Source organism: Pogoniulus pusillus, chromosome 31, assembly GCF_015220805.1.
Source record: "Pogoniulus pusillus isolate bPogPus1 chromosome 31, bPogPus1.pri, whole genome shotgun sequence".
NCBI classification, from domain to species: Eukaryota; Metazoa; Chordata; class Aves; order Piciformes; family Lybiidae; genus Pogoniulus; species Pogoniulus pusillus.
The window spans coordinates 11,071,654-11,215,832 of NC_087294.1; the positions used below are offsets into that span (position 1 = coordinate 11,071,654).

At 39.3% G+C, this 144,179-nt stretch overlaps 1 protein-coding gene and 1 long non-coding RNA gene across 2 annotated transcripts; both read right to left on the bottom strand.

The window, feature by feature from the left end:
* Positions 1-35,937: 35,937 nt before the first annotated feature.
* LOC135189135 (proline-rich protein HaeIII subfamily 1-like) lies at positions 35,938-85,098 on the bottom strand. Its single transcript, XM_064169160.1, has 2 exons — positions 85,021-85,098; positions 35,938-36,609 (listed from the first exon to the last, which is right to left on the bottom strand). Exons 1-2 carry the CDS (start codon positions 85,096-85,098, stop codon positions 35,938-35,940), a joined length of 750 nt encoding a protein of 249 aa, XP_064025230.1.
* A 2,339-nt stretch (positions 85,099-87,437) lies between these two features.
* LOC135189178 (uncharacterized) lies at positions 87,438-89,869 on the bottom strand. Its single transcript, XR_010307945.1, has 2 exons — positions 89,613-89,869; positions 87,438-87,711 (listed from the first exon to the last, which is right to left on the bottom strand). It is a non-coding gene; the product is annotated as an uncharacterized LOC135189178 (long non-coding RNA).
* Between the last annotated feature and the right edge of the window lie 54,310 nt (positions 89,870-144,179).

Here is a 144,179-nt window from a genome sequence, read left to right on the forward strand (position 1 = left end):
ACATACTCATTACCTCATTAGAGCTAGGAATCCAAGGTGGCTGGCTGTGACACAGCCTAAATAATCCTATTTTCTGCCTTAGAAGCAGAACCTTTGTTACCCAGCCTGACAAAATGCCTGGAGTGCTCTGATCTTAAATCCAGGATGCTTCAGCAGTACACTGGCAGTGTCAGGCAATTCATGCCTTATGTTTAATGTAGACTATAATGCAAACATAGAGTCTTTAACAATATAGCATATTTCTCATGTAATAACCACATAAAGCCATCACCATTTACTAGTCTGCTAAAATTACATACCTGGAATGAAAACATAGGTAAGGATTGATGTCTGCCTGGTGTGTTTGTCTTTTTAAATATAATATCTGATATTATTTTATACAAATATTGAAGTACCATGCAGGAAAAAGCAAAACCTAACATACCAAGACCTGTAGCCAGGTGAGGGTTGGTCTCTTCTGTCAGGCAACCAGCAACAGAACAAGGGGACACAGTCTCAAGATGTGCCAGGGGAGGTCTAGGCTGGATGTTAGGAGGAAGTTGTTGCCAGAGAGAGTGATTGGCATTGGAATGGGCTGCCCAGGGAGGTGGTGGAGTCATTGTCCCTGGACGCGTTCAAGAAAAGATTGGCTGAGGCACTTAGTGCCATGGTCTAGTTGACTGGATAGGACTGGGTGCTAGGTTGGACTGGATGATCTTGGAGATCTCTTCCAACCTGACTGATTCTATGATTCTATGATCCTAAACACCTTCTTTTAGAAAAACTCCATTAGGAGCTATTGGAGAGCATTTCCAAGTGTGCCACTCACAGGTTTTATTGCAAAATTTGTTGAACATGGTGTTCTGGTTAATATACATAATGAGGAAAATAAACAGGTGAATCAGTGTCTGATAGAAATAATTCTGCTATATCTTCTAGGAGGAAAATGTGCAATGACAGGACCAGAGGCAAAGGGTGGAAGCTGAGGCATAGGAAGTTCCATGGAAACAAGAGGAATTTTTTTCACTCTGAGGGTAACAGAACCCTGGAACAGGCTTCCCAGAGGAGTTGAGAACTCTTTGTCTCTGGAGATATTCAAAACCTGCCTGCACTCATTCCTATGTGATCTGGTGATCCTGCTCTGACAGGGGGAGTTGAACTGGATGAGCTTTAGAAGTCCCTTCCAGTCCCTGACATTGTGTGAAAATATTTTTGACTTTTGTTTCTAATTCATAGTGAGAAGTAAAAAACAAAACAAAACAAAACAAAACCATCCAGAAGCATCAGGATGGATCTAAAACCTTCCATATTATTTCCCTTATCACAAAAAAAAATTAAAAAAAAAAAAATCAGGGGATGTCATTTTCCAAGATCAATGCATGGGAGAAAGGAAAATTTTCATGTATTCAAAACAATATAAAAGCTGTTTCTGGGCTGAAAACAAAGCAGTTCATCCTTTCCTAAACCCAGTGCATTTTTTCCCTATCTCTAGCAGAAATATATTAAAAATTACAGTTTGTGGTTGTTCTTCCATTACACAAAACTGAAAGGGGAATAAACCACTGTTGATCTAATTATCTTCAGGGTGTCAATAAAACTGAAATAGGAATATTTGAGTAAAGAAAAATCATACTACAATCAAATGGGCTGAACTTTGACAACATCTCATTGTTTGCAACCAGTATCCCTAAGACTAATTTTGGAGGATGTTCCTTATGACTACAGAATTAATGGGAAAAGAAAATGAGTATTTGCTTGAAGTTAATTGCTTGCCTCATATATTGCATAATGCAGCAATGTACACTACAGACAAATTCTCATTTGGCTTTAAAAGTTATCGAACAAAAGTTTTCCAGTCTTTTATCCTGGTTCATCAAAACAATTTTGGAACTATGAATCACAGAATTGCAAAATCAACCAGGTTAGGAAAGACCTCCAGAATCATCCAGTCCAACCTAGCACCCAGCCCTAGCCAGTCAACTAGAGCATGGCACTAAGTGTCTCATCCAGGCTCTTCTTGAACAGCCCCAGGGACAATGACTCCACCACCTCCCTGGGCAGCCCATTCCAATGCCAATCACTCTCTCTGCCAACAACTTCCTTCTAACATCCAGCCTATACCTCAACCAGCATAACTTGAGACTGTGTCCCCTTGTTCTGTTGTTGGTTGCCTGGCAGAAGAGACCAACCCCACCTGGCTACAACCACCTCTTCAGGTAGTTGTAGACAGCAACGATGTCACTCTTGAGCCTCCTCTTCTCCAGGCTCCACACTCCCAGGTCCCCAGTGTGCAAATGCTGAGGCATGTCTCATAAAGCAATAATTATCCTACAGATTAAACATATGCTATGCTTTTTCGCAATATCAATTTGGGTTCACACAAAAGGAAACTGACATTCTGAAGATGTTGAAGTATGGTGAAAATCTCTGCCCTGGCAAGTTTACCACATTTCAAAACCACACAAACCTTCAGGTAGTTAGATTTTGATGTATTATCAGTACCTTCCTATTAACGGATCAGTTCAGACTGAGTTTCAAATTGACTTCTTGTGCACATGGCCTGATTTAAAAAAAATAATAAATAAATCTTGGAATACACAAAAAAAAGAAGGAAAAATACCTTCTAAACCAACAAATAAAAGTATGAGATGACATAATAATGAAAGTAAGGATGGCAAGGTGTGATGGTTGGGTGTTACCAGCCCCCCCTCCCCATTTAAGAAAATCACCCAGACTAGACTCAGCCCATCTGGAAATTGAATGAAGGTTCATATTTACAGTTTGGCACAACATACCAGCAGATATTTACAATATAGTTTCAGCTACATTGTAATTTCTGCTATATACAGACATATGTAAGTTAAAAAATTAATACAGAAACACAACACCCCTCCTAGAAACCAGAGTCCCCAGGAGGGGCTCCAAACCACCTTTCCGCTTCCTTTCCACCCCTCTACCTTATCCCAGACTTTGCCTTACATTCAAGGTGAATTTGGAGAACTGGCCAGGGAGGTTAGGAAACAGATTAGTCAGGCATCAAGTTAGAGAGAAAAATTCATGCAGCCACAGAGCCCAAGAGCAATTCTCTTATCTATGTTTATGTTCTTGTTCTTATACATCTCAGCAAGCCTATGAGTGAAGTAGACGCCACCATTGTTTACTTTTCACAGTCTATAATCAAATTCTTCTCATCAAAACATTCTATCTAGCTTCAAATTAGCACACAAGGATAAGAAGCAAAACATGTCACCTCCCTGGAGGTCTTGAAGAAAAGACTGGATGAAGCATCTAGTGCCATGGTCTAGATGACTGGCTAGGGCTGGGTGCTAGGTTGGAGTGGACGATCTTGGAGGTCTCTTCCAACCTGGTATGTTCTATGATTCTATGTGGAATCTATTAACATGTTTTTATTCTAGACCCTGTTGAAAGAGACTTTTCTCATCTAGTTTCTGTGGCATGCAATGAAAGACTGTGAATTTGAGACCTCTGTATTTCAAAATGGCTGCACAGTTTTCTAATCTTTGTTTCACAGTTATACTTTGTAAATAATATTTTTTTTGCACTTAACTATATTGAAATTAAAATTCACAGTCACTATTGAAGACAGTCAATATTAACAACGAAAATAATTTGGCTTAAAATAAAATCTATGAAGTTATAAAACAAAAAGATAAAAAGAGGTTCTTCATCATGAACCAAGAACACAAAATGGTTATCTGGACTGAAATTCTTAATGAAAAATAAGTTGAAGCACAAAGGTAAGACATGAACTCCAGTAGGCAGAACAAGTGTATTGTATCAGATATCAAAACCAAACACAAAGACACCTCTTATAGTTTCAATCTAATTCAGTATGGTAGCTGAAGAAGTATTATCAGAGCTCTGCACTGAAAACTCACAGTAAATTTCCATAGAAAAGTACATTTTTTTAGTCATTCCACTCATCATAGATAGATGCTACTGGCTCTGAATAAAAGGAATAATTATAATAATAATAACAATGTTTCATTTTTTTCCCAGGAATTCACTTATATCTTAAATACTTTCTTACAACTCAAGTTTATTCTGAGCTTTAGACAACCCCAAGTAAAATGTTAAAATGAATGACAACCACAACAACTGTGCTAAATTGCAGATTTACTAGGGAGATTAAAAGGGATTTTTGACATCCCATTAACAATATCCACCACAGCAGGCACTCCCAAAGCAGGTAATACATCCAGGATCACAGAATTTCCCTCAACCTCTCCATTTACTTTGAGTTTAGTTCTATATTCAACATGATTCCAAATGACATAAATGTTAACCAGCATCAAGTAAATTTAGTTTGAATGTACATAGAGAAAGCTTGCCCCCCTGTCCCCTCCCCTTCTTTCTCCTTCAGGGAATTGGGGAAGGGGGGGAGGTTTTCTCTAAAGTGTTAGACCAAAAATAACATTAAATATTAGCAGGTGTGCTAACAACATATTGAGTGAGGCTCAGATATCATTAAAATGGTTCTGCAGGGAACAAGCGCAAGGAATGCTGCAGCAGAGTAGGTATCTCTTTAGTTTAACTGAGCTCCGTATTAGGCAAAGATCAGCTCCTCTGGTTGCAGAGGTGTTTAAAGGAAAGCATCTGCATTGCAGAAGGAATCTCACATATTGGTGAGGAGAAAGAAATTTTATTAAAAGCAGCAAAAGTTATATTATTCAGTTCCAAAATAGACCAGCAGTTTGCACCTGACATGCTTGAAGAAGAAAATGGGCAAAGGTGGACTGTTTGCAACGCACAAAATGATGCTTACTACAGCAAGGTCCTTGTGCTGTGACAGCTTGACAGCAAAAAGTTTTTTTTTTATTTTCCCAATGGTGCTTTTAATCACAAAATGAAATTATTTTCTATTCTGATGTAAATTGGATGACTCACAGATAATGAGTAAGCCCCTGCACTGTATCTGTAAGATGTTTGAAAATTCAAAGCCTTGGACTTCTCCTGGACATGCAAGAGAGATGTATACAATTCTAATGGAACTGTAAGAGGATAAAATATGACAATCATATATTTTTCATATATATGCTCTCTCTATATATGTATAAAAATAATTTGGGAAGACATATTCTGTCTCACAAGCACATACAGATCTACCTGCATTCTTGCTCAACTTCCCCTTATCTTTTCTTAGCTGGTTAAACTTTTATTTACTCCCCCCACCCCCCCACCTCTCCCCCGTATGGCCATCTTAGCATTTTCAAATGTAAGATCAGTGATTCTGTTTTGGTTTGGGCTTTTTTAGTGCACTGTGTCTTGCAATGGCTTATGAATGTTAAACTGCTTCTTTAACTGTTACACATCTTTCCTTTAATATTATCCTAATGACTTCCAAACGTTTATCAGCTCTTTAAGAACTTCTGCTACCTATTTTTCATGCTTTTGGGGTTTGTTTGTTTATTTGCTTGCTTGTTTTTTGTTTGTTTGGTTGGTTGGTTTGCTTTTTGATTTGTTTTTCCTTCCATTGGAGAAAGCAGCACAATGAGAAAGTGACACTGAGGAATTTAGATCAAACCCTACTGGATGCATGAGGTATCCTGTGTATATGTCGTGCATCAGAGATGTGAGGAGGTGAAGTCTTCTTAAAGTATTTTAAAAGGTAATTGAATTGTTAAAGAAAAATGGAGCAAAGTTCTATTAAAAAAATAGAAATCATGTGTGAGGCTCCTTGCTCATGATGTGTTTTGTCTATATCCTGATGCAACCTACAGCTCCTTGCTCATGATGTGTTTTATCTATATCCTAGTGCAACCTACAGCTCCTTGTTCATGATGTGTTTTATCTATATCCTAGTGCAACCTACAGCTCCTTGCTCATGATGTGTTTTATCTATATCCTAGTGCAACCTACAGCTCCTTGCTCATGATGTGTTTTATCTATATCCTAGTGCAACCTACAGCTCCTTGCTCATGATGTGTTTTATCTATATCCTAGCGCAACCTACAGCTCCTTGCCCATGATGTGTTTTATCTATATCCTAGTGCAGCCTACAGCTCCTTGTTCACGATGTGTTTTACCTATATCCTAGTGCAACCTACAGCTCCTTGTTCATGATGTGTTTTACCTATGCCCTAATGCAGTCTACAGGTTTACTATGTTTATTAACATATCCAGAAACTAAACATAATCTTCTAATCCATTTATTTTTCAGGTGGTACAAATGGTATTAACCAGGAAAGAGGATGACCTATGACTGGTTAATCCTAATGAAAGCTGAGCAAAAGATTTCTTTGTCAGCTATTCTGATGAAATCAATGCTAGGCTGAACTGTACCTCTTCTGAGATACGTTGTTCCCAACTGCATTGATAAAGACTGGTATGGAGGCACCCAGGCTTTGAAACAGTTTGAAAAGTTTCAGTGGAAACTTGTGAGACTGAGCTGAATTGGGAACAGCAAGGCAGGACAAATAATGTTTCCATGGGGGACATGGTTAGCAGAATTTATATCATCAACCTCTATTTGGCAAAATATTAACATTCCTGTCCTATCTTTTGCCCTCTGCTAATCATAAAGGTATGTTATACCAGCCCCTCAGATGCTTTAAACCTCCTGAATGGCAAAGGTAAATCAAAATTAACTCAGAAGTAGGGAAAAGATAGGTTGAATTTGCAATTCTAGCCTGCATTAGTCCTGAGACAGCCAGAAGCCCAAAGGGAGGTTTAGATGTAAAGTGTCTTTTATGGCTTCTTTACTGATTTAGATCAGGACAGAGCAGATGAAAGGAATAGCACAGCTTAACCCAATGACAGTGACATGCCTACTCCATTTATCTTCATCCTGTCCATAGGAGGGGGTAGGTATCAGTTGGTGGAGCCACATAATGGCAGATTTATCTGTCATGTTGCTGCATCCTGCTAACAGTTCTGCAGATGCCATCAGCCTGCTGTGATAAATTCCTACCGCATTGTGCTGTTCAGGTGGGGCGCACAGACCACTAATACAATATTAAAGCAAATCTGTGCTGAAACTGCTCTCAGCCCAGCCACTATAATCCACCGACAAGCCTGCTCAGTTACTGACCAACAAAACAAACATCAAACAAAAACCATGAATAAATTAAGAGAAGCTCAAACAAAAAGCAAGACTCTGAGCTCACTTTCAGTTTCCTTTAAAAGAGAAGTTTCGGTGGGGTTTTGAACTACCAAGCCTTTAGACTGATGCTCACAGTCTGCTAAAATGAGATGTTTAAATATTTTCCTCTGCTGGCCAATAAGTGTCACAATTAGAAGTATGTGAACTCTGTTCAGCACCAGTTCATTTTCCTGAGAAATAGTTCATTATCCTCGCTAGGAATACTGTTCAATTATCCAAACAGCATAAGAATTTAATCTGGTGGTCATAAATTTCTTCCTCCCCTCAAAAAAAAACCCTAGGCTGATCTGAAAAGTATTGGTCTTTTTGCCTTGGTAAATATTAGGTAGTTATAATCTCAGACAATAGAAATATGTCTCAAAGCAGATTTTAAATTGTTGCCTGAGGACTTTTTATTTTTGGAGGGGGGTGTGTGTGTAAATAAATATTCAACAAACGAAATTAGAGTTGTGCATTTAATGTGAAACTTTGTTGTGTTCAGATTTCAAAACTAAAATAAAGTATTCCTCTTGGAATGCTTAGTGACATTCCAAACTGCTTTTGTAGGAGAAAGGTTTACAGGTGATAAGGATTCCTGTTAATTCTGGTGTTTTGCTGGACAGAAATGAATTTATTTAGACACTTTGATATGCCAATAAGAGTAATAAGATACTTAATATGGCAAAAAGACCACAAGACACTTCAAATTTGGAAAATATACCCAGATACTTAACTCCTGCTGAAACTGATAGAAATTAGATCAGTGCACATCCTTCAGCACTTGCCATTTCAATCAATAAACCAGAGCATGCTGTAGTCTTTACAGTGATCTGATCGGCAACTTAGTTGCTCATATTGGAGGGCTGCAGGTGGCTATCAAGTGAGAAGTTGCTCTTTCTGACTTCTTTACCTTGATTTTTATGCAGGCTCTTTTCTCCATTTCAGTTTAATCTGTAACAGTTACAGCAATAATTACTCATACACAGCTTTACCAGGGGAGCAAGAGAAAGAGCACTGAGTCCTTTGAAGTGGGTTGGAGAGCATTAAGCAGCCCTTTCTCGATAGGCATAGTAACTAGTTAAAGTCTTTTGAACCTTTGAGCTGAACTGAAATCAGTTATTTATATGCTTTGTTCCAGTTTCTTTACCCTTCTAACTTTAAAGAGAAAAGATTAATATATTTATACAATGGCAGAGTATTAGGTCCAAACCTTTTGCAGCTTGTGCTCATGCTGAACTTCAAGAGGTATTTTTACTTTGGCTTTGTAAGCACTAAAAAGAAAACAACAACTGCAGCAGCTACCAGTTAAGAAGTAGAATCTGAGCCAAACAAAAATCAATTATTTATAACTCCTGGAACATTGCTTCATCCTGCAAACACAAACCCAAACAAATTATATGGCTATGTCAGTCAGAAATACATATGGACTGAAGAGGGGGTGTGCAACAGAGAAAGGTAAAGAGAGGGAGTCTTGCAGCATTTATTTTCTCCTGCAAATGTTTAACTTGCAACAAATAGGGGGTAAATCCCCTAACCTACAGTTATCTTCTGTTTACCTTTCTGTTAATTCCCTTCTTTGTTCAAGCAGAAATGAAAACCATAATCCTTTGCTAAGTTTACCATGGAAAACCACACAGCATTAGTAAAAAAAAATCCCCACTAAAATAATTTAAGTCAAAGATAAAGCTTTCAGAACGTGGTCTGTGCTTCTCTTAACTAGAGACACGTGAGAACGAAAAGCACAACTGTCAAAACGCCTCCTGGATTGCGTTACAACAAACTTAATCCATTTACCCACTTGTGTGATGTCCTGCTAGCAGGAGGAAAGCACATACTAATTAAATGCTCCAGCTCTTTATTTAGATGCTTACATTGCATCCCCAAAGAGAAGGGTGTCCAGTGCAAATTGTTCTGGAGGAAATTACCTGTGTTTTTAAGCTTTGCTCAGAAGCGTAGCAGTTGTTAGCAAGTCGGTGGTTACGACTGCAATAAATGGAAAACAGAGAAGCAATTATGAGTACAAATCACTTCAAAGGTACGAGAGAAACAAGAGAAGCTACTGCGTTATTAATGACAACTGGACAAAAGTAGAGCTGCAAACCAATAAAGCAAGACTAAAAAGTGAATGACTGGTCACCAAAGAAAATTATATAGGCAGACATAATGTTTTCAGGTGCCACTTGAAGTCCAAGCTGTGTGAACATCAGTTGTGTTTATACTCCCTGAAACCTGCTCGTTGCCATTTGTGTTTCACATACTTCGAATCCTTAAGTTTCAATTGCATTACATAATTGTGACAAGGGAGATTACTTTTGTTTCATACTGGCGTGCCTGAGTGAGGTCAGGAAGCTCTAAACAAAGTGTAAATGAAGAGGGAATGTGGTGATTTGGTTTGGTTGTGTTTGTTTGTTTTTTTTTAATGAAATCAACAAATGATTTTTTTTTCCACCTCCAATTATTGGCTTTTAAAAAGTAATTGATTTATAGAATTTACTGTTCTCATGTTAGTTTGTTGCCAGTCTCAAGTTGTACCGGGGGAAGTATAGGCTGGATGTTAGGAGGAAGTTCTTCACAGACAGAATGATTTGCCATTGGAATGGGCTGCCCAGGGAGGTGGTGGAGTCACCATCCCTAGAGGTGTTCAAGAAAAGCCTGGATGAGGCACTCAGTGCCATGGTCTAGTTGATTGGACAGGGCTGGGTGTAAGGTTGGACTGGATGATCTTGGAGGTGTCTTCCAACCTTGTGGATTCTATGATCCTATGATTCTATGGTTTGCTCACAGTTTCAAAACAGCTACTTGGTTTACTTTCCCTTTTTGTTTTGTACCAACAGATGCAGGAAGCTTGGGACAGGTTCCTTCAGCCAAAGAAAATGACAGACTCCTCTAATGAGGCATGCCTGACAATGGAGATAGAGAAGAATGTACCAATCGTGCAGCAGAAAGTGCGTCAGCTGAAAATATTTACTGTTCTTATTCTAAAATGAATTAACAAAAACAGGTGGCCCTTTAATTGAAGCCTTTATCACTCTTTGCTCCGTTTCATTTAAATGCAAATTTGAAATCCTTTCTCCAAGCCAATAGAAAGTTGAAACTGAGCATGAACGTTGGTTTACTAATGATGTAATTATCTGGCAAAGCATTAGGGTTAGTATGAGATATCACACACACCAGAAATATTAAGACACTCATTGAGGGTCCTCTTTAAGTTTATATTTGTAGCTATTAAACTTGCCATCAACACGGCACACTTTGCCTGAGTTTGGTAAGATAAATGTGCTTTTAATTCAGTCTTAAACACAGTGCTCTGTCTTTCTTTTGCACTGTATATGCCTCTTGTCCCACGGGAGTAGAAAAATTACACCCAGAAGAGCCAAATCTTGTCATAGCTATAAAAAAGAGTCTCAGGTCTGAGTCAGACTCAGGTGTGACATTCCAGACTACTGAATTTCGATGTAGGAGATAGTAAGTCAAGAGCCTAGAATGAAGCTTTATTAGTTGCTCACTAAGTGATGGAGATTTGTGTGCAGGGTGCCTCCTTTTCTGAGTGATCTTTACTGAGTGATCTGCTGGAAGAAATTTCTGGGTCTTGGAATCTTCTCTCATTTTTCATGTTCCTTTCCTTTATATTTTTATTTTTGTCTTTTTTTTTTTCTTGTTCTTTTCCTTTTTCTTCTTCTTTCCCCTTTTCTTTAGCTTTTTCTTCTTCCTTTCCTTTTTTTCCTTTTCCTTTTTCTTCTTCCTTTCCTTTTTCCTTTTTTTCCCCTTTTTATTCTTAGTTTCCTTTTCTCTCTCTTTTTTTTTTTTTCTCTTCCTTTTTCTTCTTCCTTTTTTCTTTTTCTTTTCCGTTTTCATTCTCTTTTTCTTTTTCTTTTCATAGAATCATAGAATCAACCAGGTTGGAAGAGACCTCCAAGATCATCCAGTCCAACCCATCACCCAGCCCCATCCAGTCAACTAGACCATGGCACTAAGTTCCTCATCCAGTCTTTTCTTGAAGACCTTCAGGGACGGTGCCTCCACCACCTCCCTGGGCAGCCCATTCCAATGCCAATCACTCTCTCTGGGAAGAACTTCCTCCTAACATCCAGCCTAGACCTACCCCGGCACAACCTGAGACTGTGTCCCTTTGTTCTATTGCTGATTGCCTGGGAGAAGAGGCCACCCCCCACCTGGCTACAACCTCCCTTCAGGTAGTTGTAGACAGTAATAAGATCACCCCTGAGCCTCCTTTTCTTACCCTTTCCTTCTTTTTCTTTTTTCTCTTTGTTTTCCCTTTTTCTTTTTCCTTTCCCTTCTCCTCTACAATTTAAATAACAAAAGCCCCTAAAAAAAGCAACAAATCAAAACCAAAACCAAACAAACAAGCACAAAATCTCACTCTGATGTCATGTAAATCTCTAGTAACATGAACTAGATTCTAAGGAAAAAGAATTATCCACTTAACACTCATAGCACTACTCAAAGTCTACTCAGTGCTTGTTTTCTCTTCTTTTTCCTTTTTTCCTTTTCTCTCTCTCCCTCTCTTTTTTGCTTGTAATTATCTGTTATATTAAAATATAGATAAATTAAAACCAAAACAAAACCAGAACAAGCAAAAATAAAACCATCAAACCCCTCACCACCGAATAAACAACAACAAAATATAACAAAGTGGAGACACCAATACAAATGAGACAAAACAGAAACCACAACTAGAGAAATAAATTTGGGTCTTGGAGTCAGACTATGAAAGAGAGAAACTTTATTTTTTCTCTTCTCAGTTAAGATTTATTTCTCCTAGGATATTAGAGAATATTTCTGTCGAGTTTGCCACTTCCATAATGCACCTTGGTACTAAAAGAAATAAGAACAAACATTTTAGGAAGGGGTTATATATACCTACAGTGATTCAGTTATCACAGCTTTAGTGTGACTTTTCGGGGCTATGACCGGGGATATATTTCATTTGTCAGGAAAAAAAACAGTGCTAGGCCCTATCAAAACTCTCAGGACCGTATAAAAAGCAAATTTCACAGCTTCCAGGTTCAAAAGTTCATGTCAGAGGTGTGGTTGCATGCAATTTATTTTGCATATGAAAGAAAGAGTCTCACGACTTTCCATACTAATGGTCCTCTTTCATTATAATATTAAGTACACTGGGAAGGATGATACATCGCACAGGATAATAGAAGTTGACATCTACAAAGGAAGGATAAGAAAGCTTAGCTCCTGATGCTGTTATTTTGCTTCTGGGTATCTCTGAAATGCTGAATATATTTTTCATTTGATCTTAGCTTAATGCAGGCATCAGCTGTTTGCAGAGGGGAAAAGCAGACTTAAAAACCATCCAGCCATCATTCAGCCAAACATTTGACTCTGAGAGTTTTCCAGTAATTGGTGAAGTATTGAGATTCCTCTGACACCTGCACAAACTATTGTGAGAAAATGAGTAACTTGCTGCATACAGTTAATGACTGTCTCCACAGAAGCCCCTTTAATTTACTTTTCCATAACCAAGTCAAGGGCATGGTATTTGGGTTTTCACTCTCTGCTTTCCTTGGTTGCAGGGAGTCCTTTCCAGCCTGCAGAGGCAGACCAGGCAGCAGGGAATCTGCGACAGCTGATTCAGCTTCTTCTCCCTGAGCAAGGAACTAATCCAATTGATACATGGTGAAGCAAACAGAAAGTGACATATTTGTAGACAAACTGTCAAACTCTTGATTATTTCCAAAACCAAATTATTTCTCAATTCCAAGCATTGAATTTAAAAAGTCTGCCAGCCTTAGCAGCTGGGACAATTCTATGAGACCAAACCATTAGTGGGAAAAGTTATTTTTGTTTTCATTTCAGAATGCTGCAGTACATTTCCTTACATCTCCGAGCAATTTCTTCCTGCAGACTGCATTGAAGAAAGATGCAAATGTTCTCTTTTAGCACTATCGATATGGTACTTTGGCTTGTGTCTTATAAATTATAGTTTTAGTGTTTCCTTTTTTGTTGTTGTTGTTGTTGCATAATTGCATAAATTTTGAAGAGCAAGTTGACATTTCCTGTCTTAAAATGTATTTTCCTCTTCCCCTCCCCCTCCTTTTTCTTAATTTAGATATTTTGACGGCAAATAGAACACATTTGAAAACCTTTTTCTTGGTTTGACATGTACTTAATGGGTTAGATTTCAACTGTTTTGATGTTGTTCTCGCTGAACACTGAACTCATGCTGGGTACTGAAATCAGCTTTCCCCTGCCTTGCAAGGAGCCTCACAACTACAGTGTCATTATTGCAGGGGTTGGATGTCCACCTCTTTGAGTCTTCTACAGCAAAGGAAAAACACACTATTTAAAGGGAGCAATGTACTGATCTGTCAAACTCTATCCCATGTTCTCCATGTGAACTCTTCCTTTCTAAATGGAGGCAAAGAAGTCTATTATCCTGCCATACCATTACACATTTCTAAGAGATAAAGATTGAAGTTGTTTTCTGATACATTAACTGAAGATTCCCCTGGATTGAAAATACTTTTAACTACAGTGCTATCAAAAAAAACCCAAACAACCAAAACCAAAAGTCCATGCAAGTAGTCAAAGTCTCCAAGTTCACTCAAATTTGGAGGATGAATTTTACTCCACATAAATAAAGGATTTAGAGGCACTCACATCGCGTGAAACCTTGGGGTGTCCTCCCCTATTTTCTTGGATTTAGATGAGAGTCACTGTGGAGGATTTGGGGGTTTTTGAGTTCTGGATCTAAAAGTCAGATCATCAAACACGTTTAGTGACTGCAATAATTCATGTCTTATCTTCAGTTAACTGTGGATTAGTCACCAGATTTAGATGTCTGAGGGAAAGAAATTTTTAGAAGCTAAGCAAAGAACTGTTTGATTTAATTATGATTGATGGGCAAGGGGGGAGGGCTGGGAATTACCTGGTAAAAGTGCCCAGAGATGAGTAAGCACCTCTGAAATGATACTTGACTTCCTTCTCTTCAGTTCTTGAAATATGAATATTAATTTGGAATTAAGCTCTTGTTCTGAGTTCCCTGTTAATGCAAGGCATGCCTGTAAACTCCCTTTGAGAGAAGACACAAGCACAAAATAAAAGTAAAATCTGAAGAGAGAGGGGCCAGTTAGCAACTTGCTATGTTCCCCACCAATTCTGTAGGTATCTTGAATCTCCTGTGTGGTGTTGAATGCAAAGAACAGATATAAACTAATTTGCTCCATCCTTCAAGATCATCTCTATTACCAGGCTGTCCTGAGTAAGCCAAAGGAATCATGTTTTGTCCATGGGTACTTTATATTTGACTGTCTTCACTGTTGGCTAGTAGGGTACAAATCTTTCCCTATAAATCTCCCTTTGAAGCGACTCCATCATACATAAGTTTTACTTGTTAGAAGAGAGAGAAGTGTTCTGCATTGTCTGCAATGTATAAGCACAGGTCTGTCCTACTATGCAATCTGTCAGGGTTTCTGGTTCTGGGCATGCTCTGAATCTAAAGATTTATGCTTTTATTATAAGAAAGATTCTTCTCCTAGCAGAGTTTGAAAATCTTAGGAATTTTAGCTTGAACAAGAGCTTTAAGCAACTAATTAACTCAAACTGGCAGGATCCAGCTTCAGCACCTTTGTGTGTGCAGAGACTTAGAGAGTCAGGCAGCAGAGAATGGGTTTTAAGGGTGTCACTGGTGACTAAATGAGAACTGAAGAGGGGGGATAAAGATGGAGCCCTTTCAGAATAGCTTTTAAGATGCAGGGTGAAATACTTCTTTTGGGGGAAAAAAAATTAAGAAATCAATTACACAGACTTTACAGATGAATATATTTGCTGTTGAACTTGTGAGCATTCACTATTAGAAGTTATAAGCTCAAGATCAGTTCGATGAAGCCATTTTTTTAATCAGCAGTGGAACCTGTGTAGCAAATGCTATTTTTTTGTGGTTGATGGTGTGTTGGTTTTTTTTCACACCAATTAACATGCTTTCATGAATGAGAATTCTTAATGATTTTTGAAGAGGGAAGCAGAGATTGAAGCAAGTAGCACCTGCAATATTAGCAAAAGTAGAACCTGCAATATTACTGAGAACATTCTTTTGCTTCAGAAATATTTCTTCTTTCAAAGAATGCCTGCTACTATTTACTGTTCCATTGAAGAGAGGTTTTGCTTAGCTAAGCAATGTACTGTGGCACTACATCTCTGATAGAGGTGTTTTTTTTTTCCCAGCTTGTCATCTTTTGTTTCATCCCCTATTAATTAGCTCAGTCATCAAGAATACTGCAAATTATTTTGTGATTAATTTTCAGTACTGTATGTGTTTGTTTTACTCTTTCCTTGATTCTGTGCAGCATTGTAGGAGACAGTGCTTCAAAGTACAGTGTAAAAATTCTTGGAGCAGCAGCAAGTGAATTAGACACTTAAAGGCTAACACTTTTCATTGTTGTCCTTTATAAAATGTTATGTTTCTTTAGGGCAATTTAACGTTTTCCTAAATGGACTAATCATTCACATCCACATCTCTTTAATTTTTGCTTTACATTAGCTTGGATAAAACCTACAAAGAACAATAGTGAAGACTCCTGCAGCCAGCGTGGAACAAAGTATTCTTTCTGGTACCAGCCGGAACACAAAATAGGAGCAGTATTTTGCAGCCAACAGGCTTGTAGTAATACAAAAGCTCAAAAAACTGCACTGAAAGCTAACTCACAACGCTTACATGAAGCACATTATTCGCATAGCTACATGAGACATGGCTGGCTCCATGAAGCACTTCCTAATATCTAGTCTGGCTTGACTTTGCCTTCTCTCACATAAGGTTGTTTTCCCTTATGTAAAAGAAATATTCCCACAATTTTTCCTTACTCTGCTTTCATTTTACACAGGACATGACTGCATAAGCTGGAAAGGATCAAGGAACCAAACTGTTCTCACAGACACACACACAGAGGGGAACTGCCAAGATCCCATCCGGATGCCACACTCCTGCAAAAGGAATATGATGACAGCTCAATATCACGCTGCCCCCACGCAGGGGTCATAGACAGGAAATAAAGTCTATATCCAGCTGCAAGTGTACTTTGGAAAGCAATAAACAGAGACAGAACATAGGTAGGACTCTGCTGTTAACACCTCTTGCTAAAAGAGGCAAGCACAGAAACGTTAAGTACAAGAGATGAGCTTAATTTTTCACCATAGTGCTGTTATTACCAGAAATATGTTCCCACTGTTATAATCACTAGCAGCCTGGGAATCCTTCTTAGGGTGAAGTGCTGTAGCTGCAGATTTCTTCTCTAAATATCATTGTCTCTGTTTCACCGATAGGGAGCATGAAGGACTTGCTGAAGGTCACAGAGAAGCTGGGGCAAAGGAGAAGCAGAATGAACTACTGAGCCAGTTCAGCCCAGTCCCAGATACAGACACTTTTCAGACATATGTGCATTGTGAGGCAGTGCATGGTAATATTCATACCTAGAGAAAGAAAATTCTTCTTGCCTTTGACCTTATTTATTTTCCCTTGTGGTAATTGAATGCAAATATTTCTGATATTTCAGCTTTTCTTTCTGCTTCTAGCACCAGCAGGAATTAAGTTTTAAAACTGTTGGGTTTTTTTGTCCAGTACCTTTCTATCCTTCTATCAAAACAAAGGAACACTTTTTGAACCATGTAACATGACCTGAAAATTTGTCAGCTGAATATTTCTTTCAGGTTTTTTTTGTCTCCTTATTTGTTTATTTACTTTATTTTTCTTAATGTTGGGGATAATGCATTAAAGAGAGGGGATGTAGGAGAATGTTAAGATGGTAGTTCTTCACAGAGTGATTTGCCATTGGAATGGGCTGCCCAGGGAGGTGGTGGAGTCGCCATCCCTGGAGGTGTTCAAGAAAAGCCTGGATGAGGCACTTGATGGTCTAGTTGACTGTCTAGGGCTGGGTGCTAGGTTGGACTGGATGATGTTGGAGGTCTCTTCCAACCTGGTTAATTCTACGATTCCAAAGAAATCTCTACTTGACTAGGTATAGGCATGTGTTGATTCTATGATTCTGTTATTCTGTGAGACAGGAATGGTAGTTGCAACCACCTTGGTGTGTCCTGAAAACCAACCAAAGCTTAAATTGCTTAAATTACTCAAATTACTGAAATTCCAAGAAGGACAAAAGGAAGTGCAAGTGCCATTTATCTTCAATATAAAATTGAAGTTTTTCTTCCCACCTCCACCCCTAAATTGCTGCTGTCATTTTTTTCTATGCTGTTTTAATTGCAACAATTAATACCTATTTCTGCTTTCATTTCTGCAATATATTTACTGTTTGTGAATTTTATTGTCTTAGAAGTCCTGGAAAGAAGAAAAAAATGATTTCCAAAGCTGCCTAAGAAACTTCAGAGTGCAGTTGAAAGTCAATATTTTTCAATATTTTTACTCAAGAAGCTTTGATCATTAGGAAGTAAAATAAGTAGAAAAGCAAATAAGAACCCCATAGCTTTTTGAGAACACTGATTTGTAATATTGACTCATCAAGAACTTCTACAAAGTTTTAGGAGATTATTTATGAAAGATTGCATTAGTTAGAGAGTAATAACTTTTAATTAGTCCTTTATAGTTATATCCTAATGCAAAATCTACTCACAGATAAAATGTGAAACTTGACTGTGGAATCTGAGAATAAGGACAGTAAGAAAAATAGTCTGATGGAAAAGATAGGAAGGAAACAAAGGGAAAATAATGGAGAGGAGGGCAGAAGAAAGAGAAAGGTGTTGGAAGGTTGGAGCTCTCCAAGGGGTGATTCATCCACCTCATTTAGACACCTATCTGGAGATGAAATAGTTTATTAGCTAGATGAATCACTTTCTGCAGGACCCCCTCTGTCTCCACTAACTACAGAGCATATCTATTTGAAAACCTGTGATGAGAGGCTCTTGATGTTTGAGGACTACAGTTAGACAATATGATCCCTAGACCTCACAGAACTGACTGCATGTAAAAGCTGAAGAGGAGCCGAATGTTTGCTCAGTGACTGTAAGGAATTACTCTTTAGGTTTGTGCTAGGAATCAACACAACATTTTCACCCTACAGGGGAGTCCTGCACACCAAACATGAAAAAAAAATAAAAAAAAAAAATTAGAGTCATGTCTTTCTCATTGGGCTAAATCTACAGTTGCAGTTCCTCTATGATGGAGTCTTTTGCTGAAATGCCACAAGTTCAGGTGGTCTTGGAGCTCTTGGTGCCCATCTGTTTTATCACAAGCTTGCCTTTCAGTGCTAGATTTTCAAAAGCACAACATACTCCCTGTAGATCCTAAATCTCCTAGTAGCATAAACCGCTCCAGCATAAGCACTTTAACTTCTGCCTCAAACACTGGCAAAAGCTTGACATTCTTGGCATTACAGCAGCAGCTGATGTCTTACTCAAACCTTAATATCAGTAGAGCTGGAAAAAAATAATGAATTTTCTACCACTCCCACCTCTAACGTCTAGGCTATTGAGTAAAATAAGGAGTAAAAGCAGCCTTTACAGCTAAGTTCAGTGCTTAGAACATTAGCTTTGTTTTACTGCATTTGATTTGTGGGCACCCACAGACTTAAGCAGGCTGGGCTCTTACATACTGTGAAGCAAGCCTTTGTCACAGTCTCCTGCTTGTGTTATACTTCCTGATATGCATATTCATTAGAGCATGTACTGGGCTGACACTCCAGCTTCCTAAGACTTAGTCAATTGGTAAGACAATTTTTCCTTCCTATTTTTTTTTTCAAGGTGAATATTGCAATTTTTATTTTGTTTTGTTTTGTTTTAACTTAGCTTTAACCAAGACTTACTCTATTAGGATACTGCACCATTAAATTTAGAGACTCAGAGAGGGATTCATCTGTCTTAACTCAGACAACTAAAGGCTCCATTTATAATACTGAAGTCACCTTAGGCTGACTTTATAATCCATAGAGAAATAGACACATCCAGAGATACCTCCTAGAATAGCTGTCTGGGATAATCAGCAGAAGCCCCCATCCTCTTACCACTAGCTACAAAGGGAAGCTAGATAGATTAGCTCAGATTTGAATGTCTCACTTTCAGATATCTAATTAGGCGAGAAGACACTCACACTGGGACTCAACTCCAGCCTGTCAGCAGTGGGATTTAGACTTCAGCCCTTTGTAGAATAGAAGAAAGATCTTGAACCAGAAAGCTTTGTTTGAGAAAAAAAAACCTGCTCCTTCTCCAGTTTGAACTGGATTGCCTGTACAACCCAGCCCCCAGGGAGGGCTAAGAACTCTTTACTCCAGATGGAGAGAGGTGCCCTCCATTACCTCTGAGCCAAACACTTAGTCCTTGTTGAACTCTAACCACATCACATTTTTTAATGTATTTGACAGATGAAATGAATTAATTCCTTATCAGTTGGGTTCTCAACGTGAAGAATCCTTCCAGGAGCCTAATCTTTGTCAGTGTCTAAGGGACAGGCTAAAAATCTTACTTTGGTGGTGACCAGTCTTACATTTCTCTAATAGGGAAAAATAAATAGGACCTAATTCAGTTTATATTAAACCAGGGACTTGGCAGTCAAATACAGTGTAAACTGTGCCCTTCATGATACAAGCTCATGCTTTACCCTGAATCAGTGAACCTAAGATGTTGTTTGAAAGGAAATCTTTCATATGGAGTTCTTTGCTAAGCATTAATCTCTTCTTTTTTAAACACACTAAGAATCTATCAACACTGAACTTCACTGCTCTGTATTACAGTGGAGTAAGGATGACGATGGCTGAAGAGAATATTGTAATAGATTTGCTTCAATCTCAGAACAAAAAATTAAGGTAAGGAATGTCTGGGCTGCACTCAGTGTCAGCATTGCTTGTGCTGCTGTCTGGAGTGTGTATAATATTTGGATGCATTGCTTCACACATATACATGTGCATGTGCACTTGCACCTGGAGTGAAGACTGCTATACTGTTATCCTTATGAAAAACACTGTGGCAAATAACCTGATTAGGGAAGAGAAATCTTCTCACTTCCATGCATGGAAAGATGTCCTTCCTGTTGACTGTAGTGGAAAGAGAAGCAAAAGTAATATATCCTTCTATAGGGGAATGCCTTTCCATAGGTAAAGCTCTGCATTTCCATGCACCTTACTTAGTGGCTACGTGTCATCCAGACTATTCCTCTTCTATTTTATCTAAGATCTTACTAAACAATCATTCACAAATGTCCTTATTACTTTTTTCCCCTCTCCTTTCCCTACTAGTGACAACATAAACTCCTACAAACTCTCCTAACTTTTCTCTGATGTCCCACAGAAAAGAGAGGTACTAGCTACCTGCATAGTTTATTGTAAAAACAATAAATTGATTTTCAGAGACATAGAATCACAGAATCAATCAGGTTGGAAGAGACCTCCAAGATCATTCAGTCCATCCTTTCACCCAGCCCTATCCAGTCAACTTGAACATGGCACTAAGTGCCTCAGCCAGGATTTGCTTGAACACCTCCAGGGACAGTGACTCCACCACCTCCCTGGGCAGCCCATTCCAATGCCAATCACTCTCTCTGCCAACAACTTCCTCCTAACATCCAGCTTATACCTTCCCCAGCACAAATTGAGACTGTGTCCCCTTGTTCTGTTGCTGGTTGTCTGGGAGAAGAAACCAACCCCCACTTGGCCACAGCCTCCCTTCCGGTAAATGTAGACATCAATGAGGTCACCTCTGAGCCTCCTCTTCTCTGGCCACTTTAAGTCATCAGGATGAAGCACTCCAAATGAGTGGTTGGATTTCAGCAGAAACTCTGGGATGAACTCAATTTAATTCTAAAAGGGGATGCTGTTTACTTATTTTTTTAAGAGGGAACGAGTCAGAGTGTGTATGTGTGTTAATGTTGAGGGACGCCAGGCAAAGAAAAGAGAGAGAACAGGACAACAACAAAGTTTCACAAAGTATCTCCTCAAATGCTGCAAATAGCTCACAATTTTTTTTGTTTCCTTTTTGTTTTGCATTAATCTTTTGTGTTGTGTTTTTTTTGTTTGGTTGGTTGATTTGGGCTTTTTTTTTTTCATTAATATTTTGATATTCTTCTTTTGTTATTTTTGTGCTTTGCATTAATTTTTGAGTTTGATTTTTGGGTGTGGTTTTCATTAATATTTTGTTATTCTTTTTTTTTTTTGCATTAATATTTTAGATTTTTTTGTTTGTTTTGTTTCATTTCTCATTAATATTTTGTTACTTTTTGTTTTGCATTAATCTGAGTTTTTTTGTTTAGTTTAGTTTTCATTAATATTTTACTATTCTTATTTTGTTATTTTTGTTTTGCATTTATCTTTTGGGGTTTTGTTTGCTTGTTTGTTGCATTTTTCATTAATATTTTGTTATTCTTATTTTGTTACTGTTTTTTCATTTCTCTTTTGGATTTTTTTAAATTTGTTTCATTTTTCATTAATATTTTGTTATTCTTATTTTGTTATTTTTTGTTTTGCATTAATCTTTTAGGGGGGTTTTGTTTGTTTCATTTTTCATTAATATTTTGTTATTCTTATTTTGTTATTTTTTGCTTTGCATTGATCTTTTGGGGTTTTTGGTTGGTTGGTTTGGTTTGATTTTCATTAATATTTTATTATTCTTGTTATTTTTGTGGTTTTCATTAATCTTTTCATTTTTTTTGTTTGGTTTGGTTTTCATTAATATTTTATTATGCTTATTTCGTTATTTTTTGCTTTCCATTAATCTTTTGGGTTTTTTTGGTTCATTTTCTTTCATTTTTCATGACTATTTTGTTATTCTTATTTTGATATTTTTTGCTTTTCATTAATCTTTTTGGGGGTTTTATGTTGTTTGTTTTCCATTAATATTTCATTTTTATTATTTTATTATTTTTTGTTTTCCATTAATCTTTTTTGGATTTTTTTTGTTTGATTTCTTTTGGTTTTCATTAATATTTTATTATTCTTATTTTGTTATTTTTTGCTTTGCATTAATCTTTTGAGTTTTTTTGTTTGTTTGTTTTGTTTCATTTTTCATGAATATTTTGTTATTCTTTGATGTTTCTTGCTTTGCATTAATCTTTTGGGGGTTTTTGTTTGTTTGTTTTGTTTCATTTTTCATTAATAATTTGTTATTCTTATTTTGTTATTTTTTGTTTTGCATTAATCTTTTAGGGAGTTTTTTGTTTGTTTTGTTTTTCATTAATATTTTGTTATTCTTACTTTGTTATCTTCTGCTTTGCATTAATTTTACAAATTGAATAGTGAAATAAATTTGACCTTCTCTTAAACATCTCTCTCACATAACAAAACACAATTCTCCTTCCTCAATGAAATGCACACAGGTCAGACAAATTCAAACCTACTGTCACTTTTTCCATTTAAAATAAATCTGCACAGATTAGGATTCAGGGAGAAGCTCCCAAAAAAAGACTCTCAGAAAGTCAGGTTCCCATTAAACAGAAATCTTCCTATTGCCAAACTGTTGATATTTTCATTTATTTCCTGACATTTAAACTCCTGCCATCCAAGTACTGGGAGTATGGTGATAACTCATTGCAGATATCACACAACAGTAAAAAACCCAAGCCCAACATGCCTGTTACCGCAGCTGAGCAGACTGATTCTCACAACATTGAGCCAGTGGTGTATTAGGGTTTCAAACAAGGACAAGTTGTCAAGCTTCTTTGCCTGAGAGGCAGGCATACATTAACTCGAGTCTGCTAACAGAATAGTGACAAAAGAGGCACAATGCTCTTTCTGATTCTCTGCTTCCTCCTCCTGAGACTCAGGCTCATTTGGAGCATTGATGCTTACCAGACTCCATGAAAAAAAAGAAACCACAGCAGCTGTTGTCAAGAAAAAAAATTTCCATTAGCAACAAAACCAACAACAACAACAAAAATCAATTAAACAAGTGTTTTAAAAGAGGATTGAAAAGTCCTCCACACTTCTCAGTCTATGATATATATTCTTTTCTTGTTTTAAATGGACTTAAAGAAAAAAAAAATACAAACCCAACACTTTCTAAAGCTACTGGATCTCAGGGGGATGTAATTCAAAACTTGAAAGTGGATTACCTACTTTTTTGTTGGCTTTGATAGAAATCTTTTGTCCGTCTGCACAATAATACAGGGATAGGAGTAATTTCTAGCACCTTTGGGTTTTAAGTCTCAAACAAAAACTGATTTTTTTTTCATAGGTTTATATCTCTGGAAAGCTAAAGGTTGGTGCTTGATGTCTGATATACCTTCAGCTATTTAAAAGCCAGTGAAAAGTAATAAGAGACAAAAGATCCACCTAGACGTTTAAAAGGGATAAAACATGAAGCTTATTCTTCATTTTGTTCCAATCTCTGTGTTACCAATTCTAGAAGAAAAAAAAAACCACCAAACAAATAGTTAGGTCCAAAAATCATAAAAGTACTTGGGAAGGTTCAACAATCAAAAAAGTAATTGTGAAGATTTTTCTATGAGTGTTTCAGTTTGGTTTTTTTGAGAGCCACACTTCTATGGAGATAGGTGTTTTGTTTTCTCTTTTTTCTTGCCTTTTATTTTTGACATGGTGCCTTAACTATTAGCCAAGTAAATATTTAACATAGATATTTGTCAATATTTACCATAGAGAATTAGAAATACTTAACACATATATTTGTAAACATATTAACAGGCAAATTTGCAGAGGTTTAACATAAATGTTGGTAAATATTTAAGATGAATATTGGTAAATGTTTAACAGAAATATTTGTACAGTATTTTTGCTTCCAAAGAATACCAGGATAGAGACTGATGAAACAAAGTTTAAGCCCCTCAGAAAAGATACAGACTTTATTTGCACACCCATAGACTGTACATTTACTTATTGCACCTCAAAAGTGCTGAAAGTTCTCTCCTATGAAAAAATCATTGAGTTTTATTCAAATTACAGCAGTGTATGGAAATAGGATTCCATCCTATCATGAACACAGAATCATAAATTCATAGAATCAAGCAGGTTGGCAGAGACCTCCAAGATCATTCAGGCCAACCTAGCACCCACTCATCCAATCAACTAGACCATGGCACTAAGTGCCTCAGCCAGGCTTTTCTTGAACACCTCCAGGACGGCAACTCCACCACTTTTCTGGGCAGCCCATTCTAATGCCAAAACACACATTGGGTTTTTTTCATTTCTAGTCCTGGAGATAGGAGTGGAATACAGAATCATAGAATGGTTTAGGTTGGAAGGCAACTCAAAGATCATCCAGTTCAAATCCTCCGCCATAGGCAGGGACATCTCCCACTAGATCAGGTTGCTTAAGGCCTCATCCAACCTGGCCTTGAACACCTCCAGGGAGGGAGCAGCCACAACCTCCTTGGACAACCTGTGCCGGTGTTTCACTACCCTCACTGTAAAGAACTTCTTCCTAACATCTAGTTTCAATTTTGCCTCTTCCAGTTTAAACCCATTACATCTCATCCTGTCATTACAAGACCTTGTAAATAGTCCCTTTTCAGCCTTCCTGTAGGCCCCCTTCAGATATTGGGAGGCCACGACAAGGTCTACTTGAAGCCTTCTCTTCTCCAGACTGAAGAGCCCCAACTCTTGTATCCTGTCCTCATAGGAGAGGTGCTCCAGCCCTCTGAGCATCTTTGTGGCCTCCTCTGAACTTGCTCCAACAGTTCCATGTCCTTCTTGTGCTGAGGGCTCCAGAACTGTACAAAGTACTCCAGGTGGGATCTTATATGAACAGAGTAAAGGGGCAGAATCCCCTCCCTTGCCCTGCTGGCCATGCTGCTCTTGCTGCAGCCCAGGACGAGGTTGCTGTCTGGGCTGTGCACACACACTGCCAGCTCATGATACAATGTAGGAAAATTCATATTTAGAATCCTGAATGCATAGGATGCACCACCTTTCAATATTCACCTTGTTTGCCTGATCTGTTCCTGCAGTCAAGACAGAAAGTGCTTTGAAATCATTGCCAACATCTGTATCTGCAAGCAAGCTCTTATCTGAAATGCCCAATGTGCTCAGCTACATTGTGCTGCATCATGATAGGATGACTAATCACGTCATAAAAGTTGAATGAAATCATCTAGCCAGGAAGAAGGATGCATTTTCAGAGTTCAATATTTCAAATGAATTATCTGCTCTTTCATAGTGACTAATGTTTGAGTGAAAGGCATATTTCTTTTCTGGGAACCTAGGAGCTTGATTCTGCTCCACTAAATCCAATGGAAATGCTGGCGTATTCCTTTCTGAGCACAGTATAGGAAGATTTTGTTAGGAAGGCAGTGACATATGTGTCACTATGGTTTAGAAAAAAAAACCTCTCTGTCTAATTTTCTTTTCCCTCTGACATACTGTTGCTTCAACAGTCTTCAGTAATAGAAGCATATACTCCTCGTATACTTTGAGGGGGCTGGAGCACAGCCTTATGAGGAGTGGCTGGCTGAGGGAGCTGGCTTTCAGCCTGGAGAAGAGGAAGCTCAGGGGAGACCTTATTGCTCTCTGCAATTACCTGAAAGAAGGTTTGCAGCCAGATGGAGGTTGGTCTCTTCCAGTGACAGAACAAGAGGACATATCCTCAAGCTGCACCAGGGCAGGTTTAGGCTGGACATTAGGAAGAAGTTCTTCCCAATGAAGAAAGAGTGGGTTGGCATTGGAATGGGCTGCCCGGGGAGGTGGTGGGGTAGCTATCCCTGGAGATGCTTAAAAGGTGATTGGATGAGATGTAATGGGTTTAAACTGGAACCATGGTTTATGTTAATTAGAAGGTGTTAGGTGGTAGGTTGGACTCCATGATCTTGAAAGTCTTTTCCAACCTGGTTAATTCTGTGATTCAAGGCAGCTGAGAGAACAAAAATAAATTACATGATACATGTGAGCTGCTCCATAGATAAAGTAGCATGTTGACTTACTTCTACACAGTAACTATGTGTGCATTGATACAAATATTAAGCTTTGCTGTAAATAAAATTCTGATGCTATAACAAATTTAGAAATGTGAGAATCTTAAGAATAAAATTAATTGTGGTCAAAGGCCATATCTGAGGTATTATATATATATATATATCTAATCATAGAATCAACAAGGTTGGAAGAAACCTCCAAGATCATCCACTCCAACCCATCCCCCAGCCCTATCCAGCCAACCAGACCACGGCACTAAGTGCCTCATCCAGGCTTTTCTTCAACACCTCCAGAGATGGTGACTCCACCACCTCCCTGGGCAGCCCATTCCAATGCCAATCACGCTCTCTGCCAAAAACTTCCTCCTAACATCCAGCCTAGACCTCCCCCAGTACAACTTGAGACTGTGTCCCCTTGTTCTGTTGCTGGTTGCCTGACAGAAGAGACCAACCCCCACCTGGCTGCAGCCTCCCTTCAGGTAGTTGTAGACAGCAATGAGATCCCCCCTGAACCTCCTCTTCTCCAGGCTAAACACCCCCAGCTCCCTCAGCCTTTCCTCATAGAGTTTGTGTTCCATATAAATATATATATAAGATATATATGAGATACATAGATATATATAAAAGATACATAAAAGATATATATAAGATATATGGATATATATAATATATATAAATATAATATATATCAAGCATATATTATATGTATTTTTGAAATATGTATTTTTATTTATATATTTTTTTATATATATATGTGTAAAAATCTCCTGCTAAACATTTTCATCAGGAGCTAATTAAAGGAATGTGCAAGCAATCTTTCTGTCCTGTGGAAAAATGCCATGTGTCATCAGGCAAGCTGTCTCTGCAGGATGGACAGTGTCCAAAACACCAGTCTGTAATAACAAATAAAAACCCCCAGGCCCAAGATGCTCCACTTCTTATCTTAGGAGAATTATTGACTCAGAGGCACCATGTGTGATGGCTGTCTACAACAAGCGTGGTCAAGATTATCATTAAGCATGTCACACACCCAACACTAATTCCAGTGTCAGGAATTCAGTTCTAAAACAGCTCTGCTGCAGTCAGTTTTTGGCATGACTTCAAAGCTAATATTCAAAGTCAGAGAGCTTAAAACCGTGCAAGCTTATTCAGATTCTTTAAATGGCCTGGCTTAGTAGATTTGTGGGCATTTGAAGCTTTGTAAATCACTGTAGATGGAAAAAGTGAAAGAAAAAACCCTATAAAGTTAGTCTTTGCAGTTGGAGTTTTCAATGACATGACATTGGATTCATTTCAAAGTCTTTTCTTCCTGCCTCTCATCCACTGACCCTAAAGCTGAAGAGTACTCTGTGTATGGTATCTTTTTATTATTATTTTGGAATTGTTTCCTTGGTTTGGTGTGCTATGAAATCATACAAGAGCCTTGGAAATCAAAGTCATGAAAAACAAAGCCATCCTCTTCACTTGGAATTCTATCCACATTAAGAAGTGACTGTTTTCTTATCTGCTATGGGAAGCTGTTGGACATGAGTCACCACTTTTTAAAGGCATTATCTTGTGACTTGATGGCTGTCATAAAAGAATGTGTTGGTACTTGTGTTACTTGAATCTTAAGGAGCTATTGCATTAAGAACAGATGAAAACTCTATTTACATGAATACCAGCTCTACCTTTATTATGTGTATGACTTCATGTACTTGCCTGTAACATCCAAAATATAACAGCGGCATGGAGAAAACACAAATAGAATGTCACCAGCTGTCATCACATCTTGATGTAGTATTACAACTTCCTCACTGCTTTAAAAACAGTTTGCAAACACTCTACCACAGGAAATGTTTTGCCCCTCACAATAGAGTAATTTTCCTTTGTTGTTACCTCAGTTGAAGAATGAAAGAGTACAATTTGGTCCATGGGCACTCACTTCTGCCATACTGGAAAAAAGGTGTTGGCTTGAAAATCAGTTATTAGACATTCTTGTGGGTCAGCACTAAGACCTATCTATCACTCTCTGTGAAATTTTGGGGTTTGGACATCTACTATCAAGGCAGAAAACATTTTGATATGAACTATTAGATTTGTGAAGCTAGGGATAAAAATGCTGTTCTTACTGGCTCTGGTTTTTTGCATGTCAAGTATTTTCTTTTATGCCCTAATGCCTTTTGAGCCTTGGAGTTTGTGTTAAATTCTGAGCTAGATGAAGTATTAAATTCAAACTATTTACCTTTTCTTTAACAGAAGTCACCAAAATACATTGACATTCTTTGTTCTCAAAAAGTTAGGATTTCCACAACTGAAACCAGGGAAAGTTCAGATCCCCTGGCTGAGATTGCTTACAAAGTAAAATAACAACTCAAAGTAAAACTGCATCATGGCTACCACATGCTTCCAGTAGCAAATGGGGGCCTTTTCTATGATTCTTCTTGGAAGTCCAGTAGCTTTAGAAACCTGCATTGTTTGAACATAGTGTTTTCCTCTTTGAGAATTTTCACCACAGTTATGCAATAGAAGAAACGGATTTGGAAAAAAAATATTTTCAATAACCAAAATAAAAATATTCAGTAACCAAAATGATGTTTATTTCCCCAAGGAAAAGTGAGTGATAGCATCAGGATGTATGTTAACTTTTTAACATCAGATAAAGGACTTCTTTCTAAGCAAAATAAACCCAAGAAAGGAACAACAGTTGGCTACCTTTCAAAGACCAGGAGATGAAGGAAATAGGAAGAATGGATTGCATTTTTCTGCTAGGAATGGGCAATAATACTTAGCCACTCTGATCTGAAGGTGATGGAAGAAAGGGGAGGGAGGACCTAGAAGCCTCAGAGCCAGCTGTGCTTCTGTCAGCAGCAGCCTCTCAATAACCATCCCTGCTGGCCCGTCTATTGCAGCTTCCTCATGGATGCTGAGTGAGACTTAGCTGGAGATAAAGGATGCACAAGACCGACCGTACCTCTACAAAAGCTCCCAGTCCTTTAGAAGGTGTGAAAAAAAGTGGCAGAGACACAGGTATCACCAGGTCCAGTGTACCTGGTGAAAGAAGCATTAGGTATTACAGCAATCTAGACACCATGGTGCTGCCAGTGAAATGGTAGCAGGAACTTTGCTGGCATCGCTGGTTAAAGAAGGGGGTCTAGAGCAGGTCTAAGCAGATGGTTTCTCTGCACCACCAGCTTTGGCTAAAGCCTACTAATGAACTGGAGCCTGGATTCATTTCAGTCAACTTCAACATCTTTTTAAAACTGCCTAAATTGGGAGTTTAATTTCTCTACTTCCTTTTTCTGTAAGTGAGAAGGATATCTCTGAAGAAAAGGTCAATCCACTGAAGAAGTAACATTTTTTTCTCCTTTTGAGGAGCTGAAAACCAGAGTCAGTTGTATGGTGGATTGAAGAAATATTGACCCCTCTTCATCCAGGGAAACCAGAAGATGGATAGGAAAAATTACGTGTTTATTACAGTCCTAAGGAGCTAAGAATTTAACCTAATTGTGATTCATATTTCTGGATTATATAATAGTAGCAATTAAGTCAGTACAGATTAAATGATGAAATTAGAATTCTAGGTATGAGACTAAATATGCTGACTAATTAACACTTTTTAAACTGAACACAATTAAACCTAACACAGATATCTTCCTGTGAGAAAGAAAGAAAGAAAGAAAGAAAGAAAGAAAGAAAGAAAGAAAGAAAGAAAGAAAGAAAGAAAGAAAGAAAGAAAGAAAGAGAGAGAAGGAAAGGAGGAAAGAAGGGAGGGAGGGAGAGAGGAAGGAAGGAAGGAAGGAAGGAAGGAAGGAAGGAAGGAAGGAAGGAAGGAAGGAAGGAAGGAAGGAAGGAAGGAAGGAAGGAAGGAAGGAAGGAAGGAAGGAAAAGATAAAGAGAAAGAAAGAGAGAAAGAGAAAGAGAGAAAGAGAAAGAGAGAGAGAGAGAGAGAAAGAAAGAAAGAAAGAAAGAAAGAAAGAAAGAAAGAAAGAAAGAAAGAAAGAAAGAAAGAAAGAGAAAGAAAGAAAGAAAGAAAGATCTATGAAATTACTTTTAAAATCATTTTGTGCAGTCATTTTATGTTAAATATGTAAACCTGACTCATTTGTCAAAAAAGGGAGAAGTTTTAGCTGGACACAACATGCAACAGTATCTTCTATGCACAAATGAGAAGGAAAAAGATGAAGAAATAAAAAGTGTGAGTAAGAAAAGAATATTTTACCAGTTCATGTAAAATATGCATCACACACAGAGGTAAAGCACGGCTAAGTGTTTGTATTGATTGTGTGGCCCTCTGTCTCTCTAATACACCTCAGAAAAGTATCTATCATTCTGCTAAATCAATTTAGTGTAGAAGGGTTTCTTTTCCCCTATGAAAGGCTCCCAAAATCATTCCCAGACCTTCTCATATGATAGCATTTTTGTTACCTTTTTCCCTATACACAAGCATCTGAGTATACGCAGTCAGATGGGTGATATAGTCCTCACTACAGACTTCATTCACACTTGTCCTGCACATGAATAACCTAAGTTCAAGTAATGAAAATTAAACACTGCAAAAAAACCCAAACCAAAACACCCTCATGCCCAGCTCCTGAAGACAAAACACGGGGTTTGCATAAGTTGCTAACTAAAAACCTCTATTCAGTCAGCAGTGCCAGTATCTTCGTGTTTCTACTGTTTGACACAATGATGGATTATTTATTTACTGAACAGCACTGGTGGCCAGAAAATCTGATTTTCATGCATGAAATCCATGAAACCTCAGCCACTGAACAGCTTCTTTTACATGTGGCAAAGGTCACCTATCAAGGGATTTTCTCACGTTTTGTGTGATTGGTCATGCCTCATTTCCTTCAAGAAAATATGATTTCCCCAAAGTGTGTGCACTTTTAAGAGACTCACAAAGACTGAGAAAGTTATTTCCTCTTTGTTTGTGATAAGCACAAAATATAGAGGCTAACCTACAGGGAACGACAAGCAACTGTTTGTAGCTGGAAACCATATTTAATCCTATCATTAAGGAAAACCTCAGAGCATGCTAAGAACAAAAAGAGTGCAAAATGAGACACTTAACCTTGTCACTTAACCTTTCAGACTTGCAAGTATTTAAAGCAAATATTCAGTATATTTGGTAAGTGATTGCCCTGCACTGGGAAAATATTACCTGTTCAGACTAAGAGCTTCTATTCTTTTAAGCAATGGGAAATCAAACACTAAATGATTTTATTTCCATCTTCTAATCTCTTGGAAGAAATGAGTGAAAATTACAGCTCGTGTTACCCATTGTGCAGCAGTTTTAGAAGGTGGCATTGCAACACATCTTTGTTGGGAGTTATTTTCAGAACTAGGACTGCTCCTTATTGTTGTAACCCTGTATAAAATGCCTATCACAATGGAGCTCTGCTAACAGTTGGGGTCCTAAGACACCACAGTGACAGATAACTACATGAAAATAGAAGTGTAGAAGAATCCTCTGAAGTGATTCTTATATTTTTGTACTCTTACAAGCCATAGGTCTGTTCTTTTGAGAGGCTGGGCTTTGGGATACTGAGGGATGTTGACTAATAAATGGAAAAGCTTCTGCAAGATCTTTCTGTAGTTTCTGGCAAAGTCTGCACATCTGCAAGTGACATTCTATGCCTTTCATCTAAAGGAGTGATTCTCCATTTTGTGGTTTCTTTCTTCCTTTTGGTTTGAAACCATTGAAATTCATAACCTCCTGCTTTGCCAGTCCATTTTATTGTATCTTATAGTAAGTCATCATGAAAAAGATTTCTTACTGCTCTTTCTACGGGGCAGATATCTAACTGCAGTCTAGTAATGACAACAATATCTAATACGAAGAATACACAGAAACAGGACATAATGTCAAAAGGAAAGAATTCTCAACTGAAAAAAAAGATGTAATCCATTCAAAGAGAAATCCTGTGGCCTTTGCCTTGTGTTGCCTGAACATCAGAGAAGAGGGGAAAAAAGAAGTTTGTAGGTAATGAAGGTTCAGGACTCTTTTAATAATGTGAGAATGTTTAAATACTGGCACAGTGCTATATTTTAGTACGCTAATGGTAATAAGCATCGTTCATTTGGCCACATCATTTTATAAGCTTCCCCACACATTCAGCTTACAACATTGATGATTCTTGTGGCATTTTTTTTGTCAGTAAGGCAGTGATTAATTATTGTGATGTTAAAAAAAAAAAAAAGGAGGGAGAGAGAGAGAGAGAGAGAGAGAGAGAGAGAGAGAGAGAGAAAGAAAAGAGAAAAAAAAGACAAAAATAAAATGATCAGGGAATAGAGAAGATTAAAATACAGTGCTAGGAAAAGAAGTACTGTACCTCAGCAATAGGAAAAGTACTGTAGAGACGATTAAAATACAGTGCTAGAAAAAAGAAGTACTGTACCTCAGCAATAGGAAGAGAAGTACTGTAGAGAAGATTAAAATAGAGTACTAGAAAAAGAAGTACTGTACCTCAGTGATAGGAAAAGAAGTACTGTACCTCAGCAATAGGAAAAGTACTGTAGAGAAGATTAAAATACAGTGCTAGAAAAAGAAGTAATGTATCTCATCAACAGGATCTACTTCAGCAACAGGAAAAGAAGTACTGTAGAGAAGATTAAAATACAGTGCTAGAAAAAAGAAGAACTGTACCTCAGCAATAGGAAGAGAAGTACCTCAGCAATAATGAGGAGGAAGGTGGTAGTGTGAGAATGTTTAAAGTAGATGGGATCAAGAATGTACTAAAAAAGTACAAGTTGACTCAGACATCTAAATGAGATAGATCATCACAGAATTTTTTCTGCACTAGCTGAAAAACAGTGGAAAAGCTGCTATTAACATAAGCCTGTAATCAGTATAAAAGAGGAAGGGTGAGTGATTGCTGTTGGAAATGTTTTAAAAAAGAAAGATTTAAGCTGTGTGTCTGAAGAGAAAGTGGAAATGAAGGAAAATAATGCTTGGTATTGGCACATGAAATATTTTTTGCATGGCAAGTCTTGAAAATTACAAAGCTTGAGATATTTAAAACAAGGCTGGGCAACAAATGATTTAAACATTCTGAGGAGTGATTTCACAGGGGAGTCGAGATGGAAAAAAAAACCTCATATCTGTTACAGAATCATAGAATGTCAGGGGCTGGAAGGGACCTCAAAAGATCATCCAGTTCAACTCTCCTGCCAGAGCAGGATCACCTACACCAGATAACACAGGAACACATCCAGGCAGATTTTGAATATCCAGAGAGGGAAACTCTACAACCCCCCTGGGCAACCTGTTCCAGTGTTCTATCACCCTCACAGTGAAGAAATACCTCCTCATGCCTCCATGGAACTTCCTATGCCTCAACCTTCACCCATTGCCCCTTGTCCTATCATTAGGCATCACTGAACAGAGCCTGTCTCTGTCCTCTTGGCTCTCATTCTTTACATATTAATGTAAAGTGACCATTAATGAGGTCACTCCTTAGTCTCCTCCTCCCTAAGCTAAAGAGCCCCAGCTCCTTTAGTCTCTCTTCAGAAGGAAGATGTTCCATTCCCTGAAATCATCTTTGTGGCTCTGTGCTGGACTCTCTGGCTGAGGCATATAGTGCCATGGTCTAGATGACTGAACAGGGCTGGGTGCTAGGTTGGACTGGATGATCCTGGAGGTCTCTTCCAATCTGGTTGATTCTATGAGTCTATTCTACGATTCTTCTGCTTCTATCCCTCTCCAAATACATGACAGTCTGTAGTACTTCATTCAGTAGATCATAACAAGAAGAATGCAATACTTCCTGAGGAATTTTGTGCCTGCCTCTTCTTTTTCTGCTGGAGCACAATTGCATATCAATATTAATGGCATCATCTCCTGGGTTGTCTACAGCCATGTCACTTTCCTGACAAATGTGATCCGATGCAGCACACAGTGAGGCCAACACTGATGCTCTTGAAGGGATGCATGCCTCTCTGTCATGCTAATTTTGCTAGCTCCAGCTTGGCTGCTGCTCCAGCTGCTGCCACTATTTATGGAGAGCAAGTTTGTGTTAATAAACCTCTCGCACAGTTACAAATTGCCTCGAATAAGTACGTCTGCTACCTCTCTGATTTTGCTTGGAGAGCTGGAAGGAATTTTGCATGTAGATTGTCAGAATAAATCAAAACAGTGTAAACATTGATTTATTTGTTTGTCACTCTCCAGTCAATATTCTTCCTTTAAGCACATGGTATAATGGGATAAGGGCTGTGTGAAATAACCAAGAAGATTTATCAAGGAGTCTTTAGATTTTGTACAGAAATCTTTCTTCTTCTGTTTGCTTGTTTCTGGGTTTGTTTTTCTTGCTAATGACCTACTGGAAACTGAAATTAATCCCCAAACCAGGATGCTCTATCTTCATTTTACAGTAACCTTCTGTTAATTTGCATCCTATTCTATGTTTAACTTCATTTCTAGATTGCATGAAATTACATTATTTACAGATTTGTCCTACTTTCCTTTCTTCATTCTTAAATGTATTAAATAAGAGGGGGGAAAAGTCATTCCTGAATGAATGTTTTACTTTATATTAGAGTTTCCCAGCATCTCAGGGCTCCCATAGAAAATTTTAATGAGGAGACCTTTACATTTTCCTTACTGTTCTGTTTTCTGGTAGAATTAACAATATTAGATGGAAACAGATGAAAAAACACACAGTCTGCTTTTAGATGAATGTTTTAGGAACAAGTTCTTTTTCATTTCATGAAAACATAATAGTTAATATTTAATGCAACATCTAGCTCAGTCACAGACAAGGGTTGAAATACTCTTTATCTATCAAAATAAACATAGAATCACAGAATCAATTGCTGTTGGAAGGAACTACAAGGACCATTCAGTTCCAACCTCATGGGCAGGGATCAGGCTGGTTAGTGCCTCATCCAGCCTGGCCTTAAACACCTCCAGGGATGGGGCCTCAACTACCTCCCTGGGCAACCCATTCCAGGCTCTCACCACTCTTATGGTGAAGAACTTCCTCAGTTGATCAGAAGAGAAATAAAGAAAAGCAAGAGTATACTCTTTGTAAGTAGAATCTTATATATATTCAGGTGTTTTGAATTTGAGACTGAAATCCAAGTCAGCAAAACTCTTCAAGTTCTGAGTCAAAATTCCAAACTGTTTATCAACGATCCAAATTCTTTGTATATTACTTATAAACCTGGGTATTGTCTTAGCATGTTTTGCAGAAAAGTGAGGGGAAAATACAACAAAGATGGAACAAACTTAAAAATGCAGTATTTGCTTAGGAGATAATTTAAACTCCTGTCCTGTTTGTGAACTAACCAAAGCATTAAGCAGCTGGTGAATGCAATTTATCCATGCAGTTCTTACATTCAACCATAGAATCAGTCAGAGTTGGACGGGACCACAAGGATCATCTACTTCCAACCCCCTGACATGAGCAGGGACACCCTACCCTAGAGCAGGTTGGCCACAGCCTCATCCAGCCTGGCCTTAAATGCCTCCAGGGATGGGGCCTCAACCTCCTCCCTGGGCAACCCATTCCAGGTTCTCACCACTCTCATGGTGAACTATTTCCTCATCACCTCCACTCTAAACCTACCCACCTCCAGCTTGACTCCATTCGCCCTAGTCCTGTCACTCCCTGATAGCCTAAAAAGTCCCTCCCCAGCTTTTTTGTAGGCCCCCTTCAGATACTGGAAGGCCACAAGAAGGTGTTACGAAGGGAACTAGTTGAAATCTGAGTTTTGGGGTAAAACGCAATGAGGCTGATTCAAAAGTTATTAAATAATTCATTAATATACACAAAATAATCCCCCCAAACTTATTTACAACTCTCCACACAAGTTCTTGGATGCAGTTAGCATTCCATTGTCTCTATACAATGGAATTTTGAAAGGGTTTAGAAATGTCTTTGAGAGAGAGTCTGGCAGCTCCATTCACCGCTTGTGAGGTTAGTTAAAGTCCTTTAGCAACTTGAATAAAGAGTTAAGAATACTCACTAGTCCTCAGAAATAATGTCTGTGGCCCAAAACACAGGCAGGAAAATATTCAACAGAAGTCCTGTGGCGAATTTCACATGGTCTGCAAAGTGGAATTGGCTGCTGGCTGACGCGGCTGAGGTGGCTGAGGTGGCTGAGGCGGCTGAGGCAGCTGAGGCGACTGAGGTGGCTGAGGTGGCTGAGGCGGCTGAGGCAGCTGAGGCGACTGAGGCGGCTGAGGCAACTGAGGCGGCTGAGGCGGCTGAGGCGGCTGAGGCAACTGAGGCAACTGAGGCGGCTGAGGTGGCTGAGGTGGCTGAGGCGGCTGAGGCAGCTGAGGCGGCTGAGGCAACTGAGGCAACTGAGGCGGCTGAGGCGGCTGAGGCGGCTGAGGCAACTGAGGCAACTGAGGCGGCTGAGGCAACTGAGGCAACTGAGGCGACTGAGGCGGCTGAGGCGGCTGAGGCAGCTGAGGCGACTGAGGCGACTGAGGCGGCTGAGGCAACTGAGGCAACTGAGGCGGCTGAGGCAGCTGAGGCGGCTGAGGCGACTGAGGCGACTGAGGCGGCTGAGGCAACTGAGGCGACTGAGGCAGCTGAGGAAACTGAGGCAACTGAGGTGGCTGAGGTGGCTGAGGCAACTGAGGGGACTGAGGCCACTGAGGCGGCTGAGGTGACTGAGATGAGTGAGGCAGCTGAGGTGGCTGAGGTGGCAGGCGAGTGGCAGGTGAGCGAGCAACGAATGAGCAGGCAAGCCCCTTATTCACCTGTTCACCCCCATTTATAGGACAATGGCCGAGGCTAATGGTCTCATTGGCCACACAATCCCCCAATCACCTCTGGCAATCCCCCAAGTAGACCCAAAAATGGCAGAACCCACAGGATGTTGTCTTCCAAAAATGGGGGGCACATAGGCCTTGCGCACAACAGGGGCGTGGGCCTTATGAAACCCCTCTCAAGCGACCGGTTTAAACCAGACCAGGTTGCCCGGGCTTTTTTGTCCTGTTTTCTGCAATGCAGACAGACAGGTAAATAAGACAGGACATGCTCAAGCCCACTTTATGCTCTTTAGGACTCTCCACCAGAACAGGTCCCCTTATTCCTTCAGTTTTGCTGACAAAGGCAATTTCACTACAGCTGCAAAGCAGTTCCATTTAAGGCCTAGGGAATATTTGTTTCTCAGTTTTGTCTTCTGTTGGGGTTTGGGCAGCGCTGAGTAATTTGAAATAAGAGAGCAAGAAGGGTAACATTAGCACACAGAGGAGGCCATGAGATGAGTGCAGCTTCAAGGAAAACAGCCTTGAAAAGCTGGCAGAGAAGCTGCAAAGTTAGCTGTGCGAGGAGACTAAGGGGGGGGCTGGTCAGTCAGATTTGTTCCTAGGGCGTGTGGACAGCCCACACTGTGTTGTGCAACCTATCAGAATTATACACCCTGTATTAGCTCTCTATATAAGCACTGCTTTTAGCCGCAATAAAGGTTAAACTTATGCGTCACGTTGGTGTCTGTGCTAGCTTGAAGCAGGCTAGAATGTTTTGATGAGAAGAATTAAATGACAGGCTGTGCAAAGAAAAGAATGGCAATGTTTGCTTTGCTCATAGGCTTGCTGAGATGTACGAAAGCATAAGTTAAAATATAGATAAGACACTCGGCACTGCTCTCACTGGGGCTGCTGGCTGAGCTGCATCTCTCTAACCTCACCCTCCATTTTGGGCTAATCCACTTTGCTTCTTAACCCCCTGGCTGAACCTCCATTCTTCCTTGGGACTGGGGTAAGGTTGAGAGGGGTAGGGGGAAGGTGAAGGGGTGGTTGAGAGCCCTTCCTGGGGACTCAGGTTTCTGGGAGGGGAGTTGTGTTTCCATATTACCTTTTGCCTTGTATATTTCTGTATATAACAGTATGTACTGTAAATATCTGCTTTTTATTTGTGCTAGCTGTAAATATAAGCTTCATTCATATTTCCAGAGCCGTTGAGTCTAGTCTGGGTGATTTCTAAAGTGTGGGGGGGGCAGAGAACACCCAAACCATCACAGTGCCTCAGTGTCTTTCCAGTCCCCGCACGATGCAGAAGACCCCAGCAGTCACCACTGCAAGAAAGACTGGCAACTATTTCAGTGACAAAACTGATTCAGTACCAGAGAAAGACAGCAGGGGAAAAAAACCCAAACAAACCAAAAAACAACCCCTCAAAAAAAGAAAGACAGAGTCCCCATAGAATCAATTCTATTATGAATTTGGAAAATAACAAGTAATCATTGCTTGTTATAGTTTTTGACAGCTTAAGTATAAAAAAATCAATTACCATGAAACTACTATCCAGATTAATGTTGAAAATAAACCTGCTTCTTAGGTACCTGATAACATAGCATTGATTTTTATTGTGTGAGGGAGGCTGGCTATATTTAATTTCTTTTATTGATTTTATTTTTCTTTTCCTTAAGACCTATATTCAATGCATGTGAGATACAATGCAATTTCTTCTAGCAAAGTAATGCCAGGCACCAAGCCTGTGGATTAATTTTACATGAGTGAAAGCAGTGCTTAGTAATTTGCTGAGTGTTTGAGAGCAAAACCTGTAATTTTCCTCTTTATTATTTATAAATATCAAGAGGTCCAGAAGTGGGCATGGTGATGTGGGCTCAAATGAGAAGACCTTGAAGTAATTTCTAATTTCATGACACTAGAACACCTCATGTCCTGTGCCTTATGGACTCTGAATGTCAGTGGTGACCGAAGGTTTTCTGGAAACTGGGCGGGGGGGGGCCGGGGGGAAATGTAATCAGCATTTATTTCTCTTTTGAGACCGTGAGTTTCAAAGCAGTCTGTAATTTTAAAAGGAAGTTAATTTATGATTTTAAAATCACACAAACCATGGAAATTTGGAAAGGAAAGGACAGGAAAGGAAAGGAAAGGAAAGGAAAGGAAAGGAAAGGAAAGGAAAGGAAAGGAAAGGAAAGGAAAGGAAAGGAAAGGAAAGGAAAGGAAAGGAAAGGAAAGGAAAGGAAAAAAAAAAGAGAAAAAGGGAAAAAAGAGAAGAGATGAGAGAAGAGAAGAGAAGAGAAGAGAAGAGAAGAGAAGAGAAGAGAAGAGAAGAGAAGAGAAAAGAAGAGAAGAGAAGAGAAGAGAAAAAGAGAATAGAAAAGGAAAAGAAAAAAAAGGGAAGAAAAGAAAAGGGAAGAAAAGAAGAGAGAAGAAAAGGGAAGAAAAGAAAAAAGGAAAGGAAAGGAAAGGAAAGGAAAGGAAAGGAAAGGAAAGGAAAGGAAAGGAAAGGAAAGGAAAGGAAAGGAAAGGAAAGGAAAGGAAAGGAAAGGAAAGGAAAGGAAAGGAAAGGAAAGGAAAGGAAAGGAAAGGAAAGGAAAGGAAAGGAAAGGAAAGGAAAAAGAAAAGAAAAGAAAAGAAAAGAAAAGAAAAGAAAAGAAAAGAAAAGAAAAGAAAAGAAAAGAAAAGAAAAGAAAAGAAAAGAAAAGAAAAGAAAAGAAAAGAAAAGAAAAGAAAAGAAAAGAAAAGAAAAGAAAAGAAAAGAAAAGAAAAGAAAAGAAAAGAAAAGAAAAGAAAAGAAAAGAAAAGAAAAGAGAAAGAAGAGAGGAGAGGAGAGGTTTGGTCTGTTTTCCAACTAACAAATGACTAAAACCAAAGAGCATTCATGAGCCTATATGAGCAGAATTGTAACGAGTCCTGCATCACTGAGTGAAAGTAATGCAAAAAAAAAAAAAATCTTGCAAATAAATGCAAAATATGCAAATGCAGTGATTCAGAAAGGTAGAGTAAAAAAGGTTGGAGAGGCACTTCACTGAGATATTGCTCCTCATGTCATGCATTATAACTGCCTACAGCAGGAGCTTTCCTTGTTCAAATGTGCTAGATAAGGTGCGCGCTTGTCACAGAGATTGCCTGGGTTTTGGAGGTAGTTCAGAGGATGAGTTTCTCTGCAGCAAAGCACTACTGTGCTTCGTTGTCGAGGAAGATGTTGACATCTGAAAGCGAGTAAGCAAAACTTGACACATAAAGGTACAGTAATGTTCAGAGACAATTTACTGCAGCAGGTGAAAATCACACTCCATCTGATCCGAAACAAAGTAAAGCCTGCCCAGTTTTCACTGAGGAGCGTTCAAAGCTTAATTATGCCTGGAAAGACCTGATTACTCCTGAACAGCTATCTGCCCTCCTGATTTTACCTGTGTGAAGTAAGGCAGTGGGTGGCAGTGTTACGCTGCTGCTTCCGAAGCAGAGAAGCTGTTCTAATCAGGGGAAGAAGAACGGATGTATCCAAATTAAGTTTGAGAAGCCCCTTCTTTACCAATCATTTGATCAGAGATACCATAATAAAACCATTCACTTGATTTTTCCTGGCCTCTCTGCTTTCATTAATGTCATTCGAGTGGCATAATGTGGTCAGCTCCAAGAGTTTAATTGAGAATATTGATTTGAAAGGAGTGGTTGAAGGTTTGTTTATTTGGTGGACATATTAAATAGCAATGCATAATAATCCTTGCTTCCTATTCAGCATATTTATCACCAATTAGATGAAAATATTCCTGCAAAGAGCATATGAAATGTGGTTGTCACTTATAAGACTTCCTTCCTTCCTTCCTTCCTTCCTTCCTTCCTTCCTTCCTTCCTTCCTTCCTTCCTTCCTTCCTTCCTTCCTTCCTTCCTTCCTTCCTTCCTTCCTTCCCACACAGGTTTATTAAGAAGGAAATAAACTCTCCCATTTTTATTTTTCTATTTTGCTGTCTTTGCATACTCTTGGACCAGGACAGAACTTGATTGGAAAGCTTCAGACACCATGAGCCTAATGACATAATTTCTCAGTGTAAAGTAATTTCTTCAGGCTTTCCACAGAATCACAGAATTTCTTAGATTGGAAAAGATCTTCAAAATCATCGAGTCCAGTCATTAGTTTCACACTGACAAGCGCTTGACTAAACCAGATCCCTCAGCACAACATCTCATCACTAGGAATCGCTATGGTTGGAAAGAACCATCAGGATCAGCCAGTCCAACCTTCATCCCAGCATCCTTCATCGCAAGACCATAGCCTCAAGCACCACATCCACTCTCCTTTTAAACACTTCAGGGATGGTGACTCCACCACCTCCCTGGGCAGCCAGTGCCTGACCACCCACTCAGGAAAGAATTTCCTCCCAACATCCAACCTAAACCTCCCCTGGTGCAACTTCAGGCCACTTCTTCTTGTCCTATCAATAGTAATTCTTCCTTTCTTCTTGTCCTATCATTAGTAATTCGGAAGAAGAGACCAATTTCAGCCTCTCTACAACCTCCTTTTAAGTAGTTGTAAAGGGCAATAAGGTCCCCTCTCAGCCTCCTCTTCTCCAGGATAACTAACCCTCATCTGCTCCCCATAGGTCATGTTTTCCAGACCTCTCACCAGCCTTGTTGCCTTATTATGTACATAGATCAAATGTAGAGGGAGAAGTTTTGTGCATTTTAGTGGAGTTCTTAAAATTAATTAGAAATGAATTTTATGGCAAACACAAGCTCCTAATTCTTTCTTGAATAATAATCTCTCCTCCCATTTATGTTTTTGATCTGATTTTTCACTTCATCAAGGGAACTGGGCTTTTTAGCCTTTAAAACTCAACTGAAAAACCTAGCAGGGATAGCTCTGAAGACAAGTGACTGAAACCTAATATCCTGTCACAGGAAGCATTAGGCCAGGTTCTAACTTGAAATAAATTAGCATGGTCACATAGAATTGAAAGAATAGGTCCATAACAACATTTTCAATTGAGAGTATCATTAAAAGACAGAGCTGAAGGATTCATTGCTACAAGGCTAATACTTGAAAGAAGGGAACAGACAGAATCACAAGCATTAATCAGAAAGGCTTTATTCAGTTCTGCATTAAACAGAACTCTGGTTTTAAACAGCTGAAGTTCTCACTCAGTCAAATGGTGTTATCCCAAATTCAGTGAGTGCTACCTACCCAATGTATTTCTACCTATTGATTATTTTGCTGGTTTATTGATTTATGTGATGGGTTGGGCATTACCCACCCCTCCACACCCAGTCAATCTGGAAATTGAATGAAGCTTTATATTTACAGCTTAGCACAATATGCAAGCAGATAGTTGCAATATATACAGATATATACAAATTTAAAAGGTAATACAGAAACCAGAGTCCCCAGGAGGGGCTCCCAACCACCATTCCACCTTCCTCCCACCCCTCTACCTTACCTCAGACTTTGCCTTACATTCAAGTTAAGTTTGGAGGGTCAGCCAGGGGGGTTAGGAAGCAGATGAATTAGTCACACAGACAGCAGGTTAGGTTAGAGAAAGAGAAGTTCATGCAGCCCCAGAGCCCAGAGAGTAACTCTGTTATCTTAGAATCATAGAATCAGTCAGGGTTGGAAGGGACCACAAGGATCATGTAGTTCCAACTCCCCTGCCATGGGTAGGGACACTCTACCCTAGATCAGACTGGCCTTAAACGCCTCAATGTGCAGGCCCTCAACCACCTCCCTGTGCAACTCATTCCAGGGTCTCACCACTCAGTGTTTATGTTCTTGTTCTCATACATCTCAGCAAGCCTATGAGTGCAGTAGACATCACCATTGTTTCCTTTTCACAGCCTATAATCTAATTCTTCTCACCAAAATATTCTAGCTAGCTTCAAACTAGCACGATTTAGCTGTTGAAAAACATTTGGACACCTCCTTGGGAAGACTGAATAATTCAGTGGTTACCACTTTAATCAGAATGGAAGGTCAGTGAAATTCTCTGCTATGGATTGCTTTTGTGCTTTCATGTAAATCACTCCATTCATGCCACAGTGCAGGCAAAGGTAATTTTGTACCACGCAAAAAGTGATTTTTTTTAGTAGAATGAGAGAATGAAAGCTCATAAACATCAGAATAGAAACATGAGTTTGCCTGTGAAAAGAAACGGAGCCCAGCCTACCAAGAAAGCCAATGCCATCCTGGAGTGCATCAGGAAAAATGTGCCCAGCAGATCTAGGGATGTTCTCCTGCCCCTCTACTCTGCCCTGCTGAGACCACACCTGCAATACTGTGTTCAGTTTTGGGCTCCCTGGTTCGAGAGAAACAGGAGCCTGCTGGAAAGAGTCCAGCCATGAGGATGACTGGGAGACTTGACCATCTTCCCTATGAAGAGTGATTGAGAAACCTGAGGCTGTTTAGTCTGCAGAAGAGAAGATTGAGAGGAGATATGATCAATGTGTATAAATACCTGAGGAGTGGGTGTCAAGCGGATGGGGCAAATTTCTTTTGGGGACTCTGCAGGAATAAGACAAGGAGCAACTATAACACAGAAGGTTTGAGCTCAACATGAGGAGAAATCTCTCTGCAGTGAAGGTGAGACAGCACTGGAACAGGCTGCTCAGAGAGGTTGTGGAGTCTCCTCTGGAAACTTTCAAGGCCCAAATGAATGCATTCCTGTGTGAACTGCCTTAGGGAATCCTGCCTTGGCAAGAGGGATTAGACTTAGTGATCTCTGGAGGTCCTTTCCAGCCACTAATGTTCTGTGATTCTGTGAAGGTTTGTGGTTTACGAAATATGGCAAGGACTTTGCAGAGTTAATGCACTTCTGACCACCATCCTCCTACCACCCCATCCTAAAGCAGCTCATGTTATTACTCTAGGATTTAATTTCATATGTTTGTGCAGCTCAAAGGCTTTTATAAAATAAAGTGGACTATTAGACATCATTTTCACCCTGATTATTGGAAGGGGCAGAGGAGAAGGTGGGTCTGTGGAGTGAAATAGAATAGAAAATTAAAAGGTTAAGTGGAAATACTCTCTTTTCCCCCATCCTAATAGCAGTGGGTAACTTTCACATGCAGTAGAAGTCTGATGTGGGGGTTTCCAAATCTCTTTATGCTACAGTGCAAAAGAGGAAAATCCTCACTGTGATCTATTTTGGAATAGCTTCAGATTAAATAAAAGTTTTACTTGAATTAAAGTCTCTTTCATCTTGGATCTCATCTTTCACAAAAGTAAAAACAAACCCAAACCAAAACCAACCAACAACCAACCACCCCCTAGTACCACTCACAGTTTTAACAGGTGTACCATTGATTGTTCTGTTAGGAAGAAGAAAAAATCATGCTAAAGTCATCAGAAAAAAGTGTTTGTTGTTTATTTTTTTCCCACTCTTGAGAATAATTACATTTTTTTTTTTTTTTAATCAATAATTGCCAGCAAATCATAGAATCATAGAATCAACCAGGTTGGAAGAGACCTCCAACATCATCCAGGCCAACCTAGCACCCAGCCCTAGCCAGTCACTAGACCATGGCACTGAATGCCTCATCCAGTCCTCCCTTGAACACCTCCAGGGATGGTGCCTCCACCACCTCCCTGGGCAGCCCATTCCAGTGCCAATCACTCTCTCTGCCAACAACTTCCTCCTAACATCCAGCCTAGACCTTTCCTGGCACAACTTGAGACTGTGTCCCCTTGTTCTGTTGCTGGTTGTCCAGGAGAAGAGACCAGCCCCACCTGGCTACAGCCTCCATTTAGGTATTTGTAGGCAGCAATGAGGTCACCGCTGAGCGTCCTCTTCTGCAGGCTGCACACCCCCAGCTCCCTCAGCCTCTCCTCACAGGGCTGTGTTCCAGGCCCCTCACCAGCTTTGTTGCCCTTCTCTGGACACCTTCCAGCACCTCAACATCTCTCTTGAATTGAGGAGTCCAAAAATTGGATGTCACTGGACAAGAGTGTCAGTTATTATTATGACAAATAAAAAGGAAAGTATCCTCTAGACCTCTTTTCCCCCAACTCTTCACCTCCTCACATCTGTGTAGGCAAAAGCTTTCACAGGAGGCACAGTAAGACCTCTCCTCCTTTCTCCTGAAGGCTTTGATCAGCATAGAAATAGCTCTTTGACACTGAAAATTGGATTGCATTAGTATTAATATTCAGCAGTGTGATAAATGAAAAAAAATGCATTCATTTCATGCTTCACACCAAATGAGACATTGCTGATAAAAATAAATACATTCACTTCACAGTCTGAAGCTTATCTTTGCAACTAGAAAGGTTAGAGTTGTGCTTGTTTAATGGAAGATCAGGTACCACAGCATGAGATGACAGACATACTGGGAAAATCCTGTGACTTGGAATTGAGATGAAACCAAGCAGACGTAGCCTGTCATGAAAAAAATACATTAAAAAGGGGGGAAAAACTGAGGGCGGAAGAAGGGAAAACAAATTATTTTTTCCTTACTTCTTGGAAAATATTTAGAGCTTGACATCATTTCTTAAGTGAGACTATAATTAGACCTTCCCAAACCAAATTCATTGACCAATAACTCATAGTAAGGGCACTGACTGCATGGTAATTTTAGATAATGAGATTTACAGATCTGCAACTCATGGGCCATTGTAGACATGAAATCAGGTCTTATCATAGAATCATAGAATCAACACCAGGTTGGAAGAGACCTCCAAGATCATCCAGGCCAACCTAGAACCCAGCGCTAGCCAGTCAACCAGACCATGGCACCAAGTGCCTCATCCAGGCTTTTCTTGAACACCTCCAGGGATAGTGCCTCCACCACCTCCCTGGGCAGCCCATTCCAATGCCAATCACTCTCTCTGCCAACAACTTCCTCCTAACATCCAGCCTACACCTCCCCTGGCACAACTTAAGACTGTGTCCCCTTGTTCTGTTGCTGGTTGTCTGGGAGAAGAGATTAACCCCACCTGGCTACAACCTCCCTTCAGATAGTTGTAGACATCAATGAGGTTTGCCCTGAGCCTCCTCTTCTCCAGGCTAAACAACCCCAGCTCCCTCAGCCTCTTTTCATAGGGTTTGTGCTCCAGGCCTTTCACCAGTTCTGTTGCCCTTCTCTGGACACTTTCCAGCACCTCATCTCCTAACCATACCGCAACTAATTATTGGTTCCTTCCTTTATTTCTCATTTTTAACCAACACCCTTAATGAGATGGTAAGACAACTTCTCAAGGGAAAATAATCATTACAACATGAATACTTCCATGCAACATTTATTTCATGGAATCATAGAAAAGCCCAGGCTGGAAGTGACTTTAGAGATCATCTAATCCAACCTCCCTGCCATGAGCAGAGACACCTCTCAACTAGATTAGGTTATTCACGGCCCCACTTAACCTGGCCTTAGACGTCACCAGGGAGGAGACATCTGCAACTTCTCTGGACAATCCATTCCAAAGTTGTGCCACCTTTGTAGTGAAGAATTTCTTCCTGAGATTCAATCTAAACCAGCCAGTTCTCTGGGTGAAAAGCTGTCTGGATGGCCAGGCCCTACGAGTGGCAGTGAATGGAGTTACATGCAGTTGGCAGCCAGTCACAAGCGGTGCTCCCCAGGGCTCAGTTTTGAGGCCAATTCGCTTTTATGTCTCTAATGATCTGGATGAGGGGATTGAGTGCACTTAGAATCTTAGAATCAGTGTGGAAGGGACCACAAGATTTATCTAGTTCCAGCTCCATTGCCATGGGTAGGGACACCCTACACTAGATCAGGCTGGCCAGAGCCTCATCCAGCCTGGCCTTAAACACCTCCAGGGATGGCACCTCAGCCACCTCCCTGGGCAACCCATTCCAGGGTCTCACCACTCTCATGCTGAACAACTTCCTCCTCACTTGGCAGTGAGTCTGCAGATGACAGAAAATCAGGTAGAAGGGTCTGAAGGCTCTGCAGAGGGCTCTGGATAGTCTGGATCAATGGGCTGAGATCAATTGCATGAGTTTGAACAAGGCCAAGTGCCAGGTGCTGAACTAGGGTCCCAACAACCCCATGCAATGCTACAGGCTTGCGACAGAGCGGCTAGACAGAAAAGCCCCTGAGGGTGCTGGTGCACTGTAGTTTATGTGAAAGACAAGAGAAAAATACCTGTTTAAGACAGGGCAAAGAAGGAGCTGTGTTTTTAGAACTGTAAATATCTCTTTATGAAGACATCACATTTTCAATCTCCTAATCAACACAACATCAGGAGGCTTGAAATCATTTTATCCTACTAAGCCTGGCGCTCTACTCAATTATCATCATAAAAAAGGAATGGCTTTTGTTCCGCAGTTCACTGCCATTGGTTTCCAATAATTGCCTTTATGCCTTTTTAGCTGTATAGTTTACATGAAAGACCAAAGTGTATGTAAAGTTTACATTAAGAAAAGTTCAATAACTTGTTATCTGAAGATAACAATTTAGCCTTATGTTCACTGCATATATTATGGCTTTTGTGGCTTCTTTTCACTTTGAATGACACGGTCAGCGGTTCATCACATTTGCACCTCAGAAGCAATTGTTACTCACTCATGTGTGAAAACAGCAAAGTCTATTTAGGTTAAATTGCTCAAGATCATCACGGATTGGTAAGGGACAAATCACATTTTGCTGAAAGAAGGTTGTTGTTGTTGCCTTTCACCTCGCACATTCTGGGCAAAAATTTAAGTACTACACAAATGCATTCTTAAGAACATGGAATTCAAAATTCATTCCATTCCTTCTGCTCGGCAAAGATAAGTGTACTTGAGAAAAAAAGGAGAGAAGAATGAAAACAAAATATGTTAAGCAGTTACTTCTGTCATCATTTAAGACATCCTACATGATAGGAAAAGTACAAGAATGCAGGAAGGTCTTCTGGGGAAAAATCAGGACAAAATGTGCAGTTTTTTTGTTACAAAGAGAATATGCAAAATAAGGATACAAACACACAGTAAATCTTTTTAAAGCACTAGATCATTTGAAAACTACATGTACCAAGCGAGGGGTCAAACTTAATGCTTAAGTTTTGTTCAAAATGTTGAACGAATAAAGGAATCAAATTGAACAATTTGGGCTATTTCCTATACGATTTGATTTTCATTTCCAGATCACAGTACAGAATACCCTTTTTTGTTTGTTCTGTTTTCATTTATTCCGTGCTTTCATCCACTTGCAATTAAGGGAGATGATGGTGAGAGTGAAGGTGGTTTGCACTAAATATAAATGCAAGTATAAATAGAAAAGTAAGGGTAACTATAGCTATAAATAGTATTGCAAATACAAATATTGCAAATAAAAACATACATCCAAATGGAACTACTTAATGCAAACTCATTGGACATTAAACAAGCAAACAAACCAACAAACCAACAAAACCAGAAGCAGGTATTGAACGATTTGGGCTGTTTCCTGTATGATTTGGTTTTAATTTCCAGATCACAGTACAGAATATCCTTTTTTTTTTTCCTTTTTTTTTTTTTCATTTATTCAGTGCTTCACCTTGCAATTAACAGAGATGATGGTGAAGATGATTTGCACTGACTATACATACAAATATAAATACTAGAAATGTAAGGGTAACTATAGCTATAAATAATATGAAAAAATACAAACATTACAAACAAAAACATATATTCAAACTGACCTATTTAATGTAAACTCATTGGACATTAAACAAACAACCAAACAAAACCAGATGCAGGTATTGAACAATTTGGGCTATTTCCTGTATGATTTGATTTTAATTTCCAGATCACAATACAGAATATCCCTTTTTTCCCTTTGTTTTCATTTATTCAGTGCTCTAATCACCTTGCAATTAACAGAGACGATGGTGAAGATGATTTGCACTGACTATAAATACAAATATAAATACTAGAAATGTAAGGGTAACTATAGCTATAAATAGTATGAAAAAATACAAACATTACAAACAAAAAACATATATCCAAATTGACCTATTTAATGTAAACTCATTGGACATTAGCCAAACAAATAAACAAAACAAAACCAGAAGCAGGTATTGAACAATTTGGGCTATTTCCTACATGATTTAATTTTAATTTCCAGATCACAATACAGAATATTCTTTTTTGTTGTTTGTTTTCATTTATTCAGTGTTTTAATCATCTTGCAATTAACAGAGATGATGGTGAGAGTGAAGGTGATTTGCACTAAATGTAAATACAAGCATAAATAGTAGAAATGTAAGGGTAACTATAGCTATAAATAGTATGACAAATACAGATATCACAAATAAGACCATATATCCAAATGGACCTATTTAAATGTAAACCCATTGGACATTAACCAAACAAACAAACCAACAAACCAAACAAAACCAGAAGCAGGTATTGAACAATTTGGGCTGTTTCCTATATTATTTAATTTTAATTTCCAGATCACAATACAGAATATCCTTTTTTGTTTGTTTGTTTGTTTCATTTATTCAGTGCTTTAATCAGCATGCAATTAATAAAGACGATGGTGAGAGTGAAGGTGATTTGCACTACATATAAATACAAAAACAAACTAAAGAAACAGTGTCCTGGGTTAAGGTGGATCCCTCCCCCAGTAGAATAAACTCACCACAACATAGATTCTATTTTGGAAACTCAGAGAAAGATGAAATTGTATTTCTGATAGCTTAAATATAACAGTACAAGGAGAAATAAACTACTAGAGAAATATAATAACCTTAACAAAGGTGGAGAAGGAGTCAAAGGGTGGCAAAGCAGCAAAAGCAGCAGCAGCCAAAACAGCAGCAGGGGAAAATAGCAGCAGGTGCAGCCGAAGTGGCAGAAGCAGCAAGGGGAAGGTCCAGGCTGTGCTTCTAGACATAAAGCTCTTGATGCTCCAATGAAATTACATTAACTTATCCATTGTTGTCATTCTATGGCTTATCCCTAGAATGTTCACCTCTCCCTTATGTCTGAGCTAGAAATCTAGCTCAAACAGCCACAATCTTTGAATACAGCCTTTATTTCCTTACCTTTGCTATTTGGAATTACACTAAACATTAATGTAAGATTAAAAATGAGGTGCTAATATAGATATGTGTGACAAATTTTGTATTAATAATATTCCCCCCCTAAAGTGAAATTATAGATTTAGAGCAACATAAATGAGGAGAGAGATAAGCAAATCCTGTGAAATAACATGAAAAGAAGAAGCTTTCAATTCCAAGTTTATTGAAGAATGCATGCAAGGTAAGTTACAAGAGGAAATGATTAAAAATACTTTGACATAAAATAGTGTTAGCATTTATGTTCAACATACAGTGAAAAAAAATGTCAGTAAATGGATCATAAGAAAAGAGTAATGTGTTCAGTTTAACTGTCCTTCAAAACTAAAAGCAAAATCCTAGAGCAGTGAAATCAGTGACCTTTTTCTCCCTCTTGAAATATGATCTGAACTTCTTTTTAAGTGCACAGTAGTCAGAGCATCAGTACTGCCACTTCACCTTGATCTCAAGTTTTGGTTGGGTAATTGTTTCAAAATACCATGCTTAGTTCATTACTATCTCCTGTTATAGGAAGGTTGGATAGAAACAGCTTCACTGCAGTGATAATTCAGTGTTTGTCATGTCTTGTTACCATACGTGTGCACAGGTGCAGGCACAAAACTGACAATCACAAAACCCTGCTGCAGGTCTGCATATGCAGACACACATGCAAAAAGCAGAAATGCAGCTCACATCAGTCCAGGACAGATGCTTTAGCAGAGCTAGAAGAGGGCTGAAAACATAGTATTCAAGGTTGTACCAGCTCAGTGGCAAGCTGGCTCTGACTTTCCTGCAGGATTTCTGGGGCACACCAGCTCGGCACACTTAATAAAGCTTCAAAGGATGCTGCATGCTATACGCTGGGTAATGGTGATGACTTTTTACAATACACACAGACAAGCTTTCTCAGTTACAGCTTCACAGTTGTGAGCTGGTTCCTGGGGACCCTGCACCCTGCTTAGGGGCATGCCCTTTTCCATGCCTGCCTTGCTGCCAGTAGCAGACGTCGTCCTCTGCCTTTGACCTCCGGGAGCATAGTAATCCAGTCCTATTTTCTTCAGGGAAGAATTTCAGGGCACAAGGGGATACCCTGCAGTTCTGTCTCTTTAAAGCATTCCCACAGAAAGCAGACACGATTTGGCTGTTCGTTTCCATGACATGAAAAAGAAGAAAAATACTGTGCAAATATGTAGAGGTTTCTTTAACTCGTGAAGTGTAACTTTATGAGGAACACGAAAAGCTTTCAGAAAAGAAATGAAATGAAGAAAATGATTGAGCAGCCCGTAGACAGCCAGACACTCTTTGCTGAGCAGAATAATCCATTTACCATTTTTGGGGTGCTCCTCAATTTAAGAGAGATGTTGAGATACTGGAACGTGTCCAGAGAAGGGCGACAAAGCTGGTGAGAAGCCTGGAGCACAAACTCTATGAGGGGAGGCTGAGGGAGCTGGGGTTGTTTAGCCTGGAGAAGAAGAGGCTCAGGGGAGACCTCATTGCTGTCTACAACTACCTGAAGGGAGGCTGTAGCCAGGTGGGGTTGGTCTCATCTGCCAGGCAACCAGTGACAGAACAAGGGGACACAGTCTCAGGTTGTGCTGGAAGAGGTATAGGCTGGGTGTTAGTGAGTTCTTCCCAGAGAGAGTGATTGGCATTGGAATGGGCTGCCCAGGGAGGTGGTGAAGTCGCTGTCCCTGGAGGTGTTGAAGAAAAGCCTGGATGAGGCACTTAGTGCCATGGTCTGGTTGATTGGACAGGGCTGAGTGATAGGTTGGACTGGATGATCTTGGAGGTCTCTTCCAACCTGGTTGATTCTATGATTCCAAAGAAATCTATACTTGACTAGGTATAGATATGTATTTCATTTAAAGATAACAGCTAGAGTTGCTTTTTATCAATGGAATGAATTTTGCCTTTCATGTGTAAGTAGAAAAAAAATTACTTGACAAAAATAAGAACTGTTTACAAATGTGTTGCTGGTTATGTTCATCTTAAGAACCTTGACAACCAAATGTACAAAAAAGCATATTGGCTTCTCTCATGTTAGGATTTCACATTGGCAAGTTTACAAATGCTAACAATCAAGGAAGTAAAAGCAACCAGCAAATCCCTCTGTCTACAACTACCTGAAGGGAAGTTGTGACCAGGTGGGGGTTGGCCTCTTCTCCCAGGCAACCAGCAACAGAACAAGGGGACACAGTCTCCGGTGGTGCCAGTGCAGGTTTAGGCTGGATGTCAGGAAGAAATTCTTCATGGAAAGAGTGATTTGCCATTGGAATGGGCTGCCCAGGGAGGTAGTGGAGCTGCCATCCCTGGAGGTGTTCAAGAAAAGCCTGAATGAGGCACATAGTGGTATGGTGTAGTTGATTGGGCAGGGCTGGGTGGCAGGTTGGACTGAATGATCTTGGAGGTCTCTTACAAACAGATTCTATGATTCTATGATAAGAGCATCAGCCTCTCCACAAAATCTTTTCATCTCTACGCAGCCATGAGGCTGCTGCTCAGCATCCTTTTTTTCAAGCTAAACAGCCCCAGCTCCTTCAGTCGCTCTTCATAAGATTAGTCTGATAAAGGTGAATAGAACTACAATATTAATGATACATTATGTATATTTTTATATTATATATTATTATATCCTGACTGTTTCCTAGGTGGAGGCCACTGTGACTTGATTCAGGCTGTCTCACAATTGGAGGAGAGGCTGGATGGGCGCCACAGCCTCCTGGCATTGTAATTATTTTAGTATGTTTTACAATTCTAGCTGTTTTTTGGGGATTTGGTCTTGTTTTGTTTTTAAATGGTACTGTTTGTCAGCTTATTTCTACCTACCTCTGTGCTACAAAGGCACAGTGGCAAAAATTAGTTACAGAACTTTGGGCTGAACTAAATCAATCTTAATGTTGTCTGCCAGTGAGTGAGTCTGAATATACCTTCTCCTGTGTCTGCTAGGAAACTATGGAAATGTCTTCAACGTAGCAAGGAACTGCAATGGTCAGCAGAGCACTGCCAAAAAAGTGTTTATAGTTAAACTTATATGGTACTGGTTTATGCTGTCTCTGAGATACAATCCTGAAAGAAAACCAAGTGCTGATATTGCATGTGGACATCATTGTCACACTTGGTGACTCTTTCTTCAAGATGATGGAAGAACTTTTTCTGGAAGTTAAATGAACACAAAATTCAATCAGCTTTTGATAAAGCTCTTCTCTTTAACCAAAGATGGGGATGAGGAAATAAACCCTCCATCCATCATTGCATGTACACTCTGGAAGGCAAGTATCAATCTATTTATTTTAATACTTGGGCAGAACAAATAATCTTAGGTTTTCTCCTATGTTGCTAGAATATAGATAGAGAAAGCTACAACCTGTTGCTTGAATCTGACTTAGGATTCAGAAAGACTTTCCAGGGACAGAGTAATGGAGAAATTTTGCATGGAAACTGTAATTTTAAGTCTATCCTGAAAAGACATTAAGCATCGGTGGAAGAGATGTTATATAGTGCTACAAACAGGGAATTGTGCAGTTGGTAACTTCATGGTATCTCTTAATCTGTGGCATTAAGATGACTCTTTCACATGATGTGCAAGTAATACTTCAAGAAAGCATTACTGGAAAAGTGCAACTGATGTGATCTCTCTCATGAGTCTGATAAGAAAGATTGTTTCCTGAGAGAGCTCTAGGACAGATGGCATTTGAAAATGAAATGGCAGTGATGACAGAATTTTCCCAAGCAGATGTAAGCTACTTCCAGGGAAACAAGAAGTTGTTGAATGAAGCAGGATCAACATCAACACCTATTAGAATGGTCCATCTGAAGAGATGCTCAGATAAGCATGGTGTCACACACTGACAGATTGAAGATCACAGTGTCATTGGGTTTTGGGTTGGAAATGCCTTTTTTTTTTTTTTCCTGAAGAGAGCAGTCAGTGAAGAAGGAATGGAAGAAATGTATGCATCAGGATGCACCTAATAGATGCAAAATGTCAGATGTTGCCTGTAATAGAGGGAATGCAGCTCCTCTGGACTTCAGGGTTTTGATTACTGTTTCTTCACTATAATGTTTTAAATTTGTAGAATGGATCTGCCAAGGATCATGTCCTTTAAATCATGGGACAAATAGATTTGTTTCTGAGAGTCTTCAGGCACTTTTGTTATGGGAGATACTGTGGAATATGGTGTGGAATCTGATACTAGTGACAGCTATAATGTGCCTATGAATGATATGAATAACCAGTTCCAGACTGTGCTTTAGACACCCTAAATCCAGATTATATAACTGAGTCACTATTAAAGGATTTCCATAAGGAGAAAGTACTGAAATGGGTATTTTACACAAAATAACAATCTAGGCTGCAGTTTAACAGATCTCTAAATTGAATTAAGCAGTTTCATAACTTTAAATCTAAAAACATTGTAGGGTCTAATTATATTTCCCAAAGAAAGGTAGAGAGGCAAGGGATCTACAATCATGGATTTCATCTGCTTGCTTAGTTCCAGACATCAGGGTGAGACAGGAGTCCAGCAATATGCAGAAGCAGGGTATGATAGCATGATTTATTAACTTTTAGAAATCATGCTGAAAGTTTTCATTATAAAGAAATGAATGGCAGTAATTCACATCTTGCTTGACAGTGAGTCAGCCTTATGGAAAGACTGAAAAACTTAGAGCTATCAGAGTAAAGACAATGTTATGGGATAACCCTGCATGTCAAAATAATTTGTGTCTGAAGCATTAGAAAAGAATAACAATATTATCTTGTTCTCCAGTGTATTATTCATTTAGGTAGTTTGGTCTAGTCTGATGTATTCACAGAGTAAGACAAAGCATACTAGATGCAACTGCTGTCAGTAAAACCTTTAAGTAACCACAAGCATCAGACTGGGGTTTATTTATTTATTAAGATGAAACAGCAATGGAGGCAAAGATGGTGAAGATTTTTTCTCATCTTGGTTGACCTAAGAGCAAAGCAGATGGTGTTTTTCAGACTGAAACATTATAGGAACAGTAAGGAAGGATGTATTAACTACCATTCTAAGAACAGGCAGCAGATTCCTGGTGTAACAATTATTAATATTTACAGGTTATTACAGAATGAAACCACAGAGTCATACAAGGTTAGGGGCTGAAGGAACCTTGAAAGATCGTCCAGTTCAAACCCCCCATCAGAGCAGGATGACCTAGAGCAGATCACACAGAAATGCACGCAGGCAGCTCTTGAATATCTCCAGAGAGGGAAACCCCACAACCCTCCTGGGCAGCCTATTCATCACCCTCACAGTGGAAAAGCTTTTTCCATGGAATTTTCTATGTCTCAACTTCCACCCACTGCCCCTCGTGCATCTCCCAGCAGAGTCTGGCTCCGTCCTCTTGGCACTCACCCTTTACATCTTTATAAACATGAATGAGGTCACCTCTCAGTCTCTTCTTCTCCAAGCTAGAGAGTCTCAGCTCCCCCAGGCTCTCCTCATAAATGATCTTAGTTATTGAGTCCCAGACAATTTTACAGAGAAAAATGGACTATTTACAAAGGATCTTTGTGCCTTGTGGAATTTGACTGTCACACATTACGCTTGCATGATCAAGACTGAAAGAGAAACTGAATTGGTTTCACTTCTATTAACATGTGTGTATGAGAGCAGATGTCAGCAAGTAATATGTAGCTGAGTTGATGTATAAGAGAAACAGCTGAGTCTGAATGGAGAACATCAGCAGATTTATTCTGCAAGGTATTTGAACATATATTTCTGATACTGTGTTATGTTTCCCCTCCCTGTATTTTCTGGTGGTTGTAATGGTCAAGCACCCCCAATATCTTGAATGACTGCTGCTCCACTGTAGTTTGAGCAAGCTCAACTGCCTAAGATGGCACAGGCAAGATGTAGACACCCAAGAGGTGCCTGAACTGTAGTGTGCTGTTGCAGGGGTAGACTGTCATGGGTGCTTGAATATAAAGAAAGGGTAGCAGAGAGGCAGTCTGTTTGAGACAGACTTCTGTGATAATAGATAAACAGTTTGTGCAGAACAGAACTCTGTGGAGATGTAGCTTCCAGAAATAATAATGGGCACATATGTGTATTTTCACATGCATTTCCTTTTGAGAACTGTGTCAGAGAAGGCACTGCCCCCCCCCCCCCCCCCCCCCCCCCCTTAAATACATCCTCTGTCCAGTGTATGTGCACAGGTCTGTCTGTTTCGTACACAACAGAGCAAGAATGTTTCTCTGCTCTACAGAAGGGCTGGAATACTGAATGCCACAATCAGGATTGACTGTCAGCTGAGCACTAACAATCTGAAGTGCCACCCCATGTGTGACATTGTATTTAATACTCAAAGACCTCAGTGTTTGGAATCATAGAATGGTTTAGGTTGGAAAGGACCTCAAAGATCATCCAGTTCCTACCCCCAGCCATAGGCAGGGACATCTCCCACTAGAACAGGTCACTCAAGGCCTCCTCCAACCTGGCCTTGAGCACTTCCAGGGAGGGAGCAGCCACAACCTCCCCAGGCAACCTGTGTCAGTGTCTCACCACCCTCACTGTAAAGAACTTCTTCCTAACATCTAGTTTAAATCTCCCTTCTGCCAGTTTAAACCCATTCCTCCTCGTCCTGTCATTACAAGACCTTGTAAATAGTCCCTCCCCAGCCCTCCTGTAGGCCCTCTTTGGATACTGGAAGGCCACTATAAGGTCTCCTTACAGCCTTCTCTTCTCCAGGCTGAACAGTCCCAACTCTCCTAGCCTGTCCTCATAGCAGAGCTGCTCCAGCTCTCTAAGCATCTTCATGGCCCTCCTCTGGACTTGCTCCAACAGTTTGATTTCCTTCTTATGCTGAGGCCTCTAGTTGTTTAAAGTGGCTTCAGAAGCAGAGAATCATAGAATCAGTCAGAGTTGGAAGGGACCACAAGGATGACCTGGTTCCAGCCCTCTGCCATGGGCGAGGACACTCTACCATAGAGCAGGTTGGCCACATACTTATCCAGCCTGGCCTTAAACTCCTCCAGGAACATGGTCTGAAATTCCTCCCTGAGCAACCCATTCCAGGCTCTCACCACTCTCATGATGAACAACTTCCTCCTCACATCCACTCTGAATCTCCCCACCTCCAGCTTTGCTCCATTCCCCCTAGTCCTGTCACTGCCTGATAGCCTAAAGTGTCCCTCCCCAGCTTTTTTGTAGGCCCCCTTCAGACACTGAAGTAACATATTAAGGTCTTCTGGGAGCCTCCTCTTCTGCAGACTGAACAGCCCCAACTCTTTCAGTCTATCCTCATAGCAGAGCTGCTGCAGCCCTCTGAGCATCCTCCTGGCCCTTCTCTGGACACACTCCAGCATGTCCACATCCCTCTTGTAATGGGGACTCCAGAACTGGATGCAGTACTCCAGGTGGGGTCTCACCAGAGAGGATTAGAGAGGGAGAATCACCTCCCTCCACCTGCTGGCTGCAATTCTGATGCAGCCCAGGATGTGGTTGGCCCTCTGGGCTGCAATCATTTTTCATACATACCTGTTTTGTATTTGTTTGGTTTTTTATTTTTTTTTAATTATTATTTTTGTAAGAGCAGAACAAATACTTAATAGATTGCTTCAATGTACCAAAACATTGTTTGAATTCATCCACATACAGGGGCAATGTGGTGTGGGGCTGCTAAGGTTAAAAGATGTGGTGTTAGACAGCATCGAATAGCAAACATATTAAAAGTAATTTCACATCCACAGTGAGAATATTTTGGATATTTAACCTGAAGGTTAATTAAAAAGAAAAATTTACCCTCCAGTGATGTTACAAGTTTTGCACAGTCCCTGTTTAACCATAAGTCAATTCATTTTGCTTCTGCCTAGTATCAGCACCATAGAATCATAGAATCATAGAATCAACCAGGTTGGAAGAGACCTCCAAGATCATCCAGTCCAACCTAGCACCCAGCCCTAGCCAGTCAACTAGACCATGGCACTAAGTGCCTCATCCAGTCTTTTCTTGAAGACCCCCAGGGATGGTGCCTCCACCACCTCCCTGGGCAGCCCATTCCAATGGGAAATCACTCTCTCTGTGAAGAACTTCTTCCTGTTCCCATTATCCCTGACACAAGCACATACCACACCACTGGCTGATACCAAAACAACCCATGGCATATGTATATTCTGTTAAACTAATCAGGGCCAATGCACAGGCTTGCACACTGCTATGTGTTTGTTCATAGAGTTAAATTCTTAGCATGGCCCCTGAAATAGTTTTGGATGCATCAGGGATTATGCCAGGCACAGTTTGGTGCTTGGAACAGGCCAGGGACTCCTCCTTACAAGCAATCTGGATGTAGTTACTGCGTTTTGAGACAAAAGAGTATTTATCTGTACAGGAATAAGCTCTGCCAAGGCAGTTGGCAGCAAGGGCAAAGAATAGTTTGTGATGCATTTTCTTTATTAGCAGAGGCAAAGCCATGGATTCTAGACAATGGATAACATGGACTCTCAGTGTAACTGCATCTATATGGATCCTGCATTCTTGCTTTTAGCTTTGGAGTGTGGTGAGCTGTGCTTAACGACTCAGAAGCCAGCATGATTTACACACTGCTGCAGAAGGCTTCATATATTTATTTTCAACTACAGAAAGTGAATTATTAAAATCAATTTTATTCTTTATTAAGGCAATGTTTTGTGATATTTCCTTCATAAAAGTGTTCTGTGGGAGTCATAAATGATTCTGTACAAATTGTGTCAAACTCTGCCTAATTCCCAGAAGCATATTTAAGATGAATTGATGCAGGAGACATGCTCCAGCCTGAATGTTGCGTGTCATTTGTTTTGTGACATTCAAGGCTGAAACGAAATCCCTGAATGTCAGAGAGACATTCAGGATTCTGTACAGTACCGTCTGCAGAGAGTGTTTGACCTTCACTGTGGTACTTGCTGGGGGCATTCTAGTCTTCTGAATGCTCATAGGAGGCCACAGATACCTTTGGCCTGTTTTGGCAGAGAGTAAAATCTAACACTGAACAGTTTTCAGACAGAGCTTGCAATAGAGTTAAGCCAGGCTTTTTCAACACAGCATACCAGGCAATTCAGCTTCCAGATCTGCTTCCAGTTTCTGCAGTGTCAAAAGCTGAGAATTTACCTTGGCTGACTTAGAGGATTTTGGATTAGGTTCAGTATAAGTCTAAAGATGGAGTAAACTTCCTGAAAGCCCTGTTCCTTGTCTACTAAACTCATAACAGAATCATAGAATCAGTCAGGGTTGGAAGGGACCACAAAGATCATCTAGTTCCAACCCCCCTGCCATGGGCACAGACACCCTACCCTAGATCAGGCTGTACAGAAACTATACCTGTATATATATATATATATATATATATATGTATATATATATATATATATATATATACACACACCTATATAACTATACCTATGTCCTTGTAATAAACCTCTGCTCACTACATCTCCCATTGCTACTTTACCCAACCAGAAAAAAAAATCTTTGTGCTTTTCAGCTACAACTTGATTATTTGATGGGACTAATGATATATTCTGCTCTGCTTGCTTTGTTCATTTAGTTTATTTCTGTATTTTTCATGTTTTCTGAGACAGCATAAACTTCAAAGCTAAAAACTTTCTTGTAAGAAAAATGACACCACCTCAGGCTTTGATGGTTCATAAAACTACAAGAAATTGTACTGGCTCAAATCCTTTCTATCTGAAGGTGAAAGTCTTCATAGGATCCTTTGTATGCTACCATCCAGAGGTACTTGACCTCTCTCTTTTTTTTTTTTTAATCAATACATCCATAATATTTTCCTGTAGGCAACTAATGTTTAATATGTTTGGGGCAAAGATATATACTGAGTAATGGCAGTTTCATCCAACCCCCACATTTTCCTTCTTAAAAATGGGGGAAAATAATAATTAAGAGCACAAATAATTATTCTAACAAAAAAAAATATTCTAACCAAAAAGAAGGGAAAAAAATGATTAAGTACTTTTTCTAGTCCTTTGACTTAAATCTAGAGAGACTTGAACAATCTATTTTTAATTAATTTTAACTTTTTGTGTCACTCTCTTGAAGAATCACAGAATCAACCAGGTTGGAAAAGACCTTTGAGATCATCAAGTCCAACCTATCACCTAAAACCCTCTAATTAACTGGCACAGAATTTCTTAGACCTTCAAGGTCATCGAGTCCAAGCATTAGTTTCACACTGACAAGTCCTTGACTAAACCAAATCCCTCAGCACAACATCTAATCACTATGAATCGCTTGGACCACCAAGATCATCCAGTCCAACCTTCATTCCAGCATCCTTAATCACTGGACCATAGCCTCAAGTGCCATATCTACCCTTTTTTTAAACACTTTCAGGGATGGTGACTCCACCATCTCCCTGGGCAGCCAGGCACTAAGTGCCTCATCCAGTCTCCTTTTAAACACCTCCAGGGATGGTGACTCCACCACGTCCATGAATCAGTATTTATTGCTCAACACAAATGGGAACTGAACTCAGAGTGATGCCATTTATGAACCTGCTTTGTGTTCTGAAGGCCAAGCCACTCTAGAAAATGATCACTAATCTCTATCTGGTCACTCTATGAATAGAATAATGAAAGAAATGAGCCTGACCATATTCTTAATGTATTTTATGCCAATTTTTAGCTTGGAATATGCTCCTATATGAAACAAAACAACACACAACAAAATAAAACAAAAACTCCTTTGAGTGCCTTGCTGAAGACTGCCTTTTAATCTGAGTTGTAAAGGCTATTAAAAAAGAAAAAGAAAAAAAAAACCACACCAAAAATTATTAGTCTCTTCAATTTACCCTTTTTTGTAAATCACAACTAATGCCTAATTTGGGTTGCTGCAATGGCTTAAGGAAAAATATCTCAGTGGTTTCAGTGACAGCAGTCACTATTTATTTGTCTTCCACTTAACATACTCTACCTCTATTCTTCCATAGAAAAGGATGAAACAGTACAGTGTTACTTTTCCTGAATGCAGCTTTGCCCTTGGAACAATTACAGAGGGTTGTGGCTAAACAGCACCATTCCTTAACAGACACTGCTGCAGTTTAGGGCTCTGCATTTTTTTGCTGCAAACCCAGTATGAGGTAATTTGATGCCAGGTTTTATAGGTAGTAATGGCATATTGCTCTTCTTGAGTGACCACATCTGTGCAACCTTTCAAGGACTTTCTAGCTATATATGGTTATAATTTCAATTAGTAGGACTTCTCAGAATATGTCTAAAATGTCTTGCTTAAAAATAAAGCTCTTCTGTAATAAAAAAAAATCAGTTTTTTTTTTTTTTTGTCAATGGTGTTGTGGTATTTGTAGAGGAGTCTGAGAAATTTTTGTGTTACATTCCTTGCCTAAGTAGAGTTTGCCTTTGAAGCAAACTGTTTGGATAATAGATGCAAGGAGTGAGAAATGCACATTTTGAAAAGGGCCATACAAGATATTTGATATTTTACTGCAGATATATATGTATATAGATATGTATATAGGTATATATCTATATGTATATATCTATGTAGCCAGATGAGGTTTGGTCTCTTTTCCCAGACAACCAGCAACAGAACAAGGGGACACAGTCTCAAGTTGTACTGGGGGTGGTCTAGGCTGGATGTTAGGAGGAAGTTGTTGGCAGAGAGAGTGATTGGCATTGGAATGGGCTGCCTAGGGAGGTGGTGGAGTCACCATCCCTGGAGGTGTTTAAGAAAAGCCTGGATGAGGCACTTAGTGCCATGGTCTAGTTGACTGGACAGGGCTGAGTGCTAGGTTGGACTAGATGATCTTGGAGGTCTCTTCCAACCTGCCTGATTCTATGCTTCTATCTATACAGATATATATCTATATAGATATATATCAATTTAGAAACTGAAGCCTTAACACCTTAACAATAACACATATCTTCTAGCAACTTTTCCCCAAGGAACATTTGATTCCATACTCATTTCTACTTTCAAAAGACGTCTGATTTCCAGCTATAAATCCTCTTCTTTTGAAGATGTCTGATCCAATTAATACCCATAGCATGTTTCTACAGTGGGAGAATGTTCAGGGAATGTCAGATTACCCTTTTCTAGTGTTCTGTGGCAACCCATTCAAATGTCTCATTAATAGGAAACAAAATGTTTGTTTAATTGTTTTCCTTCTCTGTGGTATAAAGGAGGCACTTTTTGGCTAGAATATATAACTCTCAAATGTATCATGAGCTGCCAGCAGGAAATTTATAACTTGTGTTTCCTTATCTGCAAATAACATGCTTCCATTATGGAATAGGTCAAGCATTTTTTTTTCCCCTAAACTACATTAGATTACTTTTGAGGGCTGTCCTGGGGCTTACAAAGCTCTTGTTGAGGACTAATGTAAGATAGTGGAAAGTTCAAAATATTAAAAGCTACAAAAGGAGGAAGAGACTTATGGACAAAAATCATCCTTCAGCTTAATCATCAATATACATCTGGAGAAATTCCACTGAAGCCAGAAAATTTCTCTGGAATTACACCAGAAGAACTGCAAGGGAAATAAAAAGAATATGTTGGGAGAAAACAAACAACAGGAGAGAAAACAAAATACACTTAAGCAGAACTGAAAGTAAACACTTGACAAGATAAAAAATGTCAGCAAAGGAAAACAGAGCAATTGGGTCACTATTTAGATAAAATATCAGCTAAATGATAAACCTATCTACCTAAAACTCATCAACAGGCAGCTCGTAACTTATATATTTATTACAAAGTGTTTATAGCAGCTGACACACAAGTTAAAATCTACTGCAGTTCTGTGCTCAGAAAATGTGCTGATTTCATCCAGCTTCACTGCATGCTGTGGATACCTGCATTCAGCCTAACCCAGCTCTCTGAGAGCACTGTCCACTTCTGGGCTTCTCAATTCAAGAGAGATGTTGAGGTGCTTGAACATGTCCATAGAAGGGCAACGAGGCTGGTGAGGGTGCTGGAGCACAGCCCTGTGAGGAGAGGCTGAGGGAGCTGGGGGTGTGCAGCCTGCAGAAGAGGAGGCTCAGGGGAGAACTTACTGCTCTCTACAACTACCTGAAAGGAGGTTGCAGCCAGATGGGGGTTGGTCTATTCTGCCAAGCAACCAGCAACAGAACAAGAGGACACAGTCTCAATTTGCACCAGGGCAGATTTAGGCTGGATGTTAAGAATAAGTTCTTCACAGCAAGAGTGATTGGTATTGGAATGGGCTGCCCCAGGAGGTGGTGGAGTCACCATCCCTGGAGGTGTTTAAGGGGAGGCTGGATGAGGCACTTAGTGCCATGGTTGGGTTAATTAGAAAGGTTAGATGCTAGGTTGGACTCAATGATCCTAGAGGTCTTTTCCATTGTGGTTAATTCTGTAATTCTGTGACTTTGCAGCTCTGTATCCAGAACTTCCCTCCCATGGCAGGTACTTAGAGAATTTGTACTATAAAGCATTTAATGTAATTGCTTAAGGCAGACTCACAAAGCCAAGCATATTTAGCTGCCTAACTCTTCTGAAAATGTATAGAAGTTAAGATACTGTAATCTGTGAGAAGTTTGTGTCCAAGTCCCTGAATCAGCAGTGCAATTATAGAGCTGTCTAAGGAGTGATTTATTTTTTTCTGAACTGAAGTACTGTTAACAAAATCAACACCTTTGGTTTGTGTCCCAAATTACTGACATAGCTTACTAATTATTAACCTAGAGAGGGAAGAGTCTGGGCAGTATATAAAAAAAAACTTCTTTTCCACTGGGGTGTCGTTAGGTGTCTGTCACCTATGCTAGGGTGTCAGAAATTATATCACAGTCAATGGAAAATTAATCCATAGAGGTAATAAAACCTGAAGAGTTACTCAGTTAAAGACAAGAATTAATTCAGACACTCTGAGGTATCTCACCCTGCAGCTGCATCCAGCCCACTCTCCAGCTGAAAGGTAAAGATCATCACAGAATCACAGAATTAACCAGGTTGGAAAACATCTGTAAAGCTGTGACTTATCAGCCAGCCTTGTGCACATATCCTGGATATTCTCCAGCATTTGAAATGGCACAAGACAGCAATATTGAAGCAAACAAATCCTGCCTCACTTGTTTATGCTCAGATGAGATTAATTGGTCTCTAATCTCCATTAATTGCATTGATTAAATCTCCACTGAATATAATGAAAGACTAGAAAATTTGCATGGTTTTAGCTGACCATAATGACATCTAGTTGAAAATATCCTAATTTAGCATCAGTGACTTCTCCAGCCTGAAGAATATTAATTAATATTTGAGGAGTTTTGGCTGCCTTTAAATGGAAAGGAGCTGTACCCATGAAGTACATTTATTATTAGACTTACTCTCTGATTAAAAGTTTAGGATCATAAACACTGAAACTTCTAGACTTTGCTAGCTCAGGAAGTAGCAAAGAAGAATTCCATCACAACTAAATTATAATAATGGCAAAAAAAAAGACATGGACTGACAGGAAAAATAAAAATAGGAATAAAAAAAAAAAGAAGAAGAAAAATCAATGAAATGAAAAAAAAAATGGGTGGGCAAACCCAAGATAATAAGAATAGTGAGTTTCCTGTGGGACCCTGGAAAAAAGTTCAACTGCATCAGTTCTTCATATCCTTTCTGGCTTTTTTTTTTTCACTATGTCTTCATAAAGGACTTAACTTCCTGAGGACAATAAATTAGGCTTCATCATGTTCCCATTAAACTGAGTAGTAAAACTGCCATTAATTTTAGTGGGTCAAGGCACAACCTCAAGTGTATATTATTGAACAGATTGGTCTTGGATATATAGCCAAAAAAAAAGGGAAGTTTCATGAAATCACACTTAACTTCTTTCTGCCATATTACTCTTTCCCTCCTCCCCTAGAAATTCTGTTGTTCCAAATCAGGTTTTGTTCCCTTTTACCTCCTGCAGAGTTAACCAAAGGGTTAAATATTTTGTTTCTAAGTAGAGCAGATAATTATTGAAGAAAAATTCTGTTATTGAATTATTGAAGGAAAAGATCTGTTTTGATCATGTGAACAGCAATCTGCCCTAGTGAGGCCCCACCTGGAATATTGCATCCAGTTCTGGGCTCTCCAGTTCAAGAGGTACAGGAATCTACCTGATAGAGTCCAATGCAGGACTACAAGGATGATGAAGGGACTGGAGCACTGCCTTATGAGGAGAGACTGAGAGCCTTGGGGCTGTTTAGCCTGGAGAGGAGAAGACTGAGAGGGTATCTTATAAATGTATATAAATATCTGAGGGCTGGGGGTCAGGAAGGAAGGGACAGCCTCTGCTCACTTGCACCCTGTGATAGGAAAAAGGGCAAAGGATGTAAACTGCAGCACAGGACATTCCACCTCAACATGAGGAAGAACTTCTTTGCTGTAAGGATCCCAGAGCACTGAAACAGGCTCCTCAGAGAGGCTGTGGAGTTTCCTCTTCTTTTAAGATTCATCTGGATGTATTCCTGTGTGACTTGTGCTAGATTCTGTGGTTCTGCTCTGGCAGGGGGGTTGGACTCAATCTCTGGAGGTCCCATCAAGCCAAAACATCCTGTAAGGTGGGTTTGCTTTATATGTTGCTGGGTTTTTTTGTTTTTGTTTTAGGTTTTTGTTTGGTTGTCAGGGTTTTTTTTATTTTTTTGTTAACTTAAAACTACTTTTCAGTGCTAGGAATACCTACTACAATATCCTCTGCTTCTGAATTTCCTCGGGCATATAACTGCAATCACTCTGCATCTTTTATATACATTCAGACATTACTCTCCCTGGAGATTCCTGTGGGAAACATACTTTTCTCTTTTTACTTCAATCCAAATCATCAGCTATGGCATATCGATTACAGACATAAAAAATAACTCACTCCAAACCTAAGCAGAAGAAAAAAAAAGAAAAAAAAAAAGATGAGAACCATAGGAATTTTTTGTATGTGTGAACTGTTTACTGCCATAAGAAGTTTTCAGGAGAAGCAGACTAAAAGTTGATAATGAAAGTCCTAGAGTTTGCTTTAGATTCTACAGCAAGAAAGATTCTCTGCAGGAAAGCAAGGTAAAGTATAAATTGAATATTAAGAAGCTCTTCACAGAGAGAATGATTTGCCATTGGAATGGGCTGCCCAGGGAGGTGGTGGAGTCACCATCCCTGGAGGTGTTGAAGAAAAGCTTGGATGAGGCACTTAGTGCCATGGTCTAGTTGATTGGACAGGGCTGTAATCTAATTCTTCCCACCAAAACATTCTAGCTGGGCTCAAACTAGCACAGTTCCTCATCACAGTACTGAGCTGGGTGCTAGGTTGGACTGGATGATCTTGGAGGTCTCTTCCAACCTGGTTGATTCTATGATTCTAAGTTAGTAAAGAATTATCGAATCACTGTAAATAAACACATTGAAATTGAAAATAGTTTCAAAAATATGTGATTTACAGGTTGACTTTTCAGTGTATTTTAAAATATGGCTCTGCTTTCACACACAATTCTTAAAGTTACTGAATTCAGTCTTGCTTTGTCTTCATAACTAGCCTTGGGAAATAACGTGAGTGATGTAGAAACACTGTTTGTCAAATGCTGTAGGACATCTCTAGCTAATGTCACATCATCTTCACTGGTGAAAAAACATGCTGTCACAGCATCATCTGGTTAATAACTAGAAGGGTATCAAACAAAGAAACTCCAGTTCCTCAGAGTAGGCTTTAATTGGTTTTAAATATTCATATGTGAATACTGCTTTCTTCACCTTTATTCTTTGGACTTCACAGTTAAATGATACCCAATCTACTCTGAAATTTCAAAGCCTGTATTTCCATAATCACTCATTAGATTCTTCATTAACCTTCTGGCCAACACTTGAATTTTAGGTGGATAAATTTAATGCCATCTGTTGGGCTTTCTTGGTTTTTTAGGTTTGATTTTTTTTCCCCCCTTCTCTGGATACATTCCAGTTTCTCAACATCTCTCTTGAATTTAGGAGCCCAGAATTGGATTGTGAGGAAGACACATCCGGCAGAGACTCCACAACTTCTCTGGGCAGCCTGTTCCAGTGCTCTGCCACCATCACCATAAAGAAGTTTCTCCTCACGTTGAGGGGAAACCTTCTCTGTTGCAGTTTGTACCCATTGCTTCTTGTCTTACTGCTGCACACCACCAAAAAGAGATTTGCCCCATCCACTTGACACCCACCTGTCATATATTTGTACCCATTGATCGGCTCTCCTCTCAGTCTTCTCTTCTGACTAAGCAACCCCAGGTCTCTCAGTATGTCTTCACAGGGAAGATGCTCAAGTCCCTCAGTCGTCATCATTTCTGAAGATGATAATTTGATGATAGTAGTTAAATCACTCATCAAAGATTTTTGGCAGTCACAGATTCAATTCTGGTATTGAATCATAATGTTTCTATAAATACCAAGACATGAATCTGTGTCCTGAACTTGTGAAAGGAATGGATTTTGGGAAGCACTTGACTTGGGCCCTGTAGATGATTCTCCTAATATTAGTATAACTCTGAAATATACAGACCCTTCTAATCAGAAGTAAACTTTACACCATAAGTGGATTAATTGGCAAGAAATTTCTCAATGGGTGGAAAGGAGTTTACCTTTTTATGCCTGTCCCTCTGAGAGCAGTCAGAAAACGCTGCTATTCAGCCCACAGCTATGATTAATAAGCAATAATTTAAAATAACACAGACAAGGCCTGGGGGAAACAAACCAAAGAAGCTATGTGGGAATCTGATTAAAGTACTTCTGCTGACTGTTCTGCTGTCTTACATTCTGCAGGATGGCACAAAATCATGCTAGTATAAAGTAAAAAGTAGTCCTTAAAACAATGAAATCTGCATTGCTGTAAAGCTGGAATTCGAAACACATCAAAACTGCAAGGTGCTAAGTCTTGTAACTAAATACTGATTGAGAAGTTTATATCTTATAAATGTCACTTAGATTTTGTCCCAGAGTAACAAAATAGACTGAGAGGAGCAATTTTATTGGACAGCATGATTGAGTTTGGGGTTTTTTTTAGTTACACATTGACTACACATTTTCACTCCTTACTTCTTTGTTTTGGCAAGTTATGAGTTATAACCTTTCCATTTCTAGCCATGTGAATTATTTTACATGACTGATTGATGTAATTAGGCTGTCTACTTGAGCAGTGGCAGTTCCTTGTGCTGCCAAGCAGGAGGGACCTCAGTGCTGAACTCTCACAGCCTGGGTTGTCCAACAATGGACCTGCCGTGGAGAAGCTGGGCCTGACCTCTGAGGAAGGTGATGGATGTGTCATTCAAAGAGCAGACCTGCTGACTGTGAGCAGAAAGCAGCTGCTCATGTGGCTCTAGTAGCTGGATGCAAACTGGTAGCTGCATAAGGAAACACTGATTAGGTGAGATATTTTGTGACTATGGAGACACAGGTTATGTGCAACAGACTGAATGGGAAGAGAACTCTACCTTTAGTTAAAGATTCATGACTTCCCTATCACATCACTACATAGAATCTGTACAGATGAAGATGTATTTTAAAATGACATAGCCTTGGTTGGTTTTGCATTCTAGACCAATGGTTTTACCTTCTCTTGTACCTTAACATTTCAAACAGACCCTTAACATTTCAAACAGATGCTTAACATTAAGGCCTGTTGAGGTTAGGACCTCTCTGAGTAGCAAAGTTGGGTTTTTTTAATAAGAAGATCAAAAATTATAGGCCAATTGCTGATGAAGACAGCTGAATAAAGTGTTTGACTGTGTGTATCTATATATTTTATATACTTGTACATAGATACATAAAACACTAAAATAAATATCTAGATTAGAAACTGTATTGGCAACTCTTCCCTTCTGAATCACAGAACTAACCAGATTGGAAAAGACCTTCAAGATCGAGTCCAACCTGTCACCTAACCTTTCTAATTAACTAAGCCATGGCACTAAGTGCCTCATCCAACTTCCTTTTAAACACCTCCAGGGATGGTGACTCCACCAACTCCCCATGATCAGTTGTGTTTAGTATAGGTCTTCACCCTATTATGTAGGATTTTCCTCTTTTCTAAACATTACAATATGCATGCCTCTAAAATGCCATGCATTCTTGTATGGCCTGAGAAATCAAAATCATTCTAAGGAAATAACAATTCTACATCTCTATATAAAAGCAATATAAATAGCATTATCTTGAGGAAAAAGAAGCAACACTATAACCTCTTGTAATTTTGCCTTGCATGACAATTAGATGAGCTATTTCAGTGGTTCTTAATTTCACTGATATCCATTTTTTTTGGTGGGGATTAAAAGTCATTGCACAGACAAATCAGATGAGATTGGGTCGTTCTAAACAGCAGGCAGACACTAGATGATGCACCGATGCAATAAAAAATGCAATCAAGTTGTAGAATTGGAGGTTGAAACAGAAGCAGAAGATGAGTTTTGGAAACTAAACTGTCTGCCTGGGAAAAAAAAAATCACTGGAAATATTCGAGGGAATCTGAGCAATCTTGATGAAATTCCTTTACAAAGTGCACATATTGAAAGCAGATTAGAGTTATTAAGGAACCAGACATTAAATATTTTTGGCTGATAAAAATCTCAGGGCAAAAAAAAATTATTCCTTTTTGTGTGCAGATAACAACAGCAAACTCCACCCCACCCCACCCCCCCCAAAATTTCCATATCACAGCTGCCCAGAGCGCATAACAAGGAGAATATTAGTAAAGTCCAGATGCACATAAATCTACAGGGATGCCTCTTGCCAAAAGCAAAATGAAAGGGATGACAATGTCAATCACATCCAATAGACTATGTTAACGCTTTTCAAACAGTTCTTTCACACTCAAAAATAGTGCTCATTAATAATGTATGGTCCAGTATGAAGGAGAAGGAATGTTGTCTCCAAAACTGATAGGATTCATTGTTCGCCTCTATACTTGTCTGAACAATACAGCCCCATTTCTGAAGGACAATTTTTCCTTTGTCTTTAGAACTATGCTGAAATGATTTCAATTCTATTATACTAATTGGCTTCTTTGGTTTTCAAGCCTGTGTTGCAAATGTTGCACTTTAAGAGCATTCTCTCCCCCACTGCATCCATCCCTCTTCCTACTCTGAGTGGCATTTCTGGATTGTATGAGTAACTTCGGAAGCGTTTCAGAATTGCTGGGTGGGTGACGGTGCAGAGTGAATTTTTTTTCCCTGCTCCTCCGCTCTGTTGTTTGAGCAGCTGTCAGGAAGGTGGGCCTGTGGGTTTGGAGATATATTTTGAGACTAACAGATTGTAAGCTCACACATGAGAACAGAAGAAATAGTTAGAATCCGAAAAGGTTATTCACTCCTTGGAGACTAATCTCCTAATATACTATTTTTGTCAGCAAGTACCTCAATTGCTTCTCAAACAAGCCCATTATTTTTGTCTCAAAAAAAAACCCACCCAAACATTCAGAGTGATGTTTATAACTGCTTGCTTATAGGAAAAAAAAAAGTCCTTTTATACCTGTGTGAATTCACATTTTATTTGCTTTCAGTCACTTCCCTTTGTTCTATCATCTAAACTGACAGCCTGTACTTGAAACAGTGACTTGTATTTTTCCTACCCTAGAGGACAATTAGACCAGCAAGAGATAAATCAGCACACTTTGTTCCATTGCCTTTACAGAAAGAACATCCAGAATAGGTTAGACTATCAAAACCCTTCACTTTTTGGGCTGCTGACCACAAGCAGTCCCTTCAGTTTGGCAAACACTGTAAAAGAACTTTACTCACTTCCTAGACTTACTTTTTTCTTCTTTCTATGCAGCAATATACACAAACATATATGACATGGAGAATATCAAAGCATCCAATTGTCCTAGGGACTTTGCCTTCTTTTATAGATCTATTTGCACCACTGCCAAAGGAAAGATAGGGAAGAAGTATTGGTAAATACTGCAGCCTGGTAGCCCCCAACCTCTCACTCTGTTTTCATTTAAAAAATCACAGATTCATCCTCTGATTCCCATCTGACATCTCTTGTGTCACACCCCAATCTGTGAGAATTCATAGATCCCACTCTTCCTTTGACACTGTTGAAATCAATGGCTACTGCTAGAACATGCACTGCTCATTTTGAACCATGCCACACTGAGCTGCCTGTTGGTTTATCAGATGCTTGGGTTTGGTTTTGTTTTTCTAAGGACAGGTGCCTTTTTAAATGTCAAAATACTTTCAGGTTGACTCCATGCTTTTATGAGGTTCACTGCATGACATCTTAAGTCAGGGTATATTTTGATGTAGGCATTAAGAAATTCTCCCTTGTTGTATGTTCTTTTATGTATTTGTTATAGAATCATAGAATGGTCCAGGTTGGAAGGGACTTCCAAAGGTTATCTAATCCAACCCCCCTGCAGTTATCAGGGGTGTCAACTAGATCAGGTTGCCCAGAGCTCTGTCAAGCCTCACCTTGAATAACTCCAGGGATGGGGCCCCAACCACATCCCCAAGCAAACTGTTCCAGTGTTCAACCACCCTCATAGTAAAGAATCTGTTCCTAACATCCAATCTAAATCTGGTCTTCTCTAGTTTGAAGCCATTGCCCCTTGTTCTATCACCACAGGCCTTTGTGAACAATCTCTCTCCATTCTTTCTGTAGCCCCCTCCAGGAACTGGAAGGCTGCTATTAGGTATCCCTCGAGCCTCCTCTTTTTTGAGGCTGAACATACTCAGCTCTCTCAGCTTGCCCTGATAGCAGAGGTGCTCCAACACCCTGATCGTATTCTTGGCCTTCATCTTTCTTTCCTTGTCTAAATTCATGACATTTTTTGTTACAAATACCTTAATCTATTACACTATTTGGAGATTATCAGATTATAAAAGGGACTAGTTAAATTCAAATGGTAATTAATTTAGCATATAAGAGTAAGAAAGTAAATACAAATTTCTCCAGAAAGCAATTACCAAAAAGGGATTTTCAAACATGAGAAACAATGTTTAATGTATTTGAATATTCTACAAAATCATGGTCTTGTGGCTTTAGAGGCACCTTTTCAGTGAAAGTTCAGAAGATTCAACATGCTAGACACTCTCCTGCATCAGTTCCACTTGTTTCAAATGTGAATGCAGACAGGATAATCACAAATGTTGGTATTTTCCTTGTGAACATGAAACCCATTAAGAAAGAAAGAAAAAAAGAGGACTAGAACTGACAAGGGATTTACAAACTTATCTCAAGGTGTGTGGTCATGCAGGGAGAAACAAAAGTATTGGCTTCTCCATAGCTGTGTTGGACATAACAAAGCTTTTCAACTGAGAGTGAACAGAGAAAGAAGAGGTTTGAAACCAGTCCAGGGATACCTGCCAGGGAATGCTGAGCACAAATGTATGCTTGAAGTCCTCTTCATTCTGTATTGCAGAAGCCTCACTCTAATGTCATGTTTTAATGTAGGAGAGTCCATTATTTCTTCTCCATGTGTCTGTGTGTTAGTTATAGGGTCAAGTTTCATTCAAAATTTTAAGTAAAGAATTGTATTGGATGCAGAAGGACAACAATAAATCTATACTATTATATTCATTTGCTGGACTGGTCATATAAACTAACTCTTTCTTTTTCTTCACCTTTCTTTTCTGTCTCCTAGCATCACCTGCTCTTTAACTCCTCCTCACTGATTTCTGCACTAACTTTGGTTGAGTAACAACAGTTGCAGCCTTCTTGGTTTTCTTACTTGGTGGAAGGAGTAGAAGGTGGCTGTTAGCCCTGTGTGTACTTTGTCCAGGGGGGGATTTTTGTGCTATTTCTAATTTGTAAATATTTGTCCATATATTTTCCACAGAATCACAGAATTTCTTAGATTGGAAAAGACCTTCAAGTTCATCGAGTCCAGTCATTAGTTTCACACTGACAAGTCCTTGACTATACCAAATCCCTCAGCACAACATCTCATCACTAGGAATCGCTATGGTTGGAAAGGACCACCAGGATCACCCAGTCCAACCTTCATCCCAGCATCCTTCACCACAAGACCATGGCCTCAAGTGCCACGTCCACTCTTTTTTAAAATACCTTCAGGGATGGTGACTCCACCACCTTCCTGGGCAGCCAGTGCCTGACCACCCACTCAGGAAAGAATTTCCTCCCAACATCCAACCTAAACCTCCCCCGGTGCAACTTGAGGCCACTTCTTGTCCTATCATTAGTAATTCAGAAGAAGAGAACAGCTCCAGCCTCACTACAACCTCATTTTAAGTAGTTGTAGAGGGCAATAAGGTCCCCTCTCAGTCTCCTCTTCTCCAGACTAAAGAATTCCAGTTCATTCAGTCACTCCTCATAGGTGATGGTTTCCAGACCCCTCACCAGCCTCATTGCCCTTCTCTGCACCTGCTTCAGCACCTCAATGTCCCTCCTGTACTATGGTGACCAAAACTGGACACAATACTCGAGGTGAGGAGTACAGGGGCATGATCACCTCCCTACTCCTGCTGGTCACACCATTTCTGATACAGGCCAGGATGCTATTGGCCTTCTTGGCCACCTGGGCACACTGCTGGCTCATGTTCAGCTGGCTGTCCACCAACACTCCCAGGTCCTTTTCTACCAGGCATGTATGTACTTTTGAACATATGTATTTTATTATGTCCTTGTAAATTTAACTTGCTGTAAATATACTGCTTCATTTGCTTCTAAGCTGTCAGAGCTGGTCTGGTAAATTTATTTGGGAGGGTAATCTCAACCCCCTTACAGACTCTTATAGTCTGTAAGGATGAAAAGCAATGTGAGGGTAAGCTAAAGTAGATAGTCAGCAAGTGAGAACAACCAACAAGAACAAGCCATGGAAATGGATGACCATTGGCTACTCAGCAAGACCAAATCATCATAAATAGCAATGTGATAGGCAGAAAACAGTCAGAGCGCTGAGTAGTTACCTCTCTAAATGAAGGAGTCTGAAACTTGTTATCAAAAATTAGTTTTTCACACCTTACTCACCTTCCTTGCCATAAATTCTTCTCTTAATAAAACTGTAGTTTGCTAGCTATGTGATTTGTATGTGCAATTAAGAAGAGTTATCTCACTGACCAACATAATATTCAGTAAAATCTTTGAGCATTTCTATTGTTTTCTGTTGTGGTTTTCTTAAATCAGATCATGCTGCTGGCAATAAATTCTGTCAGAGGGGTTTCTTTGCTAGCATTACAATATGTGTGCATGTTTTGCTAGTATTGCTCTGTAAAAGCCTACAGAAGTTGTCACAAAAAATCTAAATTCAGCATCATCATTAGCCTGAGAAGATTTAAACTAAATCAGAACCTTTTCTCACACCTCTCAGAACTGTCTTAGCCAGCTGCTTATAGCCTGCTCTTTGTTTGTCTCTCCTGCCACTCTATAAAAATCCTCTCCTTGAGTAGGTTCTCTTGGAAAAAAATAGCAGAACATAATACAAAAACCCCCAAACCAGTAACTGTGCCTTTACTATGGCAATCAAATTGTGTTCTGTTTCTGAGATAAGAAAGAAGTCTACAGTGCCTGAGACAGTAAGAAGGTGATGGCACTAACTGAAGATATCAGTGCATTTCATAGATGTAGACTTTGGCTCATGATGTAGATATTGACTGTGACAACACTTGGAAGACCAAGGGAATTCCATGGCAAATTTCCATACCCAAAGTTGTTACCTGCACCAACTGATTAAGCTTCAGTCACTGTTTGTACTGGAATAAATCCAGAGATCCCCAGGATTTGTTTAAAAAATTTGTGAGACATTTCAATATTTCATTTTGCATCAGGTCCCTTCAGGCTCAGTCAAAGTCTGTGGCTTCAGTTAGCTTTTGAAATTTCATCACTCAGCCTTAGTCTCATGCTAAAAAAGCACAAACCAACAAACCAAACAAGCCAACAAACAATCCCCCCAAAAAACAATCAACTGAAAAACACACCAAAAATTCACCTCATATAACAGCATTTTTGGGCTCTACATTTGATTTTCTGTCCTCTATTACTATAGAGAAACTAGAAGCTCCAGAAGCATCTTTAATCATTTGGAGGCTGGATTCTGATATGCTTGTGGTGAACTTTTCATTAAAGGCAAAAAGATCTTTCTAATTTTTTTTTCCTATTATTTTTCCCCTAGCTGAGTATTTAAAGTATATTGGATTTACAGGGCATGAGTTAAAAAAAGAGTTCTTTGCAAGTTTATTGCAGTTGCTTGAGACAAGTGCATCATTTTAAGGAGTTGGCAAAATCAGATCGCAGAATCATAGAATCAGGGTTGGAAGGGACCACGAGAATCAGCTAGTTCAAATCCCACCCCCCTGCCATGAGCAGGGACACCTCACACTAGATCAGGCTGTCTAGAGCCTCATCCAGCCTGGCCTTAAACACCTCCAGGGATGATTCTATGTGCTAAAAAATAAAAATAATAAAATTGTGGGCGCTTCACCCCATTTGCTACAGCTGCAAAATCAAAGCAGATTAGTTTCAGTAAAAGACATTAAAAAAAAAGAGATGGAGACTGTAACACTTTTTTTTTTTCTTCTTCTTTGGTACATGTCAATTTTGTTGAAGTCAAAGCATTTCACAGTGAGTTGAGCTGCAGCTGCGATGTGTCAACAAGATCTGTCTTCTCATGCATTCTACAGCCAAACAGTAGGTGTATGACAAACTTTTTGATTCAAAAACACGCATGCCACATGCCACAAATTAGCTCAGCTATCTCTGACAGTTTATATAAACATTTTCCACTTTCTCAAGTGATGTCACATGTGGCATTCATAATCTGTTAGAAGACAAACTGTACCCGTTTTGTCACCCCCTGAATCTGCAAACTTCAAAGGAGAAATAAAAGGCAAGGTTTGTTTGTTGGGAGGGAAGGCTGATGGTAGTTTTCCTGGTTTGATTATTTTACATAGGAGTACTCAGCTGTGGTAACACTATGTAAAAGCCAGTTTGAGCTCAGTGTGACAGAAAGAGAAGAAATGACCAGCTTCTGTATGGGTGACTCTGAGGCTACATGTCCTGCTCGCTTTCTTTGTTGCTCTGCGTGTGGGTGGAATGAGAGGAGAAAGGTAGAAGGTAGTAAATTACTGCAATCCTTTCAAAGTCTATTGTGGTCAGAGAATAAAGGAAGGACAGGTACAAAAGCTCTGCTGACTCCCCTCCCATGTGCACTTTCTCTCTGTCCAGTTACTGTAGAGTGGACTCATTCAGAGAGCAGTAGCTCTGCCCTGAATCAGATCTGATCCACGTCCCAATCCTGCATCACTCAGATGGAAAGGGCACGAAGGAAGGACTTTGGTCATACCACAAGATAAGTGTTAACACAGTGGCACTGAAGGGAAAGGTATTCTTTGTAGGAGACAATATGGTGTATAACATTCCTGAAAATCTAAACATCAAAAGGTGTAAAACATCAAAAGTTTGCATTTGTGGTGGTTTTTATAGCAAGAGTTCAAATTCATCTTTAAAGAAATAAAATGAATGTGAAGATTTCAGGGTGTGAAAAGAAATTTTTTTATTCTCACTTCCAAGACTGTAAATGATCCTACACATTAAATTCTTGCTAGGCCAGGAAGTAGAGGGGGAAAAAAAAAAAGAAAATAAACCAAGTAATTTCTAATATTCTTGCTAATGAGTATTTTATGATGTGTTTTATATTTGATATTCTCTCTCAAAATACTCTGCTACATTTTTATATGCTAAATGCTTTTTTTATTACTGAAAAGAAATTGTTACCTCAAACTGAAAAGAAAAAAAGAAAAGGTTTCATAAAATGGCATTAACTGCCACTTAAATTGCCAGTCGTGAGGCACTTGGAAAACCAAGCAAAACTAAATTAATTTTATCATTGTTTCCATTAGAATTAATCAGACAGGTACTGGAATAAGAAAACACATTGTATATTAGCTAGACAGGGCAAAGTCTGCCACTGGAACACAGATAACACTAAAATGATAAAGCACACACAGTAGACATGTTTAGAATATATAGACTGCAAACCACAGGAAAGTTTCAGCCTTTATCTTCTCATACCTTATCTGAATCATATGAACCAACTACAATGTTCAGTTGTACAAATCTCTTTACCTTCTCAGAGCCCAATATTAGTAGCATGCTTTTGATCTGTGATGATCTGTATGCCCTTTAGAACCTCCACAGCTACTTGTGTAAGGAAAAAATAAAATGTGACAGGATAGTAAATCCCTGTATTAAAGAGGCAGTCCTAGAGCCTCTTTGCCTGCCTCACAACCAGTTGATTCATATGGAATATTTCTATACCTGAGAACATTTCAATTTGTATTTATAGATTGCATCTTACTTACATAAGGAAATATTTTTCTATGTAACCTTGGATGTTAACTGAAATCAATATTTTTTTAATACTAGTACTAGCTATCCTGGCAGATGTTGTAACCTTGTAGAAGGAAAGGTTTTATCACTCCACTTTATGTGAGTCAGGATGAGTGTCAAGCCAGGGAGGCAATTTTAGTTTTGAATAAGCTATCTCTCTACATATCATGGAGGAAGCATTTCCTAAAAACACACAACTATATTGATATAAGGACTGGATGAGCCATGGTCTGGTTGACTGGATAGAGCTGGGTGTTAGGTTGGACTGGATGATCTTGGAGGTCTCTTCCAGCCTGGTTGATTCTATGATTAGAACTTTCTTCTGTCAACAAAACCCCCAGTAACAAGTTAGAGGTAAGAAGACAGAACAAAGCACTTCAATTTAAAGGGCATTTGAACTAAGAGACTTTGGGCTCATGACAAGCTCTGAGCCGTGAATTTGTTTGTGTCAAGATTCTCCTTGGTAATAATTAGTAGAAATGAAAACAAAATTGCAAGAATACCAGGAGGAAGAAAACGTGTCTTGCATAAAATCACATACTTATTTGAGATACATGTATGTGACATTTTATCAAGCTCTTGTGGGTGGGAAATAGAAGAGAATGAGGAAGAGCAGCAACATTGGGAAACTTGAAGTTATTGTCAAGATCAACGTCAAAAGTATAGTGAAATGTTAAACTGGGCATGTATGTTTAGGCCAAAGTGTTTTGTAATTCTAAAGACAGTCAATTAAGGAAATAAGAGAGGTCTAGGGGAAATGGTTATGATGTAGAAAATGTTGTCATTCTGGAGAAGAGAAAATACTCCTTCCCTTATTCACATCCAAACCAAAATCACAGAATCACAGGATGTTAGGGGATGGAAGAGACCCAAATTGATCATCGAGTCCAACCCCTCTGCCAGAGCAGAACCACACAATCTAGCACAGATCACAGAGGAACACATGCAGACAGGCCTTGGAAGTCTCCAGAGAAAGAGACTCCACAGCCTCTCTGGGCAGCCTGTTCCAGTGCTCTGTGACCCTTACAGTAAAGAAGTTCTCCCTTGTGTTGAGATGGAACCTGCTGTGCTGCAGCTTACACCCATTGCTCCTTGTCCTATCACAGGGAGCGACTGAGAAAAGCTTCTCCCTCCCCCTCCTGACCAGCCCTGAGATATTTATAAACATTTATTAAATCCCCTCTAAGTCTTCTCTTCTCCAGACTAAAAAGCCCCAGGTTCCTCAGCCTCTCCTGAAAAGGCAAGCCCTCCAGTCCCCTAATCATCCTCAAAGCCCTGTAGGATGGAAAGTTACAGGTACTGAGAAATTGCTGCTGCATACAGTCCATTACATATGATATGAAGAAAAACAGTGTAGAAAACACTATTATGTATGATTCGAAGATTCCATCATCTCAAACAGAAACAAGACCAGAAAGATGAGTAAAAAAATTCTCCTTCAATCAGTTGATCAGAAGAAAAATACTGAAAAGCAAGACTATACTCTTTGTAAGTAGGATGTTATATGTATTCAGGTGTTTTGAATTTGAGACTGAAATCCAAGTCAGCAAAACTCTTCAAGTTCTGAGTCAAAATTCCAAACTGTTTATCAATGATCCAAATTCTTTGTATATTACTTATGAACCTGGGAATTGTCTTAGCATGTTTTGCAGAAAAGTGAGGGGAAAATACAACAAAGATGGAACAAACTTAAAAATGCAGTATTTGCTTAGGAGATAATTTAAACTCCTGTCCTGTTTGTGAACTAAGCAAAGCATTAAGCAGCTGGTGAATGCAATTTATCCATGCAGTTCTTGCATTTAGTCATAGAACCACAGAATCAGTCAGTGATCACAAGGATCATCTGGTTCTAACCCCCCCGACATGAGCAGGGACACCCTACCCTAGAGCAGGTTGGCCACAGCCTCATCCAGCCTGGCCTTAAACACCTCCAGGAACAGGGCCTCAACCTCCTCCCTGGGCAACCCATTCCAGGCTCTCACTACTCTCATGATGAACAATTTTCTCCTCACCTCCACTCTGAACCTACCCATCTCCATCTTTGCTCCATTCCCCCTAGTCCTGTCACTCCCTGATAGCCTAAAAAGTCCCTCCCCAGTTTTTTTGTAGGCCCCCTTCAGATACTGGAAGGCCACAATAAGGTCACCTGGAAGCCTCCTCTTCTGCAGACTGAACAGCCCCAACTCTTTTAGTCTGTCCTTATAGGAGAGCTGCTCCAACCCTCTGAGCATCCCAGTGTCCTTTTTCTGGACACACATCAGCAAGTCCACATCCTTCTTGTAATGGGGGCTCCAGAACTGGATGCAGTGCTCCAGGTGGGATCTCAGCAGGGAGCAGTAGAGGGGGAGAATCACCTCCCTCTGCCTGCTGGCCACACATCTCCTGATGCAAGCCAGGGTCTGGTTGGCTTTCTGGACTGCAAGTGCACACTGCTGGCTCACATTGAGCTTCTTGTCCACCAGCACCCCAAGTCCCTCTCCTCAGGACTTCTCTCCAGCCAGTTACTGCCCAGCCTAGATTTGTGCTTGGGATTGTGCCATTCCTTTAATACTCCTTGCTCTTAGAAAGCCACTGGCTCCTATGTGTACAAACACACCTCTCCACATGCTTGAATGCATTTTTCCTTTGAAGACCCATCAGTGTTTGCTTGCACTAACCAGTACACGATACACTAAAGAGCAATAGAGCACAGTGTTTAAATACCCTTGTAAGGGTTATAGCCAAGCCAATGAGTGGTTTTTTATCTGTGAAAATTACAAAATTAATACATCATAGAAAATCCATTAAGCAAAGAAAACAGTAGCCAAAATTGGGTACTAGTCCAAACTTTGCCTTTGTTTACTCAATACATTCAATGTTTAGGCAGTTTTCTGCATTTACAAGTGTTTGTACAAATGGTCTTTTTCAATTACTGACCTGTAATTTACTCCATTTATTTGCTTTTCTGTCACCAGCTTTAGATATTCTTCTTAACAGACTGTTTTTTGTTAGCATATAATATAGACATTTCAGCCTGAATAAATCCCTGATGCCTGACCCAGAATATAGCCAATAAACAAGGTCTCAAAATCTGCTTTAATGCAATAAGTATGGATTTTTATGTGCTAAACACTCTTAGAACCTAATCCCTTCAGTGTCTGATTAATCAATAGTATAAACATTAGCTGCTACCTCTTGTCTTATAGTGTTAGAACAAGACCAGTGTTTGAGTTTAAGAATCAGGGCCTAACTCTCTGAAAATCTTCAATTAATGTAAGCTCATAGACAAAAAAATTAAGATATTATTAGAAATATATATGTGTGTGTTTTTATTATTGGCACACAAATGGACAATGATTAATACAGAAATACTTTTTTAGGATTCACAGAGTTACAGAACCTTAGTTGTTGGAAGGGACCTTCAGAGATCATCTAGTCCAATCCCCCTGCCAAAGCAGGATCACCCAGGGTAGTCTACACAGGAATGGAACCAGGCAGGTCTTGAAAGTCTTCAAAAAAAGGAGGCTCCACAACTTCTCTGGGCAGCCTGTTCCAGTGCTCTCTCACCATCACCATAAAGAAGCTTCTCCTCATGTTGAGGTGAAGCCTTCTCTGTTGCAGTTTGTATCCAGTGCTCCTCGTCTTATTGCTGCTCATCACCATAAGGAGATTGTCCCCAGCCACTTGACATCCACCCCTCAGGTATTTATACACACTGATCAACTCTCCTCTCAGTCTTCTCTTCTCCAGACTAAACAGCCCCAGGTTTCTCAGTCTTTCTTCATAAGGGAGATGCTCAAGTCTATCATTCATCCTCATGGCTCCAGTCTTGAACTGGAGAGCCCCCAATTGGACACAGTATTCCACATGTGGTCTTATTAGGGCAGAGTAGAGGGGGAGAAGAGCCTTCCTAGACCTTATGGCCACACTGTTCCTGATGCACCTCAGGATGCCATTGGTCCTCTTTGCCACAAGGGCACGTTGCTGTCTCATGGAGTACTTGCTTTCCAGCAGGACTCCAAGGTCTCTCTCCACTGAAAGTGCTGCTTTTAGTGATGTGATTATAAATTTGATTTTGTAGTGCATTTAGGAGAAAGGGAAACTAATGTGTAAGAAAAATCTTAACCAGGAATTGTGCTTATTGAGTGTAGAAAGGTTAAGGGTTACCTAAAAGGCTTCTCTGTGGGCCAAGAATCTATCTGGGAGCATACTTGGGTCATCCTGTGCTTTTCAAGGACTACAAACTTGTTTTCTCATTTTTAATTTATTTTCCTCTTGCAAATATCTGTCAAACATCTGTTAGGACAATTCTTAATATTCAATGCTCTTTTTAGATCTCTCACTAAGTACACAGCCTGGTCAGGTAAACAGCTACAGGGCTCCTCTCCCTGATAGCTGATTAAATGTGGCTCAAACTCTCTGTAAGTAGGACTAATGATAGCAATCTAATTACAATGCCTGGGTAATATAAATAGAAATGCAGACCTTTGTTTCAGCCAGCAATACACTAAAGGGAAACTTACACCTCTTCATCCTTCTACATATTTTTAGCTAGTTTCGTTTCGATTTTGCTTGGGGTTTGGTTTGTGTGGGTTTTTTGTTTGGGGTTTGGTTTTTTTTTCCCTACAAGACAACATAAGAGGTGTTCTGGTTTCCTCTGGACAGAATTAATTTTCCTTCTTAGCAGATAGAATTCATGTTGTGTTCTTGATTCAGTATAGGGATTATTATAAGAAGGAAGTCGATATGCTGACATTTATTGTCAGTGCTAGGAAATCAAGGAATATTCAACATGTCATACCTACAAGTGCACAGGTCATGAAAAAGTTAAGAGAAAGCATAAGCCAGAACACTAGACCAAACCTGGTAAATGGAATATTCTGTATCATACAACTTCATGCTCAATATATAGAGGAGGGTGATTCAGAAAACTGAGGCTCTTCCAGGACTGCAGTTTCAGTATCTTCCTCAGGATTGCTTGCTTGGAATGTGGTGGACATCAGTCAATGCACAGCAAGAAATTGAATTGTGTATCACTTAAGGTAACTACTGAAAAAAATTAATACAATTATTTTTACCTCAATTTATCTATCTCTTTGCTTTTAACCCTCAAATTCTTGCCCTCACCTCCTAGAGCAGAGGAGGGTAAGTAAAGGGCTGTGTGGTGCATGGCTTTTGGTTAAGTTAAAACCACAGTAGAATAACATTTATGCCACTTTAAGCCTAGAGAATGCATACTTTTAAATATACACAATGAATTCTACTTTAAGATCCTTCACGTGGCCTTTGTTCTTTATGTGAATCACTTTGAACAGTCCAAAGTTATCCATAGCAACAGAACTGATTCTGTGATAAAATATTCAACAGAAATTAGCAGTTAAGTTAAAAAGATTTGATTGTTTGCACACAGTGGCTAGATGAATGGTAATATTTCCTCTACATTGGTGTACAGAGATTGAGACCTATTTTGTGGTTACTTCCCAGGGTATGAGATGTGTATATGCATAGAGAGAGGAGAGTAGCTTCACTGTTGGAGAAAACTGCCTTATTCCTACCAAAATGCATCTGGACATTTTAATGAACTGAACTGAAGACAGGAAAACACAAACTGTCAGGTTCAAGTTAGGGCTTAGCCAACAGCAGATAAACTGTGCTTGTGAACCACATTGGATCCTATAGAAGCACAGCCTCAGTTTCACCATTCAGCAACCAAGCCAGACTATGCACTACACCTTTGGAAATGCAGTACTACTGGAACACTGCTAGTGAGGTCCTGTTCACTCCTGAGCAAGAGCTTTCCTCTAAGAGTGCCTCCTATCTCAGTGTCTCTCTATTTCTGGCCTTCTATAAAACAGAGACGTTTTTCTGGACTTACAAGAAGTGTGCTGCTTAATTCTGCCAAATGAGCCGAGAGATAATTCTACTTCAGCAAGACAGCTGAGCTATACAAGCTTCCCTCAACTGGAAATCACAAAATGGCTATCTACCCCTGACAAGACAAAGCAATGTGATCATAATGGCTTGGTATTTACTGTCACTCAAGCACTGAATGACATGAAGCATGACAAACTAGAGCTCTATTTCCATCCCCAAGTGTATACTGTGAGTAGAAGATTAGGAAAATCATCAAAACGTAAATTTTCTACTGGAATATGCAAGTTTCATTTCATTCATGAAGATAAAACTTACCACATGGCATGGATAATATTTGAGCTGATGTCACCTGGCAGTAACCTGCTGCATTCTCTGGGGTACTGGCAGATAGTAGGATGAAGAGGAGGCAGCAGTGTGCCCAGGTGGCCAAGAGAGCCAATGGCCTGTATCAGGAACAGCGTGGCCAGTAGTACAAGGGAGGGTATTCTTCGCTGTACTCAACACTGGTCAGGCCACACCTTGAGTCCTGTGTCCAGTTCTGGGCTCCTCAATTCAGGAGAGAGGTTGAGATTCAGGAATGTGTCCAGAGAAGGGCAACAAAGCTGGTGAGAGGCCTGAAACACAGCCCTGAGAGGAGAGGCTGAGGGAACTGGGGGTTGTTTATCCTGGAGAGGAGGCTCAGGAATGACCTCATTGCTGTCTACAACTACTTGAAGGGAGGTTGTAGCCAGGTAGGGGTTGGTTTCTTCTGCCAGCAACCAGCAAGAGAACAAGGGGACACAGCCTCAGGTTGTGCCAGGGGAAGTATCGGCTGGATGTTAGGAGGGAGTTCTTACCAAAGAGAGTGATTTGCATTGGAATGGGCTGCCCAGGGAGGTGGTGGAGTCGCCGTCCCTGGAGGTATTTAAGAAAAGCCTGGATGAGGCACTTAGTGCCATGGTCTGGTTGACTGGATAGGGCTAGGGGATAGGTTGGGCTGGATGATCTTGGAGGTCTCTTCCAATCTGGTTGATTCTGTGATTTTGTGATTTTCATTTGAGAAGCAGATATAAAATGATACAACATTTTTTCCCAGGAGCAGGCTTAGATTTTTGTTTATCATTTATGTGACTCCATGAAACAATAGATTGCCTTAGTATCATAGAATCATAGAATCAACCAGGTTGGAAGAGACCTCCAAGATCATCCAGTCCATATATCGAAGCACTGTTCTGAGAATCATCACTACTCACAGCAGTGTTCAATGATAACCAGAGTGCAAAACTGTGTTGAAAACCTCATACTACTGTTTCCACAGAGGAGCTTTAGCTTTGCTACTGCTGTGTGCATGGTTGTTGTTAGAAAGCAAAAATTAACCTAGCACTTTGACTTCTTTTAAGGAAATATATTCTGACAAATATCTGGAAGCTTTCAAGGGAAGGAAAGTCTCACATCAAACAGTTGCACAATTGATCAGTTGCACTGACACACAGAACGTTGTCAAGACAGCATCCCTCCCCCTACCAAATTACTCAAACCTCCACTGCATCAATGTCAAAATATTTTGCAATGAAATTTTGAATTTTAAACTCCATTACAACTCTGGCAGTCCAGATGAACAGAATGAAGAGACAATTCCCTGCTATTTCCATGAACTTTACTAACTCATCTTATTTGACAGCTTACTGGGTAAGTAAATTTGGTGGAAGATCCAATGCAACAATAAATTTCTACTGACTGGTCAGATGAGACACACGTAGCAACATGTCAACTACCAAGTGAACATGGGAAATATATATGAGGTTCAAATGCATATAGACTGTTCTAATAACATATAGAAAGTGATGGCAAAAATGTCTGTTGAATTAAATTCTGTGGTGGGGATATAAAACGTAAAGAAAATTAGAGTTCTGCTATCATTAGATCTTTAAGCAACATAAAAGAATCTTATCTAGGAGGAAAACACTGGAAAGATAACAAGATAGAAACTCAGCTAGTGAAAAATCATACCAAGTTTACTACCTTCAGTGATTTCTCCTGTCTGGGAATAAGTTTCCAGGTCATTAGGTATACTGTGATAATCTTGAAAAGAACCTTCCCAGGGCCTCAAAAGTTAAGAGAGTCCTTTTCCTATAAATGATTAACAGTTTCAAACAACTCTGAACCATCACAACTGTAACCATATTACTTTAGTTGCCTACGGACCACAGAAAGCAGTCATATTCCCACTGCAGCACTACCATATGATTAGTGTAGTCATAAGACGAATTGCTGAAGGCCATTACAACTTCCAGTGCTGTCAGGCAGGAATACATTTTCATCTGGGTTAATATCATATCTTTCTGCTGAAATCAAGTGCTTTACCTCATGCTGGTCATCTATAACTGCCTGAAATACCACTACAGTGTCTTTTTCCCAGTTAGTCTCATCCTGCACCTTCATGCCGATAGCCTTCATACAGCTCCAAAGCTCACTTACAGCAGGACTTCCACAGAGTTTAAAGACCTCTGTAGGACTACATTTTCTGAGGCATCAATGTAGCTTGAAAAGTATACACTTTTGACAATATTAGTTCTTTAAAAAAAAGTGGCAAGGTCATTTAAAACAGTGATAAAAATATTAAATCAAAGTTCTATTTTGCAGTCGCTTTAAGAATCTTGTGATTTTTAACAGGACAATATTGTCTTTTGTTATCCTTCATTATGTAAGTTCAGTCACTACATATATATATATATATATATATGAGAGTTTAGTTTGAATTCAGATACTGGATTAGTTTTACTGAAAAATAAGGATAAAAAAAAGTTATTTGAGAGGAGATACTAAAAAAAAAAAAAAAACTTAGCTGGAGTTGTTTAACCTGGAGAAGAGGAGGCTCAGGGGTGACCTCATTGCTGTCTACAACTACCTGAAAGGAGGCTGTAGCCAGGTGGGGGTTGGTCTCTTCTGCCAAGCAACCAGCAATAGAACAAGGGGACACAGTCTCAAGTTGTGCTGGGGGATGTATAGACAATATTAGAAGGAAGTTCTTCACAGAGAGCAGTTTGCCATTGGAATGGGCTGCCCAGGGAGGTGGTGGAACCACCATCCCTGGAGGTGTTTAAGAAAAGCCTGGATGAGGCACTTAGTGCCATGGTCTAGTTGATTGGACAGGGCTGGGTGATAGATTGGCCTGGATGATCTTGGAGGTCTCTTCCAACCTGGTTGCTTCTATGGTTCATAATGCCTCAGTTAAGTAATGTGCTACATCATATGAAAAAAAAAGTTATATTCTTTAGCATAGGTTGTAGTTAGTATAATCCTGTTCCTATAGTGTGATAATTTGAAGCTAGCTAGAATGTTTTGATGAGAAGAACTAGATTTCAGGCTGTGAAAACAATGGTGATGTCTACTTCACTCATAGGCTTGCTGAGATGTATAAGAACAGAACACAAACATCGATAACAGAGTCACTGTCTGGGCTTTGGGATGAACTCTCTCTCTCTAACCTAACACACCATCTATGTGACTAATTCACTCACTTCCTAATCCCTCTGGCCGACCCCCCAAATTTATCTTGAACATAAGATCTTGGGTAGAGGGAGGTGGGAGGAAGGTGGAAGGGTGGTTGAGAGCCCCTCCTGGAGACTCAGGTCTCTGAGAGGGCTGTTGTGTTTCTGTATTACCTTTTAACTTGTATATTCCTGTACATATTGTTAATATCTGCTTGTCTATTGTGCTAAACTGTAAATATAAAGCTTCATTCAATTTCTAGAGCAGCTAAGTCTAGTCTGGGTGATTTTCCAAAGTATGTGGGGGGGTAGGTAACACCCAAACCATCACATGTAGTAGTAAAAACTAAAGGGATCATTATCAAAATATAGTTAATAGGTTTTACACTAAAAACGTTTTGTGAGAAGGAAGAGAAACTGTATTTAAAGGAACTGTAAAGAGAGATCCTATTGTTTTATTCTGTATCAGGACCTCAAGTCAGTGGAAAAAAATAAAAATCAAGCTTGAAATCATACAAAAAGTGGAATACACTTATGGGATTATTGAAAAAAAAATAAAGAAAATGAATCTGCCAGTTAGTGTATTGAGAAGAAAACTGAAAACCTGATCATGTTATTTAATCTTCTTTTTTTAAATCAAATTTGGCAATTTTGTAAGTTGCCTGGAAACTGAGTTAAAGGAAAAATTTTTTAAATATGAATAGAGTATGTCTATCATTAGGAATTACAGTTCAGGTTAACTGGAGGTTTCATAGTAGATGGGGCAATTTAAAGGCTCTATGTATTTCTTTCTGAGGAGGCACTGGGTGAAATGCTTTTCACCTGGAGACAGAACACCAAAAATATTTCAGGTTCTACCTAGAACAATTTGCTCTGGTTTGCAGAAGCAGTTAAAGCCATTCAGCTGTAGGAGCATTCTTTTTGCCCACACTGAGGATTTCCAAAGCCTCAGCTGCTGTCTTCCATGATTATATGCAATTCCTGCTTTCAGGAGTGTAAGTGCTTAAGATGAAAGGAAAATAGAAAGCCAAGAGGGGAGTCCTGTATCTTTTCTGACTATGAGTGTCTTCAACTTGACTTTAGGACCAGACTCTTTCACATGTACCTGTGACTTCTGCTTCACTCGGGGCAGGGCTGTTCAGAGCACTGGTGGCTTTGCAGACCGCCAGGCTTGGACCTGGATCTGAAACCTGTTCTCTTCTCACATTCAGATATCCTAACCACAGAGGAATAATTTCTCTGTGCTATCACAGGCATGGAACTAAACATTAAATGATGAGACACATAATATTTTGTATTTTCTGGGAAAAAAAAGGCATTTATTTTTAGCAAGCTGGATCATCCTCTGAATGTCTGTACTTTTGCTAGACAAAATGAAGGAAGTACTCAGGTTGTACTGGATAAACTCTTCTCCACAGGTCTTTAGAGATGATTTCTCCTCTCCTCATGGAACATTCTAATGAACAAGATGTTGTCCCACAGCCTTCCTGGAAATCAGATATCAAATCTTGAAGATGGGTGTATGGCAGATTTAGTCAAAGCAATTTTCTGCAAATACAATCCACTAAAAATAAAACCAAAGAAACACAAATCACCAAAAGCCCACCAAGTACAACAAACATTCCCTTATAAAATTACAATTATGTTTTCTGGTTGGTTTTTTTCCCCCATTGTACTCCTTGATACAATCTCTGGCATGGCAATATCTGAAGAGACTTATTGTTTTTTTACTTTTTTTAACCCAGCACACTATTGTCTGAAACTGTAAAATCATTGCTCACTTTCAGATATTAGAATTGGTGTCTCCTGCTTCTTCCCATTAGGACATGCCATTGTTTCATGAGAATGAGATTATCTGGAAACCAAGCTTTTGTTTTATATTGACCTACAGTGTTTGTAAAATAAATCTCTACTCCCAAACTGCAAAGAACCTAACCATGAAGGGGGATTAAATCCAGTAAAACTTTAAACAGCATAAGAGCTATCTGTTACTTTCAGCATAACTGTTTATACTGCCAGTATCTAAAGGAAACATTTCCTGACCCATTTTTTTGGCTCCTTTTCATTATTGTGTTGTATTTAATGTAACATTTATAGGCCAAGTTAATTTGGCAGAGCTGAATTTCCTCCGAACGTGTTGGTTGTCAGGAGTTACTTTTCAGGCCAGTAGTTTTGCAAGTCCAGCTCTGAAAGGGTAGCTATGGCAAACACCAGTACAGGTTGGGGGCTGCCCAGCTGGTAAGCAACTCCATAGAATCAACCAGGTTGGAAGAGACCTCCAAGATCACCCAGTCCAACCTATCCACCAGCCCCTATCCAGGCAAGAAAGATGTTGGAGTCCTAGGGGACAGCACTTAGTAATCTGTATGCACTGGTCTGGCACCATTCTGCCTTATAATGAACTGTTTTCCTTCTGCAGATGACTGCAAAAGCAAAGAGGGATTTTCTTTGTGCCTTCCTCTCATTCTGACACCTGGGCGATGACCAGATGTACTGCTTCTCCTTCCTCTGTCAAGACTCTACAATGCCAGTTTGGGAGAGCTCTGAAAATGATCATAATTAATTTCTTGCTGACTGACAGGCTAATTCCTTCTCAGAATAACATGTAAAGATAATTGTCAGTGCTAGCCACATGTGTAAGCCTCGTTAGAGATGCTCAAGGTGAAGTTTACTTCCCTTTAGAAGCTTATGCTGTGCCTCACACAGCTAAATCAAATCATGCCCAGTCTAATCACATCTGGTTTATACTGAGAAAAGCCTTTGTTTGAGATATGTTCCTTAAAACTCTGTTGGTTTTGTGAGGTTTTTGTTGTTGTTGATGGTGAGAAAATACTCCATGTCTGCATTTTCTATCGTCTGTTTCAGGTTTTCATTTAGAAGTGATTCCCAGAAAACATATTTGACCTCTTCCCAAGGTGTAAAATAAAAATGCTTTACACTGGATCAGAAGTTTCAATGGAACATCTCTTTACAAGTGTATCTGAAGGTGTTGAGGTAGAAAGAATACATTCACAAATTGGGCTCAGCTCTTCATCTGGGCTTATCAGGCCAAAACCTTCCAGCGTCTTCCAAAAGCCTTCACCCCACTCAGTCTGAGCAAGCCCAAGAGCAGGCCAAACTGGCCCTCCCCCACCATAGACCCAGGCCTGCCACAGGCTTCAACAGACCCAATAGCATAGCTGGAAATTCACTGCCAGCCAAGGCCAGGAGAAAGCCTCTCCCCCATGAACCATAAAAGAGTGGCACAGAGAGAGAACAGAAAGAGCATTGGCTGCACACCCCCTTCAATGGAGAGATACAGGGAAACTCAATAGAACAATAGATTAATCCCGGGGCTCCCTAGCCACTGGAAGACTTTTCTTTATGGTTATCTCAAATAACTCTTAATTTCCCTTAACCTACAAGGCCTGTGAGGTAACCTCCCTTGTCTTCACCTGAGAAATATACATACTTGCATATACAAACCTTTATGTACAGATGTAGTTGAAAGAACACACAAAACCTTTTGCTAGAGGTTGAAGTATAAGCAGAAGAGTCAGCTTTGCCTTCCTCCAGAGCTTAACCTGCAGCAAGAGACACAGAATTCCCAATGCTCTGTTCCCCCAGCCCAAGCTGCTGAGGTGAGCTCTCTTGGATGGTCACGGTGTCTGTTCTCAATGGCACCTGGAGCAGCTTGGAGAAATCCATTTGTGCATGTTAGAAACAGCCATAAAGTGTCATAAGCTGTGGATGCAGTGACTTACCTCCTGCACAATCCTTAGTAGCATGGGGCTGGAAACATAAAGCATTGTATTCCCAAATACCAAATATTAAGTGCAGATGATGTTAGAATGAGCATCAGTACCCTATCCTAACTAGCCGGGGGGCCAACCAGGCCCCCCGGCCTTTAGATCACCTCCACCATTCACCCGGTGCACACCACAGGGACTCACCAGTGATGAGAGGAGGAGGATCCCTCTGCCCAAATGGGCAAACTTAGGGCTTCTGCCTTTCCTGGGTCAGCTTATAAAGGAGAGTGGGTGGGGAGGGCAAAGTGGTCCCACCTGGGGTGGGAGGAGACTCCAATAGAACCCAGGTGCTCTGGGTTTGGGGGATGAAAGGAGGAAATGAGATGTGGGGTTGGAAAGGACCAGCTGTGGTGAAAGAGAGATGGTGCTAAAAGGAGGGAAAGGAAGGAGATGGAAGAAAAGGAAGGAGATGGAGAGGAAAGGAGGAAGATGGGAGGAAAGAGGAAGATGGAGAGGAAAGAAAGGGAACAGAAAGAGGAAGATGGGGGGGAATAGGAGATGGAGAGGAAAAGAGGGAGATGGGGGAGAAGTGAGATAAAAATAATAATAGAAATGACAACTATATTTACATTGAACTTTTCACCACCAACCCTTTGTCATTTCTACTTGGAGTAGTAACCAGACAGCTCCACTGGCTCACTGTGCTGGCTGAGAGGGAAAAATGAGGAAAACTAAGAAACAAATAATAAAAAAGAAAAACAAATACAAATTATAAATACATACAAAGCATGAGGTCTTTCAGCAAGTTCTGCATGGGCCAGCAAGATGATCCTGTGGCCAAGAAAGCAAATGACTTCCTGGGGTGTATCAAGGACAGTGTGGCCAACAGGTCTAGGGTGGCTCTTCTCCCACTCTACTCTATCCTGGTGAGAACACATCCAGCATATTTAATCCAATTTTGGGTTCCCCAGTTCAAGAGAGACAGGAACCATCTGGAAAGAGTCCAGTAGAGAGCAACGAGGATGACTGGAGGACTTGAATATCTCCTCTATGAAGGGAGACTGAGGAACCTGGGGCTGTTTAGTCTGGAGAAAACAGAGATCTTATCAGTGTAGACAAATATGTGAGGAGTGGGTGTCAAGTGAATGGGGCCAATCTATTTTTGATGGTCAGCAGCAATAAAACAAGGAGCAACAGTCACAAATTGGAACAGAGAAGGTTTCACCTCAACATGAGAAGTTTCTTCCTTACAGTGATTGCAATGGAGCGCTGGAACAGGCTGCCCAGAGAGGTTGTGGAGTTTCCTTCTCTGGAGACTTTCAAAACCCACCTGCTTGAATTCCTGTGTGAACTACCCTAGATGATCCTGTCTTGGAAGGAAGGTTGCAGTCAATGATCTCTGGAGGTCGCTTCCAACCTCTAAGGTTCTGTGATTCTGTGAAATGTCTTAAAAATCCTTAATGAACCTCAAATGCACTTTGTCTCAGTGGAAAATAAATACCCATTAAATCTGCTCAAACAGATTACAAAAAACATCCATGGAGGTAGAAGTTAATAAACTGCAATGCAAAAGTTGATTGAAATGTACAAAAGAGGGAGTCAGCTTTTCCCCTATCATTCTAGATTACAACAGATGTGAACCTCTAAGTTACATTTTGGTCGCCATGTAATTGAGAAACAGTGGATCTTTTGAGGAAGAACAAAGGAGCCTCACAGGGAAGAAAATGTTCATATTCTATTGGAAGGATTTGCAGAGGAAAATATGCATCCTAAATTAATTACACATAAGTATTATCTACTGCCAAAGTTATATGTATTTACAGTACATCCTTTGCAGCAATTCTTTCATGTCAGTGCTCGAAGTGCAATTTACATCCTAACAAGTGCATTAATCTCCCTTTGAACTTGAAGACAGGTGCCCCTATGGGTATGATATATTTATTCATATGGAGCAGTTTATCTTTTTGCAATTGCCATGTTAATTTTGAAAAGTAAAAAATAGTGCTTAATTTAAATTTCTCCATCCATAAGCAAAGCAATAGATAATACAAAATTAAGTATATTCTAGCAAGCAAGTAAATCCTAGTGATGGAAGACTCCAGAAACTGATTTAAATATTTCAGTAAGTTGTTTTTTAAGTTCAGAAAATACTTGTGAATTACCTTCTTTGTAATAAAAGGAAAATAAAAGATGTAAAAGAACTCTTAGAAAAGTCAGGTATTTCCCCATTTCTTTCTCATTCTCTTAAACATATTGACTGTAGTAGATCTAATGTACACTTGCTTGATTTTGCATCAAGCTCTACGTTGCAGTTTGCTCTGCCTGCTCTCTCTGCTTGCTGTGGGACTGCAGTAAACAAGCCTATAGACCAATATGGTCATAGGCCAGCCACGAGGGTCTCCAGATGATTCCATGTGAATTACACAGAAGCCACTTTATTTATGTATCAGCCCAAATATATACACTCAGCCAGTAGAGCACACACCTACATGTTAGCATAATTAGTCAGGGACAACCCACTCCATCAGCATAAAACACGCCTTGTTATCGTCCCTGGGGGTCTTCAAGAAAAGACTGGATGAGGCACTTAGTGCCATGGTCTAGTTGATTGGTTAGGGCTGGGTGATAGGTTGGCCTGCATGATCTTGGAGGTCTCTTCCAACCTGGTTGATTCTATGATTCTATGATTACCCAAGTGTCTGATATCTACCCATTCTACGATAAGGTGGCCAGCTGCATGTGAGAACCAAGGTCTGTTACTACAAGGATCTGCCTGTTATCAGTTCTCTTCGCTCCATTCCCACAGCTCTCCTGCACCTGCACCCCACAACTCTTCTGCATTCTGCATTCCCACAGCTCTAGACCCAAAATTTTATTTGAAATCAAAGCTGGATGCTAAAATATTATGAATACAGAACTTCTATTTAAGACATCCTTCTTTTCTTTTTTTGATGAGACAAAAATTCAAAGAAAAAAACCCCCAAATCCTAATTTCATGTTTCTGGAGAATATGTGAACCCACTTCTCATTACTGTGGTTGGGTGAGGAGTGCAAAAAAGACAACTTAATACAAAATTCTATTCTCATGACGTTTGAGAAAGCTTCAGAGCTTCAAGTAATTCTAATAAATTTGGATTCAAAATTGAATAATTAATTAAAAGACTGGAATATTTATCTAAAAAAGGATGAAGGTGCACTTTACTGTGTTTTTTTTTCTCCTGAACTTATTCATTTTGCCTCTAGACAAATCCTTCTTTTTTTTTTTCCTTTTCTCTTGTTTTTTTTTAATTTATTTATTTTAATGTGGCCACATATACAACTTTCATTGGACATATGCAAAAGATTATTTTTATTTTATGGTTATGCCCATAAAAAAAGCACAAAATAAACCATGCATGGCCTTCATTTGCCCAGAAAATTTGCAAATTCAAAAATGTACACATTAGTAAGGGGTAGACAGAAGCAAATGACAGAACACTTTTAATCTCCCATCTGCATGTACCTGTCACTGAACATGCATAATAGCTAATTCCAGAGGAGATGCAGAGGGACATATGTATGCAGCTGGAATTAAGTCATCAAGCAAGAGACAATAATAATATTGTGATAATTGCTTTACATGGCTATCATCATTTATCTGAAATCCATCATGATAAACACTTACTTCTTGGCACGTTGAAGAACATAGATGTGAGTGTCTGAGCTGATAAAATTCAGAGGAACAAATAATGACAAGGCTAGTATTTAAAAACCAAATGTAGCATCCAATGGAATAATGACAAATAATAAATCATTCATAAAAGGTACATGGTTTAGAGAAGATACAAGCCTAGGGTGTTGCCTAAAGGTGCTGCCATGATGCCTGATACACCCTTTTATCACTCTCAGGCAAGTACAGTTTCTCAGCTGATATAGAGAATTCTGAATTTTAATTTCCAACCATGGGGCCTGTATTTCTTCTGCATCTGTCTGTGGGACATCATTTAAGATTATGTCTTTCCACAGGGAGTTTTAGTATCTGCTGTCACTCACGGTGATGCTGTCATTCCCATTTCTCACATGTGAGGCATAATTAGCAGCGCTTAGTAATCTGTATGCACTGGTCTGGCACCATTCTGCTTTATAACACACTGTTCCCCTTTTGCAGATGACTACAAAAGCAAAGAGGGATTTTCTTTGTGCCTTCCTCTCATTCTGACACCTGGGCAATGACCAGATGTACTGCTTCTCCTTCCTCTGTCAAGACTCTACAATGCCAGTTTGGGAGAGCTCTGAAAATGATCATAATTAATTTCTTGCTGACTGACAGGCTAATTCCTTCTCAGAATAACATGTAAAGATAATTGTCAGTGCTAGCCACATGTCTATGTGAACCTTGTTAGAGATGCTCAAGGTGAAGCTCACTTCCCTTTAAAAGCTTGTGCTATGCCTCATACAGTTAAATAGAATCATGCCCAGTAGGACAGTCTAATCACATCTGGTTTATACTTACAAAAGCCTTTTTTTTTTTGAGATATACTTCTTAAAAACTCTGTTGGTTTTGTGAGGGTTTTGTCGTTGTTGTTGTTGTTGATAGTGAGAAAATACTCCATGTCTGCATTTTCTATCGACTGTTTCAGGTTTTCATTTAGAAGTGATTTCTTGAACATAAATCTTATTTCAATACATAGCTCAGAAAATACAATATGCCCCAATCACATTCATATTATTTCTACCTTGGCAACACTTTTTGATCTAATCAAAATTGATTGTTTTCTAATCAAAACTGTTAACCTTTTCAATTTTTGTTCCAGTCTGGAATTAAAGAAGGAAGATATTAAGGAAATTGCAGTGCTCAGAAAGATTTACTGTTTCTATTCACATGTAAAAATGATTCCTTAATAGAAGCAAATTAATTTATGAGTTATTTTCTCCATTTACCAGTATGAAGTTTCAACTGCATATCCAGGAGGCTTTTAATATACACTCATAAGGAAATATAGAATAGCTAGTACAAAAATGAAGAAAATGTTGAAGTAGTGGAGTTCAATTTCAAAATAGTCAAGTCCTATTTATCATGACTCCCAGGTAAGTTTATACAAAGGAAATCAGAAAGAGACCCTGTGTGACACATTTTCTGGCTATGCGCCTCTAAGTGCTTGACTGCCTCAGAGATGTCATAGGGGTGCTGCTTTTGTTAGGGAAATCACTTCTTAGCCTATTTCTGTTGGTGAGCACTTCTATGGGGACAGCCATGTGTGTGAGTTGAAGGTGAGAACTTAGATATTTTAATGAGCTCCGTCTCCTTGAAGTCGCCACTGAAGCAAGAAGTTACATCAGCTTGTAGCAGGGAAATATCTTCTCATGAAACTTCATTTTAAAACACAGATGGTGCTGATGTTAAAACAAAAAGAAAAGGATTCTTAAGCTGTACATATTTTTTACTTGTTCTGCATTTTCAGTGTCATCTTCTGTTCACTTAACTGGAAATGAAAGAACAATGTAGTCTTTCTAAGGCACATAAATTCATAGAATTGTAGAATCAACCAGATTGGAAGAGACCTCCAAGATCATCCAGTTCAACCTAGCACCCAGCTCAGTATTGTGATGAGGAACTGTGCTAGTCTGAGCCTAGTTAGAATGCTCTGGTGAAAAGAATTAGATTATAGGCTGTGAAAAGGAAACAATGGTGATGCCTACTGCACTCATAGGCTTGCTGAGATGTGTAAAAACAAGAACACAAACATAGATAACGGAGTTGCTTTCTGGGCTTTGTGGGCTGCACTTCTCTCTCTCTAACCTAACCTGCCATCTGTGTGACTAATCCATCTGCTTCCTAATCCCCCCGGCCAACCCTCAAGACTACCTTAAACATAAGGCAAGATCTTGGGTAAGATTGAGGAGTGGGAGGAAAGGTGGAAGGGTGGTTGAGAGCCCTTCCTGGGGACTCAGGTTTCTGGGAGGGCTGCTGTGTTTCTGTTTTCCTTTTTAACTTGTATATTTCTGTCTATAGCTGTTTATATTGTAACTATCTGCTTGTTTACTGTACTAGGCTGTAAATATAAAGCTTCATTCAATTTCCAGAGCCACTGAGTCTAGTCAGGGTGATTTTACAAAGTGAGGGGGGGGGGGGGGCAGGTAACACCCAAACCTTTACAGGAACTGAAGAGAGATGCAGTAAACAAGTAAAATACATACACATATACACTTGTGTACAATCTTTTGCATGCAAAAATGCATATATTATTCCTTATTAAAAAAACAAACCAACAAGTTCTTTCCTTCTCTAAAAGGATTCATTTTGTCTTTGTGGTGCTCAAGACAGAATACTTCACTTTCACTCATTTCAAACATAACTCTAATATGATGGAAAAGTTCTCCATTACATTTAGATTAGAGATTTAAACCAAAACTGAAACCAAACACAAACAAAGAACCCCCCCCCCCCCCCAATTTTATAATTACTTTTTGGGGGGGTGGGGGGATGAGGAGTAAAAAAAATATTTGGTATCTACCCAGTTTGTAAGTAGGTCACATTTATAATGGCAAATAAAATCCAGTCTTCATTTCCTGATTTGTTCCCTCTCCTCAAAGTTTTCTTTTACCCTGCTTCTTTACTAGATACAACAACCCCTCCCCTCCCCAGTTTTCTTTTACAGTTCAGGCATTTAAGGCTCCCACTGAAGCTAATCAGCGATTGTGTCCTCCATGATACACAATGAACTCTCTGAGGAGCTCAGAAAGTACATTCTATTGTTTTTATGTGGGTTTTTTAGACTGCTTCCTGGAGGAAATCCTTAGCCCAATAAATTTCTTAATTACTTTGAAAAAAACAAGTTTCATTTTGTTTTGCTCGGGATGTGTGGGGTTGTTTTGGTCTCTTTTCCTTGAAAAGGTGTTTGAAGTCCTTGAATTTACCCCTGGGCCCAATAGCCATTTTTAATTCTCATTTCTAATCCCTGAACACTCTTAATCAAGCCTTCAGTAGTTTTAATTATTATTCAACATCTTATTTAGGATTAAATTTCTTTCCGTGATTGTACAATGAATACAGATCACGAAATAGGCATTGTATAATTGCAATTAAAAGAGTAATCCCTCCAAGAAAGTTTAGAATGATTTAAACTACTCAGGATTTAAGAGAACTAAGTGGTGGGAAAGATTTCTGCTCAAAATGTCCTGAAAGTTAAAACAGATTTCTGAGCATTCTTAAGAGCAGAAAATTGTTGTGATGGACCAAACATGGAATCTTATCAGGTTTGACAGATTGTGTTTTATTGTGGCTTTCAGGGGAAAAAAGGATCTAAGAAGCTTTACAGAATGCAGAAAAATCTGCATTTGCAGTTAGGTGTCTTCCTGATCTTTGATATCAGGGCAAGCCTAAACCCTGAAGCCTGAGAGTAAAGATCTCTGCAATAAAGTTGTTAGTTATAAAAATTCAGTGTACTCCTGATAACCATCTTTAAGATTACAATTTCAGATGCTACAGTCTCCAAAGGACTAAAAGATTTCCAGGAAAAGCAGGCTAACTGGGCACATGCTAAAAATTGAAATGTAGGATAAAAACATTATCTGTGATGAAAAATATCCACAGAAAAATTGCAGTGTCTCCAAATTTTCCTTCCTGCTATAACCTTAATGTCACTTCACGAGGTAAATTATCATTAAGCTTACAGAAATCAACTATCTCACCTCTCCAGTGAAATACTTACATGTAATAAGTTCAATATCCTGACAGCTACTATGAAGATGCTTTCAATAAGCATACAGTTGAGGAAGGCAGAGAGAGGAATTCAGAGTCAGCACATGTTGGAGCTCATGCTCCTCTTGGAAAGTAAGTATTTTTGATTTCCTCTTTACAAAGCTTACTTGCAAAGATTGCCACATACAAAAGGAACTTCTGGTGAGCCTTAGCGTACAGAAATTCGCTGCGCTGATTGGTAGGATTAATGGTGTTCAAGACCATATGGAAGGAGAAGATGGTTAAACATAGCACTGTAGCATAAATACTACTGTTCAGCTACTTCTTTCCCATCTGGGTAGTTTACAGGCTTCTCTGGGCTGAACACAGTACATATTACATTTGCATGAACTTAGTGCTGTTTTCATTATCCTTATGGGTTTAAGAACCATAGAGGTTCTTAAGTCTTCCAGAATCACAAAATAAAAGAATCACAGAATGTCAGGAGCTGGAAGGGACCTCAAAGGATCATCTAGTCCAACTCCCCTGTCAGAGCAGGATCACCTAGAGCAGATCATGAGAAGTCCCCAGTTTAAGAGGGACAGGGATCTGCTGGAGGGCTGTGAGGATGATTAGGGGAATGGAGGGCATGGCTTATGAGGAGAGGCTGAGGGACCTGGGGCTGTTTAGTCTGGAGGAAAGAAGACTGAGAGGGAATTTAATGAATGTTTATAAATATCTATGGGCTGGGGGTCAGGAGCAGGGAGACAGGCTCTGCTCACTTGCTCCCTGGCACAGGACAAGGAGCAATGGATGGAAGCTGCAGCACAGGAGGTTCCACCTGAACACAAGGGGGGACTTCCTTCCTTTAAAGGTTCCAGAGCACTGGAACAGGCTCCCTAGAGAGGTTGTGGAGTCTCCTTCTCTGGAGGCTTTTGAGGTCTGTCTAGATGTGTTCCTCTGTGATCTGTGCTAGATTGTGTGGTCCTGCTCTGGCAACAGAGTTGGACCTGATGATCTCTTTGGGTCCCTTCCAACCCCTAACATCCTGTGATCTTGTGACCCTGTGAAGTATGGGAGAGTACAAGATGTGGACACCAGAAAGCATAATCTTTGTTACTTCATTCCCTTCAGCCTGCCCCCCTATATAAATGGACATTACTGCCTTTTCTGTTCCCAGTGTAGACTCCTATCTCAGACAGCACAGGGGAGGTTTGAAGCCTTGTGTGACCTGGAAAAAGCTAATTTTTGCTGCATGATTCGAGCCTGGTGTGGGGAGAAGCAGAGAGGCATGAGAGAGGACATATTGAAGCCTGATGTTCGGCTTGGATGGGGGAAAGGTTTTGGTTGGTGTTGCTGTTGTGAGGCCCAGGTGGAGGACTGGGCAGAGGCTGAACTATTGAATATGAATTTATGTATTTAGTGTATGTATTTGTGAATGGTACTTCCATTTAAACTTCCCATCTTGTGTGAGGCATTTTAACTTTACTCCTTTGGGGAATAGGCAAAATCCATTTCTGTCCTTTTGCCCTGGGCAGCTCGTGACTCAAAACTGGGACACTTATGTTCCAGGAACAGACACTGGCAGACTTGTAATGAATGCTTCAGACTACAACAGTTCATCTGCTTTGACCTGCAACATCCTTTTCACATCTCTATACCTTCCCTAGGCTTTGCTTTTCTATTCTGAGTAGTAACAAGAATTTGAATTTTCTGCATTATCCTAACCTTTCTTGGCTTTTCCACAGGTCTCTGAATAGCAAGTGTTTTGTGGCTTCCCTTTCAAAACTGCTGTTTGGTGTTTTCCTTGCTTTGAAGTCATTGAGCATGTTTAAACCACATTGGTGCAAGCCCAGTGACAAAATGAGAGGGAGGCTGTCCTATTTTGTGAAAGAAAATCCTCCAGTGTAAATGGCTGAATGTCTTAATACAGCTGATTAGGAAAATATGCTCTGAAATTCTCAGAACACACTTGAAAAAAGTCTTATCTGTCAAGGGAGGAGTGGGAGGAGAGCGAAAAGAAAGGAGTTAAGCCATTCAAAAGGAAGTTTCCTGGCAGGTGGCTTGATTTGTGCCACTTCAGCAAATGGAGAAAAGCAAACAAACAAGCAAGAAATGACAATAGCACTCAAGGTGATTCATTAAGCTACAGTTTCATTAATGCTTGAGAATATCATTAAAACACTAAAATATTGAAAAGTTTTCCATGTATTAGACATTAGCTATTGGATCACACTGGGATATAGCCTAGCATTGCCCTATATCTTACTGGGACACCACTGTGTTATCTGTCACCAGTCTTCAGTGTGGGACTTCCTGCAAGTTTTCAAAGACAATAATGAAACCTGGGGATTGTATCCTTTTGAGCAAATGAGTCACCAAAACATCACAGATGTTCATTACCATATGAATTTAGCACAATTTCTAATCCCCAGTTCACTGCTATCTCTGAATTTACCCTTTGTAGTGCACGAAGGAAAATTGTTATTTTATTTCTCTGAAAGGCTGCACTGTGATAAGCAATGTGCTGGAAATAGTCATGTGAAATTCAATGTGGCATAAGACTTTCAGGTAAGGAAAAGAAAAAAAAGGGATATTTTCTTTTTCTTTTTTTGGGGGGGAAGAGGGATGAAGAAAAAAAATCATTTTTTAAATTATAATTCCTATTTATAATACATTTTTTTCTTCCCCAGGAAAAAAAAATCAAACAGATGAAAAAATCAAACCAACCAACCAACCAAAAAATCCAAACAAAAACAGCACAGATTTTTTTATGACAGGAGAGAAAATACAGAAGATATCCCATTGATCTAGTTTTACACCATGTTTATGTTCCATCTAATAGTGAAGAAACCAAGGATGATGTCTACACAGTGTTTTGAAGGCACATTTCAGCTAACTAAGACAGTCTCTGAGATGATCCAACTCCAGCCTCAAAATTGCACAGGAAAGAAAGAGGCTTGTTGGAGAGCCTGCAGAGCTGTACCTACCAACTGCATCACAGGCTTGAAAACTGGGGATAAAGCACAGCCCCACAGAATAAACTCTGTTTTCAAATATCAATTAGTCCTGTTCTCAGAAACATTTATTGGTGTATGGCCTCGAGTTAGTAGTGACAGGTTTAGAGCACTTTTAGCTGAAGCCAACTAGCACTTTCATAGGCTTCCTGGAGATGGGTCAGCAGCTAGCATGGATGTCTTGGTTTGAGCCCACCCAGATGGCAACTAAGCACTGTGCAGTCACTCCTTCTGTCTTACCCCTCTGTGGTGGGATGAAAAGGAGAAAATAAAGCAAAAGGCTCAGGAGTTGAGACAAAGTTGGACTTGATGATCTGTGAGGTCTCTTCCAACCCTGATGATACTGTGATACTGTGACACCAATTGTGGCCATGGGCAAACCTAGGGAAACAAAATCAATTTAATTTGAACAACAAGATTACCAACAATTCACTAATTGAATGAGAGCAGGGGAGTGATAAATACAACCAGATCATTAAAAAGGCATAAAAATACAGACTAAAGATGTAAATGATCCATTCTGGGACCATAACTCTACATAGCTCTGTGTACAGGCAGACAGACATGGAAAGCATCCATCTAACTGGAAATCTAAATGTATGAAGGAAGTCTTTCTACAAGAGCCAACTACAGCTGAAACTCCCCATCCTGATTTTGAGGCACAGATACATGTTATTATTACCAACTTGAATTCCTTTTTCTCCAAAACCTGGTATAAAAAGAGGTAGAAAATGCAGCTGATGAACTCACCAACGTAAAGAGGTAATCAGAGACATTTACGTGTAGTGTGAAACAATCCCTCTACACACAGTGACCTGAAGTTATAACTGGAAGTCATTTTGTTTCAGTTCTAATATTTACTAGTTTTTTATTTACAGGAAAGTCACCTCTGCTGTTCTCTAACTCTGCATGACAACTAAGTAAAACCAATGAGTTTCAGAGCTCTTTCTGCTTAAAGTCAGGTGAGATGAAATAAAATGTCCGTAACATGTCATCTCAAAGCTCTGGCATTAGATGAGGAACCTGGTTTTAAACAGTGAATAAACAAAGAAACTAAACATAAATGAAACTAAATTACAAACCCTTCACAATCTTGTATAAATAGTGGAGGGGTAGAGTGTGCCTGGAACACAAACCCTATGAGGAAAGGCTGAGGAAGCTGGGGTTGTTTAGCCTGGAGAAGAGGAGGCTCAGGGGAGACCTCATTGCTGTCTACAACTACCTGAAGGGACATTGTAGCCAGGTGGGGGTTGTTCTCTTCTCCCAGACAACCAAAAATAGAACAAGGGGACACAGTCTCAGGTTGTGCTGGGGGAAGTATAGCCTGGATGCTAGAAAGAAGCTCTTCCTAGAGAGAGTGATTTGCATTGGAATGGGCTGCCCAGGGAAGTGGTGGAGTCACTGTCCCTGGAGGTGTTCAAGAAAAGCCTGGATGAGGCACTTAGTGCCATGGTCTAGTTGATTGGCAAGGGCTGGGTGCTAGGTTGGACCGGCTGATCTTGAAGGTCTCTTCCAACCTGGTTAATTCTATGATATGATTCTATGATTCTATGATTAAAATTTGTATTTTATTTTCTACCTGTAGAGGACTGGAAAGCTTTTGGTGCTACAGGGACTAAAGGAAACCATGCAAGTTTGTGGGCAGCAGCCACATGGAATAATCTGACCTCATGAATCAACTCTTTGCCCAGTGCCTAAATACAAGGATAACCTGGGAGGCTGGTGCTTAAATAAGACATGAGCCTTCTCAATTAGCTAATTATTTAATATGTGGGCATTGGTTCATATGACACAAAACAACCAACCTGACAACTAATAGTTTTATATTAATTTAGGAAACATGATCAGATTTACTTCACATTTCTGTCTAACTAATTAGTTGTTTGAAACTGAAAGTTTCAGTGGCTGAATGATTTTCATCCAGACATCAGCCCTCCATGAAACATGGAAGTAAACAAAAGTGATAATCTCTTATAACTCCCCTACTGCCTATGTCTAAGTACAAGCAGTGTTTGTTCTCTTCTTTATGTTTGAAACAGTTATTCTGATGAATAACATGATCACTGATCCTTCAGTACTTGCTAATGCTTTTAGGAACAGGTCAGCTGGATGGTTTGTCCCATCTTATCTATGCTGTTAACGAAGCTGCAGCACGATCACTTCTTTCCCATCCCCAGGGAATAAAAGTATCCAGCATCCTTGCACGTTCCAACCCTTTCCATTCCCCACCTGCTGAAAGGCACTTCTGTAACTTATTTCCACATGAAAGTATAGTTTCTTTCAGGCTCCAGAAAACACAAAGTTAAATCCTAACCAGCTGAGGATCTGTCCCAGTTGCTTATACTGTGTTAACTACTGCCTAGCACTCCTGCTGAGGCGAAATGCCTTGCCAGTACCTCCTGCGGTGGGCTGTGTCTTAAAGGCACACATTAATCGTTAATTAACAGATTATAATTTAAAAAATAAACTCCAAACAGCTCATTATGGTGACATTTAAGTCACTCCATTCAGTTAAACAGGATGACAGTTTAGTTAATAATGATCACAATGTTCTTTTTTTTGTTCGTTTCGTTGTTCTGTTGCCTTTCCCCCTTTTTAGCAGCATCCTGGTGGCATAACATGAAATGAAATAATGACAGAAAATGAAATGAAATGAAATGAAATAAAATGAAGGGAAATAAAATGAAGTGAAAGAAAATAAATAAAATGAAATAAAATAACGTAAAGAAAATTAAAGGAAATAAAAAGTTGCTATTGACAAATGCATTTCAAATGGTCTCTTTATGAACCCACATTTGTGCAAGCTGATTTGGCTTAGTCTGGTATTGTTTCTTGAAGGACAGGAGGGGCGGCTGTAAGAACAATCTGTTTCTTTTAGGAGCCAGCTCAGCATGCCTTACTGTGTAAAATAGTAATAATTGGGGGGAAAAAAATACCAGTTTGGCTGAATGAGGATTGTCCAATTCAGCTGACTTCACAGTTTTAAAGGTATTTCCCCTCCCCCCCTCCCCTTTCTTTTTTAGAATGATTGGCCCTTGTGAATTGTGAGGAGCAAACAACATAGCAGGATCTATTTTTATGGAGGGAATCATCCTTCTGCATGATCCCCAGATGAAAAGCTGTCATTCGTCTTCTGAATAAGTTTCATCCTCCTCCCCTTCAACGGCTAGGGTTTTGGGTTTTTTTGAAGCTGCAGAAGACTCTAAGCCATTCTTTATAATTCTCTAAATAAAGATTGCAGAATATTGGCAGAAACAGTACAGGAATGGGCAGCTGTCTCTGTGAGGAGAAAGACAAGGGGATAAAAAAAAAAAGGCAGCCCACTTACAAGCTTAGTTAAAAGCTGTGAACGGCTATTATTGAGTGTATGTCAATGTGATGTGTCCTTCCAGTTTAAAATGATGCTTTAAAATAGTACTTCAAGCAGATTTCTCATTTATGATATATTAGCTTAAGTCTGTGAACTGCTCTGTGGAGAGCCTTGCTAGTCCATCAAAGGTAATTAAAGGCAGAGAGTAAGCTTCAAAGACAAAGTGCACATTGAACTGGGGAAAGAAAAGGAGAGAGAAAAAAAATAAGAAGGTAAAAAGCCCCTTCTTCATTTGGGAATATTTGAAAAGGTGTCTAATGATATGCAACTGAGGCAGCTTTAAGGATGACCAGGAATGCAAACAAGCCCCCTGAATTTCTACTCTGTTTTATTTCTCTATAGATATATTTCTTTAATTATTCTTTGTGTCTATCTATTTCTATGTATTTGTTTCTAGTTTTTTAAGCTTATATTTATTTATATATATCTATATCTATTTCTGATGTAACAAATTCATTCAGTTGTACTACTAAGTGTTATACCACACATCCTTTATAGTGCCTTATTATTAGGCAGCTAATCCATTCTATTTATAGCTTGGACAATTATTGCCAAAGTTATCACAAAGATCCCTAATTTTTTTCCCCCTCACATCACTCCCCTTACTAGTCAAATAATTAATCGTTGTTGTACACTACTGTTTCATAAATAGCTGTGCCAAGTATGTTCTGTGGAATAGGAAAACTTTGTCTCTGCATGTGTTCACTAGAGCAGTCTTTAATTATAGAATTATATAATATTTCACAAAGAGCACAGTCTAATTTATCATTTTGTCTTGGATTTTCACTCTGGTTTGATTTGGTTATTTGTGTTTGTGGGGGATTTTGTCTGTCTGTTTTTTTTTGTTTCTGGGAACATTTAAAGACACTTGCAGTAAATATACTGCAGTGGAAAGATCAAAATTTTATTGTTCTTTGAAGCTTTAATGCTGTTGAAAAACATCTTTAAATATGGAGGTTTTATATTAAGAATATTCTTTTACTGCTCTGTCTTGTTTATCTTTCAAGATGGGTCAAACATCTTGTATAAACCATCTGCACAGAGAGAATAATAAATTGTAATCAGGATAATGATGGTACCAATAACCACCAGAGAGAAGAAACCTGCAAAATTCCAGTCTGAGAGCTGATAATTTCAGAAACCTATGAAAGACTATAATGGAACATAATGAAAACCATGACTCATTTAACTGTAGAGGTTGGTATGGCTCCAATTATAACATGAAGAAATCATCTTTGCTGTCTTCAGTCAGCTCTAGAGTAAAGGCAAATTGTTTAAATATAGTGTAGGATAAATGAATGAGAATTCATTTACCTAGTGATTAAGTCTTCACAGTATTCATGTTTTCAGAATGAAAATGCATGAAACTCACATTTTCACTGTTTGGATTTTTTTATGCTTTGTGCTCTGAAGCCTACTTCAAATAAAATCTCTGATCACTTCAAGTCAGGATAGAGTTAAAGCACTAAATCATGATATTGCTCTTTATTTATGATCCAGTAGTGGGTGAAAATATTATTCCTCTCCGTGGGAAATGACTTTTTAAATGTTTCAGTTTCTTTTGATCTTAATCCAAAGCTCATCAAAATCAATTGTGTTTCCACTGACCTCTAGTATGATTAATATTGGCTATTCTAAGGGTAAGCAGAGTGGATATGTGTGTGACACAAATGCAACTCTACAGAGAACCACTGGTATCTCTGTTTCCTAACTGCTTGCTTACAGTTTGTGGCTATTCACACAGGGCAAGAAGAACACTTGAAACAAGAGGAATAAAGGCAAGAAAGTGGATAACAGGAAATCATTTTGTGATTTTTGGATTATATTTCTATTTTGGTTTGATCTGATATAAAATTGGAAGGCAATGCACAGAATGTAACATATTTCAGGAGATAAAACGTAGGTCTTGAAGGAAAATAAAACTCATAGGAACAATATTAGAAGTAGACAAAAGTTAAAATAATCAATTCAAAGCTTAGTAAAGAAGAGATTTCATAAAAATGAGAGCAGCAGAGGAAAAGAAAGGCAGGGGAAATGTTGTATAAGCTTGTCTTGGTTTGAGCTAGAACAGAACTAATTTTGTTCAGTGATTTTCATTTTCAGCTCAGTATTTTTTACTGCACTTCCTGCAGCACATTTTTGCAGACAGAGGCTGCTTTTAGAAATGATAATGTTTGATCTTTCTAATTGGTACTAAGGATTGGTGCACAGACCAAGATCACTACTAAATCGTGTGTGCTGTGTGGAGGTGCAGAGTTAAAGGCTGCATCTGCAGGGAGGGGGTGATTGTAAGGTATGCCATTCATTTTATGTCATAGCTGGCATAAAGCTCATGCTCTCTTCTCCAATGGCCAGTATCTGAGGAAGCCTCTGTCCATTCTACCTTCTATTCTGATCCCTGTGTTCCTGAATCCTGTTCCACAATGCAAATCCTGAATCCAGTTCTGGTCTGCCAGTGAGTGCAATCTTGGACTTCTGCTTCAGCACCAGTGGTGGCAGTGATTAACTCCCTTCAGTAATATTGGGTTCATTAATGGGTTTGTATATATTGATACACATTTTATTTTCTTTTTATTTCATCAAAATAATTTTACTTTTCTTTCCAATTCATAACTCTCCCTTATTCTCCTTTATTTTTTATATTCCCTCTTGGGAAGTAACATAAGGACTACCTGTAACTCAATTTGTGGCCAGTCCAGCCCTAACTCTTGACAAAGCTAATCCCTTTTTACATTATTTTTTCTTCTTTCTATTATTTGTTACATTTTTTTTTGTCCTCTGTTAGCTTAACATTAGATGTGAACTTTCTTAATGCCTATTTTTTTTGCACAGGACTTTGCTGGAGCTACTCATATTCACAAAGCTACATCCATTTTTCAAAAGGATCATAACCTATTTGCAAATGTTTCTTTTTTCTTCTGAAAAAGTCAAGTCAAAAATTATTTTTTTCACATAGTAAGCAGATTTTTGGTGAAACAAAAGGGAAGAAAACATCCTGAGTGTAACAGATTTGCAATTCTAGAAGAAGGTTGTGCTCTTTTTGGTTTAGCTGATGGTTATAAACTGCAAGAAGCATTTTTCTCTTTCTGAGTATTATTTCTGTAGATACTTAGTAATTGTCTTAGATTCAGAAGTGACATTTACTTCTTAAAGATGAAATGAGAACTAGTTGTATGAAATGTTTTTTTCTCAGGCTTTTGTTGCCAAAGGGTTGAAGCACATGGAGTAGAGCAGGTTCACACTGAAAAGGCACAAATAATAATTTCTTGGCTTAGAGGTTGCAATCAGCAGTTGCTTCTGGTGGATGCCTGTCACTACACTTCATCATGTGGAGGCAACACAGGTGTGTAGGCTCTGCAGTACTACCTGATCTGCAGAATGCATGGGTTTTTTTCCCTATTTATTTGTTATTGTCTGCTACAAACAGGACAAGGAGATTTCTGTGGGACAGAAATAAGTGGTAAAGTCTAATCCAGAATATAAGCTTCAGAAAATTACTGTCCCTTTAACATTGTGAAGGAAATGGTTGATATCCAGAACCTAATGCTGTGTGCTTATCCTCTGACAATGCCACTTGCAACAGCAAAGTAACGAGGGAGATATCTGAGCTACATGTAAGAAAAATTCTGTCCTCGTTTTCACATATTCACTTCTATACAAATGCCAATGGCAGCAGAATATTTTTCTCAGTGCCTAAGCATTCACCTTGAAGCCTCAAATCAAATTGAAAAGATCTTTAAATCTCCTTCAAGAAGATATCATATATTTATTTAATTGTACATTTATCTTTAATCACTATCAGGGCAACCAATTAGTTTAAATGAGCTTCATGAAACTGAGTGTAATTGGGTAAACTGAGAGATGGGATTATAGCCTCTGTACTTTGTACTGGTCTACCTGGTAACATTTATGTCCTTACTGATCAGTTTCAGCAGCATCTGAGAAGAAGGAGAGGTAGCTCAAAGATGTGTGCTCTGAAAGTTTTACTAACTCTAGAGACAGAAAAGAACAGAAATTATTATTCCCTCCAAAGAAAGAACAACTAAAACTTGGTCAAATTATAGAGGGTAGGATGATGCAGGTGAAGTTGGGAGCTCAGAACAGTGAGTTCTGTGCATGTGAGAGGGGACACAGAATTGGTTAGGAATATGGGATAGAGTTTCATAGGAGAACAGACTTCATTCATTCTGCTAATTTATCTTAGCTTTAACTTTACTTCTTGAGCATGGCATCAGAGAGGTGAGAGCTCTTAAATGTAGTGACTAACTGCATATTAAAGACCTGACTTAATCATATCTATACCTTTATATGTCAATGTTTACATAGCTCTATGTGCATACATGCATGTGTGTCTGTATATTAAATATGCAAATATGCCTACATACAGATAAATGTGTGTAAGTGCTTGTAATAGCGAAGGTGCCAGTAGATGGCACTCAAGAATGAATAACTGGTGGCTTGTTGGCTGCCTTTTCATGAAGAAGTCAGTAAAAAAAATCTAATCAGAACCTTGAAACAATGATGGCCTCCGCCCAAGACAAAAGCATAACAAAATCTCTGCTAGAAACTAATGAAATGAGTCTCTGACCTCCAAAGGGTCTTTCTCTGCATTGATTAGAGAAGGGTTGCACGTACTAGGGCTTGGTTTAGACAGTTGTTAACATTATATCTGCCTTCAAAGTAGAAAGATTTGGATATTATGGGATTTTTTGGTCTTGTTTCCAATGGCTTCTGTCCTAGCACTATGCTTCACTATCCAGCTAAACGTTTGGGTTTTTTATCTTCTGAATTAGGGCAGCTGCATCCAAACTGCCTGATGGGAGATGACCCAGCCATCATAAATTTTAGATTATGTATTAGAAACAATTTCTTTATTGAAAGGGTTTTCAGGAATTGGAATGGCTTGCCCAGGACAGTGGTAGAGTCTTCATCCCTGGAGCTATTTCATAATCATGTAGATATTGTGCTTAGGGATACGGTTTAGTCAGGGACTTGTCAGTGTCTGGTTAGTGATTTAACTCATTGATCTTAAAGGTCTTTTTGGGATTGTGTATTCTGGAATAGTCTGGAAAATAGTTTATCCAAGAAAAAAAAAAAACATGAAGACTTTTCTCATTGTCTATAGAGACAATCCAGTCCTTGGGACCATTCAGTTTGCAGATATGCTTTTTTCACCTAGCTTTCATAAGTGAGGTTGAATCTGCAACAGAAATAACAACAACAGAAGTGCCTGAGTGCACTGAAATTATTCCTGTAAGAATATATTTGATAAATAGTTGTAACATCAGCCAAAGTAGAGCTTTTATTTTGTTTTTTCCTTTTTCAATATTTAATCCAGATGTCTGCTAGTCTAGAAAATATCACTGCAGACATCACAGACATGCTGCACTGCACCTAAACTTCAGCCTTGCCACCTGAATAGAATCATAGAATCAAGCAGGCTGGAAGAGACCTCCAAGATCATCCAGGCCAACCTAGCACCCAGCCCTACCCAGTCAACTAGACCATGGCACTAAGTGCCTCATCCATGTACCAGCATGTCTCCATGTCAGAAGAAAACCCAGGTCTTCACCACCTCCCAGATCCCCCACTTTTTGAAAGGAAATCTGAGCACAGAGTTATGAAGTGAACCACTCTTGACAGTAATAACAGTTCTAGACAGCTGGAAGAAAAGACATACCAGCACCTCTATATAGGCACAACCAGAATCTTTGAAACAGCAGGGGAAGAGGAAGAGGAGGAAGAGGGGGAAAGGGAGAGGAGGGAAAGGAAGAGGATTATTAGTTTTTGCCATTGAAAGTCAGAAACTAGAAAAATCAGTAAAGAAAACTGCCATGCAGACTGGGAAATACTAGCACCATGGCATTGTAAAAATCTCATTTCAAGCCATGTAAAAGTGGCTTGACATGACAAGTAAAGAAACCGTTGGTAACTTTGTTTTGGGGCCTTTTCTTTTCTTTTCTTTTCTTTTCTTTTCTTTTCTTTTCTTTTCTTTTCTTTTCTTTTCTTTTCTTTTCTTTTCCTTTTTCTTTTCTTTTCTTTTCTTTTCTTTTCTTTTCTTTTCTTTTCTTTTCTTTCCTTTTCTTTTCTTTCCTTTTCCTTTTTCTTTTCTTTTCTTTTCTTTTCTTTTCTTTTCTTTTCTTTTCTTTTCTTTTCTTTTCTTTTCTTTTCTTTTCTTTTCTTTTCTTTTCTTTTCTTTTCTTTTCTTTTCTTTCCTTTTCCTTTCTTTTCTTTTCTTTTCTTTTCTTTTCTTTTCTTTTCTTTTCTTTTCTTTTCTTTTCTTTTCTTTTCTTTTCTTTTCTTTTCTTTTCTTTTCTTTTCTTTTCTTTTCTTTTCTTTTCTTTTCTTTTCCTTTCCTTTCCTTTCCTTTCCTTTCCTTTCCTTTTCTTTTCTTTTCTTTTCTTTTCTTTTCTTTTCTTTTCTTTTCTTTTCTTTTCTTTTCTTTTCTTTTCTTTTCTTTTCTTTTCTTTTCTTTTCTTTTCTTTTCTTTTCTTTTCTTTTCTTTTCTTTTCTTTTCTTTTCTTTTCTTTTCTTTTCTTTTCTTTTCTTTTCTTTTCTTTTCTTTTCTTTTCTTTTCTTTTCTTTTCTTTTCTTTTCTTTTCTTTTCTTTTCTTTTCTTCCTGTTTATTTTTTTTCTTTTATTTTATTTTTGCTGTGCTCAGGAAAAGTGCCATAAATTATGAAACATTATTTTATTATCAAAATTCCTGTTCTGTGAGATTTCCCTTTCATATCTAAAAACTTCATCAGACTGCCCAGATCTCAGAGGACTAGAGATAACAGCCGTGTATAGCCTAGATTTGGAAGACCAAACCATGTGTGTTAGAAGTTGCTTCCTCTCTAAAGGTCTGCACCTTCCATGTTCAACCATACAAAAAATGAAACCCCACTCTAGTAGTGCTCTTACAAGTATGTACTGAAAAAAATGTTCACACAAGAGCAAATATTTTTCTCCACATAAGTCCAGCTTGAACTTTCTCCTTGTCAAGCTTATGCACACTTTACTGTTCAACACATCTTCATTTCCCTTAAAAAGGTCTTATTTTGATATCTAAATCTGTAGCATTAAATGAAGTCAGTTGAACCATTCTAATACCCATGAATAATCTCATTCATAAACACACCATGAACTCTTAACACATACACACATGCAGTGAGAGGAATCTATTTTTTCTTTTCACTGACATAAAATATTTGAAGTAGCCAAAATACTTTTCCATGAGAATGTTTGTTGCTTGTCAACCATTTTAAATAGTCAGAAAGAATGAAAGCCTAAATCTGTCCAAAAGGGCACAGGGAAGTTAGAAAATGAGTGATGCTGACTTCTTGCCAGTGAAGCTCATTGGGATTTTTACCAAAGGAAGGAAATTGTGAGATATGCTCCACTCAGAGGCAACTGTCACCCAGATCTAATATCCACACATTATTTTTTCCTGCTTTTTCCTCCTCTGTCATAAAAAAAACCCAAACATTTGAGCAAAGTGAGAGAAAAGGAGAGGTGAATTTGTTGAGAGACTCTCTCATGACTGCTTACTGCAGCATTCTTTCCACGATGGCTTAATTAACTAGTCACAGTGTATGTCTGCCATCCTTACTACCTATTTAGTATAACTTCTCCATGCAGCTTTGAGCTCAGCTTTTGCAGCGTGAGGGCTTTTTTCTTTTTCCTTTCTCCTTTCTCCTTTTCTTTTCTTTTTCTTTTTTTTTTCCTGATGCTTTTCCTCTAATTCTCTTAACAATCAGCTAACCCTAATTATATTTAGTCTACAAAAGGCTGCTGTATGCTGCTGTAATATGCCACCTGAGAGATACCTCCTTGAAGTTTGGTAAAGTTTAATAAAAAACTAGTTAGCGAAGGCTAAATCCCGGAAAGAACTAAAGCCACAAAGTCACTCTGGTTACGTGGGAATTCTCCCTTTGTGGTAAAGACACGTGCCACTCCTGAAAGCTTTAACTGGTTCAATAGATTCCTGCTTCTTGCTACATTTCCTGCTCAGCCACAGTCACTTAAGAAATGCTATTTTAGACTTGTAGGAGTTTTACAAGCGTCGCGCAAATTGATCGGACACCTTCACGTAAAACACCAGGGTTTATTTTTCCTTCCTCTTTAAAAAGGGCAAATATAATTTTGCCTTTCTCTCCAGTGGCAAATTCCCTCAATTCTTTAAGAAATGAGCATTTTTTTTTAATAGTGTTTCACAAAGTTTGATCGGTCATAAAGCATATTACTATTCATTGACTAAGGATCGTTACATACCTAATGAAAATCAGTCGATCAATTAGAAAGCATAAGGAAAAGCAGTCGTATGCTTATGCTTTCTGTTGGTGTACAAATGACTACACCAGCATACACAAATAGAAATGGCCACATTCTTTGGACATAAACCTCTCAAATAAGATCATCACATCATTTAGTATGCAAACAACATGACAAACATCACATCATCCTTCCAGAATTCTCTGATTGTGTGTCCTATTCCACTGGACCATCTTTTACCTCATATGACATCTTCACACAGAAGATGTCTAACAGAAGAGACACACTTAGAATTATCAATAAGAGTCTTCTTTTCCTTAGGACACAAGGCCATTGTGGCACAATGTCATTAATCTGATTATATTTTGGAAGGCAAATGACTGTGAGCTGAGAAGGCACAAGGCAACAACCATTCCCCCAAAACACATTACCTTTATTACCTTTTGAGCATCATTTAAATTATTAGAAAATGATTTTAAAGCACTGATTCTGATTATATTTTGGGAGGCAAATGACTGTCAGCTGAGAAGCCACAAGGCAACAACCATTCCCTCCAAACACATTACCTTTATTACCTTTTGAGCATAATTTAAATGATTAGAAAATTATTTTGAAGCACTTTTCAAAGACTAACAGGGACCCAGAGGTCCAGCTGATGTGATCACTTGCAATTCTTCTGAAGACACTTGAGCCACATCATTTAGTATGCTCAGAGGACTGAGAAAAAGTGACTTAATTTTTTAAAAGCTTTTTTTCTTTTACCATGTCTTTGGTAATAACTTTTTTTTTATTCAATACTCTGTGTGTTAGCACTAATAAACAAGAAACACAGCAAATTAGCCTCTGCAAACTCCAGCTGTATCACTTCCAACACCTGAGGTATATTTTTACATACCTGAAAAATGGTAAGAACTTATTTTTCATTAACTACTCTGTGTGTTAGCACTAACAAATAAGAAACAGCAAATTGTGCCCTGCAAAATCCAGCTGTATCACTTCCAATACCTGAGATATATTTTTAGATACCTGAAAAAATGGTAATAACTTATTTTTTATGAAATGCTCTGTGTGTTACTACTAATAAACAAGAAACACAGCAAACTGTGCTCTACAAAATCCAGCTGTATCACTTCCAATACCTGAGATATAGTTTTACATACCTGAAAAAATGGTAATAACTTATTTTTCATTAAATACTCTGTGTGTTAGCACTAATAAACAAGAAACACAGCAAATTGTGCTCTGCAAACTCCAGCTGTATCACTTCCAATACCTGAGATATATTTTTAGATACCTGGAAAAATGGTAATAACTTAGTTTTCATTAAATACTCTGTGTGTTAGCACTAATAAACAAGAAACACAGCAAATTATGCTCTGCAAACTCCAGCTGTATCACTTTCAATACCTGAGATATATTTTTACATACCAGAAAAATGCTTCTACCCTGTTTTTGGTTTGGTTTGGGGTTTTTTTTTTCAGGTTACAGGTAGGAATATAAATACTAAATACTTTCTAATTTTTATTACTTTTTATTTTCTTTCCAGGGTCTATCTACCTTAGTGACTACAGACTGGTGAAAAGAGCACTACGTTCTTATTAAAGGCAAAGCTGTAATCCAAAGTAGGTCAAAAGAAAGGAGCACCTGACACAGAACACAGCTTCCAGAGATCATAGATAAAAAAGGAAAACACCCACCTATAGTGCCACTGCTAATGACAAGCTGAACCTAGGTGAAAAGGTTCCTTTCAAGAAAGAACTAGGAGGAGGAGCAGTGCAATAAATACAGTGGCTCATGCTTGCTTGCCTAAAGAGTTTCCTCTCGCTCACTCCTGATATCCCTCCATCAATCACACTGATGCCTGCCTTACATTCTAATTCCTAAGACACATCTCCTGTCATCTGCAAAGATCAAAGGGGAGGCATGCTCAGGGACAAGGGAAAATGTTAATTGCAATCCCACCCCTTTGTTTTTAAAATCCTTCACAGGACTCCAATTGCAGTGAATTAATTACATTACAATGACACTGCTTCTACCTGTACCTTCCTTTCTTTTTTTCCCCCCTATTTTTTTATTATTATTATCATTTTTTATTATGCTCTTAAAAGAAATATACATCATAACATCTTAAGAAGCCACCATTCCAAGGATATGAATGTGATCTTGAAGCCTTGTGGTTGCAGAGCACTGGGAATCTACATGTATTTTCTCTCATATGAGAACTGCATTAACATTTCACTTACTTAACCTCCCAGTAGAATTGTGAAGGTATCATTTATAAGAATTGTATAGGTAGTATAGGAAGAAGAGAGGATTGATTGATGCAGGAGGGAAAATCATATTTCTTTCAGGCATATTCCTAAATTGCTTGACACACATTTGCTTATATGTGAAGGCTATACTTGAAAGAGAGCTGAGCTCTAAGCTTGAATAAAACACATTTTGAGGCAGAGCTGTGAGAATTAGTTGAGCTTCCAACTGCACAGAGGTTTTATATACAAACAAAAAATAATTACCCCTAATTTTCTTCGAATTTAAACCACTTTTTAATCCAATGTAATTTTATTAAATGCACACACTTCAATTTCACACTGGTTTATTGAAGTTGAGTTTAAGATATTTCCTCCAAGCTTGTTCCCAATTGGCTTAGATCATGCCTACATTAAAGACTCTGTTACAGTTCAAATATCCAAGGTATGAAAAGCGAACTTGAACTCATACATCTGAGCTGGCATTAATCCTCCAACAGATTCTGGTCTACCAGCAAAGATGTCTTTTAGCTTGATTTACTTCAAGAGACTGAATTTATTACATTGATACAAAGATTCAGTTTGATAATGGCTCTGTTAGGAGCACTTTGCTGGTTTATTGTATTGGTATGTCTATAATGGCACAGCATTTCTAGTATAGATGTTTATGGATATTCAATTGAACCAAACCTAATTTAAACCCTGAATAAGAGCATTGTCTCGGTTTTCCCACATATAAACAACCCCTGTGCAACAGTCAAATAAATTGAGTTTCTTAATCCCAATATATACCATTTTCCCAAGGCAAACATTTTCTAATGGCAAAAGGAAAAAGGATGAAACCACACTTTAGAGTTAAGTAAAAGTGAAGGCCACATATGGGGCTGTCAAATCCCAGCCTGCCCTGAAGTTACAGTATCACAGTATCACCAAGGTTGGAAGAGACCTCACAGATCATCAAGTTCAACCCTTTACCACACAGCTCAAGGCTAGACCATGGCACCAAGTGCCACGTCCAATCCTGCCTTGAACAGCTCCAGGGACGGCGACTCCACCACCTCCCCGGGCAGCCCATTCCAGTGTCCAATGACTCTCTCAGGGAAGAACTTTCTCCTCACCTCCAGCCTAAATCTCCCCTGGCGCAGCCTGAGGCTGTGTCCTCTTGTTCTGGTGCTAGCCACCTGAGAGAAGAGAGCAACCTCCTCCTGGCCACAACCACCCTTCAGGTAGTTGCAGACAGCAATAAGGTCACCCCTGAGCCTCCTCTTCTCCAGGCTAACCAATCCCAGCTCCCTCAGCCTCTCCTTGTAGGGCTATGCTCAAGGCCTCTCTCCAGCCTCGTCGCCCTTCTCTGGACACGTTCAAGCATCTCAATGTCCTTCTTAAATTGAGGGTCCCAGAACTGAACACAGTACTCAAGGTGTGGTCTAACCAGTGCAGAGTACAGGGGCAGAATGACCTCCCTGCTCCTGCTGACCACACCATTCCTGATGCAGGCCAGGATGCCACTGGCTCTCTTGGCCACCTGGGCACACTGATGGCTCATGTTCAGGTGGGTATCAATCAGCACCCCCAGATCCCTTTCTGTTTGTATCTGAACAACTGTATAAGCTTATTTCTTCTTTTACCTTAATCTTTGAATGTCCATGAAGAAAGAACATATAAGAGTCCATGTTTATGTCTCTTTTCAAGTAGAGAAGTGGAAGGAAGACAAAAAGTAGTACTTAAGGTGGGGTGTGTAGGTGATTTTGGAGTTTAAAAGGCTTCAAAAAGAAAAACAAAGAAACAAAAAGCTTTAAAATGTTCTTTAAGTCAAAAGAAAATTAGCACTTAGATTCTTGTGTGAAAAATGTCACTTTCTACAATGAAATTTCTGGAGTTAACAGTCAGTGTTAAGGCCTTTCAAAGTTCTCTTGTAAATATATCAGGGTGAATTTTCATGGTAGTTTGACTCTAGACATCATATTAAGAGTTGATAGCTTATACATATAAATATCCAAACAATGTAGCCTGATTTTAATGAAATTATATGTCCAAACATGTCTTAAAGGGTTCTGGGGGAGAAAAAATGTCACTTTCATTTTCTTTCTGCTTTTGCTGTTGAAAATTAACTTCTTGTATTCTACCAATGAACGTCCATCTATTTGGTATGAATTAAAAGTCAGCACAGGTGGAAAACACAAGGATAGGAAAAAAATAAAGCCAGGAGGGGAATTCAGTACAATAAAGATGCTCCTTTCACTTATTTTCTTGATGCCAGAGCTACAAAAGTAGATAGAACTTGAAATAGTTTGGTATCATATTAGAATCACAGAATCAGTCAGGGTTGGAAGGGACCACAAGGAGCATCCAGTTCCAACCCCCCTGCCACGAGCAGGGACACCCTACCCTAGAGCAGGCTGGCCACAGCCTCATCCAGCCTGGCCTTAAACACCTCCAGGGATGGGGCCTCAACCACCTCCCTGGACAACCCATTCCAGCCTCTCACCACTCTCATGCTGAACAATTTCCTCCTCATGTCCAGTCTGAACCCACCCATCTCCAGCTTTGCTCCATTCTCCCTAGTCCTGTCACTACCTGATAGCCTAAAAAGTCCCTCCCCAGCTTTTTTGCAGGCCCCCTTCAGATACAGAAATGCCACAATGCCAACTTGATATTTCATGTAGTCCTGAAACAAAAAAAGAAAATTAAATAATATGTTCCCTGAGTATTCATTTATGTCCTGTGGATGTCTAATGATATTCTAGTTCCTCTGTACTAAAACACAGCTGTGCATATGGTCATGAAGCCTTTATCAACATGAATGTTTAGTGAATACTTAGATTGAATGTGTTAGGAAAACGAAATCTACTCCTTCTTACTATGTCAAATTTTGTGGCTTTGGCATATTCCTGCCCTGGTGAATTCTCTGGTTCCTCAAATATATATATATGACAAGACAGAAATGATTTCTTTAATTTCTTCTTAAATACCCTTTTCATTCATTTGGTGGAAACTTATGTGCCCTCTGTAAATTCCATCTGCTTAAATTTGCCTGTCAAAGTCATTTTATAATAACTGCTATCCCCTATATCACTTCATGGGAGGAATGACATGCCACACAGCTTCTTTAGAGTCTTTGGTGGATGGTTACATTAGTTTTATGGCCTCAAGTTGTGTCAGGGGAGGTTTAGGTTGGATGTTGGGAGGAAGTTCTTTACCAAGCAGGTAGTCAGGCACTGGAACAGGCTGTCCAGGGAGGTGGTGGAGTTGCCATCCCTGGAGGTGTTTAAAAATAGGGTAGATGGGGCACTTGAGGCTATGGTCTAGTGATGAAGGATGCTGGGATGAAGGCTGATCCTGGTGGTCCTTTCCAACCATAGCGATTCATAATGATTAGATGTTGTGCAGAGGAATTTGGTTTAGTCAAGGATTTGTCAGTGTGAAACTAATGATTGGACTCAATGTTCTTGAAGGTCTTTTCCAATCTAAGAAATTCTGTGATTGTGTGATTTTTGCTGGCTAAGTCACTCTTTTATCTAAACCTGTTAAAAAGCTAAGAGTAGCACTCCAGAAACTAACTCACTTCCACAAAAGCCAGGCTAATGTTCCAGTGTGCCAATTTTATCTATCCATATGTTAACTTGATTCTTTACTGCCACATTTTAGTATAGAGCAGAAGCTGTTGATTTGCATGCTTGGTAAAACTATTTTGAGACTATCTTAAACTTCTTGAATTATTATTATTCACACTCCTAGGAACCTAATTCAAAGACAATTTATCGTAACCAACTTTAGGAGAGAAGTAAGACAACCTCAAAACTAACTGCTTCAGCAATTGCATTCCAATTTTCCAGTACACTTGAGTCAACAACCAAAAGCCTCAGCTTGCCAGTTCCCAAGATGCTCCTGAAGGTCTTTTCAAAGACTGTGTGAAATTTGTCATTTATATTTTGTTCTGATATTGAGATAAATGCTGACAATGACTTTAGTAGTCCAGAAACTCCACAGATGACCTTCTTCAGAACACTGATGGATATCACTTCTGTGTTTATTTGTTTAACAAACCAATTTTAAAGCAGCTTTCCAACTCACCCCCCCCCCTCTTTGGACGAATAAATAAAGAAAAAGAATCTTTGTGGTTGTTTCTCTGAATTCTTTTGTAGTGAAAATAAATACAATACCTAAGTTAGTCTGACTGTAATGGTCTCCTTTCATGCTTCTTTCATATCTTCATCATTCTTTCATATCTTCTTCATCATATTAAGAAGTTCTCAGGAGCCTCTTGCTTCTGAAGTGCTTGGAAATAGTTTATTATTAACTTTCATACCCTTGGTAAGTCACTTTTTCATACTTCTATGGACTGCCTTCCTGTAATTTTGCATGTAATGTCCCTAGGCTGATGTTTCTAGAGCTTTCTATTCTCATTTACTAGAAGCTTCATTCTATTTTTGGAGGAGTTCTTTCTAGCTGAATGTTTTACTCCAGGGGAGATGCTGACCAGGAAGAGGAAGTCCAAAATTAAGCAGAGAGACTTACCAGCAGACCAGAAAGAATGATTGTGAGATTGGAGTTGGCAAGGGGCAAAGGGCAGTGTAGGGGATGTGAGTAGAGAGTACTAAATGTGAACAATAAAACCAGTTATCAAGTACACAAAAGGCTCCTGCAAGCAGGGAAGTGTCTTGTACTCTGTATCCATGGTAGTTAGGGTAAGTAGTATTTGATTTCAAAAACATCAAGAAAATTTCAGGCTGAGTGGAACAAAAAAACTTCCTAGTGTAGTGCAAATGAATATCTGAACTAGGTTAGATGTGGAAGATCTGTCCAGCACTGGAGGTCTTTCAGAAAGAGAGAACTGACCCCTTGTAACAACTTCAGCTGTGATTCTTGCCTCCCACTCCTGATATTCTGCCCTCATGTCAACTGTTTCTTCTGTTCCCATGAATAAATCATATAAGTGCCCTAAACTAAGGCATCTGATCTAGGTTAGATGTGGAAGATCTGTCCACAGGAAAATAGAGGCATATATACACTAGACATCATATAGGTATAACTATGTCCAGGAGACATATTGAGTGACAACTTGAGGCTTCTTTTACACTTATTTCTCTCTCAGCTCATAATTTAAATTACTTCCTTTATTAAGATTTTGTAATAATTATTAAGTTTCAGGAGGCCAGTTTATGGCATCTCCCTTTAGTGCCTCTTTCTTCTATTTGTGCCATATATAGTGCCTCTAAGGTAGCTAACTTAATTTCTGTAGCACTTCTTTAGATCTGCTTAAGTGCCTTTTAACTGATTCACATATTTTTAGGCAATTATTCATTTTTTAAATAGTTTTTGTCTTATTCCTCTATGAAGCTATGTTTGCTTGATTTTAGACATCTTTGCTCTTGTTTGCCAGGTACATGCATTGTGCAGGTTATCATTCCAGTCCCTGCAGGTGTTCAAGAAAAGTCTGGATGAGGCAGTTAGTGCCATGATCTAGTTGATTGGACAGGGCTGGGTGCTAGGTTGGACTGGATGATCTTGGAGGTCTCTTCCAACCTGGCTGATTCTATGATTCTATTAGAAAGTGATTTTTTAAGTTGATTCAGCTTGAATTCTTTTCAGTTTCATATTAAATATTTGTAAGAGAAAGCCTAATTTTGAATAAGTTAACATATTGAGCACCTATGCTATGGCAGTTAGAGAAGGTAATGGTAGTTAGAGGAGGTAATGATACTTAGATACTTGGTGCCATGGTCTAGTTGACTGGACAAGAACTGTGTGATAGGTTGGACTGGATGATCTTGGAGGTCTCTTCCAACCTGGTTGATTCTATGATTCTATAATTCTATATTGATGATGATATAATCAACCTTTGTGCCACTATTGCTATCATTGAGTTTTGTAAACCTGAAATGGTTAATACCTGATTTCTTGAAAAGGGTGATGTGAATACTTTCATAACACAAGAGCTCCTTACAGCAAGTAAAATAGATCTGCTATGGTGTGTGTAATTTGTACATGCAGATTCTTTTATTCAATGTAATTTCCTCTTATTGAGTCTACTGTAGAACTCCTCCTAACCCTTTCCTGATGAAGATTTTGATTTTTGTCATCTTAATAAAGAATGAACCCTTCATTTGCTTTTCTGCTTTGGTGAGATTTTTTCTTCCACTATTGTATTGCAGGACTCAGTTTATTTCCTGTTGCTCTATACAGGGATGTACAGAGGGGTGAAGGCAGCAGATATTTCCACAAGTGAAAAATGTAGGTTCTTGACATATCAGTTTTCACTCCCATTAAATGGCTTTGGAATTGCCAAAAGAGAATGTAGAAAGAATTTATAAACACAGCAGTATTAACAAGTAACAAAGTTTATTTCCAACATATCCAGAGTGCTGCAGCCTATTTTTGAAGTTGTGCTGATGAAGTAACCCAGAAATCCTTCTTAAAAATACATAGTCTATAGGTAGTTTCTTGCTTGTGTTTCAGCAGTAGATATTTAAGGATCTTTAGAAGGCAATCATCTTAACCAACTCTTGGCACCACCGATACACAGGTATACTCCCAGCTATACACTTTGCTCTCCCTTCTAAACAGAGACATTTTAGGAGGCAATTATCTTTGTCTACATTAGTTGATTGGTTTAGGATGAGATGTATTACAAGCCTGCTTGTTTCTGATGGACAAAAAAAATACCTCAAAGATGGATACAGAGGTGAGGAGAAAGTTCTTCACTGAGAGAGTCATTGGACACTGGAATGGGCTGCCCTGGGAGGTGGTGGAGTCGCCGTCCCTGGAGCTGTTCAAGGCAAGATTGGACGTGGCACTTGGTGCCATGGTCTAGCCCTGAGCTCTGTGGTAACAGGTTGGACTTGATGATCTGTGAGGTCTCTTCCAACCCTGATGATATTGTGATACTGTGACATTTCTGATGTTTGTGTTGATGAGTTATGTGAATCTCACTCTTGATGTTGTAATATACCGAGGGTTTTGTATTAGGTTTAACCAAATGGCTTTGCACAGTGTTATAATTACATAGCTAATGCAGAAATTGAAGTTCACAAACCACTTAAGGGCACCATTTCCTCTGAGATATCCTACTGGAAAAGAAATATCACACCTCAAACTAACAGCATCCCCCCAGTACTGGTATCTGGAACAGGATTAAATGAGGGAGAATCCACTTGTTGTCTAAAGAGTTTACAATCATTATTATTCTTAAATCTTTAGGTGGCTGCCTGATATATAAACATAGAGAGAACATTTGAGAAATCTGTTAATTTTTTTTTCTTCATAGCCATTTAAAATATCACCTATTTAATAAGCTGAGATGAATTTGGAGCACTGATATTTTTCCTGTTTTCATGAGAGAGAATCTAAACAGTTTAGACAAGATGTCTTTTAGAGAGCCATAGGATAGATGAATCCCATTTTAGGTAACCCTTGCATTTAAATGTAGGCTGGTTTCTATAGGGCTTTTTTCTGGGAGAAAACTTCCAGTGTTGCTGTTCTGCTTCTTTTCAATCACCATCTCATCCAGGGAATTAAGCCACAAGACTGTGAAAAATTGGAGTTCAATCACACTGGCCCCGATGCAAGGCAGTCACAGGTTATTCTGCGCCGCACTTAACATCCTACTTAAATCTAATGATAAAAAGCTTGTATTCCTGTTTAGAAAACCTTTAACAATGTTTTTACCTCCTTGAGGTTCCCACAAAAAAAAAAAAAAAAAAAACCAACCCTGCTAGGCAGTAGTCCTCAAAAGCTCCATTCCAAGGGATCTGGACAATTAAAAGGCAATGTGATTGCCTAAGTTGTTTTGAAATATTGGCTTGCTGCCTACGCAGAACTAAACAAAGGCTTACTCTGGCTTTTAGGTCAGACCACTACAGGCCAAGCTTGAGCTCTGCTTCACCCCATACGAGGAAATATAATGGAGTGGAAGCAGCAGCTATTTAATATAGGAGTTAAAATTACCCGTGACTGAAGTGAGCACATCAATCAAAAGTTTTGGCATGTAATGAGCTAGAAAAACTGGTGTGGCAGGTTTGGGGGCAGCAAAAGGCTTCACTCTGTATTCAAGAGTCTCCAAATTACCATGACATCCCTTTGCATAAACCACCCGACTTCCAGCAGGTGGATTTTACAGGCATTGTGCTGCCAGCACAAAGATGGATCAAGTGGGAGCATTCAAAACAGTTTCCTGTTTTGTGTTCTTAAAACCAGAATTTCATGAAGCCTGCCAAAATTCTTCACATTTTTAGAAGGCAGACTATAAAATAATAAAAGGGACAGAAAATCAAGAATGAAACATGTGTGAGGTATAAAACATTACACGAGCAGCAGAGCTTGCTTTCTGCACCCCAAAAGCCCCCTATAAAGAGGTACATTAGAATGTATCAGAGGCAAATGCCCTAATCTTTCTGAGGTGTCTTCCTACTGCATGCATGTACTTCAGAGTCTGTTGCAATAACACAGTGCCTCCTTTCTTACTGTCTGAACATTATTCAGATTCATTATTCCTGTCTTGGTCTTTTAGCAAAAGATACTGACATGTTTACACGTCTGAAATAATTAGCTAAAAAATCTCCTCTAAATATAGCATGATTGAAAAAGTGCATTTGGGAAGAGCTCAGATGCATGTTATGACACTTTTCTATAAATGCCTTCCAGGCATCTATATATAGGGGATCAAATTGTTCTTTCAGATTCCCACATAGTAGTGTGAGTTGTGTAGGAAATCTTTGCAGTCATCCTGGAGAAGATGAGAGGCAGGGCAGGGCTTTAGGGTGTTCTTCTAAGCGAATACATTGGACACCCTCTATTCTGGGAGATTTTGTCATCCTTGGTTGATTTCCCCCTCCCCCTTCCCACACACCTTAACAAGGTATCTTGAAGTGTAAAAGCAGGCTATGCATTTGCAGTCTCTACCTTTTTTGTTTAAAAGTAAAGCCATTTTAGTCTATGCTAAAACATGTCTACATGTTTGACAAAGAGTGTTAAATTAGACTCCACTGACGCTGTGGGACTTCTGACCCACCCATGTACACTCCCAAGTCACTACAAAATGCACAATGTAGGTGTTCCTGGAGTTGCTGCAAAGTGTTCAATGGTCATAGGATTTCCAGATGCACAGAGTTGCCATCTAGTCTCAGTATGCACTTGGTTTTAAAATCATAGAATGTCAAGGGCTGGAAGGGACTTCACAAGATCATCCAGTCCAATCCCCCTGCCAGTGCAGCATCACCTAGAGCAGATCACACAGGAATGCATCCAGCTTGTTCTCTAGAGAGAGAGGCTCCACAATCTCCCTGGGCAGACTGTTCCAGTGCTCTGTCACCCTCACAGTGAAAAAAATCTTCCTCAGGTTCACATGGAACCTCTTATGCCTTAACTTCCACCCATTGCCCCTTGTTGTGTCGCTGGGCATCACCAAGAAGAGACTGGCTCCATCCTCCTGGCACTCACCCCTTACATATTTATAAGCAAACAAAATGTTGGAGACTGGAAACACCATTTGGAATTGTTTTGCTTCTTTCTTAAGTCACAAGACATCAAAATTTTAGCCAGGAGGGGAGAGAAGAAAAAGTGGAAAAGGAGGGAGAGCGAAGTGATAACCTTAAACCTACAGCTACAGGAACAGGCACCCTTTGCAGACTGGCACGTGAAAAAGTTAATGCAGGTGTTTTCCAAAAGCTGAAGAGAAGCCTTCAGCCAAGGAGGTTTCTGCAATCAGAACATATCTTGGAGAATGATTCATGTCTAGTACTTGAGCTGGACACACCGTTGACATCTAGCAAAACCTTAGATGAAATCTTGGCTCCATTACAATCAATAGCTGTCTGCCATTGATTTCTATGGAGCAGGATTTTCCTCTGGCTTCTATCAGCATATTACTGGAAGCTTCTCCTCTGTTCCTCCTTTCTATGAGAACAATGTAAATTGCAGCAGAGGAGAGAGAAGTGACCCCTTATAACAACTTCAGCTGTGATTCTTGCTTCTCACTCCTGATATTCTGCCCTCATGTCAACTGTTCCTTCTCTTCCTACAAATAAATTGTTTAAGTGCCCTTTTCTCTTCAGGAAGCCCCAAAAGGCCCTCATCAGCCATTTAATTTATTATACCATATATGAAAGAGGAAGTCAGGGTTAATATTTTTTAGCATGCAGATTTTTACAGGAATAACAACATCGAATGCAAATAATTGATAAGTCTTAATTGTTTTGCTTTCCTGACAAGCTCTTTTATTTGGCTGGAGAAGAATTACAGAAAGACATCTGCATTAAAAAGCTTGTGTCTGGCACTTAAATGGTATATACTGGCTCTGGATCAAGAAGATTTATCTTATGTCTTCTTTTTCCCCCTTAGTAACCAAATCCACAAGCTCTTCACACAGCCCCCATCATTTCTCTTCCCTTACCTTTAATGGGATAAAGTCTTCTGAGCTAAAGCCAAAAATTGTTTTGAATTTAATCTGTGGTGTTGTCTGCCTGTGTTTCCTTTTAAGGGTTGACAGCAATTTGTTGTTCTGCATATTTCATGCAACTTGAAATCAAATCCAAACATTCCATTAATATGGGTAAAACAGCAGAATGATGAAGCTGTTGCTTATATCTGCAACAAAGATCTGACCTAAGGGAAAAAGATCTTTCCAGGGACTTTAGTGGTAGCTCTGTCAAATCCTATGTTACTTGTAACAACTTTTTCTATTCTCTCTTTTATTTTTGAGAGTTGATGTCAAAAGCTAGCTCCCAGGTTTAGAAGAAATCAGAAATTCAATTGTTGTTCAATTATTTAAATTCCTCAACCTCTATATCCAGAGTGTTCCTTTTAAAAACTGTTTTCCTAGCCCTATGGCATTTCTTGGAGGGAAAGAAAATAAAGGTCATGCCTAAGCAGAGTTATGGATGAGCTCTTTGGAAAGGGGAACTACAATCAGCCTGCATAAAATCTCAAAGTCAAGACATAAAAAGAGAAAAGCAATTGACTCATTGAAAATAAAGTGAGAAAATGAGGTTGCAATTAAGATTTTAAAAGAAAATCTTTCAAACAAGGCAAGCACCTGATTTTGCCTAAATGAAAAAGATGGAATACATTTTTTTTTCCCCAGTAGCAAGGGAAAATGTCTTTTTAAGCTAAGGGAGTTAAATGTCTGGGTTTATCCAGTTTTTTTTTTCCCCTGCAGTACATAATCGCTATCTGTCACACTTTGATGTCATAATCACCCACTGAAGCTTCACTGTTAGAAGTAAATCTGCTTCATGTGCCAAAAAAAGCCCTCCACAAACAAACAAACAAACAAAAGCCAACACCCAAACCAAACCCCAAAAACGACCAACAACAAAAAAAGCCCCAAACCAAATCAAAACAAAGCAATTGTGTTTTATTGTCTTAGTGAGTAACAAATCTGAATTACAGGCTTGGGGTTATGATGTCACTCTGGCCTTAAGGAAACCATTCTGAAAGCAAAAGAGAAGTGCATGTTTATAACAATATCTCAATCAATTCAAGCAGTAAATGCAACAGTTTTCTGCTAAGTAAGCATAAAGAGCCCTTTCTTGTGAGTAATATATGTGAGCAGCATGACCTCAGTGTCAAGTAGCACTTCACAATATCTTTTTCCAATCCTCTTTTTTTTCTCTACAAGGAAGGCATCTAAACCTCGGTATGGATTTCAGCTGCAAATGAAATACTCCTTTATGTATTTAGGTTTGCAAAAAGATTGGTTTACATTTGGATCAGTGGGTCCAAAAGGAAGACAATATCCAAATCATTGCTGGAACCAAGTTGAAAGCTGCCATCCATTTGATGTTATATTGTATTATTAATGCCAAGTGAAAGTGCTACCTGCTGTCTAAAATATTCTGTTTATTTGCATCAGTCCTTTTTCCCCCCCATTTCAGTCCTTTTTTTTTTTTTTCCCATTTCAGTCCTTTTTTTTCCCCATTTCAGTCCTTTTTTTTTTTCCCCTCATTTTTTTATTCCCTTTAATTCCTGTCCAGTTTTTTATCTAACCCTCCTGAGCCACCTAAGGTATTATTCACTGTATGCTTGTTAAGAATAATGACAATAATCAATGAAGAGAATGCACTTTCTGATTTCCAGTAATTGTTGACATTCTCCTGCTGTACACTATATAGCTATTGTGAAAATGAAAAAGAATAAGAAAACACAGAGAAAGGGGAGAAAGAGACAGTCTGTGCTCAATGCCAGTATCCCATATTTTATAACTTTTCCATTTTTACTGTAGGGTTCCCATTAACCAATTCCAATTCTCCTAAGAATCATGACCAAAAAAAAGATCTCAGTGTAGAAGTACATCAAAATGCAACCATTGATGCTTAGGACTCACCTGCACCACACTACTTAAGCTTCCTGATTTTATCCTTGATATATTAGCAAGAAATCTCATTGCAAATAGTACTGCTGATATTGTTATTAAAAATAATAGCAACAACCACAACTTATTCTAGCACAACACATTTCAGCATTACTCTAACACAACGTTATTGGCAAGTTCTCCTAAACTCCTGCTTACTTTGTGTAGTGAATCTGTAGAGAAGCTATAGCCAGATGCCAAATGTAACTCTTTGCTCCATAGAATATTCAATGTTCTTTCTATTATGTTAAGGAGTTGATCATTTCAGTTTAATTATCTTTTAGGAAGAGACTATGATACTTAGAGTGCAAGCTGCTTTCCCTATTATATTCTTTTGATGTTTTTCCTGCCTATTGAATTTTTAAATGGTACAGTTCTATACAGTAGAGGGGTAGAAACTGTGGTTCCAGTATATTTACATTCAATGCAAATAGCAGGATATAAAATCTGTTGGTTCACTCAACAGAGTAAGTAGAGAAGATTGTTGCATTTCATTACCCATATCATGTAGCAATTTTAACCTAGTTTAGGCTTTGACTGCCTCAGTAACAGCCAGAATAGCCGAGGAAAAAGAGGCTCATTTATGCACAGTCCCTACCTTTGAGCAACTGCACTAAAAAGCCATGAATGGAATTCACAGGAAAGATTGATCAAGGAGTGTTGATAACTTGTACTGGTGTCAAAACAAAAGTGATGCTGAAAAACACAACTCTGACTCACTAATATGAGCCTAAACCAGCTATCATTGGCACTCTTAGTGACAAAACACTAAATACAGAAACAATGCTGAAAAAACAGACAATGAAACGATGCTTTTCCTAAAATGAATTAAAAATTACAGCCATAATACAACATCTTTGGGATCAAGGGAAGAAACATTGCCTGTTCTCAGTACAACTGCCTGTCAGCTTGAACACAACCTCATTTTCTTTAGCATTATCCTGAATACACCAATTTAATAATATTATGGACACTTTAACTCATAACTGTCTATTAAATAAAAGAAAAGGAGAGAGAGAGAGAGAGAGAAGAAGAAAACCAGGAAGGAAATAAATTATATGTGGGCTTCTTTTAAGATCCAGTAACTATTGTTTGAGTTTCTATGCCTGTTCTTTCATTATCCCGAAATGAGTTTCCTTTCAGAAACAGCAGAATGGTTTGACACAACAAAACAAATAGTTCTCCTCCCCCTCCCTATTAGACTCACAAGCCACGTGCAGGTTCACACTGCTGCACTAAGCACAGTCAGTGTGTTTTATAAATCAGTCAGTTCATGCTTCTCCACAGCAGCAGACTCAGCTTAATGGGCCATGCTACCTCCAAATGTACAACTTTTAAATTGCTTTTTCCTGTTGGCACTTGTGAGTGTGAGGAACCAGTAACATTAGCTCCACTCAAGCCTGATTCAAAGGAGCGTGTCCGAGTGGAGCGTTGTTCCTGCAAAGCAAACTTAATCCTCATTCACAAGGTGTCTCCTGTCCTTAGGAAAGGTTGGACCATGTAAAAAACAAAACGGTGTTTGTGTGATAATTTAGGGCTACATGAAGGCAGACCTGCTGCTCACTGACTTTATAAACTTGTTTCAGTAGGAACCACTGCATGGGAATGATGCTATAAGAGGCAAATATTAACAACTGCATTTTTTAACTGAGTATTTGTTTCAGTAGGAACCACTGCATGGAAATGATGCTATAAGAGGCAAATATTAACAACTGCATTTTTAACTGAGTATTTGTTTCAGTAGGAACCACTGCATGGAAATGATGCTATAAAAGGCAAATATTAACAAATGCATTTTTTAACTGAGTATTTGTTTCAGTAGGAACCACTGCATGGAAATGATGCTGTAAGAGGCTAATATTAACAAATGCATTTTTTAACTGAGTATTTGTTTCAGTAGGAACCACTGCATGGGAATGATGCTATAAGAGGCAAATATTAACAACTGCATTTTTTAACTGAGTATTTGTTTCAGTAGGAACCACTGCATGGAAATGATGCTGTAAGAGGCAAATATTAACAAATGCATTTTTAACTGAGTATTTGTTTCAGTAGGAACCACTGCATGGAAATGATGCTGTAAGAGGCAAATATTAACAAATGCATTTTTTAACTGAGCATTTGTTTCAGTAGGAACCACTGCATGGAAATGATGCTGTAAGAGGCAAATATTAACACATGCATTTTTTTAACTGAGTATTTGTTTCAGTAGGAACCACTGCATGGAAATGATGCTGTAAAAGGCAAATATTAACAAATGCATTTTTTTAACTGAGTATTTGTTTCAGTAGGAACCACTGCATGGAAATGATGCTATAAGAGGCAAATATTAACAAATGCATTTTTTAACTGAGCATTTGTTTCAGTAGGAATAACTGCATGGAAATGATGCTGCAAAAGGCAAATATTAACAAATGCATTTTTTAACTGAGTATTTGTTTCAGTGCGAACCACTGCATGGAAAGGATGCTATAAGAGGCAAATATTAACAACTGCATTTTTAACTGAGCATTTGTTTCAGTAGGAACCACTGCATGGAAATGATGCTGTAAGAGGCAAATATTAACAAATGCATTTTTTAACTGAGTATTTGTTTCAGTAGGAACCACTGCATGGAAATGATGCTGTAAGAGGCAAATATTAACAAGTGCATTTTTTAACTGAATAGCAAAAAAAGAGAGGCGATGTCCACATTACAGGGCTGCTGTTGACCTGCTCTGTTAGAGTCTGATATCATTCAGCTGACACTTCAGTAAAATGACTAGGTGTATTTGAAATGTAAATATGCAAATGTTTCTCCTGACTCAGAACTGTTGACATCTTCACATCGTAAGTGAAAGGAATGTGGCAGAGAGGAGCAATGCCTGATAAACCTGGTTATGGAAAGACAAACTCACACACAAAATCCAGTTCACTCTTTGGTTACCTATTAGTCTAATATAAGATCACTACCTATAACCAGTGCTTCCTTTTCTACTCCAGGTCTATTTTAGCTAATGTTCCACTCTATTCTTAATTTTAGGCATATATTTAAGAATTTGCCTCTGAGATATTCTGCAGTAATTCAAAATACACAACCAGCAATCCAAAATACAACTAGGGGTTGTGCAGTCTGGAGAAGAGGAGGCTCAGGGATAACCTCATTGCTGCCTACAACTACCTGAAGGGAGGCTGTAGCCAGGTGGGGGTTGGTCTCTTCTGCCAGGCAACCAGAAACAGAACAAGGGGACACAGTCTCAAGTTGTGCTGGGGGAGATCTAGGCTGGATGTTAGGAGGAAGTTGTTGGCAGAGAGAGTGATTGGCATTGGAATGGGCTGCCCAGGGAGGTGGTGGAGTCACCATCCCTGGAGGTGTTCAAGAAAAGCCTGGCTGAGGCACTTAGTGCCATGGTCTAGTTGATTGGACAGAGCTGGGTGCTAGGTTGGCCTGGATGATCTTGGAGGTCTCTTCCAACCTGATTGATTCTATAATTCTATATAAAATTTTTAAGTCTACATTTTGGCTGTAGCCCTTTACTTCATGTGAGAACGGGCCAAGTGATTCATGGCTTTTCATACCAGTTAGCAAACCAATGAATGATAGAGTCTTGATCATGATTTTATTTTTACAACCAATGCCCTTCTCATCCACTCCATATTCAAGTGTGTCCAGAAAGTTCCTCTCTGTCTTGTTCATAATTTAGAAGCAAAATAAATGGTTAGCTCTTAAACTGCTATGCTCTCACTAGCATTAAAGAGAATACAGAGTCTTTATAAAAGGATCATAGAAAATCATATTACATTGGTGGAAATGTTGTGCAAAAGCAAGAGCTTTTTGATAATAACTCTCCTTAAGGGCCATAAATGGTAAGGAACACATAGTGGCTTTTTATTGGTGTCATCTCTTTGTACCTGTGAAAATTGCCCTTGCTTATCACTTAGTAAAGGATATGGGAACTAGAAACACTTCTTATAAGCAGTTCAGTAATAGCTCACAAGTGGTTCCTACACAACTAGAAAAACTTCATCCCTGATTGTTGCAGTCCTGATAGATGTTTGGTGGATTATGAGTACTGCTGATTTGTAACTGCTAGTGCTACTAACAATAGAAAGAACAAAATGAACACATTGGTTTTACATGTACAGAACATAAATTTAATCTGACAGTTAATAATAATAGAGTTAATGATATATATTCAATAATGCATTTATTTTCTCTGTGACTTATTTTTGAATGAGATTTTCCTTTTTTTTAATAGAATCATAGAATCAAATCATAGAATCAATCATGTGGGAAGAGATTTCTAAGATCATCGAGTTCAGCCTAGCACCCAGCCCTAGCCAATCAACTAGACCATGGCGCTAGGTGCTTTGGCCAGTCTTTTCCTGAACAGCTCCAGGGATGGAAACTCCACTACCTCCCTGGGCAGCCCATTCCAATGGCAAATAGAATCATAGAATCCATAAACTCCATAAATTAAATGAATCTATAGTAAAACATAAATTTATACAAATAAACTCCATCAAATCCATACATTCCATAAACTAAACTCTTTTCTGTTCTGAGGTATACTACTTGATTCAATGAGTCTATTTAGATAAGTAGGTGACATTCCCATAACAGGTCTTCCTTGCCCCTCAGTTCCTGGAATATACTTTTACATCTTTTATTCATTTCTATCTTCTCTAGGTAAGAGACAGAACTTTCCATACCCAAATACTGGAAGTCATTGCTGGTCCTTGTGCAAGTGTGCACATTAAAAGCATGGTCCTGGCATTGACATGGAGAAATGACTGCTTATTGTATCAGTCATTAATCATTAATGTTGCTTTTGTCTCCTTGTATTTTAAAGGCTTTTATTAATAGCATTAATTCTTTGAGCCATGGTCTGTCAGGTTAGTTTTGGTTTGTTGCTTTGTTTGTTTGTTAGGTTTTATTTTGTTTAGTTTTAGATGTAACGTGCCTGATGGAGTCAGATCTCATTTTGTTATATAGAAGTAAATTCCAAACATAGAAATAATAATTATAGTGAAATATGATCTTGAATTAATGGCTAAACGAAGCACAGCTTCCTGCTAAAAGAACAGAAACTGAATCTTCAGTGACACCAGGGAATGAGAACACAAAATCCCTCTTTCTTTTCTCACAGACACATATATAGGAATAGAAAGAGGAGGGAGAATGGAAAAATTTACTCAAGGTAACATGATAATGTCTCTATCTACAGCAATCTACCTGCAGAGATGTCTTTAATATTCAGTTTATTTACACTTATTAAATAGGCACTTGACTGATATTCTTAAGATTGGAAAGCATAAATCTCTACAGAACCGAGACCTAAAGAAAGAGCAAACTCTGTAGTGATCTGATGGATCCTACCCTCTTCATTTGCAGAAATTAAAAAACTAGCAATACAAGTCACAGATTACATAAAACATTTAAGAACATTGCAGAAATGACAACACTATAGACAGGGGCCTGACTTATGCAATAAACCTATAAAACTTGAAAGACAATAGCTCAGAAACTCCCGAGGACAGGAGAGGAAAAAGAAAAGAAGGGGGAAAGGAAGGGAAGGGAAGGGAAGGGAAGGGAAGGGAATGAGAAAAGAAAAGAAAAGAAAAGAAAAGAAAAGAAAAGAAAAGAAAAGAAAAGAAAAGAAAAGAAAAGAAAAGAAAAGAGAAGAGAAGAGAAGAGAAGAGAAGAGAAGAGAAGAGAAGAGAAGAGAAGAGAAAAGAAAAGAAAAGAAAAGAAAAGAAAAGAAAAGAAAAGAAAAGAAAAGAAAAGAAAAGAAAAGAAAAGAAAAGAGAAAAGAAAAGAAAAGAAAAGAAAAGAAAAGAAAAGAAAAGAAAAGAAAAGAAAAGAAAAGAAAAGAAAAGAAAAGAAAAGAAAAGAAAAGAAAAGAAAAGAAAAGGAAAAAGAAAAGAAATCCAGACCAAACCATCCCACACCTTCATGTAGATGCGATAAGAAGCAATCAGAAATGTAATATTAAGCAGAAGAGTTAGGTGTATGCTACAAACGAATGCAAGTTCTGACCTTCAGTGAGAAAAAAAGGGTTTTCCTTACAAAACTGAGACTTTGATTTTGTCACAAACTGAGATTTTGTGTATTTTTTTCCTGATCTATCACATTTGGAAAAAAGTAAATCCACACCAGAATATTTTTTATTCAAATCACATTAATAGGTTAATTATCTACCCAGGAAAATTAATTAGGATTTCCCCTGTAACCTTTTCTCTGAAGATGCTGGAATGCACTGAGAGGCCTTGATTTACTATAAAATTAGTAGACTTGGGCCCAAAAATTTCATTGGAATAGAACATATACCTTGCTTTGTAGGTTAAAATTCAACCAATTGCCTTGAAGAGAAAGGTTTCACATGAAAATGGGCATCACCCTTGTGATTAAATTACCTCTAGGACTGCATTTGTTCCTTCTGGAGGAATAGACAGGATTATTCCTTCTGGAGGTCTTGGACTAATTTAGAATAGTCCCACATTAGAGTAGGCAGAAGGACATCAATGCATGAGCTACTTTATTTTTAATAATAAATTCTGTGAAGCTGTGACTTTCCCATACATATTCTCTTCTCTCCTGGCCATTTCCTCTGTTCCTGGCAAGGTTCTGCTCTAATGATCAAATGATCATACTGTAGGAGAATTCTTTCCAAGGCTGGCATGGGTTCTTACTGCCATCAAGATATCCTAACAATAATTCATAGAATCATAGAATCAACCAGGTTGGAAGAGACCTCCAAAATCATCCAGGCCAACCTAGCACCCAGCCCTATCCAGTCATCTAGACCATAGCATAAGTGCCTCATCCAGTGTTCATTGCAGCTGAAAGGGTCATTATTTAGTCACAGAATCACAAAAAAGTATTCATCTGTATCAAGAAGAAAGAAAATGGAAACAGATGTTTGCTTATTTGGTTTTGCTACACATAAAATAATGTTGATTAAAATATAGTCATGTTCCAGTCTCATCTAGATAGCCTATCTGTCAAAAAATCATGTAGAATCACAGAATGTCAGGGGCTGGAAGGGACCTTGAAAGACCATCCAATCCAACCCCCCTGCCACAGAAGGATCACCTAGATCAGATCACACAGGAATGCATCCAGGCAGATTTTTAATATCTCCAGAGAAGGAGATTCCAGAACCCCCCTGGGCAGCCTGTTCCAGTGTTCTGTCACTCTCATGATGAAGAAATTCCTCCTCATGTTTACATGAAATTTCCTCTGCCTCAACTTCCACCCACTCCCCCTTGCCGTGTCACTGGGCATCACCAAGTAGAGCCTGGTTGCATCCTCCTGGCACTCACCCTGCACATCTTTATAAGCATGAATGAGGTCACCCCTCAGTCTCTTCTTCTCCAAGCTAAAGAGCCCCAGCTCCCTCAGTCTCTCCTTATAAGAGACATGTTCCATTCTTTCATCATCTTTTTAGCTCTGCACTGGACTTTCTGAAGCAGTTCTATGTCCTTCTTGAATTGGGGAGTACACAGTACTCCAAATGTGCCCCCACCAGGGCAGAGGAGAGGGGCAGGAGAACCTCAGCTAGCCTGAGCTATGCATACTTACCTGCTGGTTCTTACACTGAGCTCCTAGCTTGAAGATAAACTGCAGAGCACAGGTATCTTAAATGAAGATATATGCCTGACCTGTGACCAGAGATCCAGAAGGTCTACACCGGTAGTCTGAAAGAGGTGCAGAAAGAGTCCCTGTACCCAAGTCAGGCTCATCACCCATGAAAGATTGCAAAACATTTACTACCCAACCCTAAAACTATGAGTCTCTGTCTGTGAGTGGGATACCAATGATCAGCCTGTCTCGGCATCAGTATATTCAGTACACACGTTACAAAAGTGATTCTCAGAAGAAATGATTGATGCCTTTTGTACTACAGGAAGAAAATGGCCCAATATTGGAGGCACAGATGATTTAAAGCCAGGATATATAGCTTCAGTATTAGCCATAAATTTATTTCCCAATATTCAGGCCACTGTATTGGCAAACACCAAAATGTGGCTCACACACCTACAAGAGCAATTTTAATGAAGAATTTTATTCAAGCTTATTTCCTTGATTTTTTTTTTTCCTGAACTGTGAATTAAGTTGAATACAAAAGGTTTTCACTGCACTGAATTACCTGTTTCACCTTGAAAAGCCACACAAAATGAAGCTCTTAAAGCCTTTTGAAAATGACCTTTTTCCTCAGCAATGATTTATCTTTCCCCTCAAAAATCCCTTTTACAAAAGGGAGTATGATTAAAGGAAGCCAAGCAGCACAAACACTCGGTGAAGATCCTGCTTATCTGGAACTCACTTGACAATGTATGTTTTTGGGGTCGGGAATGCTGCAGGTTCAAGGGATAATTCTGCCTTTCAAGCACTTCAATTTATTTCATGCCTGAGCACTGTCATTGTACGCAGACAAGATGAAACGCATCGTTGTGTAAAGAAATTGAAATGAAATCCTACTTGACCCAGCAGGATGGGGCATTATGTTTGACTCAGTAGTGATTCTTGGAATAATATCTAATTCCAGGAGGAAAATTTCTTGATATGGCCACCTGCTGTGAGTGTCTTTGTCCAGGGATCACAAGTTGTTCTGGGTGAGTGGGCTCAGGACATGCCTAGAAGAAAGCAGCCAGCCTCCTGCTGGTATTTAGATCTCTTCATTTTCTGTATGCTGCCATTCAGTGGGAATGAGTGAATGAAGAGCAGGGAAAAGCTGAAGAACTTCCCCAGGAATACACATGCTCCAGGAGAAACGAGAGCTAAAACCCATTTGACCCAGGTTTCTCATGCAAGTTTATTGAGGGGAGGGGGGGAAATCTAAAACTAAGACTCATTGTTTTTTATTTCTAGGGTTTTGGGGTTTGTTTTTTGATTTTGTTGTGATTTTTTTTTCCCTGACAGGCAAGCTCCTACTTTTTTATCACTCTTTTTTTTTGCCCACGCAGGCCAGGCACTAGGATGTCATTCCCCATTCGGTCCCTGTGAAGTGTTTGCTTTGAAAGGCTGCACACCACCAGATTAAATAAAATGGGAGTGTTCAGTGTCTCATAAGAGGGAACAGTGCAGACAGCTTTATTACTTCTGTCAGAGAACAAAGGTTTTCCCAGCATGCAGAGGATTATTAGGCCAGCAGCAAATAAACGGAATGTGTGGCATCAAAACTTCAAATATGACTAACAGTGAGGAGAGAGTAGGAGAATCCATAATTGATTTCTCTGCTACAGCAGTGTGAAGAATACAATTACTCAGGTGATATAACCTAGCCAGCTTCACTGTTGGGGGAAAATCCAATTTTGATGCATAATTCTGTAATTTCCACTAATACAGTTATTACAGAAATTGATAATTACCTGCCCCTCCCAGTCAATCCATCTGCATAGCATCAAAATAGCCTTATATATACTAGAAATAACATTTCTTCCTGCTAAGGAACAAAAAGACTAGTCTTTTCTTGCCTTCACTACTGGTTTAAGACTGACTGCTGGTTCATTAGAATTCCCAGCATTTATTTATTGAATTGGTTAAATTATACTTCCTTGCAATTCCTTACTAGGACAGACAGCTTTTTCCTTTTCTTTTTCCTTACTGTATTTTTTCTTCTCTTTCAATGAGAGCTTTTAACAGGAAACTCTGTCCTTGCTCACTTTCTCTTACTTTTTTTTTTCTACAGTCAAATGTTATCATTTCCTTCCTTTTCCATTTGGAGCTGAGGGTAAAGAACTTTCATATTCCTTTAGATGCCATGTTTCCTGCATGGGCAGCACTAGACAGTGATGGTAAGAGGATCAATTACACAAATATTATACATGCCATGGCATGAGTGAGTTTCTGAATATCATGGAAATCATAGCATCATAGAATCAACCAGGTTGGAAGAGACCTCCAAGATCAGCCAGTCCAACCTAACACCCAGCCCTAGCCAGTCAACTAAACCATGGCACTAAGTGCCTCATCCAGGCTTTTCTTGAGCACCTCCAGGGACTGGAATGGTAACCTGCACAATGCATGCACCTGGCAAACAAGAGTAAAGACATGAAGGATGCTCTGTCTGGCAATACCTTGTTTTCTTTCTCCCTAGAAATAAAATATAACATCATCATTATTATTGTTGTTGTTATGGTCGTTATTATTATTATTATTATTATTATTATTATTATTACTTAGTAGTAATAATAATAATAATTATTACTGTCATAAAATATTTAAAGGTAATTAAAAGCCAGAGAAAGAAAATCACCCATGGCAAAGATTTACTTTTCCCAGCCAGTTCTGCTTTCTGTTTCATCTTTACATCAGAACTGATGGGAGTGCATCAACCTATATGGAGTTCTGACTTTGCCCTTTAATATTTTAACTGCACATGCTGCAGGTAGAAACCAGCCAGAAAATTGTGTTTGCTGCAGTGTATTAATCAACTTCTGTGCATCTCCCTTGCTTTATTTTACAGCACTTGATTTTGGAGAAGTATGAGAAGTGAAGGACTCAAAATGCAATAAGAGAAGGTACAGGATTAAAATTGCTATTTTTTTAAATGCCAAGAACAGTTTAGAGCCATCAATGCCTTAGGCCATGGAGTAATCCTAGTGGCCATAATGAAAAGAATTTGTCAGGCTAAGACATGTCAATTTACATCAAAAGAAAAGAGGTCTCACTCACAGGCACAACTTCTAACAGCTAGGACAAAATTCTGTTCCAGTTCACATCAGTAGTTTTTGCCACCAACATGAAGAGCAATAGGAGCCAAACCCTTCAGGCCATAATTCCAGTGCCAGCTTCCTTAACTTTATGGGGTAGTTTGGAACTGGCAATGAATTTTATCTTGACTACATGCACCTGCAATTAATTATCAGCTCAATAAGATAGGCCAGGTTATAACCCTTCTCTAAAGCCAGGGTTTAGTGTGCTACTAAAATATGACTAGTCATAACAACAGGCATTACTTGCCACTTAAGTGACAAGTTTATATCTGACCCATCAGAATCCAAATGACACTGTGACATGTGACATTGTAAATGTTTTAACTTCCAGAGGAATAATCCCTTCAACTGCTGAGTTGCCAACTGAAAAAAAAAAAAAAAAGAGAGAATAAATCCAGCCTTACTTTTTAATCCCATTGATACTTAATATAGCACATATCGTGCCAGTGTTTGCTAGCCAGTTATAAAACTTTGCAGCCACAAAAGGAATGAAATCATTTGAGAAGTGTTAAGCTGTTTGTGGAATAAATGATATACATTATGAATTGTATCATAGAATTGTGGAATCAGCCAGCTTGGAAGAGACCTCCAAGATCATCCAGCCCAACCTAGCACCCAGATCTAGCCAGTCAACTAGACCATGGCTTTTCTTCAACACCTCCAGGGATGGTGACTCCACCACCTCCCTGGGCAGCCCATTCCAATGCCAATCACTCTGCCAACAACTTCCTCCTAACATCCAGCCTATACTTCCCTCTTGAGACTTGAGCCTGTGTCCCCTTGTTCTGTTGCTTGTTGCCTGGCAGAAGAGACCAACCCACATCCGTCTATAGCATCTCTTCAGGTAGTTGTAGGCAGCAATGAGGTCACCCCTGAGCCTCCTCTTCCCCAGACTAAACACCCCCAGCTCCCTCAGCCTCTCCTCATAGAGTTTGTGGGTTGGAAAAGACCTCTAGGATTATCAAGTCCAATCATTAACCCATCACTGACAAGTCCACCACTAAACCACATTCCCAGGTGCACATCTACATATATTTTAAATGCCTTCAGCAATGGAGGCACTTAACTGCCTCCCAGGGTAGCCAGTTCCAGTCCTTGACAACCTTTCCTAATATCCAATCTTCCCTGGTGTATCTTGAGGCCATTTCCTCTTGCCCACACCTCAATGACCCAAAACTGCACAAAGTATTAGAGGTGCAGCCTCATCAGTGCTGAGTACAAGAGGACAATCACTTCCCTGGTCCTGCTGGCCACACTGCTTCTAATAGAAGCCAGGATGCTGCTGGTCAGTGGTTACACTGCTGGCTTATATTTAAGCCAACTGTCAACAAAACCCCCTAGTATTTATTTTCAGCAGGCATATTTCCAGCCACTCTCCCCACCAGGTATTGCATGGGGTTGTTGTGACCTCACAGAATGACAGAATCCAGTTCACTAACCAAACTACCAACATCTGCATTTTTAGTACAAATCCACACTAAGATAACCCATCTATTCTAACACGTACATTGGCTTACCTAGAGAGGGTTTCAAGGGAAGAAGAGCAGTGTGGTACAATCTTCCCTGTTATTGTACTTTCATTACAACTTCATGCACCTATTGTCTTTCCACCTAAACCTGGATGGTGTCCTATAAGGTGAAAGAGTGATATTGCCCACCCCGAGCAGCAGAACTCTCACTCAAAGAACTGCTGGAGCAGGTCCAAAGGAGGCCACAAAGGTGGTCTAAAGGCTGGAGCAGCTCTGCTATGAGGACAGGCTGAGGGAGCTGGGGTTGTTCAGACTGGAGAAGAGAATATTCCAGGGGGAGCTCAGAGCTGCCTCCCAGTGCCTGAAGGGACCCTACAGGAAGGCTGCAGAAGGATTTTTCATAAGGGTGTCTGGAGACAAGACAGGGGGGGAATGGTTTGAAGCTGAGGGAGAGCAGGGTTAGACTGGATCTGAGGAAGAAGGTCTTCAATATGAGGGTAGTGAGGCTCTGGAATAGGCTGCCCAGGGAGGTTGTGGATGCCTCCTCCCTGGAAGTGCTGCCAAGGCCAGATTGGATGACACCCTGAGCAACCAAGTCTAGTTGAGAGGTGTCCCTGCCCATGGCAGGGGGGGTTGGAATAGATGATCTCTGAGGTCCCCTCCAACCTAAGCCATTCTGTGATTCTATGATTCTATGATTCTGTAAGGAGTAGATTTTGAGGAAAGAAGGGAAATTATTATAGCTCAGTTCAGGTCTATTACTCCATACATTAAGTACCTTGAAATAACTGATAATTGCAAAGAAGCCAGAAAAAACAAAAGTGTCTCCTGTCAAGTCTGGATTTTCTATCCACTTTCAGTTTGACTGTATAAATAGAAGATTTTAAAAGCTAAGCCTGAAATTAGAGAAGTGATAAAAATAGGACATCAGTCCATGCCTAGCCAGGTGGATGAGAAAGGAAAAAGCTATCCATGAGCAGGAAAACTGAAGGTAGACCAGAGAGGAGCTCTGATTTCATGAATTATTTTTTTCTGTATGAATATACATGTAGGGAAAACTGATTCCTTTACTGTCAGCAATCACAATGGACAAGGTCTAAACAAGAATCAACACCAGAAAAGCTAATAGAAGAGGATGGAGATGGAGTGGGAAGCCTGTTTCACACTGAAGCAACCATTAGGAGATAAGTACGTTTCAACACCTAGATTCTAGCTCCCACAGACATAGAATAGAATCATAGACTCAACCAGGCTGGAAGAGACCTCCAAGATCATCCAGGCCAACCTAGCACCCAGCCTTAGCCAAACAACTAGACCATGGCACTAAGTGCCTCATCCAGGCGTTGCTTGAACAGCTTCACTTGGGACATTTTGCTAGCAAACAGCCTCAGTAAATGATTTGCTAATTTGAAGTCCCAACAATAATGCAAGACAACGAGGAGAGGCTGAGGGACCTGAGGGTTTTCAGTCTGGAGAAAAGAAGACTTAGAGGGGATCTGATAAATGTTTATAAGTGTCTGAGGGCTGGCCAGGAGTGGTAGGACAGGTTCTGCTCACTGCTCCCTGGGATAGAACAAGGAGCAATGGGTGTAAGTTGCAGCAAAAGAGATTCTGCCTCAACACAAGGGGGAACTTCTTTATTGTAAGGATCACAGAGCACTGGCACAGGCTCCCCAGGGAGGTTGTGGAGTCTCCTTCTCTGGAGCCTTTCAAGGTCTGTCTGGATGTGTTCCTCTGTGATCTGTGTTAGATAGGATTGACCTGCTCCAGCAGGAGGGTTGGACTCGATGATCTCTTTGAGTCCCTTCCAACCCCTAACACCCTGTGATCCTATGTTTATCACACACTGTTGGTACAAGATTATAGAGGATGCCTTTGGGTTTTCAGTCCCAGAAGAAGTACTGTGTGTGCTACTCTATGAAGTTAGGTGTCTGAGTAAACTGCAGCAAGAAGCAAACATTTGCTTTTTCTTAATTCAACTAAAAGCCACTGCAGAAGAAGAGCTGCTCTCTGACAAACAGGTGCCCTGAGAGGGTGCTCCATATAGTTTTGTGGTCACCTCCCAATTTACAGTTGTTTTGCATAAAACAAACAAGTTACAGCTAAAAGGTATGACTGGAATCATAGATTTCCATTCTAGCAACCAGATGGCATTTAGTCTCAAATACCAATACTGCCATAATTAAGAAGGATTTGTCTGCTTTTCTGAAGTATCCAAGTTCTCCTTTGACATGCTGGCAGATATTAGTGCATTTCTTTTCCCTGTGAAAAGCAGAATGAAGAACTCAAATCACTTAAGCAATAGGGGTGCCTGAATGTAAGAAATTCAGGAATCTGGTTCACCTAAGCATCCAAATTTCAGATTGAGTACAAAATTCTGACAGTTCAAAATTCCCCCATAGGAAAATGTTCCACCTGTGGTTAGAACCTGGTCCAGATATCTTGAGAGTCTACTTTCTCTCTGACATTTGCTGTCACTTATTGGCATTTTATATGATCAGTCATCTGGACTGAATGTTTCTGGGGGAGAAGACAAAAAGACAGTGCCTTTAATTTTGGCTATACTTCTTTACATATATCTTTGGTGCTATAAGAAGATAATTAATAAGTACATCTGAGATCTTCCCAGGTGCTTCAAATGCTTCAAATTACAGACTGTGACTCAGAAACCCCAGAGTGCTTCAGATTTGAATGATTCCAGAGCTTCAGAGATGTGCCATGTGCTTTGAAGGAGGATTTAAAAGGAAATGCTTAAAGCACCAGGAAATTTGAAAGGCACTGCTGCAGAACCCAGCAGAAATGCTCACAGACCTGTTTCACTATTGACCAATGGCAGGTACAGAGGTGCAGGTGGCAGGGAAAAAAGGACCTGTCAATGCTGAGTACAGCAGAACAACTGTAACATTAAAAATCTCAGCTGTGAAAGGAAGATGACCTCAGGGGGCTTTTCCTGGCTGTGACTGCTTCTATCCTCGATTTCCAGTTCAGTAGCAGGGCTGCATATTCAGAAGATGCAAATATGCATGTGCATAATAGAGACAGGTCAAGCCACATGGATCAACACAAACAAGAGAGCAAGGCCTTTACTGACAGACACATTAGCAGAAACCACACTCATAAGTGTGAACAACACAGACAGGCTCAGTCTTATTCCTCTTGGAACTTCCTATGCCTCAGCTTCCACCCATTGCTCCTTGTCCTGTCATTGAGTATCACCCAATCACCCAGCAGAACCTGGCTCCATCCTCTTGGCATTCACCCTTTATAACCACCCATGAGGTCACCCCTCAGTCCCATCCTCTCCCAACTAAAGAGCCCCAGACCCCTCAGGCTTTCCTCATAAGGAATATGTCCCACTCCCTTCATCATTTTCTGGTCTTTGGGTTAGACTCTTTCAAGCAGTTCCCTGAGGTCCTTCTTGAACTGAGGGGCCCAGAACTGGACACAGTATTCCAGATACAGTCTCACCAGGGTAGAGTAGAGGGGGAGGAGAACCTCTCTCAACCTAACTAACCACAGCCCTTCTCATCTACCCCAGAATGGCCTTGGCCTTCTTGGCCACCAATGCACATTGCTGGCTCATGGCCAACTTTCCATCCACTAGGACACCCAGGTCCTTTTCCCCTTCACTGCTCTGCAGCAGGTCAGTCTCCAGCCTATACCAATCCATGGGGTTGTTCTTTCCCAGACACCTCTCTGTCTATGGTTTGTTCCATCTGTTAAATAGAAATTGGTTTCTTTACTTTGATCTGCATTTCTAGTCCAGTTGAAACTAGATTGATTTATCTACTAGTGTGACTCAAGGACCTAACCACAATAAGTCTGGATTAGGATTACAAGATCTAATTTTAAAAACACTGAAACAAATATCCCTGCACTCATATGCAGCACCTTAGAAATGTTCAACTGTTTTTCTACACAGCTTCTCCCTTGATGAATTATGCCTCTTCCTATCCACTTCATGAAAACTTCCCTGAATTTACAGAGGAAAGGGGCAGAATCTGTTATAAGCTTTAACTTTTTGAGGTTATTACATTCTTTCAATACAAGAAAATTACTGTAGGAGGGCAACAGAGAACTTACTTCCTATAATTATCACCCCTCCCATGATTATAATTGCTATTCTCAACTGCTATTGACATGTGCAAGTAATGTACAGCAGAAAGATATCAAATGAAGCCTGAAAAATCAGCCTAGTGAATGGTTTTCAAGATGACTCTCTGGGAGGATTACACTGAGTAGTAGTCCTTGAAAGTTCTCAATCCAAAGACCTGCAATCATTTTTGCCATTAGCCTTGAAGCCAGAAATGTCCATTGTTTGAACAATCTTGATGTTTCTTTCCATGAAATTGATTTTTTACAAAAGGAATTCCTTACTTCAGCCTGATTATGCTCAAAAGCAACTGATGAAATAAACCAGACAATAATAACTCTGTTTACCTGCTCCAGGATTGTTACACTTCCTTGAATATTTAGAGATATGCTTTTAATTCTCTCTTTTTTTAATTGCCTAGAAGAGCTTAAGATTCCAAGCAAGTGCTAATGGAGAGATTTCACAGTATATTCCAGGTGGTTCAATTTCAGAGTGAGTGTTTACAAGCTCAGCCTATCCAAAAGCACTTTTCTTAGAGCATATTTTCAGGGTCTAAGTAAAAAGTAGCAGCTTTACTTGTATGTGCAAATCAAACTTGTGCTACACTTGCCATATGTGCATGAAAACATCAGCACTGGTTTCCTAGATGATGTTCACAGGAGCATAGGATGTTAGGGGTTGGAAGGCACCTCCAGAGATCATCGAGTCCAACTCTCCTGCCAGAGCAGGACAACAGAATCTAGTGCAGGTCACACACTAATGCATCCAGACAGGTCTTGAAAGTCCCCAGAGGAGGAGACTCCACAACCTCTCTGGAATGCCTGTTCCAATGCTCTTTGACCCTTACAGAAAAGAAGCTCTTCCTCATGCTGAGGCAGAACTTCCTGTGCTGCAGTTTACACCCATTGCCCCTTGTCCTATCGCAGGGCACAAATGAAGAGAGTTTGTGCCCTTCCTTTTGACACACAATCCTCATATATTTATAAACATTAATTATTCTAAGTCTTCTCTTCACCTGACCAAAAAGCTCCAGGTCCCTGAGCTTGTCCTGACAGGGCAGTGCTCCAGCCCCTTAATCATCTTCATTGCAAAACACAGGGGTTAGTATTATCACAAAACACATGGGTTGGTATAATCAT

Coding starts and splice junctions, on each gene's coding strand:
- LOC135189135 (XM_064169160.1), bottom strand. CDS start 85,098: ATGAAGGTGCAGGATGAGACTAACTGGGAAAAAGACACTGTAGTGGTA. Junction 36,610..85,020: donor TTATAGATGACCAGCATGAG/GTAAAGCACTTG, acceptor GGGGGTGAACAG/GTGAATAAGGGGCTTGCCTG.